This window comes from Callorhinus ursinus, unplaced genomic scaffold (genome assembly GCF_003265705.2).
Source record: "Callorhinus ursinus isolate GAN/ISIS: 27379988/994484 unplaced genomic scaffold, GSC_fseal_2.0 scaffold4, whole genome shotgun sequence".
NCBI classification, from domain to species: Eukaryota; Metazoa; Chordata; class Mammalia; order Carnivora; family Otariidae; genus Callorhinus; species Callorhinus ursinus.
Window position 1 is genome coordinate 86364440 of NW_027397066.1, and position 144179 is coordinate 86508618.

The 144179-nt window shown below is 37.6% G+C and overlaps 1 protein-coding gene across 5 annotated transcripts; it reads right to left on the reverse strand.

Moving 5' to 3' along the window:
• Positions 1 to 28931: 28931 nt before the first annotated feature.
• On the reverse strand, positions 28932 to 112297 carry PPA2 (inorganic pyrophosphatase 2). Of its 5 annotated transcripts, XR_012378002.1 has the most exons (13): positions 112087 to 112297; positions 97767 to 97831; positions 95888 to 95932; positions 90387 to 90440; positions 88592 to 88711; positions 80533 to 80619; positions 75213 to 75339; positions 57266 to 57393; positions 54817 to 54902; positions 47431 to 47500; positions 30345 to 30486; positions 30185 to 30224; positions 28932 to 29141 (listed from the first exon to the last, which is right to left on the reverse strand). XR_012378002.1 is itself a non-coding variant. In XM_025873576.2 (12 exons), the coding sequence occupies exons 1-12, from the start codon at positions 112259 to 112261 to the stop codon at positions 29113 to 29115; spliced, it is 1026 nt and encodes a 341-aa protein (XP_025729361.1). In that variant the 5' UTR covers positions 112262 to 112296; the 3' UTR covers positions 28932 to 29112. The 5 variants fall into 5 exon arrangements, 4 of the variants coding, with proteins under 4 accessions (XP_025729361.1, XP_073748174.1, XP_025729363.1 ...); XM_025873576.2 differs by lacking the exon at positions 30345 to 30486 and having other exon boundaries at positions 112087 to 112296; XM_073892073.1 differs by lacking the exons at positions 30345 to 30486; positions 90387 to 90440.
• Positions 112298 to 144179: the final 31882 nt, after the last annotated feature.

Below are 144179 nucleotides of genomic sequence, written 5' to 3' on the forward strand. Positions count from 1 at the left end.
TAGAATTGCTAAATCGTTAAATTATACACCTGAAACTAATACTGTATGTTCATTATACTTTGATTAAAAAATAAAACAAAAGATGAAAATCATATGATCATTTCAACAGATGCAGAAAAAGCACTTGACGAATTTCAACATCCATGATAAAAACTCTCAACAAACCAAGTATAGAAGGAACATACTCCAACACAATAAAGGCCGTATATGACAAGTTCACAGCTAATATCATACTCTAACACTGAAAAGTTCAAAGCTTTTCTCGTAAGATCATGAACAAGATGAGGATGTCCACTCACTACTTTTCTTCAACATAGTATTAGAAGTCCTAGCCAGAGCAATTAGGCAAAAAAAGAAAGAAAGGAAAAGAAGGAGAGGGGAGAGGGGGAGGGCGAGGAGGAGAAAGACTAAAAAGTAAAAGGTACCCAAATTGGGAAGGAGAAATAAAGCTGTTTCCAGAGGACATATTATATATAGAAAACCCTAAAGATGCCCCAAAACTCTTTTGGAACTAATAAAGAAATTCAGTAAAGTTGCAGGATTAAAAAAAAAAAATCAATATGGAAAAATCAGTTGTATTTCTATACACTAAAAATAAACTATCAGAAAGAGAAATTAAGAAAACAATGCTATTTATAATTACATAAGACGAATAAAATGCCTGGGAATAAATTTAACCAAGGAAATGAAAGACCTGTACACTGAAAACTATAACACATGGATGAAATAAATTAAAGAAGATACAAATGATCTCCTTTATATGTGGAATCCAAAAATACACCAAATGCATAGATACAAAGAAAAGATTGGTGGTTGCCAGAGGTGAGGGTTGGAGAGTGGGGAGTGGAAGAAATGGGTGAAGGTGGTCAAAAGGTACAAACTTGCAGTTATAAGATTAAAAAGGACCTGGGACATACACGCAGCATGGTAACTATAATTAACAATATGGTTTTGATTATTTGTAAATTGCCAAGAGAAAAGATCTTAAAAGTTCTCATCACAAGACAAAAATTGTACCTATGTGTGCTATGGATGTTAATTTATTATGGTAATCATATCATAATAGATGCTATATCAAATCATGTTGTCCACTTAAAACTAATGCACTGCAATATGTCCATTATATCTTAATTTAACAAGTTTAAAAAGTACTATTATCGGTATGTCTTTCAACTAATTACGGTTAGTGTATGCAAAAGCCATTGACTTTTATATATCTTACAGCCAGTCATTTAACTTATCTTCTATTGATACTAATAGTTTTTCAGTTGATTAGTTGAAAATTATAGTCATATATCTTTAGTCTTCTTATATAGCTGCATTTAGGGTAGCCAGACAAAATAAAGGACCAAAAACTATTTGTTCAGTTAAACAATAGATAAGTCCTAAGTATTTCCCATCCAATATTTTAGAAATATCAATACTAAAAAATTATTTTGCTTTTCTGAAAGTCACATTTAACTGGCTGCCCTATATTTTTATTTGCTCAATCTGGCAAATCTGGTTGCATTGCTAGTACAAGAGTCATGCCAAGTAACAGTGATTAAAGCATTGATGTACTGTGTCTGATTTTACTAGGAATACTCTACAGTGTTTCTCTAAGTACTTTAGTGATGCTGATTTTATAAATTCAACAGGGGTAGGGACCACTCACAAATCTGTAAACTCAATCCCAGCAGAGAACCTGACATACAGTTGTTGTTCAATAGATTCTGGCTCAGGGACTGATATGCTTTCTTATGTTAGCAAAGTTTGATAAAGACAAAATTATATAGCTTAAGCTTTATTATATTGTAAAACTATGTAGGAATGTTTAACTTGAATGGTAAGCAAGACATGAAGGCATAATCAGCTGTGGAAAAAAAAACATAAGAAATCAATAGCAATGAAGAGTTTAGGTTCTAGAATCGGACCTCCTACATTTATATAATCACCTCCATTTTTCTCCAACTGCCTGATTCTGGGCAACTTTCCTTTGAACTTCAGTTTGCACGTCTATAAAATGAGAACGATTGCGTCTACCTCAGAGTTAATATGAGGATAAATCAGGCAAATTCATAGTAAATAATTAGCACAATGCCTGGCAGAGGGCATTTTAGGAAATGCTATCTACTCATGTCAGTTATTATTATAGCTACTTGTTATTGAACACTCAGCAAGGGCTGAGCACTCTTAACATTTCATATGTTATTTCATTTTCAAGATTTTTATTTATTTATTTATTACTTGACAGAGAGAGAGACAGTGAAAGAAGGAACACAAGCAGGGGGAGTGGGAGAGGGAGAACCAGGCTTCCCGCGGAGCAGGGAGCCCGATGCGGGGCTCGATCCCAGGACCCTGGGACCATGACCTGAGCTGAAGTCAGACGCTTAACGACTGAGCCACCCAGGTGCCCGTTATTTCACTTTAAATAATAAAAATAGAACCTTCATCTTAGTGTTCACTCTCTGAAGAAAAACAAAGAAAATGCTGAAACTTTTTCAGAAGTCTGTCAGTTGGTAATAAGACTTACGAAAGAGAAGCCAGTTATTCTCCAGTTGTGTTCCTGGGACCAGCAGCATCAGTATTACCATGTGTGTGAATTTGCTATTGCCACTGTAACATATTATCACAGATTTAATGATGAAAATAACAGAAATTTATTATCTCACAGTTTCTGTAGGTCAGATGTCTGGGCATAGCATGGCTCAGCTGGTTCTCTGTTTAGAGTCTCACAAGGCCAAAAGCGAGGTGTCCTCAGGGTTGCACTTCTTTCCAGAAGTTCTGGGAATGAATCCACTTTCCAGCTCATTCAGATTGTCATCAGAATTCAGTTCCATGTAGGACTGAGGTCTCTTTTTCCTTAAGGTGCTTGAAGCTCTTCTCAGTTTCCAGAAGCCAACCACATCCTTGGCTTGCAGCCCCCTTCCTCCATCTTCAAAGCTAGCGAGGACAGAGTGAATGTTTCTCATGCTTGAACTCTCTCTGACCTCCCCTTTCACTTTTAAGGGCTCCCGTGATTACATCGGGTCCACCCAGATAAACCTAGATAATCTCCTATTTTACAGTCAGTTGATTAACAACCTGAATCCCATCTGCAAAGACCCTTCACAGCAGTTCCCAGACTGGTATTTGATTGTATAACCAGGGGGTGGGATTCCTGGTGGGACATCTTCAGAGTTTTGCCATCACACCTGGGAACTTTCAGGAATTCAAATTCTCTGGCCTTAACCCAACCTTACTGAATCAGGACTCTCAGAATGGGGTCCACCAATCCGGACTGAACAAGCCCTTCAGCTGCTTCTGATTCGTGCACACCAACATTTGAGAACAATTGAGATAAGTGGAAGGGTTAAAGCATCTGGTTTGATTTCAAAACTTAAAGCCAAGAAAATCTGTTCTCAATTTTAAAGTGAATCTCTGGAACTTACTTTAATAAATTATTTTATAATACATGGCTATATTAATTTTATCAACTATTACTGATTTCAGTTTTATTTAATAGTGATGGATCTCAATTGAAGTGTTAATGGATACAAATGAAATTTTTATTTCCCCAGACAAAGAGGTTTTCTGTGTGTGTATCTTCTTGAAAGAGTCTGGTTTATGGAGGAAAGTCCTTAAGCAGGAGGATGATATATAATTAAGAACACATGAGGAACTTCATACAGGAGCCTAGAAACCCCTTTAACTCTGGTTAGTTAGGGGGGTCTGAGCAGGACTTTCTAGGCACGACTCACTGTTTATTCATTATTTACCTGCTTGATTTGCATTTTTTTCGTATTAACTTCTTCTGAAATCTCAATTCTAACTATCAAATGAAATGAGATTGATGCAGAAAAAAATGGGGCCCAAGGGGCAACAGGAGGAAAACAAAAGTGGGACACCTGGGTGGCTCAGTCGGTTAAGCGTCCCACTCTTGATTTCAGCTCAGGTCATGATCTCAGGGTCGTGAGATCGAGCCCCACATCGGACTCTGTGCTGGGTGTGGAACTTGCTTGGGATTCTCTCTCTCCCTCTCCCTCTGCTCCACTCCTCCCTCTAAAACAAACCAAAACAAAACAAAATAAAAAAAAGAAGAAGAAGAAGAAGACAAAAGCTGTCTCTAGAAAATGAGTCTTCTGGGGCACGTGGGTGGCTAAGTTGGTTAAGTGTCTGCCTCCGGCTCAGGTTGTGATCACAGAGTCCTGGGATGGAGTCCTGCATGGGCTCCCTGCTCAGTGGGGAGTCTGCTTCTCCCTCTCTCTCTCTCTCTCTCTCCCTCTGCCTTTCCCCCCTGCTCGTTCTCTTCCTCTCTCAAATAAATAAAATCTTAAAAAAAGAAAGAAAGAAAATGAGTCTTCAAGTTGGGTTCCCAATTGGCCGGATTATGTGTACAGACAGTTTGCAAATGTAGACCAGAGGGTAATTATTTCCTGACTAAAATATCCTAAACAGACCCTTTTATCTTATATTTTATCTATACTAAAGGTATATTAAATGCTCTAAAAACATTTTTAAATGAAAGAAGAATGTGGCATGAAACATCTTTGCAAATGAAATGGCAAAAGAGAGTATAGCCGCTCTCACCTATAATAGAATACACGTCCCTAAACTCTAATGACTCATCTTCACTTAAATTTGCCTGTTGTCTATAAAATATGGGGGTGTGCAATCACAGTATGTCTTAAACCTGACATATAAATCATTATAGAACGTTTCCTTGAACTTCTTTCCATACACCTTGGGAAACCTACCAAAACCTCAGCGGATTTTGGACATACAATTGGTTTCCAGGATCCAGGTTCTGGATCAAGCTCAAGAGCCACCACATTAGCCTTCTAAGTCCACAATTGTAGTTGAGCTGGTCTATCAGAATTGTTGGAGACTGAAGGTTTAGGTACCCCCAACCTTCCTATATTAATCCCTAATGCCCATCGTCATGGTATTAGGAGGTGGAGTCTTTGGGAAGTGATTAGCTCATAAGGATAGAGCCCTTGTGAACGGGATTCGTACCCTGTAAAATAGACCCTAGATGTGAGGGCACTGAGAAGACAGTCATCTATGAACCAGGACTCTGGCCCTCGTCAGACCCTGACCTTGCCGGCACCTTGATCTTGGACTTGCCAGCCTCCAGGATTCTGAAATAAATCTCTGTTGTTTGGAGGCACCCAGTCTGCGGGGTTCTGTTACAGCAGCCTGAGTGGACCAAGACAATGATGTTTTGTTCTGTTGTTGAAGTTTCTTGAATACCTAAGACAATTCTCCACCACCAGCTCCCAAATCTCCAGAAAGTGTTCATGTGAAACCCCCTGCAGAATCAAACTCTGACTCAGGGCATACATAGTGAGGACTTTGGGAACGAGGGGTCAGATATATTGTGCAAATTGTTTAAACGCACGGTGGAGGAGTGAGCGCCCTTCCATTCGTTTTTAAAAAGATCCCCACTAAAGCAATCCCACAGCTAAACCTGTCACTTGAAGGGGGAGATTAGCTTAACATTATATAAAACGGTCTTTCCTGCTAACCTTTTTCCTCTCCCTTGTGTGTTTCTGAGGCAGAAACAGTTACAATTCTATTTCAAGCCTTAAAAAATTAAGAAGGCTCCACCTCCTGCTCCTGGCGGCGGACCGGTTTATCACGTCCCCCCGCAGGCATTTACGCGGGAGGATTGCCGTTAATGTGGCATGTCAGTAAATTGAGACTCTCCGAGTTAAGGGTTAATCAAAATAATTGAGGTGATAGCCGTTAACTCCCAGGAGAATGGAGTCCTCATCAGAAGCTGGCTGCACATGAGAGGGGAAGAAGAAAAAAAAAAAAAAAATTCAAGCCACGGCTCTTTGAGTAGAAACCTCTAGGTCCCAGCTGGCGCACGGGCTCAATTATCGGCTTTTAGCTTTAGTGGAAAGTCAAGCCTCCCCAAGCCCACTGGTGCTCCAGGCATTTTATTGGCTCATTAAATATAGGATTTTGCTTTGCAGCCCCAGCCAAATGTGATGTGCTCTCCAAACAGAACATCTGATGAGAACGGCCATAGGGGCCATGTGCGCTTCCTTTACCCCTTCTCGGGGCTTCTCTTTTTCCACCCACCTCCTACACACTGTATTCCCATCCCGGGATTCGTATACACACACAGAGCTGGAGGCTCTGCTGCAGATTCTGCAGCGTCAGAAGGATGCAAACCTCAATCAGTACGTTTTCAGTGCGTGTGTGAGATTGTCACTCAGACATATTTCCTACCCCAAATGGTTCACGAAGTAGAAGACGATGATGAGGAAGAGAGACCCAGTGGACTTACATATTACTCAATAAACGTCCCTTCAGCAAACGAAACTGTCTAAAAGTCAGAAATCATCCAGAAACATGAGAAAACACTGGAAAGCTGCCTAATGAGAGCTGGGAAAGTCGAAAAAGAGGTTTTGCCTTAATTACTCGTCCTAATAAAGAATAACTTGTTCTCTTGATTAATCTCCTCTATAACAAAAGTTCCACGCATTTTGGAATAGTGACATGTTCGCTGCATGCCTCGGGTTGAACTTTTAAACAGTTAAAATAAGCCAGTATAATGGAAGTGGGGGAGCACTGCAGAGAAATGTGCTGAAATTCCTGGACGCAATCCCAGCACACCCTGGAGGTCCCTCCTCCTCTGCACACTTCCAGATCCTTCCTTTTCTTTTTGAAGTAAGCAGCTTAGAAAAACTGAAAGAAATCTATCTAAGAACAATCTGCCACGCCGTTTGCCATGCACATAAATAATCCTACTAGATTATTTTTAAAAATAATAAATATTAAAACCATCCAACAGATATAGACGAAGTTGTGGTAACATTGAATGCATTCATATGGTACTGCTCACGTTCCAAAGTAATGAAACATTTAACTGGTGACACCCTGAGAGCAATCTGGTCATATGTATTAAGAACCAAAAACATGTTTATACCTTTTGGCTGAGGGATCCCACCTCGAAGAATGTATCTGAAAATGAATAAATACATAGAAGAAAAAGTCATATACTGAAATTCATGTAAAAACAAACAAACAAACAAACCATAAAACTACTGGGCTCTGGTTCTGTGCTAAATACCTACTCCACAAAGATGAATGGAAAATTGGCTTCAGTTACAAACTTCAACCCCCTCACTCTCCTAGTAGGAGAAGACAGGGACCTAAAAACTTGCAATCTGATGGAAAAAAATTACGTCACCTGAGGTGTGTTCTAGGTATAGTAGTTTACACAGAGGAGATCGGAGAAGAAATAAAGGAGCGTTTATTCCACACATATTGTAAGTGCCATGCTAGGTTCTGAGAATAAGTAGTAAGCAAAACAGATGATACGTGAGTTCAAGATGCCCAGTGGTTCCAGATGAAAAGAGTGGCAGATGCAATGGCCCCCAAGGAATAAGGTAGCCTAGTATATTTTGGGGAATGGAATGCGACACGTATTTCTGGAGCCTAGAGTCAAGGGTTAGGGGAAAAGGAGTAAAGAGTGAAGAGAGGCCAGGCTGTGGGGAACTCGCATGCCAAGAAAGGGGCTGAGACCATTCACCCGATCCTTGATGTAGCATCCCTGAAGGATTTGTAGGGAATGACAAAGTCAGAGCTGCATTTTTCAAGGTGGTTCTGTTGCTAGTGTGGACAATGAGTTGGGTCAGGGTAGAGGTGGGCAGTGAGACCAAATGGGCATCTCCTGTAATCGCCCAGATGAGAATCACAAAAACTTGAACTAGATTAGTGTTAGAGGGGACAGAGAGAAGACCAATTCAAAAGATCTGGTACAGCAGGCCTTTGATATTCACAAAGGATTGGTCCTTGTAAATGTCCCATCTGATGACCGTGGCAGTGTCTACAGAAGTGCCTGGCTTTCTCCCACATAACTTTCCATTTCCACTTAGAGCTTCCTATCCTGTGCCTGTCTAAATACCATAAATTAAATAATCTTTAATTTTTCATTAAATCTTGCTCTTCCGCTTGAGCAGTCTTGTACTTAAACAGGAAGGCCCACTGAATGTCCTTCATAATGATGAAGTTGGTTATGGTGCTGACCTGAGCCACTGCCAAATACCACAGGCCACTGATTCATCCACCCAAAGGATTTTCTTTAGACTGTCTTCTCTTTCTCTTCATTTTGGTCATTAGCAATAAGTAGTTAAGTATTAAGTTCTTTTTTTTTAAGATTTTATTTATTTATTCACGAGAGACAGAGAGAAAGAGAGGCAGGGGCAGAGGGAGAAGCAGGTTCCCTGCTCCACAGGGAGCCTGATGTGGGACTCGATCCCAGGACCCCAGGATCGTGACCTGAGCCGAAGGCAGACGCTTAACCAACCGAGCCACCCAGGCGCCCAAGTATTAAGTTCTATATAGAATCATATTTCATAAGAAGTAAAGTTTTGCTTTTGTCACCATAAATGCTAAGACAAATAAGGAAACACAAAGTTGAAGGCAGGAGGATTTTGGCGGATAGTTCAGAGCAGTGATTTGCTTCTGCATATCAGCCTGACAAGATCCCACATTAAATTTTGCCTCAGAATGTGATGCAATAATGCTTATAAAGCAGTTGGCATAGTACCTGGTATAGAGGAAGCACTCAGAAAGTGTTAGCAATACAATGTAATTCAAAGTCTACAACTAATTAATTTTTTTTAATTAATGAATATGAACCCTCCACCTCAGGCCAAAAAGATTTTAACTACAATTTCAAAATACATACAAATATGCAAAAAAAAAATGGGTTGCTCAGGTATCAAAAAGCTATGCTAAAAACTATACATACTTGTACACAAGGGTGCTCAAGATCATCAGTAAGTGAAAAAAGTGCAAGCTGACGATGCACATACAGCAGGATCTTCTCTGTGTAAAAAAATATATAAAAATTTTGTCTCAGGGAACTATCAAGTTTTACAACTCTTAAAGTATCTCCTTGTGGTGCCTGGGTGGTTCAGCCGGTTAAGCGTCTGCCTTCGGCTCAGGTCATGATCCCGGGGTCCTGGGATCGAGCCCGCGTCGGGCTCCCTACTCAGCGGGGACACTGCTTCTCCCTCTCCCTCCACCTGCCGCCTCCCCAACCCCACCGGGCTCATGCTCTCTCTCTCTCAGATAAATAATAAAATCTTAAAAGAAAAAAAAAGTATCTCCTATATTTTCAAAATAAAGTGATGAAAAACTTCACAATTGTTTTAGGGAAAATACTCATGTGTTATTTCCAGGATACCGTGGCTGATATCGCCTGACGACATTTTTGGAGTCTTTTGCTGGCAATGGAAGCTCTCAGGCTGAGCGTGACTGAGGATGATGGAAAGTGATGTCTCAGTCGCTGTTGAGCAGGTTTTACGTTCCCAGCGTGCGATTCCCAGTACGTGTATTCCCAGAGTGGGGTTTTTGTTTCTTATTTTTTAATCTTTTAAGAGTTCATATGTCTGTAAAATGTCATGTAATGCCACTGGGATTCATGCAAGCTGAAGCTTTTACCTCTGGTATAAAAATAGAGGTTACTGCGTACCATGAAAAAATGTGAATGGGTCAGCTCTCCGAGGACTCCCTTCACCAGAGGGAAAGTATTGGCACCGTGTTGCCGACCTGTGAGACCCAAGTCTGAAACTTCCCCCAGTAAGATGGAGATGATATGGGACAAGAATTCCTTGAAAGGCAAATGAACATAACTTTGGGTGGAAAGCCTAAGGTCCTGCTACTGTAAGCGGGGTCTTCTAACCAGCAGCATGAGCATCACTGTGGAGCTCAGGCTCGGGCCCTATCCCAGACTACCTCGGTCAGAATCTACATTTTTTCAAGATCTCCAGGGGACTTGTAAGCGCATTAGAGCTTGGGATAGTCAAGCTTGAATCAGTGCTTTGTTGGGGCACTGTCATTAACATGTTTTTTATGGAAAAAAAATACTCAGTACATTCATCTTTCTGTAAACTTTCTATTATTCACATTCCTACAATATGGCTATTCTATTTTAACTTACTTGAATATATATACCTCTGATGCTGCCGCTTTTCTTACAGAAAATTCATTTTTATTTATTGATTTTTATTTATTTACTTGTGAGAGAGAGCACAAGTTGGGGGGAGAAACAGAGGCAGAGGGAGAGGGAGAAGCAGGCTCCCTGCTAAGCAGGGAGCCTGATGTGGGGCTCAATCCCAGGACCCTGAGATCATGACCTGAGCCGAAGGCAGATGCTTAACTGACTGAGCCACCCAGGCGCCCCCTCATTTGTATTTTTTTAAATGACTCACTTTTAGGAAACGAACCATCCCTTAATTAAGAGAAGAAATTACTCTAGATGATTGACTTTAAAAAGAGCCCAGAATAGTGCAAACCACAAAGTCATAGGTTTACTGGGAGGCAGAACTGACCAGACTGAGTGAAACTAAACATGGAGGCAAATGGAAGAGGAATTGCTGAGAGTAACTCCCGGGTTTCTGGTTTAGGCATGTGGACAGACGCTGAAACCCATAAATTAAATAATTTTTAATTTTTCATTACATCTTGCTCTTCCGCTTGAGTAGTCATGCACTTAGGCATGTGGATGGACCTGAGCCATTCTGACCACATGAAAGGACGTGTATAATTTGGAAAGAAAAACCATGAGTTCAGTTTTTGGACATGCCGACATCTGTGGATTTTCCAACTGGAGATACCTAAAAGGCAGCTAGACACACAGGTCAGGCTAAGGAAAGAAGTTTAAGCTGACAAGATAGTGGGCCACTGATGCAAGGCCCAGAGCAGCCTCCTCCAGCAACAGGATTAAGGTCTGGCCCCTTCACTCCATTTGTTTTCAATCCTAGCCGTTTAAGAGCAACGGAACCTCTGACGTTCTCCACAATGTCCATGCAATCCTGAACATGTCAGTGAGATGTGATGCACCCACCACGAAACCATATTGTTACTACCTAGCAGGAGAGGGTCTTCTAAGTCCACTCGATCAAGGCCATTGGGGCAGTTTCAGGAAGTCTGCACCAGAGTGGAGTGGGTCCCAGCAGGGCATATATGGGTTCCTGATATTATCCCAAACCAGGCTGAAGACTGGACTTCTCCCCCAATTTCTCCAGCCTAAAACCAGAGGTAGCCATAACCACTTCGCTGACACGTGCAAGATGTATATTTCTTCTCAGACCTTGTATATCCTGATTTTCTAGGAGATGTCTTCTGACAACTGCATTGGTACCCTTGCTTCTAAAATAAATATTGGCCTTAGACTAAAGTAGAACTTAGCCCTGAAGGGTAAGGTCTGGAAAGCTGCAAGTGAGAAAAGAAGGAAATGTACTAGGTAATGTCTCCCACTATGAAATCATTAAAAAATCTTTCAGAGAATAGTTAATTTTTTTGCCCTCATTTATATTTTTTGGTTGTTAAAAGCTGACAGTCCAGCAAGTGAAGGCACTTCTTTCATTTGGTAAATCAAATCATCTCAACAAGAAATGATTTGGTATGTTTGGGTTTTTGAATTTTTCAAAAAGTTACTTCCTCTACAATATCAATTATAGAACACAGATTTATTGGGATAACCTCTGAAACAAATAATACATTATATGTTTAAAAAAAAGAAGATAGTAGGAAGGGGAAAATGAAGGGGGTTAAAATCAGAGAGGGAGAGGAACCATGAGAGACAATGGACTCTGAGAAACAAACTGAGGGTTCTAGAGGGGAGGGGGTGGGGGGATGGGTTAGCCCGGTGATGGGTATTAAGGAGGGCACGTTCTGCATGGAGCACTGGGTGTTACACAAAAACAATGAATCATGGAACACTACATCAAAAACTAATGATGTGATGTATGGTGATTAACGTAACATAATAAAATTTTTAAAAATAATAATTTTTCTTTTATGGACAGCACCCACCTAGAAAATCCAACTGCTGCAGGTGCGGGAGAAAAAGTACATTCATACCTATTTCATAATGTCTCTTTAATGAGAGGGGATATTTAAATTCTAAAAATAGACAACCGATTCAAGCAGGAATGAGACAGCACATCTTGGGTAGTTGTTCATGTTTCAGCTGAGCTTGGCTTTGGGTGGGGAGGGGGGAATGACTGCTTCTTTCTGCTTGAGAAATACTTTTTCACAGCCCAAGAAGAGGAGCTTGTGGAGGGTAAATACTACTTTAATGTTAAAACAAGGAGCTTTCATTTGGACCCCATGTCTTGCTTCTGGTACGCTATACTCAACAAAATCAATGAAGGAAGAGAAGGCTATGTCACAAAAAAAGTTAGTCAATAGCCACATGTCTTTTATATAAACTCAAAGACAATATCCAAATAATTTAGTCCTTCTGCTAGCTAGTTTTTCAAATAGCCCTCTACATATCATAAACTTCTATAGGAAGCTCAGACGAGACCGCAGAGGTGGAAGGCAGGATGAGAGTGTTGACCAGGTTGGCAGAACTTGATCACAGTAACATCAGGTGCTGGGGTAGCTCCTTTTCATAGTGGCCACTTTGGTCAAGAAAGAAATTTTCAGAGACATCACATGATAATGTTTCTGTGAGCTTCCTTCTCTGATGACAAGTGCAGGAAAATACGATTTCAAAGATTAAGTGGAGGAGATTTTATGGCCCTTTCCTATCCGCAGTATTATTTCACAGACTCCACATTTATTGAGCTACATGCCAGCACTGTCCTAGGTATTTCACATACATTATCTCATTTGATCCTTAGCAAGTCAAGTTTCAGTTATAGAGAAGCCTATCTCTTTGTTCCCACACCTTGTTAGACTCCAGGAAGGGGCTGACCTTCATATGACAAGATCCTAATCCACCAGGTCACAACTGACTAGACCAGAGGGGGATACCTGACATCAGGTAAGCTGTGCCAGTCACATTCATACTGGTGAGAATTTGCAGTTGTATATAGATAACCAGGTTGGTCTCTATTGAATGTTAGAACCAATAAATGTTCTACTGGAGAGGCCATGTTGGATCCATTATCAAGTCTTTGGGGATAATGAAGAATGATACAAAGACCACTTGGCCTTCATTTACTCAGAAGTCACACTGGTGCCAGACTGTATTTCAGTTACCAGATTCATTTGCTTATGAGGCCCACTACACTTCCTGCCCTTGGGGATTCATAAGACACCCCATATCCTTACAATTATTTCTCCTTTCTTCTTAAATTACGTTGAGTAGACTTCATTCAATACAACACAGTGGTCTCAAAGAGAGTATTCTTACCTCCACTGCACTGATGAGGAAAGAGACTCAGAGGGTTTAAGCACATTGCCTGAGATCATGCAGATAGTAACAAGTAGAATTCAAGCCCAAGTCTATATGACTCCTAAGTCTGGGCTTTTTACTACTAGATTAATTTAGATCTCAAAATTTCAGCATACATTGAGGACTGCTAAAGCCGTCTGAATCTACTAAACTAGAGCCTTTGTGATTTTCAGAATTTACTGCTGTGGCTTCTTGAAGTTTAATATGCAAAACAAATGTTCATTGGAAACAGGCATAGAGCGTCCATATTTTTATCTACATCATTACGTCGAGGGAAGTGAAACTTCCTGCTTTCTAGCTGAGTTGGCCTTCTTTCAAGGACTCCAATTCTAATTGCTTTTGCAGAACATGTATACCTTCAGTAAGTTAGACCCATCTCCTCCCATGCAAAAAATTTCATTTTCTTCTGGTCAATTTTCCATGCACAATTTATCATCACTAGACCATCCTTATTGTTTATCTTCATGGACTGTTTCCCTGAAGAAATTGACATATATATTTTTTTCTCTTTGTAACTAGCTGCGAACTCAGTTACTCATATAACTTCTGAACAGCCCAGCTTTAGAGTTTAGCTATTAGTCCTCCTTTATGGAGAAAGAAAGCTCACTTAAGTGATCCTATTACCCTTTCTGAGCTCTCTTGGCTCTCATCCTAGGATGTGAGGCCTCACCAATCTATCACCCCATATAACTGCTTGGCTCACAAGAATCTGGACTTGGGCCACTCTGATTCAGTGATTATGTGCATGGTTTAGGTTAAGATGTTTTTATTGTAGTTCAAGCAAAAAACCATCACTTGCTGTAAATCCATCAACTCTGGTTACTTTAAATTTGTTACACTCATAATACTATAACATCAATGAGAATTTTAAAAAATTATCCAGATTCCCACCACTTTAATAAATCACCTTCCCCAGTGAGTCTACATTCTTTTGCGTCCTGTTTGTGTAAATGTATACTTTTTACCCACTTTGAACCATAACAGATGCTACTTTGTATTTACCTTCCCTTCACCAAACCTGTCAGGAAGAACTTTTCTATAGTGCTAATTTTTGAAATTATCATTTGAGTGACCACATCCATCAATGTTAGATGTTAAACTCTGTGTGTTTCCTGTTACTTCTTTAAAGAGTTCTAAATCTGGTAACTACTTAGCCTTTTAGCTGACAAGCTCATCGTCATTCCTCTTACCGTGAGCATCGAGCATCGACCAGCATTGGCCATGTGCAAACAAAGGTCAAACTAGCAACAGGGGGAGGGAATCCCAGGATCTTATCAGTTAATCATTTGCCTGGTAGGGGGTAAAGATGGGTCTATCACTTCCTTGACAGTAATCTTGGCAGAAGGTTTTGAGAGTTTTCTTCATAATTTACTTAGGGTCCAAAAGCAACAGAAAAAGAAGCTGGGGATAATGGCAATGATGCCTTTTATCCTAAGGGCAATGCAGTTCAGCCGGGGACACACAGTTCTAATTGAAATTCATGTTTTCTATGAGCACTTAAAGTTCTGTGCCTCCATCTTCTGTCCAAACAGGTCCCAGATATGTTACAGAGAAATCTAGGATGTAGTTTTCTCCCTTCTGATCCCAGCTGAGACTCAGAAGGACTCTAGGCGTCTCTAGTACTATTAGTGGACATCTTTGCGCTCTTCTCATCTAGACCCTCAGTCAGCGCTTCTAGAAGGCCGGTATGCCTCTTTTGGCTAGTAGAAGACACAGTGATCTAGGCCTGGAGAAATGTAAATCTGGGCAAAAAAAAACCCAAAAACAAAAAAAACCCTACTATTTTTCCTAAAACACACACACACACAAACACATAATCAAACCTTATCAAACACAAATACATGGAACCACACAACAAAAAAAAGGGGGGGCATGGGGAGTAGGAAGTATCCTATGTTTCTTCATGTGTATATGAGGACTGTCACTCAGCTTTACTTCTGCCTGGGATTCACTCTTATTTTCCATTCAATCTCAGTGTTTAAAAAGCTAGACAATTTGCTACTTTGTTACTTTGTTGCTGTGAGCTACAATGTACTCAATTCACCTGTTCAGCCTATCTCTGATCAGCTCCATTCTTCTGGGTCCTACTTCGCTCTGACCAGGGTCACTCCCTTCCCCGAAGGTCTCCATTCTAGTCTTCCGGGAGCAGCCTGAAATACCCCTCTTCTCCTGCCTTTTGCAGTGGCCACCATGATGTTCCTCCCAGCTGTTTCTGAGCTGGTTCCTAAACTCAAGACTAAGTGACTCAGCCCTCATCAGTAAACTCGCCATTAAAAGATCAGACTATTTGAGCTATAAGCAATGTAGATTAAATGCAGTCAATCCCTTTACCCAACAATTCGAAATTAAATACAGACACTCTGAACATGTATGCTATGAAGACATAAAGGAGGAAACACTGTTTGCCAAGTTCCAAAAAGTTTTAAAAAAGAGATTTCATTACAGGTAATCTGCTGAAGATGGTAGGTATCTTTAAAGTTACCAGTGGTGATGCAAAAAAAAACAAAACAAAACAAAACAAAAAAAACCCTAATTTTAATTAAAAGCTTTAATTAAAATTAAAAACTAAGTTCAGGGGGCTTTCCTTCAACCTCATTCTCACTGGCCACTCCTGCCTTTGGGTGGCTAGCCACCTTGTCCCTCCAGTTTGCCCCCCCACCCCCGCCCATACTGGCGTAATTTTGCGCTCATTCTCATTCTCACTGCACTCCTGGTTCCCCTTCCTGGCACTTCCTATTCCTTCAGGGAGTTCATTCACTTCAAATACCTGCCGTTATCACCTACACGTGGCTTCTAGGTATTAGCTGGAGTTGCAAGTAATAACAACCTAACTTTCACCAGCACAACAATTTAAAAGATATTTGCCTAAGGGATCCTAGACGAGAGTGAGGTTGAACCTTAGAAACACCTCGCATCCGGGACTCAAAACATGTAGGCTTTCTTACTTATTCGGTTTTCTTTTTTGGTACGGCAGTTTCATTTTCTTTTGCGCAGTCTGAATTTATATCTGTTTTGATACAGAGAACAGGAAGCCTGGACTGTAATGTCTTGGTCTCAATTCCAAATCTTTAAGAAAAGATATTGATTGGCTCAGCTTGGGGGTAGGTCTTAAATAAATCCATTTTGACTGCGGGTACCATCATGGGAAAGGGTCAGGTGCTCACCTTGAACGGAGCAACTATGACTGAGCGGTCCTAAAAACACAGTATCTCTAATTGTCACCTCCAGACTGAACACATAAAGAATTGCTGGATATTGTCACATGCTGACACTTCAAATTTCACAAGCCTGAAACTGACCTCATCATTTCTCACCCAAATCATATGCCACCCTCACCCCCACCTTTGCTCTTCATCAGTGAACAGCCCTGGCCAAAGCCTTGAATCATCCTGTCTCATCTCTTTCTCTTTCCTCTCTGATGCAGACATCCGTTTACATAATACTAATAGCTAATATTTAGTGGGCATTTACCGTGTGCCGCTAAATGGCATATACATTATTGCACTTAATTCTCAAAACAAACCCAGAAGGTAGATACTATTGATCGAGCCATTTTACAGTTAAAAGAGAATGAAGCTCAAAAAAATAAACAACTTGCCCAAGATCCCACAGCTACAAAGTAACGGTGCTAACAAGCAAATTTAGTTTGATTTCAGAACCAAAGATTTTAACAATCATGCCATACTATCTTATTGCTTCTGACACATGCTTGTTCCTTAATATTTCTGATGTCTCTTATCCTACAAATTCCTCTCCAATCACCTTATGCATCTACCAGAATAGCCTTGGCACTGTCATTCCCCTACAGCCACTAAGAATTCTGAAACTGCCCTGGGAACCTGGAGTTAAGTGTGACACCTAGACCCTCAGCAGTCATGGTGTTATGTTCCTTGACACTTGTGTGTTAAAATCTCTAATAGTTGTTTAAAGTTCGTGTTTTTTTAAAAAAGCAGTTAAATGTATTAACTTGTTCTATCTTCCGTAAAACCATTCATTCCTCTCTATCTTCTGTTTTTCATTACTCACCAGGCACCTTACAAAAATCTCAAAGTGTAAAATTCTTTAGTTGCACATTATTGATTGCTGGCCTATGGTACAGACTTCACCTTTTCCTTGACCAGATGTCCCTCACTTTCAGACTCCTATTACTATTTCTAGGAAAATCTTTTCCCATAATGAGCCTTAATTTTCTAGAATAATTTTTTTTTTTGGAAATTCAACTCAGGTAAACCTCATGAATTCTCTGCCAGAGTCCATTTTCCCCGGGAACATGGAATATTGGCCTCCTGTCACACACAATGTTCTGCTGGTTGTTGTTGAATTTCTACTGGTTACAGTTAGCGGTTGTGGTAAGCAGACTTTAAGGGTGCCCAATGATCCTTGCCTCCTAGTATCTACTCCCTTGTTTAGTCCCCTCTCTCCAGTGTAGGCTGAACCCAGTGACTTGCTTCTAACCAGTAGGATATGGCATGGCGATGTGATGTCACTTCCATGATTAGGTTACAAAAGATGGTGATGGCCATCTTGCTGGGGCGCTCTTTCACTCCTGGCTGGCCCATGGAACAAGCCAGCTGCCATGTTGGAGAGGCCTCCATGGCGTGTTACTAAGGGTTGCCTCTAGCCAGTAGCCGGCAAGAAACTGAATCCTCCTAAAAAACATGTGAGCATAGAAGAAAATCCTTCCACAGTCAAGGCTTAAGATGACCCTGAGCTAGAGGACCCAGTTAAGCCCTGCTTGTGTTTCTGACCCAAAGAAACTATAACCCACAGAAACTGTGAGATGAGTTATAGCCTGTCAAATGCTACGAGAGTTTATTATGCAGAAACAGATTAATAAAATAACAAAATTCAAAAAATCAGTTTTTTAATAACCATTTAACTTTTATGTTTGTTAGACAATAGGGCTATTTATGTTCATTCTTTTAGAGTGTTTCCAGTTGACGGCTCTCAGTGTACTGTGCTAGAAACAGACAAGGAGGCAAATGCAAATCTGGGCCTGTGTTTCCCTTGTTATGCTCCACTATTTGGGAAATGGGAGCAAGCACACTCCCAACATAATCATGGGACACCTCAGTCTAAAGGTAATCTGATGATTGTTTTCTCATGGAAGTCTTTCAATATGACTTCTACGAATTGTCACTCGGCTAACATTCTTTCTATACCAGTGTGTTTTTTTTTTTTTTTAAGATTTTATTTATTTATTTTGGGGGGGAAGACATGAGTGGGGAGAGGAGTAGTAGAGGGAAAGGGAGAAGCAGACTTCCCATTGAGCGGGGAGCCCAACGTGGGGCTCGATCCCAGGACCCTGAGATCATGACCTGAGCTGAAAGCAGACCCTAAACCGACTGAGCCACCCAGGCACCCCTTTCTACACCAAATTTTTGAGGTAATATTCGTTTGCCTAAATCCTACACAATGGTGATTTAAATTTCAATATGGAAAAATAGAGCATATTAGTTCAAAGGTCTTGAATAAATGAGAATAGCAGGGAAAGTTCTCTAAGCTCTGAAATGACTCCAACATCAATCTCAGAGTTAGTGCAAATCAGGCTGCCAAATAATCAAATTATCAGTTGTAGCGAAGAAATTAAAATTACCAACCCCTTCTTATGATGTTGTCACAACATTAGTGTTAATGACCGTGTTCTCTGTGATAGTAAAGAGCAAAAAGGGTACCCCCCACCTGACATTAACATTAGTTCTTTATATGTGAAGTTACTGTACTCCTCACGAATTACAAGAAGATAATTGTTTTTGTGAACTATGTTCTTGGGAGCAGAATTTTTACACTGATTCTGTCATCAAAGGTTTATGTCCGGTGATGGGTATTAAAGAGGGCACGTACTGAATGGAGCACTGGGTGTTATATGCAAACAATGACTCATGGAAACTACATCAAAAACTAATGATGTAATGTATGGTGATTAACATAACGCAATAATAAAAAATGTAAAAAAAAGTAATGGCTATTCATAATAAAAATTTATTAGAAAAAGAATCCATATCTCTCCCTTTAGAAATAATCCCAATTAAATTTTTGTTGCATAAAAAAAAGTTTATGTCCCATTAAAGCAATAGCCAAATTTCCATTCGTGGAGAAAATAAACAAGGATTCGTTGTTTCTCCCTTTTTTTCCTCCAAGAGGCACACCTTACATCTTACATATGGGTACACACACCAAGATGGTCAAATAGATGTTCTAATAGTATATGTTATAATAATGTTAGCCCGTGGAGGAAAGGGGGATAAGAAGCCAAATGCCATTTGCATGTAAAAAGTATCTCCTTTCTCTAAGAAATTTGTACTAATCTAAATTGAAATTGCATTCTAAGCTGGACACTCTCATGTGCATGTTTGTATCAGCAAGGAATTGTTTGTCACACTTCTCCCAAGTATCCAACCCTGAGGCCAGCCCTTAACATTCCTCACATAATATGTTTCTTGTAATAAATTGCAAAGAGCTTTCATGGGATGGACAATTGGTTAGAAAGGATGAATCTGTGCCACAGAGTAGTCGGCCAACATCAATTCCAGCTCCCACGCCACCTGTTTCGTCTGAAATTCTGTTTTAAATCTTCCATTCGCTGCACATTGGAAAAAAGCAGTAAGGAGTGGCAAACCTGATTTGTTGCACTTTTTGTTTTACACCATGGGAAAACATCCACCCAAACAGATGTTAGTATAAGGGCAGCATTTTTGATAGCATGGCTGGTTTATGTCCCTGCCGTTTGGTTCAAGTACTGATACATCATGAAGAACTTAAGACTGGCCCACAGCTTCATTGCCCAGTGTAAATGTGAAGGGGGAAGAGCCACAGATTTGCTTTTAGCTCTTTCCTGTACCCAGTATGGGATACTGGGAGCCACAGACTAGACACATGCCACCAAAGATGAGCAAAAAGCTTATTGTCAGACTCACACACAAAGATTAAACATAATTTTGCCAGAAAAAGTGGCTGTAAATCACTCACAAGTACTATTTTCCAATTTTCAATAAAACTTGCGCTGTGCTAAAACTCAAATTAGGGTTTGAGAGCCTACCAGGAAGTTCTTATGACAAAAAAGAAATCTCCATATAAAGAATACTGTTTTGTATTTTTTTTCTTTTTTAAATATTTTATTTATTTATTTGACAGAGACACAGCAAGAGAGGGAACACAAGCAGGGGGAGTGGGAGAGGGAGAAGCAACTTCCTGCTGAGCAGAGAGCCTGATGCGGGGCTCGATCCCAGGACCCTGGGATCATGACCTGAGCCGAAGGCAGACGCCTAACGACTGAGCCACCCAGGTGCCCTGGATACTGTTTTGTATTAAAACTACAGACATTTCAAATAACTTTTGGTTGGGAAGAAATTTACAGCCAAGAATGGCAAAATGTTTGTATATCTTCATTTCCACAGTCATGACAACACATTAAAAAAAAAGATTTATTTATTTATTTTAGAGAGAGTGAGAGCGAGCACGAGCAGGGAGAGGGGCAGAAGGAGAGGGAGGGAGAGAGAATCCTCAAGCACATTCCCTACTGAGTGCAGAGCTTGACTCGGGCTCAGTCCCAGGACCCTGAGATCATGACCTGAGCCAAAATCAAGAGTTGGACGCTCAACCAACTGAGCCACCCAGGCGCCCCAACACAATTATTTTTAAACACATCCTCACAAAGAGGCAAATGATTACCTCTCTACTTTAAAGGTGGCAAAGTCCAACAAAACCAAAACCAAAACCCTAGGCTTGGATTCAGAAAATCTACTTTCTGGTCAGTCTCCCCTACTTGCTTGCTAGATAGCTTTGGGCAACCAACCTCTCTGGACTCTACTCGCCTCATCTTAGATGCAAGATTCTTTCCAGTTCAAAACATTCTATATTCTAAATCCTCTTTTAGATTCAGAAAAGCAACTAATAGCCTATAGCTATTGTGCTTTTGGCAGACTGCTGAATTACATAGAATTTATTTGTAAGTGGTTAAGTATATTCCTGAGGCAATACTACTACCAATGAAAATTACATTTGTAGTACTTGTTTTGAGGGGCAGAAGGATAGAGGCTTGGGGTGGGTATTGGTAAAAATCAAATTATGGTTTAAGAGCCTACCAAGAAGGGGGGAAAATCAGAGGGGGAGATGAACCATGAGAGACTATGGACTCTGAGAAACAAACTGAGGGTTCTAGAGGGGAGGGAGGTGGGGGGATGGGTTAGCCTGGTGATGGGTATTAAAGAGGGCACGTATTGAATGGAGCACTGAGTGTTATATGCCAACAATGAATCATGGAACACTACATCAAAAACTAATGATGTATTGTGTGGTGATTAACATAATATAATAAAACAATTTAAAAAAGAACTTACCAAGAACTTCTAAAGTCTTCATGAATAAATTAGCAATTTTAAATTGCTTTAAAAAAACTAAAGGAGAAATCAGAGGAGCATTTGATATTGTAGAAAGAAATGGGAAAACTAAACTTTCTGTGAGAAAATTATTCTCTGAAATACAGTTTAGAGTAAGTGGAATTTTGAGGGCAATAGATGCCCTTTAAAACTATTTTTTCACGAGAGTTCCTCAGCTAAACTATTTATATGAGATCCACATGGATTGCATTTTTCTAATTTCTCACTATATATTTTTCTCATTTGTTCTATCACTCTCTCAAGATTATTTAGCTCTTCTAGCACTGAACTACTCACAGTATTTCTAATTTGAAAACCAAAAAATGTGTTATTTCTACTTTCAAATTTGGGAGATCGTGTTTCAAACATGGAAGGTATTATCAATAATTACACTAAAACCCAGGTAGGAAGGCACTGTGGAACAAGAAGTTTAGCCTTTGGGCCCTGAGCCTATTTTTAAGTGTTTCATGTTTATTTTTGTCCCATACTCCACAAAAAGAGCAGCAGTAAACATGTGATGATCAGCCTTAGTATTTTCACAGTTAAGGTATTGTTTTTATGTAAGTTAAACTTTTCTTCCTGAGTATTAGAGAAATCTTATGTATAAATTCTCAAAATGCCTTAAATACTAATAAGAGATAAGATCCTTTTCAAAATTCTCAAAATGCCTTAAATACTAATAAGAGATAAGATCCTTATCTTTCTGGATACCACTTATTCACTTGGGAGGAGAAAAAAACAGGTAACACTAGTCATTGTTTCAGAAAGGACACAATATTCTAGGCTGCATTAAAAAGGTATGTGGAATGCATAAAAAAATGATCAGTTTTTTCTTTTTTTTTTTTACACTGGGCAGACATCTACTATATTCATTTGGGGGCTCTACAGGGGGAAATAAAAGATAATAAAATGATTTGGAAAGGATTTCAAGAAAATTCTCAACGAAGAGTACAATTTTAGGAACTAAGAATTATACAATTTGGAAAAAAAATTTAATACTTAACTTGATACCTGAGATTTATGAGGAGTTCTCAGAGTACAGTGATCAGGTCCATATATATTAAAAATACAACAAGCTAAATTAAAAGTACTATTATATTAGATATGTTACATTTCCTCTTTTGAAGATCCCTATTTATTTATTTGACAGAGAGAGACACAGCAAGAGAGGGAACACAAGCAGGGGCAGTGGGAGAGGGAGAAGGAGAAGCAGGCTTCCCACCAAGCAAGGAGCTCAATGCGGGGCTCAATCCCAGGACCCTGGGATCATGACCTGAGCTGAAGGCAGATGCCCAACGACTGAGCCACCCAGGCGCCCCAGGAATAGATTCTTATATTTCAAAGATATTATTACATAGGCTTTTAGAAAACAGCAGAGATAGCCCTCAAAATGCTTTCATTGCAGTAATAAACACTGACAGCAGATGCTAAAGGCCTGTGATTTCCGGGCATCCACTCAACCTCTAAATTTACTTAGTGTGGTAAGTGTAATGGAAAGACTATCTGTCTTCTTCACAGGATGTTGTATCAATATAGTACAACAAACGTGAATTGTTAATGTGTAAAACAAAAACGCCTAAATCGTCATTATCCAATCTCTGCTCTGAGTTTATAATCCAGTAATAGAGACCATATGAACAATTGTTTTTTTTTTAATTTATTTATTTGAGGGAAAGAATGAGAGAGAGAGAACACACGAGAGGGAAGAGGGTCAGAGGGAGAAGCAGACTCCCCGCTGAGCGGGGAGCCCGATGCGGGACTCGATCCCCGGACTCCAGGATCATGACCTGAGCCGGAGGCAGTCGCCCAACCAACTGAGCCACCCAGGCGCCCTGAACAATTCTAATAGAAGCCAGAATGACCCAAATCCTGGGAAGGAGGAATAAATCAGTCGTGCCATTCTCCTCTCACAGAGGAGAAAATGATTGATTTCAACAGGAGGGTTGGGGAAGGGTTCACAGAAACGGCAGCGTTTGAGTTGGGCTGCGAGGATGAGAGCTCCAGGAGCATCGGGATACAGCGCAAAGGAAGTCAACACGATGGAGTCAGCAGCCTCAGCTCTAGCCCATTTCTGCCTGCCCCGGCCCGGGAAGCTCGCAGGCGTCTCCTGCACGGAGGGGGCCCTGAGCATGTGCCTTTGCCCGCCTTGCTGGTGGTTTAGGCAGGAAGGAGAGGCGAAGTGTACGTGCTGATTTAACTGTGGACTCAGCTGTTTTTATCCACCTGTGCACAGAAAGGCTCCTGATGTAGGAGATTGGCCAGAATCCTAGTGTGTATGTTCTTCTTCCCAATGGAGAGAACCCTTGCAGAGGGATGGTAATCCCTGATCTTGCTGACTGCCAAGTTCTTCTAGTCGTAAGACTACAGATGCACTTCTGCCATCCAGTTTTAGCAGCTTTGATTGGAGAAGTCTCATTGTTTGCTACTCTTTCATGATTTTTTTAAAATTGTACTGGTTCTACCAGATTTTATCCATTTTAGTTTGGAGTGTGAGTCTTAAAAGTTTCTTACTTTTCATGTTTAACTTTTGACAGACACCAGGAAGCAGTAACATAACATAGTCCTATGTTAGTCCTGCTTGAGACAAGGAAAATTGGCGTATTTTGCCCCTGCTTCTCCAGTTAGCTCAGCATAAATATTTTCAGAATCCAGGTTTAGATGTTTTTATTTGAATGTGGGCTTATCTCTTTAAATTTGGATGCAGTTTTCAGGATTCAATTTTTGCACCTGAGACTAAGGATATCATAGACACTGATAAAAACATTCAGATCCAGTAGATAAATAGGTAAAGAAAACAAACAGAACATTTATAAGACACTATTACTAGTCAAGATGTAGGAAAAAATTTAAACCTATCATGAATAACAACAAAATACCCTGTCATAGGAAGGGTGGGAAAAAAGAAACTAGAAATCTCATATATTGCTGGTACCAATATAATATGGAACAGCCCTTATGGAAGATCTTTTTGGTCCTAAAGTGTTCTTATTCTATGAGTACATCTTATGGAACTTATACTAAGAAATTGACCTCAAAGAAAATGTTTTCCAGGGTACTGGATTACCGTAGAAACCTCCTCAGTGAACTTCCTGTTCTTATCCTTGCCCTACACCGCCCCCAACCCCTCACTTCCAGCACAGTCCATTTTCAACACAGCAAGCAGAGTGACCCACTCTTCCGCTTAGGACCCTTCGTAGCTCCTGATTTTATCAGGGTGAGAGGCCAAGGCCTTACATGGGCCTAAAAGGCCGTTTGCTCTCTCTCCGTGACCTGTGGGACCTCATCTCTGTGACTCTGGCTGTTCCTTCTACAAGCCGGCCATACTCCTGCTTCAGGGCCTTTGTTCTTGGTGCTCCCTCTGCCTCAATGCTCTTCTTTCCCCAGAGACCCACGTGAGCCCACTCCCGCTTCTCAGCAACCCTCTGCCTGGCTGTCGTCTTCCCAGGGAGGCCTGGCCTCACCAACTCCATTTAAAATTCCAATTCACACTCCTACCCCTGGACCCAGGCTGGATTGCCCGTGTTCACCTTACCCTGTTCTTGTTCTTCTATGTACAATATAAATTACCTACGATGTTCATGATCTGTTTTCCCCACGCAAATGCAAGGTCCGCAAGGGCGGGGACTTTTGTATGTCTTGCACTGACATAGCCAAAGAACTTGGAATAGTACCTGGCACGTATATAGGTAGTCGATAAATAATTGCTGAATTTTAAAATAGCAAAAAAGAGGAGGCATTTCTAGAAACAGAGGGTTGGCTAAATAAAATCATTGTAACCAGATGCATTCAGGACTGATGTAATTAAAGCCCTCTCATCTTTCAGCAGGCTTCAAACCTTTGCAACCAGGTACTCAGAAAGGGGAAGGAGTCCTTGATGTGTTGGGTATTCCTAATAGAGAAGGGACACACTGAAGCTTTCCTCTCGGGGTACACCAGGATAACCTTAAGTCATGGCATTCGGGGTATGACTGATAGATGCATTGTTGGTCCTGACACAGAGAGCTCAGAAAAGATTTTTTGACCGAAGCAAAGAGCAGCTTATGCCTTCCCTCCTGGCTGCAGTGGGCTCCTGGCTCCCTTTGAGTTGGGGGATAATGTGAGAAGTGGAGTTTGTTCTCACAGGTCATCCAAATAGGGTAACGTCAGGTCAACGGCAGAAGCCCTGACCTGCGGCCGGCCTCACACATTTTACAAAGCTCTTGTCTTGTCGCCGCGCGGTCTCTGCTCCTGTCAGAGCGCAGCCAACCGCCTCACTGCTGCGACTTCTCTGCGGCTGTCCCATCAGAAGCAGAGGCTTCTCTGTCACCGGGCCTTCGGAAGACAGGTGCCAGGTGTGGTGCTGGCGGGGTGGCCGATTCCTGTGGGCTCAGGCACTTTATCCAATCAGTTTGATTGATAACTTAGAAATCAAGTTATTCACATCGGGTGTAAATTATTTCTGATTTGAAACCAAAAACACATTTAATATTTAACACTAAACTTAGTATTAACTTTATTCCCTTTCGTTTTTTTCCTACCAGGAGGCAATGATAACCTTCTGTGCATGAGCTCACTACAAAGGCAGACATCTAGTTTTCTTCCTCTTCTTCTTAGGGGAACAGTCTCAAACAGAACATCGACTGAGAAATCCCCAGTATCACTGATCCCTCGATTATCTAAACCAATGGGTTTAAAATTTGAATATATAAGACTCATGGCGATGAGGGGAAAACATGTTTGGGGCCCCCTCCCCCCAAATTCTGAGTTAACAGATTTTTAGGGAAAGCTGGAAAGATTTTTAAGAAGCATTCTAAGTGATTCTGAAGCTGGTGTTTCAAAGACCCCCATAGGCGAACCCTGATACACACCTTGGACAGAATGTACAAGGAGAATCAAAAAAGACACTACCCAGAATTTATAGATGTAATCCACTCTATAATAAGAGGGTAATAAGTAATAAAGATAATTGAGCAGTCACAAGACATATCTTTATCTATGACAATGCAATGATCCCTCTTCTGGGAATAAATCATCAAATGCTGCTCTTAATGAGTATACAAACTGCTAAACATACATGTAGTCCTTGATGGAGAAATGGGTTTTATGAAATTCAATGCACACCTTCTGTACAATAATGGGGTGAAATTAAACGTCCCATGTATGAAATGATTCTGTCTGTATGTGAAAAATAAAACCTCAGAAAAATTTCAGATACTTATAATAATAGCAAGTTTGAGAAAAATGAATCATCGATAGTCTACCTCTGATTTTTCACATCCACAGTTACTGGCTCTAGTAAGTGTTACTTAAACCCATCCACGGGTCACTTTTGGTTTCCTAATTTGTCGGAGGCAATTTTAACAATGGTTTACTCCACTTTTTCCAGGAGTTTTCCTTTATAACTATATAGTATAAAATTTACTAATTGTTCCATGGGAAAGGGCTGGCAAAGATCCAATCAGCTAGTCTGGAAGACACCATGAAACAATCATGAAATAGCCATTCAGTTAAATGTAACCGTCACCATTATAATGATGGCCATGTAGCAATGTAGAAAGATGCCTTTAAGAGAAAAATTAAAATTCAAAATTATATATTTATTAAGATTATAACTATGCAAAATCATATATTGTGAAGACAATTTTGATTAACCATACTGAGGTCAGCAAGGCTCACTAAGAAACATCTAAGTACTACTAACTTCTAGGAGGGGAGGAGTCCAGCAGGTGAGGGTGGCCCCACCAGACATGGCCTCTCTCTTCCAACTCTCGGGAGATTAATACACAACATGCCATAAGCCCATTAATTTGTCTTTTGATAACTCAGCTTACTGTTTACAACTACTGTAATATTAGTTGTTCCTTATTTCCTCTATGCTTTATTATTTCCACAAAATAAAAAATCAGTGTATCAATAAACTTAAAAACAAGAGATTCTCTCCTCACATTCTTAATGTCCTCCAAAGAAGTTTACAGATTCCCAAAGACGTCTCAAGTGAACATGACTATGTCACTTGGGCTAATCACTTTAACCCTCTGTGCCTGTCTCCTCATCTGTAGAACAGGCATACTCTGAGCTTTGCCTACATCACAAGGCGGCTGTATGTGGGAAGCAGCATGCATAGCAGGGTGGCAAAACACAGCAATTAGAGCCATACTGTCAAGAGTGCTAATTCTGGCTCTGAAACTGACTGTGACCTAGGGCAAGTTACAGAACTTCTCGGAGCCTCAAAATGAAGTGGGCAATCCCTACCTTATAGGGCATTATGCATGCATGACATCTAAAACCAACGACACAATAGATGCTCAAGAAATGGTTAGCTATTTTAACAGTGCTTTGTAAATTTCAAAACAGATTATGCAAATAGAACATGCTCATAATGATAACAGAGAAAAGATCTGAACGGAACTGGCCAGAACAGCACAGTAAGGGGAGTGTGAGCAGACAAGATGTTCTTGGGAGAGGAGTGAGTAGCGTGGCATGGCTGGAGGGTGGGACTCCTGGGGAAATCAGAGGGTCTGATTCTTCTCCTCCAAAACATGGAAAGCCATTGAAGCCATTCTGAGAAAATGTAACAAGGCAAGACCTTCGCTTTAGGAAAATAACTGGCCATGTGGAGGATGGCATGAAAGGGAGAAAAAGCCAGAGACAGAACAACTCGCTCAGAAGACAGGAGGGCATGAACTGGAGCTAGAGCAAAGGGGCTGAGGTGGAGGCCTGGATCCGGGGACCACGGAGAGGAGCTGGGAGGCTCCAAGGATCCAAGTGAAATCAGGGGCCAGAGGGAGGTGGAAAGGAATGGAGAGGGCCAAGAAACATTTAGATGATCTTCATGAATGAAGACAGGAGGAGGTTGTTCAATATGATTTCAAGGGTTTGAGTGGGGGAGGCTAGGAGAATGTGAATTCCACTGCTGAAGAACGAGGGAAGGTAAGAGTTCAGTTTTGGACCAGAGGGGTTGCAGACATCCAAGAGACAGACCTCACAGGAGAGACCTGGGCTTCTTATGAAAACTTCAGCATCATTGCCGGAGAGGTGAGAATTGAGACTTAAGGGGACCGAATGAGAATCAGAGAGTTTAGGCCCTCTAAAGTAATAAATTCTAAGAAAGAGCCTTAATAAATATAAACACAATACACAGGCCTAATAAGAGGACAGAGTTTGGCTAAAGAAAGGTCCCACCAGCAACTTGAAAAAAGATAATGTGGTATGAAAATGAGAATAATTATCCACAGTAATCTAATTAGCTTACTAAATTTGTAATTTCTGTATTAACCCACAGAAATAAAAGCTAATAAAATTGATGGGTTCCTTCAGCCACAGAAATTAGAACTGGTCAAAACTCAATGCTTCTAAATTTCTGCTACGAAATCAAAATCTTCTCATATCAATAAATATCCGAATAATTTAAAAATATCAGTCTTTATTTACATATTGTATATCTCAAAAAAGGCTGGGGGAAAAACGTTTCAACAGGAAGTCAGTCAATTCTCATAGATCTGCCTGTTGCTAGCACTTGGGGGAGAGGGAGTCGCGGAATCCTTGGAGATTGGAATCTTGATGGCAGAACTTCAAATGTTTGAATCACTTGCCAAGGAAGTGCCACACTTGCTCTGTGTTTGAAATGGGGAAGAGGGTGTCGGGGAAGGGGTAAAGAGGGAGGGAGGGGAGGGAGAGAAGACAAATTTAATTTAGACCTTTACGAAGTATTTAGACAGAAAAACAATCACAAGCTTGGTATGACACATTTCCCTATTTCAGGTTACTCCCCTTTACACTCTTGTCCTAAGTTCTCTCATTTGGCTCAGGCCTTATATAAAACTGTGCTAAAAATTCCAGAGCCTTCCCATTTTATTCCCTTCATCTTTCTGGATCATTTTAGTCTCTACCGAGTAACAGAGAAGTCAGTGTCCTAGCTACAGCATGAAAGATCTAGGAAAACCTTGTACTGTAAAATTTGCCTGTCAAATATCCCAAAATGGGATAGTATTGTAAAGAAAGTCTGTTAGTTTCCCATATAAGGAATATAGCTTGCTTTCCCATGAAATGTCTACAGATCTGCTCTTTTCTAAACATCGTAGAACTTGACACAGTAAATAGTTCTCATTTTCCTCCAATTTTGCGAGTTGAATGCTCTTCTAATGTTTTATATTAAAACAAAGAATCAAAAATTTTGCAAAGTTTCAAAGATGAATGCTTCGTGCCTATGCTTATATTCTGAAATTCTTACTACACAACATTTTTACTTGTTTCTCAAAACAGCTTCAAATAATGGTTAACAAAAATACAGTATTTTCAATCCTATAAATTTTGATTTTAAGATATTTACTTAAAATGATTCATTAAAATGATGAGATAATAAAGAAAATCCCCCAAATTCAGGTATCTGGAGTCTCATTAAATTTATCAGAAGTACCTGAAACCTTTCAGTACTTCACCAAAAATGTCACTAACTCTAGCCTAAAAGTAATATATGTGCCCCTTCTCATTTTCTGAAATTAGGAAATAACTGATTTCATCTGAAAATTTTAAAGACTATTTTAAAAACTATTTTACTTGGCTTATGTAACTTTTAAATTAACCTATTGTACTTTTTCTGGTTTCCACCATTATAAACAAATTTATATATCTAGCTCCTCAAGAACCAAAACCGTACCTTCTTCTTTACTTCTTCCCTTATTTGATGATGATGACACCTGAAAGATAAAAACAGAGTCCCTGTCACGAATATCTAGATGTGGAAACTACATCCACAATGTTTTTTTTTTTTCTTCGTGAAACTATAGAACAAACGTTATGCACAATGGTTCTCTCACCTGAGAAAAGTTAAGTATTCCTCTTTGCCTCTAATTATCATTGCTTCTTCTTTTGGATAAACAAACCACAGATGTAGAGTCAAATAAAAAAAGCATGCTTGAAAATATTTTTCTCATTAACCCATGGGAACTACTGAGAATGCAGAGGAGAGAGAGAGGTTTTCTTTCAGTTGCTTCCCTGGCTGAGGACTAGAGGACACAAATCCAACATACACATTCAAAGACACGTCATGCACATGCACGTACGTACACACACACACACACACACACACACACATTATATAATTTATTTAGCTGTCTTTTAGAGCATTTTTCTGTTTAGTTCCATGACTGGGCCAAGATTTATAGAACAAATATAGTATAATCTGTGATAGACAAGTTTGAAAGAAAGACTTTTCTGAGATATCAGATTTTTTTTCCTAATTAAGAACAATACATTTTTTAGTTGTTGTTTCTTTTTTTTTTTTTTTTCAACATTTTATTGAGAGACCCCTCATCCATGGAGAGGAATGCACCAAGCCCAAGAATTAACATCTATGTAATCACCACCCAAGTTGAGAAATGGAACAGGCCAGGCCCTTCCCCAATCATAACTTTTTCTCCCCTCGGGATAACCCCTACCCTGATTTTATAAAACATTTGAGATTTCAAATTTAATAACCAACTTCTAATTCTCTGATTTTGCTCACCTTCAATAGGAAAGATCTGTTTCTAACCTTTGAGGTATGGGACAAAGGTACATAGGGAAGACCGCATACCATACATGTGAATACTTAAAAGTTGTAAGTCAAGCTAACAAAGTGATGAATGGAGTGTAAAGTATGCTCCATCCTCCTATCTTGAGAAATACACTTTTGTAACGACTTGGAAGCCCTCGTTCGGCATTCTAGACACCCCAGAGACTGCCTGAATACAGCAGAGTAAGGAAAAGAGGCACGTGGCCCTCATCCTGCCCCACTTCTCTCCCACCCGCAGGCTCCAGTCTGTATTGAGGGGCCTCACTTGCACAAGGGCAGAAATTCCAGCCCACACATATATGTACTCCCTGCCTCCGAACAGCCACCCAATGGCCCCTGCAGAAGGAACAGTGAGCACACTGTTCACAAAGGAAGAGCATGGATTTGGGGAGATGCCCATGAAGACCCTGGAAACAGGCCTGCAGCTATGTGGGCAAAGAATTCCAGGATTTTGAGTAGCTACAGGGTGGTATGGAATGCGGGGGCTTGGCTCCTGGTGAATGCACAACTTTGGTCCCTTGGTCTTGCCTTATGGGGCGGGACATAACTGATGAAGGCCAAAGCAAAGTAGGGCCCTCCTTGCTTAGGTCTAAGGGCAGTACTAAATAAGAACAAGTCAGTAGGAAGAAAAACTTAAATTTCAGCAATAGTAAATAGTCTCTGGATAGTTAATGCGTCAACTTGGAAGGTGTTTGTAGCTGAGATTAACATTTAAATAGGTAAACTCTCAGTAAAGCAGACTGCCCTCCTTAATGTGGGTGGGCCTCAACCAATCAGTTGAAGGTATGACTAGAACAAAAGACCAGCCTCCCCAAGCAAGAGGAAATTTTCCAGCAAACTGCCTTTGGACTTCATCTGCATCCCTGGCTCCCCTCTGTCTCCAGCTTGCTGGCCTACTCAGATTCTGGACTCACTAAGCCTCCACAATCACTTTTTACATATATCTATACAACCTATTGTTTCTTTGGAGAACCCTAATACATTCCTCTGAATCATAGTTTAAAGTTATTTTTCCTTCTACTCTTTAAGAAAAAAGCTAATCAAATGTACTTTATGTTCTGTCACAGAAAAATGATGTAACAAAAAAACCTCTGTATAAATTCTATATAAAACATCCTTGAGATTTCCAAGTACTTCAAAAAAAAAAAAAAATCAAGGAAAATTCTATTCAGCTTCCTAGCACAAGAAAATGCTTAATGATGGTTGGTTTGGAGGATGACAGAACTTATGTAAACCTGGGTGTGCAAGTGACTCCCAGTATAAAAATTATACTCATTTGAGAGTAGGCCTCTGGGATTTGATGGCTGTTTTACTACACAGACAATAAGATAGAGTAACTTCTTTATTCTTTGAAATTGGTATGCTCTTTCAATTGTGCAGGACATCTATTACAAAGTTTGTTGGAAAGTTAGCTGTTTAGCTTTCCTGTTCAAAATGAGCAGCTGTTTCTTGCTGGAGCTGCCAAACATTTCAGAGGAAGGAAATGTGTGGTATATAAGCATACATGAGAGATACTGCAAGTTTGGTTCTGCCACTGACATAATGCAAATATTGCAATAAAATGAGCCAAATGAATTTTTGATCTCCTAGTAAAGGTTATGTATACACTCTATTTAAAGTGTGCAATAGCATTATATCTAAAATAAAAATGTAAACACCTTAATTTAAAAATTACTGCTAAAAAATGCTAACCATCACCTGAGTTTTCAGTGAGTTATAATCTTTTTGCTGGTGGAGGGTCTTGCCTTGATGTTGACAGCTGCTGACTGATCAGGTTGGTGGTTCCATACGTTTGGGTGGCTTAGCAGTTTCTTAAACAAATAAGGCAACAGTGAAGTTTGCCACATCGACTGACTTCTCCTTTCATGAATAATTTCTCTGCAGCATGTGATGCTGTTTGATAGCATTTTACCTACAGTAGAATTTGTTTCGAAACTGGAGTTAATACTCTCAAACCCTGCTGCTACTTTATCAACTGAATTTATGTAATATTCTAAATCCTTTATTTCAACAATCTTTACAGCATCTTCACCAGGAACAAATTTCATCTCAAGAAAACACTTTCTTTGTTCATCCATAATAAACAACTCCTCATTCAACTTTTACCATGAGATTGCAGCAATTCAGTCCCATCTTCAAACTCCACTTCTCATTCTAGTTCTCTTCCTATTTCCACCATATCTGCAGCTACCTCCTCCACTGAAGTCTTGAACACCTCAAAGTCATCCATGAAGGTTGGAATCAACTTCTTCCAAACTCCTGTTCATGTTGATATTTTGACCTCTTCCTTTGAAATACAAATGGTCTTAATTAGGTCTAGAATGGTGAGGCCTTTCTAGAAGGTTTTCAATTTACTTTGCCCAGGTCCATAGAGGAATCACTTATCTGTGGCAGCTATAGCCTTATGAAAGGTATTTAAGTTGTAAGACTTGAAAGTCCAAATCACTCCTTTGATCCATGAGCTGCAGAATGCATGTTGTGTTAGCAGGCATGAAAACAACATGAATCTCACCGTATATCACCATCAACTGTCTTCAGTGACCAGATGCATTGTCAACGAGTTATAATATTGTGAAAGGATACTAGGTCTCAACAGTGGGCTTAAATAGTCAGTAAACCATGTTGTAAACAGATGTGCTGTCATGCAGGCTTTGTTGTTTCATTTACAGAGCACAGACAGAGTAGAGTTAGAATTCTTCAGGGTCCAAGGATTTATGGGAAGGCAATGAAGTCACCAGCTTATGAGCCCCTGACAAGTCGGCCTGTCCTTTGAAGCTTTGGAAGCCAAGCACTGAATTCTCCTCTCTCGCTACGAAAGTTATAGATGGCCTCTTCTTCCAATAGAAGGCTGTTCCATCTACACTGAAAATCAATTGCTTAGCGTCTCCTCTCTCATCATCTTAGCTAGACTTTCTGCTGACTTGCTGCAGCTTCTTTTCCAACAGCACTTGCTGCTTCACCTTGAACTTCTATGTTATGGAGACAGTTTCTTTCCTAAAACCTCATGAACCAACCTCTGCCAGCTTCCAACTTCTCTTCTGCAGCTTCCTCACCTCTCAGCCTTCACAGAATTGAGAAAAGTTAGGGCCTTGCTCTGGATTAGGCTTTGGCTTAAGGGAATGTTGTAGCTGGTTTAATCTTCTGTCCACACCACTCAAACATTCTCCATAGCAGCAATAAGGCTGTTTTGCTTTCGTATCACTTTGGGTGTTCACTGGAGTAGTCAAGAACTTTTCCTTTGCATTCACAATTTGGCTTATTGTATGAAGCAAGAAGACTAGTTTTGGGCCTGTCTTGGCTTTCAAAATGTGCCTTCTCCATTAAGGTTAGTCGTTTTTAGCTTTTGATTTAAAATGAAAGATGTGGGACTCTTCCCTTCACCTGAACACTCAGAGGCCATTGTAGGGTTATTAATTGGCCTAATTTCAATATTGTTGTGTCTCAGGTAATAGGAAAGACTCTCTTTGGGCCAGATGGGGAACAGCCAGACAGTAGAACAGTCCGAATACACACATTTGTCCATTACCTTCACTGCCTTTTATGAGTGTGGTTTGTAGCACCCCAAAACAACTACAATAGTAACATCAAAGCTCCCTGATCACAGATCACCATAACAAATATGGTAATAAAAAAGTTTGAAATATTGTGAGAATTACCAAAACATGACAGAGATACAAAGTGAGCAAATGCTTTTAGAAAAGTGGCACAGAGCCAATAGACTTGCTTAACAGTTATCACAAACCTCAATATGTATACAATGGCAGCATCTGTGAAGCACAATAAGGTGAATGGCAATAAAATGAGGCATGCCTGTACAAAACAGGATAATTGGGCAACTTCTCATTAACCTAAAAAAGTACTACAGGACAGAAACGAACAAACTACTCTAGCTGAAACACTTATCATTACGTTTTATTTTAAAAATAATTTCCAGGGGCGCCTGGGTGGCTCAGTCGGTTAAGTGTCCTCCTTCAGCTCACATCATGATTCCAGGGTCCTGGGATCGAACCCTGCATTGGGCTCCCTGCTCTGTGGGGTGTCTGCTTCTCCCTCTCCCACTGCCCCTCCTCACCTCCCGACTTGTGCTCTCTTTCTCTCTACCCCCCTGCACTCTCCCTCTCAAATAAACAAAATCTTAAAAAAAATAATTTTCAGAATGTTATTTCTTCATTCATTTTTTTTAAAGATTATTTTTAAGTAATCTCCACACAGAATGTGGGGCTCAAACTCACAACCCCAAAATCAAGAGTCATGTGCTCTACTGAGCCAGCCAGGCACCCCCTTATTTCTTCAACCTTAAAATATATTTCTTGGTTAGTAGAATATATTCAGTATGTACAAAGCCTTACAAAAAAAGAAAACAAACATCACCAATAAGTCAAATGCTCAGAGATAAGAACTCTTATAGTTTGGGGGTCATTTTTTTTTTTTTTACATTTTTCCATATTAACATATGCCAGAAGAGAGACCAACATTTAAATCTGAGAACAAGGGGTTCATGAGACACATCTGCTCTTTAATTCTGCACCTATAGTCAATGGCTTCCTGATTTTTTTTAAAGATTTTATTTATTTATTTGAGAGAGAGAGAATAGAGAGAGAGAGACAGCACGAGAGGGAAGAGGTTCAGAGGGAGAAGCAGACTCCCCGCTGAGCAGGGAGCCCGATGTGGAACTCGATCCCGGGACTCCAGGATCACGACCTGAGCCGAAGGCAGTCGCTTAACCAACTGAGCCACCCAGGCGCCCTCAATGGCTTCCTGATTCTTAAATGTAACAACAAACCACACCCGCTTACAAAAAAATGGAAGAACTAAGAGCAGCACAGAGGAGCACCTAAAAGTGACCCAATCCCAACTCTGTCAGAAGTCACCACCACAACGTTTTCATGGTAAGAAATGAAGAAAGCATTTTCAGTTACTTACAGGAAAAATGTGGGCACCCTGTAATCATCTAATACAAATTCTCCACAAAACAGTATTATTTTATATTCTTATTCTAAAAATGCCATCTCTCCTTTTCCCACTCCAAAAATACTTTCATAAACGAATCTGGAGTTTTCAGTACCAAAGTATTCCTCTTTCTTTTACCCACCAAAGAAAGCTTACTCTAGCCTCTGTCCCGATTCATGCTTAAACTGCATTTTAAGTTGATATGAACCATTAATACAACTGCTCTGTACTTAGTGCCTCTACTTCATATAACGCCACCAGGTCCCTATAAGCATCTTCCATTGCAGGTTACATTTGTTCAACTTAATTAACTAACGTGATACACTGACTGAAACAGTATAAAACTGTGCTTTCCTATATAAGAATTGATATTCTTTCACTTTATTATAAGGGTTCAAAATTAAAGGGAAAAAAAGTTCCTGGTTTTTCATTCAGGTATAGCAGGGTTGTAGTTGATTAATTTAATTAATTAAATTGATTTAATTAATTAAATTATCTTGAATATTCTCTTCCTGCATTATATTTCCACAGTTCATAAGGCAATTGCTGTGTATTAGTTTTACTTTTACATTTCTTTTCTGATTTTTGCTTTAGAAAGCCAGCAAAATATGACCAATTCTTAGTTATCCATAGACAAAATGTAGAGTATTTTAGGTTATGTAAGCTTAATCTACTTCCTCTTCCTTTTTTTTTTTTTTTAGATTTTATTTATTTATTCATGAGAGACAGAGGGAGAGAGAGAGGGAGAGAGAGAAGCAGAGGGAGAAGCAGACTCCCAAGGAGCAGGGAGCCCAATGCGGGACTCGATCCCAGGACCCTGTGATCATGACCTGAGCCGAAGGCAGACGCTTAACGACTGAGCCACCCAGGCACCCAACTTCCTCTTCCTTTCAATAATGTATATAATTGGCTAGAATCAAACAAAATGACCTTATTTTCATTTGTTTTGTTCACCTTTGAGTGGTGATGCAGAGTGAGCTTTTAAGAAGTCAAAAAGGAACATCTTTGTAATTATTAAAATTTTTCAAAGTGTCTTTTCTTGATAAATCAGGATCTGATTCTAGTGCACTGACCTTTAACATTCAGCTGAGGAGTCCTGACATCAAATACAAAATCACCATCCCAAATTTCACACAACACTGTGGATATCACTGCTTCACTAAAGAAATAAAGTCTACCAAATGTAGTCAGTACATTTTTAATTAAAGTAGAAATTTCCCCCTTACTCTTCTCCTTCAACGCACTACTCATGACCCTATGAACCATCATCACGGCCATCTCTTGAGCTTTGTGTGCTCCAGGTTTGCCTGAGACTGCTTTTAGGGGAAACCTGGCCAAGGGAAGGCAAAAACAAAGTCAGACTGCTGCTGCTGCTGAGACTTCTCTGGGAGGTACTCTCTTCTCCCAGTTCCAGAAGTTTCTAGTGCTTTCCACCACTCCTGTGAGCTAAAGGTTCACAGTATCATGAGACTGGGCCCTGCAACTGAGTAGGAGTGTGCTACTTATTCTCTTTGTCCTGAATCCTAAATTCTAGGAATTTTAATCCCTGAGGCTACCAGGCTGTGCAGGGCCTGAGACAGGTCTGGGAATTTCTTTAGCAATGAGTGTGGTTCTTTCTCAGTCCCACATGCACTGAGTTTGTGTGTGCAACCTCACAAAGGTCAATTCTTTTTTTTTTTCCCCAGCAAAATGACTACAGTCACCAAATACAAAAAAACCTTACAAATTACCTAATTCAAACTTTCCCCAACTTCGCATGATGCCTAGAGATTTTCCATTTCCTCAGAGAGCAGAATACAAGGAAAGTGCTTAAATAGAAGCATGTGGGAAAATTCTGGGGAAAAAATTCCCAGATAGGAAAAGTGGTTAAGTATTAGAATAAGTTATGTTGTAGAAACTAACTTCTCTTTCCTCTTCCCTTTCTGTTCATGTCTCTGAATATAGGACTGATTCTCATTGAATAATTTAAATTAGTCACAATGACTTTTCCAATATCCAACAATGGGATGGGCTATCCCATGAAGGAGTGACATCCTCATCACTGGAAGTATTCAAGAAGCTGGAATAGAAGGGATTTTTCTCTCTGTGGTCCATTTAATTCAACAACATTAATGCCAATAGTGATAATAAAACCCAACGTGTATTGAGTACTTTCTAGCTGCTTCACATTTTACCTGAATTATCTCATCCAATTCTCTATAACTCTTATAAGGAAGATAGTATTCTTAGCTCCATCTTATAAATAAACCAGGCATAAATAAGTTAAATAATTTGTCTTAAGTTATGAATGAAAGACCTGATATTTGGACCTAGATGGTCTGACTCTGGAACTTTTTTTTTTCCCATAATGAAACTCACTGGACTAACACCAACATAAAATAAATGGTGCACATTGTATTTATAGTATCGTTTAGTAAGCTGTGACATATATACACACTCAAAGTCATCATCGTAATCAAGATAATAGACATATTCCCCACTATCCCCAATTTCTTCCTGTCCCTGTAAAAGAAACTATGAAATCTTTCCTCCCTTGGCTCTCCCCCAAACTCTCCAACCAATGATGTTTTGTGTCACTATACACGAACATTTGCATTTCCTAAAATTTTATATAAATGGTATGATATAATATGTGTATGTCTGCCTTTATATACTCAATTTTCTAAATTTTTAAAAATTGTCAGCCATGTTATAAGCATGTACCAAATACTCATTTTTTTATTGCTGAGTACTCCCACTGCTGAACATACGGTCTGAATATACCACAATTTATCTATCCATTCATCTGTTGATGGACATTTGGGTTGTTTTCACTTTTTGTCTATTACAAAGAAAGCTGATATAAACATTTGTGTACAAGTCTTTGTATGGACATATACTTCCATTTCTCTTGTGTAAATATCTAAAAGTGGAATGGCTAGATCACATGGTAGGTCTATGCTTAACTTCTCAAGAAAATGCCAAATTATTTTTTCCATAGTGGTTGTATCATTTTTCATTCCCATCAGCAGGCTATGGAATGACCAGTTCCTCCACATACTTGCTCACAACTGGAATGGCCAATCTTTTATATTTTTAGCTATTCTAAGAACTGTGTATAAGTATGTCATTGTGGTTTTTAATTTATATTTCCTTAATGACTAGTCAAGTTGAGCATCATCTCACGTGTTTTCAGTATGTCGTCTTTGGCAAAGTGACCATTCAAATATTTTGCACATTTCCTTTGGGGGTGAGGGGATGTTTCATTTTCTTATTAATGAACTGTGAGAATTCTTTATATAATATAGGACAAGTCCCTTTTTCAGGTATATGATTTTCAAATATGTTCTTACTGTATGTGGCTTTTTATTCTCTTGAGTATTTTTTACAGAAGAGAAATTTTTAATTTTGATAAAATTCCATTTATCATTTTTAAAAATGGGTTATGCTTTCAGTGCCATATCTAAAAAACTTTGTCTAATGAACCCAAGATCAAAATAGGTTTACAGTTTTATGTTTTAAATTTTGGTCTAGGATACATTTTAGACAATTATCATATATACAGTGCAAGGTATGGATTGAAGTGAGGTTTCTTTGGTACCATATGGAATAACCAACTGCTCAAGTACTACTTGTTGAAAAGGTATCATTTTGAAAATCAGTTGTCCACATATATGTAGGTCTATTTCTGGATTTGGTTTCATTGATTTGTCTAGTTTTACACCATTACTAAAGTCTCTTGATTACTGTAGTTTTATAAAATGTCCTGAGATCAGGAAGTTACTATTCCAACTTTCTTCTTAATAAAGTTGTTTAATTTATTCTAGGTCTCTGGTACTTAGGAGTTTGTTAATTTCTATAAAAAAGTGTATTAGAATTTGATTGACATTGCACTGAAATCTATATAGATCAATTTGAGAAGAACATAATTTGAGTCTTCATGATGTATTTACCATGTTTATAAATATATCTATTAATGTAGTTCTCTGATTTCTGTTGGCAATGCTTTAGTTTAACAGGCTCTTCACATATTTTTTTCCAGATATATCCCTAGGTGTTTCATATTTTTGATGCCATGATAAATATATTTAGTTTCCAAATGTTTATTTCTAGCATATAAAAATGTAATTGTTTTTTTGTATATTGATCTTGTATCCTGCAACAAACTTGTTAAATTCACTTATTCTGGTCGCTTTCAGGTATATTTTATTGACTATTCTACACAGACATTCCTGTCATCTTCCTTTATAAGCTGGGGGCCCTTTCCTTCTTTTTACTGCACTGGCTAGAACCTACAATGCTGAATAAAAGTAGTGGAAGTCAGTCAGGCCAAGTATTGTGTTTATGGAAAGATTTTAAGGGCACATTTAATTTGTTTATGCCTATTTCTTCTTCAGTGAACTTTGGTAATTTACATATCTCAAGGAATCTGTCCATTTCATCCAAGTTGTCAAATTTACTGGTATAAAGTTTTTCATAGTATTTTCCTACTGTTCTCCTAATAACTGTAGAATCAGCAGGGATGTCACTTTTCTCATTCCTGATGCTGAAAATTTGTCTTCTTTCTTTTCTTTCCTGATCATTCTGGCTAAAGAGGTAGCAATTTTATTGATCATTTCATGAACTAGCTTTTGGTTTTACTAATTCTGTTGTTTTCCTAGGCGTTCAAATTTTTTAAATTATGAATACTTCAAACATGCAGAAAATGCAGACAATTATAACACATACCTACTCCCTACACTTTTAAAAGAGTTAACGTTGTTATTTCTCTTATTTCAGAAACTTTACAGCTGAAGTCTCTTTTTCTCCCTACTCATCAGAAATTAAAATCGTATTTATTTCCCTTCTCAGAAGTAACCTGTAACCACCATGCTAACACTGGTGTTTACTGTTCTTATTTATGTTTCTAAAATGTGAACACCATAGCAGTTTGTACCCATAAAAATATATGGTACTGCTTTGGGTGTTTTGCATACTATGCATTATGTCTTGCTGCAAAAGACCTTTCTGCCCAACACTGCACTTTCAGGTTTTATCTATGTAGAGTCACACAGTTCCAATTTCCATATTTTGCCTGTGGCACAGCATTCTACCACATAAATATACTACAGTTTATTTACCCAGCTCTTATCCATAGACTTTAGTCAGTTTCCAATTTTGCCATGTCTGATCACATAAACACACATAGTAATGTCTCTGTAGAATGTGTACTAAGAAGAGCAATTTCTGAGTAGTGGATTCTAAGTATCTTCAACTTTACTTACAATTACTTAATTGCTCTTTAAAGTAGTTGTGTCAATTTATACTCCCATCAAACATATCAACAAGTATAAGAGGTCTCCTTTCCCCACTTGCTTAAAAACACCTGGAAAATCAGATTTCTACACGTTTGCCAACACGGTAACTATGAAATTACACTGTGTCTTAGTTTTGTGTTTGTTTTTTAAGATTTTATTTATTTATTTGACAGAGAGAGAGAGACAGTGAGAGAGGGAACACAAGTAGGGGGAGTGGGAGAGGGAGAAGCAGGCTTCCCACTGAGCAGGGAGCCTGATGTGGGGCTCAATCCCAGGACCCTGGGATCATGACCTGAACCGAAGGCAGACGCTTAACGACTGAGCCACCCAGGTGCCCCTATTGTGTCTTAGTTTGATCTCACTGATTACTGGTAAGATACAGCAAATTTTCACGTTTACTGGCCATTTAAGTGTCCTCTTTTGTGAATTGTCCATTTATACTGTTTGCCCATTTTTTTTCCCTACTAGGTTATCTTTTTCTTGTTGATCTGAATAAGTTGTTAAATCTTGTCATTTATATGCAAATATCTTCTCCCAACCAATGGCTTATGTTTTACCTCATTTTATGGTATCTTGTAACTGTTCAGTTTTTTTTTTTTTAAACTTCATTTAAATTTATCAATTCTTTTTAGGTTATTCCCGGCCTTTACTACGCCATATAAATTTTAGGATCATCCTGTCAAGTTCAATCAAAAACCCTGTAGGATCCTGATTAAAAATCAAGTGACTTCATTAATTAATATGGGAGAAATGGCCATTTTCATGATTATGCATATTCATCTATTTTTTAAAAAACTCCTTATGCTGTACTTCCCTATTCATACTTTTCCATTTATTCTTGATTTAATATTGGTAATTTATATTTTAAACAAAATTTTCAATTCATCTATGTTTAGAAAGGTATTGCCAAAAGCATCTCACAGTATGCCCTTCTGTTTATTTAAATATCTCCTATGTCCATAATTATGTCTTTAATTCTTGACATTTTCATTTCTCTTTCATCCTTCCTATAATAGTTTTGTCTATTTTATTATTCTTAAAAAAAGTTAAACCCAGCTTTTGTTTTAATCGATCCTTGCCATTATCTGTTTTCTTTCATTAAACATCTGCTGTAGGGGCGCATGGGTGGTTCAGTCAGTTAAGCGTCTGATTTCCGCTCAGGTCATGATCTCAGGGTCATGAGACTGAACCCTGTCAGGCTCTGTGCTGGGTGTGGAACCTGCTTAAAATTCTCTCTCTCCCTCCCCCTCTGTCCCTTCCCCCACTAAAAAAAATAAAAATTGCTCTACTCTTTGTAACTTTCTTTCTTATGTTAAAAGAAGAAAAAGAACAGAGTAACTGTTGAGTTCAGAATCTGGCCTCTCAATTTTCATTTCTGCTATATCATTTTACTGCTCTCAAAAACTGTTTTTGCTGCATTGTTCAAGTTTTGACATATAGCAACCCAGCTGTCACTCAATTTTAAGGATTTTATGATTCCTTACAATTTGTTTTGTTGAGGTATAACTTATTCAGAAGTGTTTTTAGTTTCTAAACATATGGATTTGGGGTTATTTCTTTTAATATTTTCGTAAGGGATAAGTAAACTTTACTATACTATAGACAAGAGAATGTTGTCTCCATGACATCAACTCTTGGGCTTTTTTTTTTTTTTTGCAACTCTTTTTATGGACTAATACTCAATTTTTGGAAGTGTCCACATGTACTAGAAAAAAACGATGCATTCTCTAATTATATATGTCTGTAAGATTAAGCTTGTAAACTTTGTTTCAATCTACTCAACATATTTTCAAAAAATATTTACATACAGTAAAGGATCCTAAAAGTAGCATCTTAAATCCCAGTAGTCAAATAAATTGTCATCAAAAGCAACTAATATTATATCTGGAAGGTAAATCACATAATGTATGCACATACCTACACAAACACACATTTTTTTGTTCCCTATAAATGCTCTGAATCTTGCTCCTGGAAATAAAGCTCCAATTTCTAGTCACATCATCCTCAAGAATTGCAAAGTCCCATATTTTCTGGCTCTAAAGTTACATAAAAGTTAAAAAAAAAAAAAAAAAAGACACAATATCCCCAGACATGTAATTAGGTGGTCCTGTGGTTGAACTATTACAGACTGTTACTCTTGTTGCCAGAGACCCATGCTGTGGCCCGACTACCAGAGTAACAGAGCAGTGCTCTCTGCCTCTGTGGATCCCCAGTGTGTTGAGATCTGCACAAGTCTTGCTTTTGACACAGCCTTGCCTTTTCATGATTGTAAATAATTCAAACATCTACATCCAAAACAAAATCCCATAATTCTTTTGATCATTTCAATTCGCCTTATCTTCTTCAGATCCACTATCCTTCTTAAGACCTGTAGACCTATGCATGACAAATTACTTCTACAGCTATTTTGTTTTGTTTCTCAAATGCTTCCAAATAATACTCATCAGGTTGTTGGCTTTTATTTTTCTTGGTTATAATGACAATATTCTTCCTATGACCTGTACATATTGTCAGGTAACTACTTAATGATTTTTTTCTTAATATCTCAATGCCACTTACATTTAATTATGCTTTCAATACATACTCACAAGCATATGCTTCCTGTAACAGTTCTATTAATCACTGTTTAATCCGTATCTTTTCTTTTTGTATTTTAAAAGTATCCATTCGCAGGCACCTGGATGGCTCAGTTGGTTAAGCGACTGCCTTTGGCTCAGGTCATGATCCTGGAATCCTGGGATCGAGTCCCACATCGGGTTCCCTGCTTGGCAGGGAGTCTGCCTCTCCCTCTGACCCTCCCCTCTCTCATGTGCTCTCTCTCTCTCTCTCTCTCATTCTCTCCCTCAAATAAATAAATAAAATCTTTAAAAAAAATAAAAAAATATAAAAATATCCATTCGCCAAAAGTTAATTTATCCTAAAATCTCACCTAATCAACTCATCCTATATTCTATCAATATAGATCTTGCTGATTAAACTTGTTAGGATGCATTCACTCATTCTAATAAGCCCACTAATAAACTTTGGGGTTATAATTTGATTCCACATAATCCCAGGATTGATGTGGTCAGAATGTGAACAAGTTTGACGGATAACTTCAATGTCTTAAAAGTTATTTTGAGCGACGAAAGGGCAAACAAAAACTAATAGTACTTTGACATCAATGCAATGCTCAGTATATAGCAAAACACAGAGATCTGGGAATATGTACCTGAATAATTTTGATTCAAACATCTCAGTGTAGTTCTGAAGAGATGAAATGCCAAGTCAAAAAGAACTTCGTTATTGTAAGTTGGTAAAATTTTCACAAGAAAGTATTACCTAATCTGAGTTCCTGAATCACTATATGCTGCTAATAGAGCAATTCTTTGACTTACACATTTTAAATGGTGAAATCCCATATACGATATGCTCCATTAGAAGAAGTGAAGAAGGACTGATTTCTCTGCATCTGGATTTTCTGAATAATCAGTTTTGCATTTTCTTCATGATTATGAAGCACAACAAAGTTACCACACCAAGTAATTAAAGCTGGATGTTAATGTTTCTGAATTCTAATCTTACCTCAGATCTAACTATCTAAATCACATCCATGTCCTCCAATTATTCTTTTTTCCAAGAGGATTATTTTCCTACTAATATGATAGGAGACAAATAAAAAACAGGATGTAAGACAGAAACTTTAATCTTGTAGCTAATTTTAAAACAAGAATCTATTATACCTATTATTTATAAATCCCAAACTAAAATGGAATAGTCTTAATCTGAGATTAGCGAGAGAGAGAGACTACTTGGGCAAAGATAAAAAGTTTTTTGTTTTCCTTTATTTTTCTCCTTAAAGAAGTAATAATAAATATTGATGAGGGGGCGCCTGGGTGGCTCAGCTGTTAAGCGTCTGCCTTCGGCTCGGGTCGTGATCCTGGAGGCCTGGGATCGAGCCCCACATCGGGCTCCCTGCTCTGCGGGAAGCCTGCTTCTCCCTCTCCCACTCCCCCTGCTTGTGTTCCCTCTCTGACTTGTGTCGCTCTGTCAAATAAATAAATAAAATCTTAAAAAAAAAAAATATTGATGAGAACTAAGTTCAGAATATAACCTACATATATACAAAACTGAAAACCTGGGGAAAATAAACTGATATTGTACCCTGCATTACAAATAATGGCTTCCCTGATCTTCCCTACCTCCCTATAATCTGTTTTCACCACTGCAGCCAGAGTAATCTTGTCAAAATCTAAGTCAATTACTCCTCCACTTAAAACTAGCTCGTGGTTCCATATCTCATTCAGAATAAGAAACAAATTTCTTAGACAGTCTTCACAGACTATTTTACAGGGTCTTTCATAATAATTTGCCACCGCTTCCACCCCCCAGATCCAAACATTTCTGATCTCACCTCCTCCTGTCTCCCCCAGACTCTCTCTACTCCACCAGTCACTGTGTTTCCTTGGGTATTTCTTGAACATGTCAGGCATCCTCTTGTCTCATGGCCTTTGGGACTGTGGCCTGGGATGCTTTTCCTTCAGATGGTCACTTGGCTAATACTCTTACCTTCTACAAATCTTGACTCATGTCAGTCTTCTCCTAGTGAGGCTGCCCCTGACTCCCTTTTTAGTAACTACAACTCTAACCCCACTCCTGGCACTTCATCCCCTCTGCCCTGCCCATTTTTCATAATACCATTTATTGCATTCACACTACAGTTGATCCTTGAACAATAGGGGTTTGAACTGTGCAAGTCCACTTATAAGTGGATTTTTTTTCAATAAATACAGTACAATACCATAAATGTATTTATTTTCCTTATGATTTTCTTAGTAACATTTTTTCTCTACTTTATTGTAATAACACAATATATAATTCATATAACGTACAAAGCATGTGTTAACTGACTATGTTATCAGTGAGGCTTCTGGTCAACAGTAGGCTGTTAGTAGTTAAGTTTTTGGGGAGTCAAAAGTTATACATGGATTTTCGACTATGCAGGGGAGTCAGCACTCCTAACCCCCTACATTGTTCAGGGTCAGCTGTATATATTTTCCTTGTATTTATTATCCATTTTTCCAACTAGAATGTTAGCTACATAAGGGCAGGGGTTTTTCTTGTCTTTTCTTTAATACTGCATCCCCAGTACCTAGAATCTTACCACACACAGCAGGTACTAATTCAACAGCTGATGAATTAGTGGGGAAAAAAATTCAAAGCAGCCATAGTGAGTAAATATTTTTATTGTTCCTGAAGTAAAGATCTAAATTCACTAGTTTCAATCTCATAATTAGTTTAAGATTAAAAAGAAAAAGCTTAATTTATAAATGGGATTTCTAGCCTATGACCAATCCTGAACACACTTTATATAGCAACATTTTACCTGATTATCTGAATATGAACTTTCTTATTTAGTGGTCTCCAAATCAAGCATTAATTTCCTAATAAATTCAGTTGCCTCCAGGCAGCCTTATCACTAAGATACGTAAAAATCCAAGGATATCATCTTAGCTAGAAGGAAAGCTTGCAAAACAGCCCATAAATGGGGGAAAAAAGGAGAAATAGACTTCTTTCATTTTTCTTGAGCCAAAATGCACATGCACCAGCAGCCAATCATAATTTTGACACTGGATGGTGGGTCACTCATGGGAACAGGACAGTACAAGGAGAGTAAATGCATATAAACAATAAATTGGTGATATTAAGAAAAGCAGCTTCATATGAAATTAGTTAAGTGGTTAATATACCTTATTTTTTTAAATTGTTTTTGAGAGAGAGAGAGAGAGAACATGAGTGGGGGGAAGGGGCAGAGGGAGAGAGAGAATCCTCAGACTCCCTGCTGAGCACAAAGCCATGACCAGGAGATCATGACCTGAGCTGAAGGCAAGAGTTGGACACTTAAACCAACTGAGCCACCTAGGTGCCCCAATGTGGTTAATGTACTTCAGAAAACAGAATTTAAAAATTCAACTAAAAGATTTTCAATTCTCCAGATTAAAAAAAAAATAGATTCCAATGTTATTTTTTTAACTATGCTTCCCAAAAGACTTGATACATTTCATTGCTAGATTTTTCAGAATTTGTTAGATTTCCCTGTGACGTTTGTAAGATTAAAGGATGCTTTGAATATTTGCCCCTTACCAGTTCAACTATTGATCTTGCTTCCTCTTGAGTGCAATGGAAAGGGCTGTCACATACCTGCACGTTTGTGCTGGAGAGGAAAAGACAGTATTATTAATTGGGATTAAAAAAAAGCAATTACCAAAAAAGGAAACCAACTCCAAATACTCCACACTGAATGTAGAATTTCAGTAATTTATTTCCAGCCAGTGAAAAAGGACCTGAATGAATATAAACTGAGATATCTGTACATTCTTTAAGGCAAAGTTATAAATATCGTGCGCCACAGCACTGCACATTCTAGAATTTTTTTTAAATTTAAATAATAGTATACAAATTTAAATAATCTGGTATATATAAAAGACTGTACACCACAACTGCACTTCGCCTTTAGTGAGGAAAAGAAAAACCAAATTTGACCCACGAATGATGACTCTAAGGAAGAATTTTCATCTAAGTGAGGTGATGAACACTGTAACTGGCCAGGGAAAGATGCTATGGTAGCTCTTTCTCAGACAGGTGTGGAAGGCTAGGCAAACCAAGAGTGGTGAGAGGAAAGCACAGGAATATGCAAACTCGGTTTTCTTATAGGAGGGAAGGTCAGGAAGGCGTAGGCAGGAGCCCCTTCCATAGTCAAAGCCTTCCCACACAATGGGGAATGATAGGTTGTCTCCACAAGCATGTCGCCCATTGTGTGTTTCCTACTTCCTGGATGAAAGCAGAGGCATCATTTCTCCCAAACATACTAAGAATGATTTTTTTTTTTAAATTTCATCAAAGAAATCAGATTAAAATGGATACAGAAAGAGGCAGTAGAGGAGTTAAAGCCAAAGGAAAAAGTAATTAGCAGATCCCTAAAGAAGATGAAACACACACAGACACACACACATACTTGCCCTCCAAGTAGACTTAAGAGATATGTACTATCAAATGCATTTCCATAATGGCTTTTGTGAAATATTTTGGGATATATTGATAAAGAGATCTGTCTAGTTATTTATTTATCTTTGTAATTACATCTGTCTGTAATCAGACATTGGGTAATAGCAATTACAGTTAAGTGGCTGTTCTGCTTTCTATCCAGACTCACAATGTGGGATTTATTTTCATTCTTGGCATGAATAAAATTTGATGCAAGTTGGCCTTATCTTTAATACTATTTTGTATTCTCTCTTCCACAGCCCATATTTAAGTAGGCTAAAAACTGAAAAAGGTAAGGCCTTAAAGTCAGATGTTTCCCTAAAAAATGTCAAAATTAAATTTTAAAAGAACAAGGCAAAAAATTAGACACTGCAAAGTCCTAAGTGCTAGTCCTCTAAGGAAAGCATGGTGTATGCTAAATATGCCATATACAATGTTTTTAACATTATAACTAAACCAAAGTAAAACATACCTTAGAAATTCTGGGAAAATGATGGTAAGAGAACAGGGGAGTCTTCTCTAAATAGGGCTGCCAGATAAAATACAGAATACCCAATTAAATTTGTATTTCAAGTAAGATCAAACTATTTTCTAATATAAGTATGTCTCAAATATTGCATGAGACATTTATGTTAAAAAGGCATATTGCTCTGAAATTTAGATTTAATTGGGTATCTGGTATTTTATGTTAAATCTGATAACCTATTTCTAAAATAACCCTCTGCTCCTTACGACAAAGCAAACCATCAACAGATATGGTAGAAAAGAGTCAATATTAAAGCCAACAATGTAAATTTTTAAAATTCTGAGTAACTTTTTAAATATCTCCAGTAAAATATCTCAACAAGTAACCAATGGAACTGAGGAAAGCCAAGAGGCTCTGCCGTTTTCACCTTGGACAAATTATTAGTAATGGCGGTTTCAAGAATGAAATGTAAGGTATATACAAATAGACTTAAGAGATTCTTGCAAGACACACCAATATAAAGATGAGAGATCACAAAGCCTCTTGTTTACTTTTCCTCCAATTGGCTCTTCTATTAGCATTTTGTTAGCTAAAAAACAGTGCCAACTTCCTTATCGACATCCTTTTAGTTAAAGTATACAATCTGGGTTGTAATATATTTCCCTCAGGATTTAATGTACTTTAAATGTTCGAAGGCATGTTATCAGGAAACATTTTTATTTTCTCTAAATTGGCCCTTACGTAAAAATAGTTAATACTGATTCATATTTATTGATTCAAAAAATTATTCTTATACTAAATGGTAGGGACATGTCTAGATGCTGGGGATACAATACTGAACCATGGAGCCCCTGTGGAGGTTATAATATTTAGGGTTCTTTTTAGTCTTAAACCATGACTATGGCCTGCAAGAGGAGAAGCAGTGTAATCATTTAAAGGAAGGATGACTAAGGTGAAGGTGTCTATTATAAATGAGATTTAAAATAAGGACTAAGGAGAATGTGCTGCTTTCCTTTTTATAATAAGATACTAAATATTTTGTTCTAAAGTTACAAACATTATATAGCCTATACACAATCTTGCTGACCAAAATAAGCAGACATCAGATGATCAGCAATACCAAAAATGTTGTAGATGACCAAACTGCATTTAAAAATAATAAAAAGGTGTCTTAATAGATACATAATAGGTGCAAAATAACTGACTAAATGAAAAGATATAGAAATAAAAAATTACCTGCAAATAATAGACACATACAAGATGAAATTTATAAGGCAAACAATATGGAACATTTTAGTAAAGAGAAAATTATTTTCTTCAAGACAATCTCAAATCAAAGTCATGAGAATCCTCAAAGACACGTGTCCACAATATAGATTTGCCAAGGCTTTTCATTCTAAAGCAAAGTAGTCAAGAAAAAAGGAGAGAAAAAATTCAAGGAAATAAGAATGACAATGATTTTGGACCACAGCCTCCAGAGTTTACAGAAGAAAACTGACATTGAAGTAAACCTAGAGAAAGCTAAAAGAACTGGAACTCTCCATACACAGATCAAGTACACCTTCCTCTAGAGAAAGGTAAAAAGAAACAATTTTAAGACCTACACAATTTTGTAGAACACATTTGTATATATGTAATATATACAGTTATTCAGTAAGCACGTATCAACTACTATGTGTCAAGTCCTGTCACTAAGTGCTCAGATACAAACTCAATTTAAAGCATAAAAAAATAATAAAACACTGCAAGTTCTACACAGAGGAGTATATAGCAATCATCTGAGAGTATAGGTAATCCTGCCCAAAAGAAATAAAAACTCGTTGCAGAACTGCTTCTTGAAGAATAAGCAGGCATTCATGGAGGAAAGACAATGAGACAGGAGGGGACAGAACATGAGGCTGGAAAAGTAGGTCTGGACATACTGTTTAACATATAGAAGAGGTGGATTATATTCCAAGATCAAAGGGAGCCACAAGACATTTTTAAGCAAAAATGACAATCACATTTGTATTTGTCAAAGATAATTCTGACAGTACTATATAGAGTACATTAAACAAGAAAAGTTGCAATATAAAACAACTTACGAGTAAATGACAAGTAACTGAGTTAAAGTAAAACTGAATTAAAAATTAAATTAAGAAACTCAGATGCTCTAGAAGTGCATCCGGGAATCCATCAAAACTTGAAAAATTTGGAAAATAGATGGGTCTGAATAAATAACAGTTAGTGAAATAAAATAACCAGGCAAAATGAAGAGTACATTTCTGATTTCTTAAAAATAAGGTAGATAAATAAGCCATGGTGGAAGAAAGACCAAAAGGAGCTGGACAGTAAAACTCAAATGGCAAAAACTCTATTTCTCCTACAAAACAGTGGAAAGTTCCCTTAGGGGAGAATAGAAATAATCAAATTCTCTCTGTTAAAAGAATATGTAGCTTTCAGAGTAAATACTAAGCAATGGCAAAAAAGAATAAAAATAACATAAAAAAGACTACGCGAAGTATCAATTACAGAATTTAATACATGCAGAGATCCTGGAAGAAGAGTTGCACTAGATTTGAGAAACAACAAATACCTGTTGGTTTTAAAATATTAGTCAACAATTTACTCCAACAGGTATTTACTGGGTGGCTAACACATGTCAGGCATAAGGAATATAAAGATGAATAAGGTAGCTTTATTCATCTGCTTTGGAGAAGCTTATGTTCCAGAAGAGGAGACAAATTCATAAACCAAGCAGTTAGTAACTGGTAAATGCAATGACAGAAGTTCACAGGGAGCAAGAAACACAGTGTCCCTGGCTTGCCAGCTAGCATGAGGCTAGTCTGAGGGAACGCTTCCTAGAGAATGCGAAGTCAAAACTAAGTCTCAAAAAGAGGAGTAAGTTAGCGAGTTCAAGAAATGAGAAGACAGTCATGGCAGAGGAAACAGCATGAATGGCCTGGAGGTTAATCAGAGCGGGGTGTTTGTGGGGTGACAGGTGTTTCTAAGTTGTTGGAACTGAAGTAAGATGCAAGAAGTGATGGAAAATGAGGGCAGACAGGTAGCAAGGCCAAATCCTAGAAGACTTGTTTGCTCTTCTATTAGAAGTTGGGACTTTACAGTTCTTAAGCAGAGAGGCTTATCAGAAGCACCTACGAAGGAAGCTTTAAAACATACAGATGCTTAGACCCTACTCCGCAGAGATCCTAATTCACTAGGTTTAAAGAAGAAGACAATGCACCTGAATTTTCCAAGTTTTCCAACGTAATTACAACACACTATACATGATTTGAGAGAAATTCTGTGATTAAAAAAAAAAAAAAAAAGTGGACCTAAACTCAACTCAGTAGGGAAAACAGGCTAAAAAGGAAGGGGGGAGGTTGCTAATCAGTAACAGTGTACATTTTAAGGAATTAAGAGAAAGAAGCAATTTACTAAGACAAAGGAAATAAAATCTTTACTACTATGAATATATTTTTACAAATCAAGTAGTGATAAAAATAAGAAAATGGACAAAATGAGTTAAAATCTGAAGATTCGGACTTTAAAGTATCTAGATGCATAAAATTTATGCCCAGAAACTTATGCCCTGAAAATTTTTAAGCTAAAAAAATTATTTAGTTGTATTTCTTTGAAAAGATAGAGGTAGAATATAGCTGGTAAGAGAGTAAGTTTGGAATCTGGCTTAAATCCTGGCTCTACCACTCGGTGTGACCTTAGACAGATCACTTAATCTCTATGTGGTCTCAATTTCCTCATGTGTAAAATGGAGACAATGATATGTATCTTATACGATTCTTGTGAGTATTTAGATAACACATATTAAACACTTCAAAGATAGTACACAAAGTTCAATAAATTGCAATTCTTACTGTTAACATAATCCTTATCATTACCTAGGAGGCTACAGAAAAATGACTCCCGAGAGTACAAATAAAGTTACCCTCAGAGTAAAGGTAATTAGACTCAGTATGGAAGGAATGACATCAAGCTATAGAAAAACTAAGCAAAGCAATAGTCTCTAGCTGTGTAGCTGAGGAACCTGGAAAACATATAAACCCTTCAAGGACTGCAAAAGCTTTTCAGAAAGTTCCGTAAGGAAGAAGACGAAAGCAAACAGCAAGCAAATACTTCTTTATACACCGAGGGATCCCTTCTTTTTAGAGGAGCTCACTACATGAATATCTCACTTAGACGATCTTAGAATATCATAAAGGATACCTAGGTCTACTAATTACTAGGATAGTCAGGACTAGAAGGCATTCAGTTATACCCAGTTTTGTTAATAAACTGTATTATTTAAATTAGAAACCACCACCTAAATTTTAAGACTATGCTGAAAAAAAGAGTGGTCTGCAAAAGAGGTAAGAAGAAAGGAGAAGATCAACAAACTGACAGTATCACTTGAACTTACAAGAGAACAGAATCTGAACGTATAATGCCCAAGCAAGCATTTGTGTTGTAGGCAAGATGACCCTCTCAATGATATGGATAAAATATTTCTTTAGACTAATTACTTACTCTACCTGATTACGCTAATCATTTCTTTTTCTTTTTTTTTTTTAAGAGCGAGAGCATGCGAGCGGGGGCAGGGGGGGCAGAGGGAGAGGGAGAGAATCTCAAGCAGACTCCATGCTCAGCGCAGAGCCTCACATGGGGCTTGATCTCATAATCCTGAGATCATGACCTGAGCTGAAATCAAGAGTTGCTTAACCGACTGAGCCACCCAGGCACCCCTATTCTAGTGATTTCTTTAATGTGTCTCTTGATTCCCAGACTTCATGCTCCAAAAGGGCAGGGACTCTATTTATTGTAGTCACAGCAATATTCCTAGTACCAGCACAGTCCCCAGCAGAAGACCCTCAAATCAGTATTTGTTGGAGATTGAATAGCTTCCCAATTTCTCCTAATTCAGAGAAGGGGACAATGAAGTTGGGTAGTACTCTATAGAATGACTATCTGTTTTGCTTCCTACAGTCAGGCTTATCAGAGCCCACTGTTTTTGTTTCTAAAACTGTTTATGTGAGTTGCCCTTGTTACTATTTCATAATTTAAGCAGTAATCATGCTCATCAAAGAAGGGAGTGTGGAAAGAGAATAGATTATAGTACTAAGGCTAAAAAGCCTCAATAAAGGTGACTCACTATAATAACTTGGTGTCAAAGAAAACTGTAAAAAAGGTTTAGAAAAAAGAACCTAAAAATCTATATGAGTTTTTAACTGTAAGCGGTTTAAGGATTTGAGGATCTTTCTTGGTTTTCTATTCAATATTATGTTAGAATATATATAATTTATTTAGAACCTATATAGAAAAGGTCTTAGCACTATATCCAAAGAGGAGTAAATAAAGGTACATTTAAATGTTTTAAAATAGGAATTACAGGGGCGCCTGGGTGGCTCAGTCGGTTGAGCGTCTGCCTTCGGCTCGGGTCATGATCCCAGGGTACCGGGACTGAGCCCCGCATCGGGCCTCTGCTCAGCCGGAAGCCTGCTTCTCCCTCTCTCACCCCTCCTGCTTGTGTTCCCTCTTTCGCTGAGCCTCTGTCAAATAAATAAATAAAATCTTTAAAAAAAAAACTTAAAAAAAAAAAGGAATACAATGTTTGAGTTATGTATGTCACTACCATTTGATTCCCTTTCCTCAATCAGCTAGTGACCCAGATCATGTTGGAAAAAAGGCTTATTACTATTTCATCAAGAAATGATGTGCTAGTTACACATAAACAAAATAACCATTTGCATACTGAGAAATCACTAACTCTTTTTACCCCATCTTTGCACACATTACAATGTATTACAATTAAAATGCCTGTTTACTCAACAGTATCCCCCACTAAACTATAAATCCCTTGGGAAAAGGAACCATGTCAATTCCTAGTTTCACAGTGTCCAGCATTTGGTATTGCTTTCCATAAGCACTTTTTAAATGAAAAAAAAAAAAAAATTGCAACTCTTTAAAAAAAAATCAGATCTGACTAGCATAATATGGTTGTTTAGTACCATTAATAATAAAATAACATTATACAGAAAGACTCTTACCAATTTATAGCCCCTCCATCACACTTCTTCATAAGCAATGTTTTCCAACATTCATGAGTAGATTTAATAACTTCAAGAGCAAAAGCCTAGTTCCAAACCAAAAACAGACATAAAGATCACATCATTATACTTGCATGGAACTATTCTCACTATGACAGTTTATTTTTAAGAATATGAGCTCTGGAGTTAGGCAAACCTGAGTATAAATTCTGGCATCCTTATTTATCAGCTGTGTGACTTTTGAGCAAGTTACTTAATCTCACTAAGTCTTAACTTCTTCATCTTTAAGTAGAAGGTAATGGAGATAATGTAATTTGGGGTTGGCAAACTAAGGCCAATAGGCCAAATCTAGCTCACCACCAGTTTTTATAAATAAAGTTTTACTGAACACAGTCATGCCCATTCATTTGTGCATGGCCTGTGACTGCTTTAGCACTACAATGGCAGAGGTGAGTAGTTGTGACAGAGACCATACGGCCTACAAAGTCTAAAATATTTACTATTTGGTACTTTACAGAAAAAGTTGCCAACACTTGGTTGAAATTATCCAGCTGTTGAAAGGATAAGTTGTATGCAAAGTGCTTAGTCTAGTCCCTTGCCTATAAGTACGCTTATACCTATTAATTTCATCATCAAAACTGCAGTCTAACTGTATAATCATTCTAGAATATCCGCTGTCTAAGTAAACCTCCTACACATTCTCAAATTTTTTTTAGTATAAATTCATACTGTGTCCCAAAATGCAAAATCAACAATACACGCCTCTTGCTAGATACGTATCTAAAGGAACACTTGCTTTGATAATATTCCAAAGCAGCGAATTCTTTTGATGCCCACCCCCCCAAATGTTGTTAGTTTTCCTTAAGGAGAGTCCTTATATATTAACTAATTCATACTACCTCCTTTCTCCTTCAATGACAACTAAACACATAGGGTAAGAAATGAAGAAAATAAAGAATCCTGGGAACCAGGATGTAATGAGAAATTTACTTCCGAAAAAAAGAAAGTTCTCTCAGCTCTACTGTTGCCTGAGTATGGTTCAATGAAGTGGTGTTGGGGAGTCCCACTTAACAAATGGGACAAAAACCACAATAGCCATACTATGGAAAGAGCTAAGATGTCTGAACAGAAAAAAGAAGAAGAAATGGGACAAAAAAGCCAATTTATTGTCCGGATAATATAAGGAAAGATTTTTAACCAAATCATTCAAATAATTATGAATATTTAGAATCACTTTTCCACTTGCTTAAAGGGGTCAGGAGGAAAAATCTAGATAGCACAGGAGTCATCTTTTCAAACATGGTGAAGAGATAAAACTTAATTTTCCTGAGTTAGGCACTGTGTTTTAAACAGAAGTGGTAAAAAGCAATGCATAAGACAATTATGTTCTGAAACCAGGTTCTATCAATGATCTAGTCTTCGTTCAGAAAAAATTAGTGTTTATCAAAATCAAGCAAAAGGAAACAAAACAAAACAAAAAAACAACCACCCCCAAACCACCTCACTCTATAAATTCATGATTTAGCAATCTTACCTTCAGGAAATAAGGAGCCACAAAAGTTCAAACAAAATATAAAATACAATATTTTTACATGAAAAAGATAAAAAATAATTTATCTTAAAAATTTTCAATACTTTATTTTTAAGTAAAAGTATCTATTTGAAAATAATAGTTTTATATCTACATTTAATCTTAGACAAAGCCCTCAAGATCTTAAGGATTCTTTGAATGTTCCTTTTCAAAAATACTAGGTCAAGCAATAAATTCTTATATAGCAAGATATTATAATTTTTAAGTTTCCATTAACATGGCTTATTTTACTTATAAAACATACTTCTTAGTACCCGCTTAAGTGTTGGTGTATAATGTGTAATTTATATAGTGGTGATAACTTTAAAAAAATATTCCATGACTTAAACTTGATGTCTTTGGCCCATTTTCTCCATTTGTGTCATATTAGAGATACTTCATGGTAACTCTGTGGTATTCTAATAGAAAAATCCTATGGCAATAAGATATTCAAGTGTTTTCTTATTTGTTAAGCAGCTTAAGTCAGTCATGGTAGAATGAACTCTTAAGGGGAAGCCCCTCTGGATTTACATTAAGTAAAGTAAGTAACGTTTTCCTCTCCAGAATAGGAAATGGAAGCTTTTCTTCATACACAATTTGCAGTTAGACTGATCATGGAAATCCTTCATTTTCTGAGATGAGGGAGATGTCAATAGATAAAGAGATGAATATATATATGTATCAAAACTTAATTCACTTAGATCTCCTGAAAAAAAAATCCTTTTAAATATGTATGATAAAATAATGTCCTTAAAGTCAGTATAAAGCACTTCTGTTACCATGTTATATACAAATATTCACATAAGAAACCTACCAAGCTAAAAGAAGTATCATATAAGTATCACAAGTACGTTTTAAAATAAAGATTATCATCTTCACCTTGTTCTTGAATTCTCCATTAAAAGCAAACTGGTTTTCTGGTTTTCCTTCTGGCACCTTATAAAATCTAAACCAATTAAGCGTAGCTTCCAAGTAACCTGGTTTGTATTTCTTAACATCATCAATATCTGCAAGTGAAGAAACAAAATACTTTTTGTTAAAAACTGAAATTCATTCTTTCATTATGTTAATCACCATATATTACATCATTAGTTTTTGAGGTAGTGTTCCATGATTCATTGTTTGCATATAACACCCAGTGCTCCATTCAGTACATGCCCTCCTTAATACCCATCACCAGGCTAACCCATCCGCCCACCACCCTCCCCTCTAGAACCCTCAGTTTATTTCTCAGAGTCCATAGTCACTCATGGTTTGTCTCCCCTTCCGATTTCCGCCCCCCTTCATTGTGTGGTAGAGCACTGGACTGAGGGAGTCCACCTCTGCAGCTCACGTGCAGCATAACCACCATGTATCACATACCACCTCTGGACTTGAGATTTTTTTCATATGTAAAATATTACTCCTTCATTCTACAAACATCTCTTAAGCACCTTCAGATACTATGTTAGGCACAGGGGATAAGCAGATGAAGACAACAAAGCTCTTTTCCTCAAGGAGCTCAGAGGTCTAATTAAAGGAAAGAGACAACAACGCAGTAAGATTAAGTGAGATATGCTTAAGGACTGATGTCATTCTGTGAGCAGTGGAGGGCCTAGAGTAAGGTAAGTTACATCAGGATCTGTATTTTAGAAATATTAAGTTAAAGGACCACTAAAGATAAGATGGAGAGGACAGTCCCCAGAAGAGAATATACTAAAGTCAGATGAGAAGGGTTTTACACACTTACACACTGAACAGTTTCTCATTCTGTGTCAGACATTGTTCTAAGCAATGAAGTAGAACAGTAAACAGAAATAAGCCCCTTTCATGGTTTATATAGTAGGAAGAGACAGATAACAAATATAAATGTTAAGTGGTAAAAGTCTGATGAAGAAAAATAAAGCAGAGTACAAAAGAGAATGCAAACAGGGCAATTTTAAACAGAGTGATATCTGGATGGATCATTTCAAATTCTGTAATGATTTCCAGGATTTATTTTTAAGTTCGATTACCACAAAAACAGCTCAACCATCACATTTTGAGGACATTCATTCAAATATAACTGAAAATATTACTATATTAATAGCAGACCCTTCCCCAAGAGGTCTCCAAAGAATGTATCCTTTCCAATAAATATCAACTCAAAAAATGTATGAAGAATAACTAGTTAAAACTAGAAACCTTTACTCTCCACAAGACTCTGACTTACGGGAAATTTAGCATAGTCCTTTATGCACAATATAACAGACTTGACAGCACTTGAAGAATTAGAACTTACAACTAAAAATAGATGACACAATGCATTGGGATAATTCAAAGATCACTGGTTTCAGACTTGCTCATCCAATCTCATGGGAATCCCCACTTCATTGGGCATGATAAGGAGAGAGGTAAGCATTTTGCAGACATGAGTTAGACAGGAATTATGCTTTTGCTTGTTGTGCTTGCCTTTTGCCTGTTAGGGTTTAGTAATAGTTACACGTCTCCAGAAGCCAGATGTTTCACATAAGTGAAATGAGTGTGATAAGGCAGACAGCGTAAGAATGGCAGAAACCATGGCAAATGGAAGATTGAGTATGCTGCCTTAAGGCAATCAAATTAAAAATTTTTAAATACATCAATGGGCCACACGTCTATCTCAAGTAATTCTGGGGAAAACAGAAATATTACAACTAAGGGAAAAAAATCACTTGAAACTGAACACAGGGCACACCTACTCTATTAATCACCGTCAATACATACTTTTTAAGTAATGCAAGATGTTTAAGATAGTGAATTCTAAAGACTAAGATCTTTTTAGTATTATACATTATATCTTAGGTCATAGAGTTATGTCCAAAATAGAACACTCAATATATATTTCATCTAATACTCATTGTTTCCACTTCAAATTCTGATTTTCTTCTTACCGTATAAAGTGCTTCTTTCTAAAGTGGCTTTCTATTAATCATTTTTCCACATTCTGTATTTTTGCAAAATATCTCTTAAACTGAGTTCCTCCCACTCATTCTTTCTTAGAGGGGGAAAAAACAATCTTTTAAGTTCACTGAAGGTGAATGAGAAAAGCAATTTAATCAATGGTTCAAAATAAATAATTTTCTATTACTTAAATCTGATTAATGACTTTATCATTGTACCTTACCCAATCTACTGTTCTCTATCCCACTGCAATTTTTATTTTTTTGTGAATGTTTTTTCAACTCAGTCACTTCAAATAAGAACGGAAAAGCTAAGTTATCCAATATCTAACTCGGCTTAGGCAGCGTTCTTTCCAGACGTTATACAGAAGGCCTGTTAGGCAAAGATACCGATAACAGAAACCCTGACAATTTAATAATGCCCAATAAAACACTCCAAACATAAGATAAACATTTCCATTCTCAATTAATTATAACCTAGGGGGAAAAAGCTGTATTTTCACACAGAAAAACAAAGCAAGCAAAAAATTCAAAATACACAACTTAAACATTTTAAAGATCTCAACAGCAAATGCCTCAAGCCAAAAATCTCCAATACCAATAGCCAGTTCAATTAATTATCCTTCTGAAAATATGAAAAATTACACATACAATCTATAATCTGATTCAGAGTTTAAAAAAGACCTCATTTGCTCCTCATAAACTGAATAACTCATTTGTTCTTCATAAAACTGAGAAGTACATTCATATTAAACGTAAGAAAACTATAGCTAAGAAAATGCAAAAGAACTGCCAAACTTTATCCAATACATTCATGGCATAATTGGTATCATATAAATATGTCTTCTAATTCCATGAATTCTGCTTTTTCTTCTATACTGTAGAGTTACATTGTCATAGGTTTTATGTTAAAAGAGTGTAAGTGTAGATGTACTTTTTAGTTTTATTGTGGTAAAATATACACAACATAAAATTTATCATTTTTAAGAGTACAATTCAGTGGCATTAAGTACACCCACAATACTGTATATAACCATCACTTTCATCCACTTCCAGAATTTTTCATCAGATGTATTTTTTTTTTACAATATATGTTAAGAAAAGCAGCAATTCTCTAGGAGTTACTTATTCCCATTCTTGGAGTTAACTTCATATGGAAGTTTCTATTATAACAATTATACAATGTATTTTCAAGATGAACCCAACAATAAAATAATAATCTAGAAGAGTTCTTTTATATAATCAAGCTAAACTTACTTCAGTTTTGTTTTTAATTACAAATCAAACTCTTTTAACTGAGATCTACTTGATCAACTCCCTGGATGATTAGCAAAGACTTTCCACTTCTGTAAAATATTCTCTGACTAACGTCCATAGTGGTCTGTATGTTGAGTCTGGTAGACAACTCTGGAATGAAGTCCACACTTCACTTGTACCAGTTAAGTTTTAGCTTTATCATGAATCAGGTATGTTTATTCCCAAAACATTTTTGCCAACTGTATCAGTAGTTATAATCATGAGAATTAGTAAAATATTATATAAGGCAATGATTTTACCAGTACAAAAAAGACTGTGTTTCTGCAAAAGTAATTTGAATGTTTTGAAAGAATTCAATAAAATGTTACTAAAAATATTTGTTGTCAAATTAGGCCTGAGTAAAAAAATACTTAAAGACAAGAAAAAGACATAAAAATCTAGTTATGTATCTAGCTCTGCAAAGAGTATTTTAGATATGAAAGGTCAGTGGCAGCCTCTGATAAAATGTATTTTAGCAAATTCTTGGATGAAGTGTAGCAACAACTCATTCAAATATCTAGAAGAGGAGGAGTCCTGAGAGGAAGATAGGAAGTGCCAATATTCTGGTTGTGAGTGTGCTTAAAATGTTTGAGGAAGACTAAGAAAGCCCTGTGTTTAGAGCAGAGTGAAGAAAGAGTGTTAGGAGATGAAATGAGAGAAGCAGCCGCAGGCCAGTCACAAAGGACTCTAAGGGACATCCTTCTTGAGATGAGAAGCCCTTAGAGGGTTCTGGACTGAGGAGTATGGGTTTTAGGAAGATCGCTCTTTTTCTGCTGTGTAGGTAAAAGACTGTGTAGAGGAAGAAGTAAAAGAAGGAAATCAAGCAACAAGCTACAGGAAGAATCCATACAGATGAAATATGATGAGGGTCTAGATAAATGGTAGTTGCATGGAGGTGGTGACAAATGGTCAATTTTAGGTATTTTTAGAAAGCGGAACTGAGAGGAATTACCAATGAAAGAAAAAATTAAAAACAAAACCCAGTAAAGATCAGATTTACATAAAATTTAAGGTATCAAAGAACTAAAAAGGAAAAATTGGCAATGTTAAGTAACAATTTAAATTACAGTACAATTAAAAGCAGTCACCTAAATATTTATCACCCTAGTTTTTTTTTAAAAGCTTCATAAAAGGTATCATACTTCTTACAAGTAGGAACAGCCATTGTTTTACTTTGTTACATTGTTTTTGTTACATTTATTACATTTGTTACATATATACATTACGTTTACTTTTGTTACATTGTTTTACTTTATAACAAAGCAGTTTCCAAACATGAAAATTTAATTAACAAAGATTATATGGAGTTTCCTTAGGAGAATTTTTATATTAAAACTAAAGATATATAATTTATGAATAGTCATAGTTCTACATAAATCCATTGGAATATTTATAAATTTATTAAACGCTAGCTATAAGGCAGAACAGAAAATGATGTAGTAACAAATTCTAAAGCTCAATTTGGCTTTTCCAAGTTCAGCGCTTTCCAATTTAATTTAGTTTTTCTTAACTAATTTTGATTTAGGAATTTATAAAAGCAAAGAAATTAATCTAAAATATCTTAGTCAAAACCCATCATTCTCTTGGGGCGCCTGGGCGGCTCAGATGGTTTAGTGTCTGCCTTCAGCTCAGGTCATGATCTCAGGGTCCTGGGATGGAGCCCCACATCAGGCCCCTTGCTCAGGAGGGAACCTGCTTCTCCCTCTACATGTGCTCTCTCTCTGTGTCAAATAAATAAATTAAAAAAAAAATCATTCTCTCTGTAGACATTAGAGGACCGTAATACTTCGTATTTTTAAAAGCAATTTTTGTGACTTATCGTTTTCCTTCATCAGAGATACTGGTATACATTTCATGTAATCCAGTTTCTTTTCAGTATAAACCAATTCACTTGTTTCTGAAACCTAAAAGAATGTCACAAATTGTGATCTACTAAGGAAAAAGAAAAAAAGAAGTGGTTTGTGAAGTTTCTTCTGTTCTTTTTTACTAAAAATACACTCTCACACAAGGGGGAGTTTCTAGTCACATGTGCTTGCCTAGACTTCAATTTTACCCAGATTTCAGAAATAAACGATGTAAAAGAGGTAAAAACTTGAGCTGATAAGGTTCATTTTATACAGACAGCTCATCAAGAATGAGAAACAAAGTATGAGATCTTTTTAATCTAGAGACATTTTAAGGAATAATGAACTATAAAGATGATGTATTAAATTATGTACTAAAAACAAACAGAACATAAAGAAATTTTAAGCATGAGAAAATGAGGACAACACATTTGGTAAGCAAATACAATAAATCTACAGATCAACAATAAAAAATTTTAAATAATTCTCTTGCCTACCAAGAAAGAACCACACCCAGTCCTCTCAACTTTTTGTATAATTAAAAATTGGATGTTGAAAACAAAACAAAAATACACTGTTATTTACTTAGTGAAAACCTTTTTTTGGTCCAAAAGGAAATAAAAACTCTTAAGAATATTCAGAAAATAATGAAAATAAGAACACTCAAAGTTTTTAAGAAGAAATAAGGTAAACCAGGAAAAACATCCCATTTGGAATCAAACGGCACTAAGTTCAAACTCCAGTTCTGGCATTCATATAGTGCATCATCTTGGGAAAATACATTAGTCTGTGTGTTTCCTCAAACACAAAATGGAAAAATCATGGTTGTTGTGAGGATTAAATAAGATAGCATATTAAAAATCATTTTAAAAAAAATAAGGGATAGTTTTAAGAAATATTATCGTCCTTCCAATCCCCTAAAGCCTTTTCCATGGAAGGTAGACACAGTTATATTCACAGGGAAACCTAGAGCCTTAGATGCTCAAAAATTAATAAATATGAATTAATAATTTAGAAAATTAATGAACATATTTTCATTAATACTGACAGTTACTTTATGTTTAATGTGTATGACTCTACTGAGAAATCGAAGAAGCTGGGTATTGATATAAACCCTGTAAACAAGCACTAAAAATAACATAAAAGGCATCTGGACATACACACACATACACAAACGCGTACTTAATCATAACATTTTTCTATAAACGTACTTTTTCTTATGGTAAAGGTCAGGCCTCAAATGAATTTGTAATTAATCTCTTATTTAATGATGTACACATTTACCTTTACTTCTAGTATTACTGCAGTTTAGTTCTTACAAAGTTTTTTCATTTCTACCATGTTTAAGTTAAATCTAAACAACCATTTTTTAAAACATTTGGAACAGAGAGGAAATATATAAATAAAATTCCTTTATTTCTAGAGCGAGACTCACTCAGTTCAAGTACATTACCCAAATTATCAATTAAAAACAATGCCCAACTATCTGAAGCATTTCTCTTTACAAAAAACAGAAACATCTGACAAAGATGAGGGAGTGAATTCATGTTTCAACAAACTCCCTCAGGTTTAACTACACCAAGACAGAAAACATAAAAATAGAACACCAAAAATGCTCAAAAACAAGATAAGCACCTTGCAGACTCAATATGGAACAAAAATACCTGTCAGGTAAAAGCAAGATGACCATATGATTTATTGCACATACTAGAATATTTCTGGGACTCCTAATCAAGAGAAAAAAGAGCCAACAGAAATCAATCCTGAGATGACCCATGCAAATGAGGATTTTAAAGTACTTACTACAAATACAGTCAAGGACTTTCAAAAAAATACGGTTATGAAGCATTAAAAAAGTGGAAATTTCAGTTAAGGAGGAAAAACTTTACTATCAAAAAAAACCATATGAGGGAGTATATGAAATGAAAAATCAGATAAGGATTTAATAGAACTTGGATATGGCAAAAAAAATCACAGAAGTAGAAGACAAAAACAACAGTAATTATCCTGTCTGAAGAAGAGTAAGGAATAAAGACTGTAAAGACATAAAAAAAGCTTTAGTGACCCATGAGACAATAAAAAGTGGTCTAAAATATGTGTATCAGAAGTCTCAGAATGAAGGTGAGAGAATGGGGTAAAAAAATTATGGTAAATAATTTGGGTTTTACCCAAATGTGTTAAAAACATGAACTTGAAGATCTGCAAAGTTCAATATACCCTAAGCAGGATAAATATTAAGGAAAGGACACCTTAGCATATCACAGAAAAACTGCTGAAATCCAAAAACAGGAGAAAAATCTTCAAAACAGTCTGAGAAAACATTACACTATATACTGGGTAACAATACATTAACTGTTAATTTCTCATCAGAAACAGTGGAGACCAAAAGAAAATGGAACGTCTTTACAAAAATCGCTTTAACTCAAAATTCTATATCCAGTGAAACTACACTTCCAAAACAAAGGCAAGAAAAGACAGTATCAGATCAATGAAATAGAGAGAATTCATCACCAGCAGAACTGTACCACAAAAAAATGCTTAAGTCTTCAAGTTGAAGGTAAATGACACCAAATGGAAACTACAGATCTTCAGCTTCTTTTTGTTTTCTGTAACAAAATATATGGTTATGGACACGGCAAATATGTGGGTAAATGTAAAAAATTACACGTGTGTGTGTTTCTTCTAGTTTCTTTAAAAGATATTTTATTATTTAAGACAAAGAATAGAGAGAGGTTCTGTGAAGAACAGGATCTCTCGCAGAACTGCTGGTAGAAGTGCAAAATGATACAGCCACTTTGGTAAACAGTTTAACAATTTCTCACCATGTTAAGCATGTAATTATCATCTGACCCAGTAACCCTATTCCTAGGTATTTCCCTAAGAGAAAGGAAAACATACACTCACACAAAGACTTGTATTTAAATGTTCATAGCAACTTTATTTGTATTAGCCCAAAGCCAGAACCCAAATTTCCATCAAGGAGATGAATAAACTGTGGTATATTTGTAAACGGAACACTATTCAGTAATCAAATGGAACAAACTATACTGATTACACACAATAATACACATGAATCTCCAAAGCATTAAGCAAAGACTACATATGTACATGTAGAGAAATGTACACGACTCTAAAGAAAATTGCAGTTGTTAAAAAATGCCAGAATTTTTAAGTATAAATATTTTCTCCCTTCAAAATAAGTGAAAATTCACCTTTTTTGGAGTTCTTTTCAGACTTTGCTCAATACACACATCTTTTGATTTATCAATAACTATATGCATATTCACTTATTCATCAATTTTAAAAAATGATTGAGCACCTATAACATGCCAGGCACTGTACCAAGCTTTGTAATGGAAAAATTAGTATTAAATACCTACACACAAACCTAACAGAAAATGTAAAAGATCTTCACAGTAATCTACAAGTACTTCACTAAAAGAAATGTTAGAAAGCCTGAATAAATGGCAATATATATATATATTCATTGATGCATTTAATATTTTAATGATAGCAGAAATCCTTGACAATTTGATCCCAAATTTTGCAAAGAATAAAGCATAAGAAAAACCAAACAAGTCTGCAAGTTTGTTCCACAGAACAAAAGGAGAAAGATTTGTCTTGTATTATGAGGCTATAGTAGTTAAAATAAAATAATATGGCACTGGCTCAGGAATAGATCACTGACACTAAACAGAATCCAGAAACAGACTCTTTGTATAAATAAGAATGCAATATATGATAAAGGAGACATTTCAAAACACTGGGAAGAGAACAGATTTTTCTGTTAAATGGTGATGGGAAAATTGTACATATGGAAAAAATAAAATAAATTCCATAAAGATTAAAGATCCAATTGTAAAAAAAATTAAAATACAAAAGAACAAAATGGAAATAAAAAGAAAAACATCTTTCTATGGGGTAAGAAATCCTTAAATAAGAATCAAAATGTTAAAGTCATGTATAAAAATGATGGATAAAATGGAATACATCAAAATTGAAATATCTAGAAGCCAAAAGGCAACAGTATCTCTGCAGATGGGGAAAAAATATTTGCAACCTAAATTAATAAAGAATTAACTTCCAAAATATCCAAGCAATTTCCATATATCAACTCAATAGAAAAATGGTGAGTAATATGCATAGGCAATTCACAGAAAGGAAGATACAAATAGCCAATAAATATATGAAAAAGACACTCTATCTACTTAGCATTAAGTAGAATAATGCAAAATCAAATGACGATACCATTTTTCATCTATCAGCCTGGCAAAACAAATTTTTTAAATGCTCGGTAATAGGTCATTGAAGCTTCAAAATTTGTAAATTAGGTATTATTTATTTCCTTATATAAATTAGGAAATTGGGGTTACAAAATTTACTCAGGATCTCAAAGGATACAGAGTAACCTCAATATAATAGCTTTAAATACGGGGTGACACCTGTAGGTATGTGTGTGGTGGGGGAGGGATATCCTCAAATTTGATTAGGTGATTACATCTCCCACTTAAATGTATATCAAAACTATTATCAATTATTCTAGATTCAAGACTTGAATATCCAAACAGCAGAGGATAAGCTAATAGAATGATTCTCAACTTGGATAAATCTATCAGAATCACCCAAGGAGCTTTAGCAAACTATTTAGACAGATGCACATTTCTTACTTCCTTATCCACATCCCCAAACTGAGAACCACCTGTACTTCCATGAAGAACATCTGGAGAAAAAAATTAAAATGCCGTTTTTATCTGGATTATTTCCACCAAACCATAACATGAAGGGAAGGAAGCATATAATCAGCTGAGAATTTTTTTAAATTTTTAGATAAAAATCAGTTACATAAATGTAATACCATATCTCTTTGCTCATATTATTAAAAAAAAAAAACTAGGAAATGGTCACATGCTTGAAATTTTGTCCAGAGAGGATTAAAAAAAAAAAAAGGAAAAAAGAGCTCCCAATTCTATGGGACTTTACCAAAGGAAATGATGCAAACGCACAAAGCTCTCATTCCAATACTAGAGCTGCTGCACTCATAGAGCTAAATATGTGTACAACTGGCCTCTAAACAAAATCTGTGGGAAGCAAGAACATATGTTTCTAATGATAGCTTATAAACATTCACAAGAAACAGTTCCAATTCCATAACACGCACTGTATCTTCTGCATCACAAAGAGAGGCTCTAGCTCAGTGACTTAATAGTTTGAATAGTTTGTTTACTCAGATCCCTAAAAAGACTGTTTTTCACACAGCTCTACACATCTATGCTTAATAGCACACAGACGGAGGGGCAGTAACCCCGATTTTGTTGACCTTTCCTTCTCCATTACCCTTTTTTACCAATTCTACTCTTATCAACACCTGTACCAGTATATATTAATATCATGAAAAACAATGGCAGTGAACACACATCAAAATAGGTTATACCAAACAAAGTAATTCTACACAGAGGCCTATTTGTATTCTATGAGAAAAACTTCTTGGAAAAGAGCTGGTAGACTTTTTTTCCCAAAAATATAAATATTCATTGCCATTTCACAATAAACTTTATATGACCAGTAAAATAATAACCTTCCAGGTGCCTTGTACGTGGTAGAAATTCATATAGTTTTCTAATTTAATTTTAATTTGAAACATGTAACAAAGTGGCTAAATACTCCAGTTTTGGGTTGGAAAGACCATCAATGAAGCTACAGCTCCATCATGTAAAAGCTACCCTAGAGTACTTAAAGATGTGCCAGGTGCCTGGGTGGCTCAGTGGGTTAGGGTGTCTGCCTTTGGCTCAGGTCCTGATCTCAGGATCCTGGGACTGAAGCTCCCTGATCAGTGGGGAGTCTGTTTCTCCCTCCCCCTCTGCTCCCCACCCCTGCTTGTGCATGCACGCTCTCTCAAATAAATAAAATCTTAAAAAAAAAGAAAAGAAAAAGATGTGCCAATGTCCCCCAGAAATCTACCTCATAATCCTTTAATTTAAACTGTTTCCTTCAGCATTACCTTTGAAGATAATTTATTTAGGTGTTTCTACTTTAAAAGAAGGCTGAAAATAATGAATTAAAAATATTTCCTTGAACAACCAAAATTTAGAGATTGGTAAATGATCCCTAGGGTTTTTCCCATTACAGGATCATTCCTGCACCTCTGGAGATGAAGAAATTAAAGCTTCCAGAGATTACACGACGTTTCCAAGGTCAGTAACTTACACAGAGGGATTTTAGAATTTCGGCCTCCCCTACTCTTCACCACATCATAGGAATATGACTAAAACCTAAAAAGCACTGAAAGAGGTCAAGGTTTCAAAAAGAGGGAAAAGATTCCCAGTAATTTAATTCTATTCTTAATTATAGTACATTTCACTCAATTCATCCCTGTTCCTCAAACTACCTCCTCCCACACCCCATCCTTACACACCCATGCCTATCCCAATTAATGAAATCAAAGGAATGAAGATCAAAAAAAGCCATCTTTTTACTGGGACCTCTAATCTTAAGTATCTGCTGATGTGAAATTATTTAAGAGCAAATGGTCAGTACTCCCAGAAAGCAACACTGTCCAAGGCCATGGATACATTCGACTACTCCAGTACTCTTCATAGGGGTGGTGGAATGCAGTGAACAGCATGAGCTCTGGAGCCCAAATGGATTCCAGTGGCTCCCTGTATGACTTTAGACAAGTTACTAACCAACCCGCCCCCCCCCACAGCAGTGCCTTAGTTTCTTAATCTGGGGAAAAAAAGAAAAAAAAAGAGGGGGAGGACATTACCACAGTTTGCTTGAGCTTGTGTGAACATTAAACAGATACTCCAAAAGAAGCACTCAGCATAGTTACTAGACACACAGGAATTGCTGCAGAAATGTTAGAGTTTTGGGGATGACAATGGTGACACACAAGCCCTTTCTGTCCTAAACAGTACATGCACAGAAAAGCAAACTGAGCTCTAGTCCATCTGGTTATAAGGTTAACACAAATATCTTCCTTAAGATTTCTATGCTATTCTCTATTTCCCCCCCTAAATAACACTATTTAAACTGTGTTTTAGAAAGTACGGAAATCAAACACCATGTTAATTTGCTTATTTTTAAAATAATAATTATAGGGACACCAGATGTTCATTTAGCAAATGAAAATTTGAGCCAAACAGATTTGGTTTTCAAATGTTTATTACTGTCTTGAAAGACATAAAGGGAACTCTGTAGTTTTACTTTTTAAATTTCTCTAAATGTAAGTTGAAATTCTACGTATATCAAATACATATAAATTATGAGAATTCTAAGAAAAGTACAATGCCGGCCTTTGAAAAATTCCCAACCGCCTCATTTTAAATAAATCCCTTTTCACTCATGCGATTTATTCATCCCAGAATGTATCTACATCAATATACTTGTTCTGATTTCCATTTTTGTTTCCTAATTTTTCATTTTATAAAACAGTATCACTGCATAAGCAACATTTAAAAAGAGGACAAGAGACAATAGTTTTCATTTATTTAACACTCTGAAAATTGAAGTGGCTTCTGGGCCTAAATAACCTCCTATAATGTTATGTCACCTGACATAAGGTCCTTAGGCATCACTGGCAGGTCTGAAGAGGCTCAAACATCTGTCTGGAGAATATGTGAGGCTCTACATTATAGAAGGTGGTTAATTTAGCCAAAGGAGAAATTACACATGCCCTAGCATTTTAATCTTCTTAAAAAGCTCTGAACTTGGTTATTTCATAACCAAACGCTATTATCCCTAATGGCCAAGGCATTCTCTAGTAACAATTTCGGAGCCCTGGGAGTCTTATTAACTCTTTCAGGCCATTAAGGTACCATTAAGAGCATGAGAGCCTGGAACCTAATTACAGTGTATTAAATGGTCCTAGTGCTCCAGCCAAAGTGACCGATTTTCTATCAGGGAGTACAAAGAATTTGTTTTTAAATGTTATTTTAAGACTATTTTTAGATTTTCACAGCGGCTACTCCAGTTTCAGAAGGCAAAACTTCAAGATTTAAATAAGATTAAACTTAAAGGAATATAGCCAGCAACCACAGCTTCTAAGTGAAACATGTTCTCTGATGCAATGGCTAGTTTTAGTTTAGTCACGTCAAAGTTAAAAACTATAAATATTAAAACAGTCTATTGTATCAAAGTCTGCACATACATTCATTTGGATCAAAAAAGTTATTTTATAATAAAATAACCCTAAAACGTCCTTGCAGAATCATAATTAAATGAATTAATATAGCAAAAAATAATTTTAAAAATATATATGAAAATATGGAAGGACATGTTGTCTATAAATTAAAACAGACTTCTCTGCTTTCAAAAAATAAAAAATAGGTACTGATCATGTCAAAAAACAGCTTCTTTTTCTTAAGGTAGTGGAAATTAACAAGAGGGATTTATTTTTTAAATGCCTAACAATGAAAATGTGTAAAAAGTAATAAAAAATTCTCTATGAATTTCTGTATTACACACATCCTCAGAAAACTACAGAATTAAAAAAATTCCAGATAGCTACTCTTTCCTACATGGTTTTAACCTTTCCTTCTCTTGATCCATCTAATAAAAATGCCAAGAAGTATAGATAACAAATGTTTAAACTGTTATAAAATCACTTACTCCTCTATGATTAAAAATACCAATTCACACACACTAATTTATATTTTAAGTTACTGCATTATATATCAAAGTTAATTATTAAAGAGAAGGTGACCAAAAAAAGAAAAAAAAAAGACATTTCCAACATGTATGGACTCAGAATCAATCTCCCATGCATTTTCTGTAAAAAAAAAAATTGGGGAAATCCATACTGGCCAACAATGAAAATGGAAAACAAAAAAGAGGACATGAAAGAATCTAAGAAAAAACAGAACTCCTAACCCAGGGCAATGAAAAGAAACCCCATGATGGTCGCTGTGCAGCAAGCTGTTCTCTTGTATCCATACCTGGTCTTTTAATAAAAAGTATGATAAAGGAGGTAATATTCACATAAAGACTGTAACTGCTAGTTGTTGTTTTTCAATTTTCAGATTCAAGAGACCAAACATAAAAAACAGTTAAAGAACAGAATTTAAACATTATAAATTTAGACATACAGAGCTAACGTATAATTCAGAGAAGCTGGTCTGTGAAGGACAGAGAAATAACAGAAACTTCAATGCCCTGGTTCTATACTGGGCAACCACAAGTTACTGTTCAAAATTAATGAAGCAATAAATAGAGCTCAAAGTGTATTACTTAGAGTTATTAAGATAAAGATGAAATATGGTAACAAAATTTAAATGTTTAAGAAGTTAAATTCCTTTGGTTTTTCAAAGCAGCAACCTGAGTCAAAAGGGAAAAAAACAATAATTAAGAAGAGAGGTGTAAAATGCTTCGAGTAGAGAAGCAACCACTCAGAACTAAAAACAGAAGGAAGAAGAGATGAGAAGTCAGACGGGGTGAGAAGGGGGAAGGAGAATTTTACTTTTTATTTCATATACCTTTTTATTACACTTATGAGTATTTATTTCCAAGTATATGATTATTTTTATAATTAAAAATGCCATCCACAATCCTGTCGTCATGATTTTAAAAGGTACACATAATAAAATTTTTAAATGTTACCAAATGTGAGATTAAATATTGTTTTTATTTTTTTTAATTTTTTTAATTTTTTCTTAAAGATTTTATTTATTTGACAGAGATCATGACCTGAGCCGAAGGCAGACGCTTAACGACTGAGCCACCCAGGCACCCGAGATTAAATATTGTTAATTTTCAAAGATGTACAGTAGAGACAGAACAGCAATAAATTTTTAATATCTGTTGGCTAATATTTATTTAATCGTATGAATCCAAATATACATTTTTATCTTACTGTCATAAAATCATAGGTTGTTATAACAGGCAATTCATCTAACCTCAAAATCAAGAAATGATTCCTTTATTCTAAGGTCCCCTCCCCCTGCCAAGGTCTTAAGCTCCTCCTGAATTATATGTTAGGTACCTTTAGAAGATAGATTAATTATTATAAGAAAAACCTATTACAGAGTATAATTAAATTATACAAACTGATCTTCTAAAAAATTCCTACACAAATTTAGGAAGCTTTCAACCCCTGTAATTCCTGAACATCTCTCCGTTCTCATCCCCAATACCCCCCTTTAGTAGGTGCTAATGAAAACACAGACAATACCAGGCTAAGTAGTGAAGAAAAAAGTTAAGATTAAGAATGATTTCTGTCCATTAACATCTGTTTAAGCAGCAAGACAACAAGAACTCTTGTCTTTTGTTTGAAATAGTTGAGAGATCAGCTGGATGATGTTTGAGAGATACAGTAAATATAAATCAAAACTTGAGTTTAAATTAAAAATAAAGGCTCCTAGGTAGGGTCATCTAGTATTCCATGATTCAAAAAAAAAAATACTTATACTACAATTTTTTCAGCCTTTTACTTTGTACCTGTATCTATTTTTCCCTTGGGTCACTGTAAAATAAGAGAGAAAAGAAAACTCAATGAAGATATGTAGAATATATCACAATAATGTGAAGGTAAAAGGAATGAGAAGTAATAAAAGAAAACACCTCTAATTCTTAAAACTATAAAACCTACTTTACAAAATCTAGATATTTGAGAGTTATTACTTCAGGTACTTTCCAGAGTGAACAACATGCAAATATTCTTAAAGTAAATAATAATCCATTTTCCCTCTGTATACCTTACTCATTCAGGAAGTAAATACAAAAACAAAAGTCAGCATACCATTTCTGAGCAAAATATGCCAATAACACTCATCTAATCTTTTAATTTTAGGATTTTAAAAACGTATTATGAAGAAGCACTGTTGTATTTTTCATGATGAAGGTATGTGTTCCTTCTAGTGGAATGGAAAAAAGTCCCTTTTTTCTTTCAAAACAAGTTCTTGTTGTAATTATTCTAGTCTGATGTCACCTCAACCTAAATAAGCTTCAGAATTTCTGCGTGTCTTTTTGTACAAGCATACACCAAAAGAATTTAGAAGATGCCAAAGGGCAAAGTCATCTCCATTCAGGATACAAGCAGAATTAAAGTCCAAAGAGTTAAAATTTTTCATTCTAACCCTTAGGAAACTCAAGAAGGAGGTAAGGTACTTAGCCTTATGTAATCTGGTTTCAATCCTGCTAGTTACAAAAACCATATTACTATAATCAAGTATGAATTGCTCAGTACAGTACCGTAGGTGGACAATGGACTTTATAATCAGACAGAAATGAGTTCAAATCATGGGTCTACTATTTAATGGATGTGCAAACTTGGGCAAGTTATTTAAATCCTTGGAGCACCTTTTAGATTAATAATAATAATATGCACTAGAACAGCTACTAGTGCTTTGCATATGGTGAGAGTTTAAAATGTTAAATCACATCTCCAACAGGACTGGGCTAAAGAATAGTATATTCCACCTAATAAACAGTTTCTTTCAGGCTTGCAGCCTTTCCAGTTTAAAGGGGGAATCCCTTAGCAGAGTTTCATGACTTCAGTGTGTCACATCACAAATCGATTAGTTAGCGGATTTGTTTTGGCTGGCTGCGGCACCATTATATTATCAGTTCTCATCTGAGAGGCAGTTAACGCATTAAAAAAATTTTAACTGTGTATTTTACTCTCCTTACATACGTATATCTGAGAAATATGGTAATAAAGAAATCCAGGGTAAAATAATAAGCCAGACAAGAAATATACATGGGTATGGACTAGTGTCTCATATTTTAATTGTAGTTTTTATGCTTTAGTTTTGCCCCTGAGGTTACTTGTATTTCACCTTATCAGACCCTTTCTTTTCTCAATTACATGCAAGAATGGCATAAAATCTCTCTCTGGCTGTTGCATGTGCAAGAAAAGGTTTTAAATGCACATAAATTAAGAGAGGTTAACACATAAGTGTTAATGAGTTTCAGTCAATTCAGAAATGATATATCTTCCAGATAAGAACTGAGGTCTAGAGGGAACCAGGAACCTGAAAAAGAATGAAACTGAAAGAAAAAAGGTGAGATAAATAGGGGGGAAAACAGTCAAAGAATAATAATAGTAGTCATATTTTTAACACTCGCTATGTGACAGTCAGATGCTTTAAGTAAATCATCTCTTATTGTCAACAAGCTCACAAGTAGGTATAACTCTCTCCCTTTACAGGTGACCAAAGTGAAATTGAGAAAGGTTAAATGATCTACCCAAAGTCACTCAGGTAGGAAGTAGTACAGAACTCAAACTGAGGTCTGTCCAATTCCAAAGAAAGTCAACTCTTTATCATACGAAGCTATTTCTGGGACATCAAAATTTTGTCCAAGAACAGTTACCTTTCCCTCCGTTTTTGCAACACAGAACAAAAACTAGGTATAGAAACACCTTATGTCCTTGATGTACACTTCTCCCTTAGTCTTCTTCCTGTTACCCAAATGAACAAAAGAGAGATTTAAGGGAAAAAAAAAAAAGGGAAGGAAGGAAGGGGGAGGGAAGGGAGGGAAGGAATGGAAGGAATGGAGGGAATAGAGGGAAGGAGAAAGGAAACCCAAAGTATGTACTTTCTTAGTATAAAGTACCACCTATCTGTCTATATCCTTTTCTCTTTTTTGTTCTTCCCAGCAATATGACACAACTCAGACACAATCATAACGGACTGCCCTTTATATTCTGTGGATGGAGAGAGCATAACAAAATAAAACACATTAATTTAACTCCCAAATATACACATTGTATTTTAGATGAGCCCCTTTTAAATTCTAAGAATTTCAATGCCACACCGATTTACTTCTATTTCTGGAAAGTTACAGACTTACCCTGAAACTTTGAGGCTTCAGGATCATTCACATTGATAGCAATTATTTTCCAATCTGTTTCCCCCTGATCAATAAGAGCCAAAATTCCAAGGATCTTCACATGAATAACCTCTCCACAAGAAAGAACCTTTAAAGAGAAAAGAAATTCAGCATTTGCAAGGCCTTGGAGAAATTTACTCATACATCGTAAAAACCCATGTGAAAGATTAAAAGCACGATAGACTGAAATTCAATAAAGCTTTAATAATTAAAGATAATGTAAAAACAGTCATAAAGCCTTTTATGGTATTCCTTTTAGATTAAGTTCCTGGATCCCTTTTGGAAACTGAAGTTATTTATAGATCTTGCAATTTAATGTACTAGGCCTAAAAACTCATACTAAACAGAAAGTAAACCAATGTATATCACTGCACCGTATAAACCTCGCTTTTGCTGCTCAGGGATAAAAAAAGAGACCTGAGAATCCTTCTAAATTGCTTTTTTACAAACCACATTTATCAGTTACTAGTGAAAAAGTAAATTTTTAACATATTAGAATACAGCCTTAAGAAGATAATGAATGACAATGAAAGAATTAACATGTTAAAAATACAGATAAAACAGGTTTCACAAAATGCTTTAAAAAGATTTTAAAGGAAACCAAGAAATTGCATGATGTTGAAGCAGATGTTCCGTGTGTTGAAGAAAGTTTATTTCAGTGCTTCCCTCAAGTTGCCAATGACAAGTTTATAGGCATGCATTCTTTCTATATCCTTTTATTTTTAAAGGTTTGGTTTGCTCTACAAAATTTCACTGCAAGCTAAAATTTGAACACATGCTTCCGAACAAATTCCTTCATGACTCAAAATGCAGCCTTTACATTTGGAAAGCAAGGTATGCAAAGAAAGTCACTTTTATGTCTTGAAATTTGAGAAGAAAAAAAAAAAACCCAGATCTGAAACCATGAAGTCAAATAAATCCTTTCAGAACATTTGCAAAATGAATCTAAAATCTTAATATAAATCTATATGAATTTGTAATTAGTTACAACTAATTACACAAAAGATTAGTGTGACTTTATAAAGTAAACCGAAATCTCCCTTTTAGGGAAATATGCACAATTGTATTAGCCAGACTCACATGTTTAAGCTCTATTAAATACCCATCACTATATTAAACACCATGTATATAAAAAGAAAGAACCTGTTTTCAAAGGTTTCCAGTCTTACTGGGGAGACTTACACACCTCACGCCAGGAGATCCTTTATAAAACAAAAATGTTCAAATTTGAAGTTATCATATAATTACCAGTGTAAGGCTGGCCACACTGGTTAACTCAGTGATAAAGTAGATCACTGGTTCTCAACCAGATGCAATTTTGCCCTCTACAGACTATTTGTCAATGTCTGAAAACATTTTTGATTGTCAAAAATGAGGAGGTTTTACTAGCATCTAGTGGGAAGAGGCCAAGGATGCTGAACAGGACAGTCCCCTATAAGAGAATTATCCATCCAAAATGTCAACAGTTCCAATTGAGGACCCAGCAGAAGACTTTGGTAGCAGGGGTGTCTTATCAGAATTCCTAGGAATCATGTGTAGTTTTAAAAAGCACGTTGTAAATTTTATTATTATTCACAAAAATAATTTACTTTGAAACTTCATACAACATAAGAGCAGATTTGAGATATTTATGGTTACAAGGGCAAGCAGGAAGCATGTCTGGGGATTGTCAAGTTTCATCAGAATGATACTTGCTCTCTGATCTCATAAGCAACAGAAAGGGATTAGATAAACCACTGTCTTGCTATAATACCTTTAAAGACTGGAAAGGAAACTCTCAGGCAAACCAAAAACTCAGAATGAGATACTTAAGAACAAATGGTAAAATTCTTATGAACCTTCTACAATTCAATTTATTCTAAATCAGTTCAACAAATGTATGCAGAACACAGAGTGTGAGACATCAAGTGAGTAACAATATTCCCTCAAGGAATTTCAACAACCTTAAATTTCTATATATGTGGTTCTAACTCTATTACCAACTTCCAGGACTTTGCTCCCTTCCCTTTGTCCATTTACAACATAGTGTTCAAAGACGCTTTCTACTATTATGTTCCTTAGATGATTTAAGGACTCTTCGCACAGCCAGACACAAAAGAAAGGAGCACTGTACCAACAACAGCCAACCTGTTCTTTAGATGGTGATTAACACTGATTTCATATTTACTAAATGTTATTTCAGGTCTCATTAACTAAAGGAATAAACTGCACTGGCTGCAAGATAAAACTTATTTTCCCAGTTTCATTATAAACTATCAATCCACCCCCTCCAAGGAAATTAATGTGTCCATTAGAGTCTATCACTGAAAAATGAGTTGAGATTCTGAAACAATGTAGGTTTGCCTCAAAGGTTTTAGGCAGAATCAGCCTAGGGTTATTACCAACTTTTCTAGCTATTATGGAAAGTTTTCAAAAGATAGGATTTTTAAGTCATAAATATTATGAAGCTGAATTCTTTCTCCACCATTCCTAAAGGTGACATTAGGCAAATTACTTCATGCAATTATTTTAGAACTTGGTTTCTCAACAGTGAAATGGAGATTATATCACTTATTCCTTGAAGTACAGAGCAAAGGCTGTAACACATACATGAACTAGAACATAAGAGGTCTTCTATAGATATTACTATTCTTTTTCTCTCTGGGCTCTACCTATAGATATTACTATTCTTTTTCTCTCTGGGCTCTACATGTATTTATCAGCTCACACTTGTCAACTGCTAACTTCTCAGGGGCCTGGTATGAGCAGAACAGAACAGTGGTCTACAGCAAAAGTTCTGCGTTGATTCTGAATTTGAATGAGGTAAAACCAGCTGGACCCAATCCATACGAGGAAACCATGGAAAGTAAAACTGCTTAAAGCCTGTTATCCCGTGTTTCTACTGTAGTGTAACGAACTATGACAAACCTAAAGGCTTAAAACAGTGTAAATTTATTGTCTCACAGTTCCCACGGGTTAGAAGTCCAAGCACATCATGGCTAGATTCTCTGCTTACTAGCTTCTCTGTTTACAACCTAACAAGGCCAAAATCAAGGTGTTGCACAGGCTGGGATCTAATCTGAAGGTTCTAAAAATGAATCCACTTAAATTCAGTTCCTTGTAGTTGTAGGACTGAGGTCCCCACCAACTTGCTGGATGTCAACTAGGGACTGCTCTAGGCAGCTAGAAACCAACTGCATTCCTTCTCATATGCCCCCTTCTCCATCTTCAAGCCAGCAATGAAATATCAGTACTTCTCACACTCTGAACCTCTGAGTTCCTCTTCTTCCAGCAGCAAGAGAAAGTTCATTACTTTCAAGGGCTCATTTAATTACACTGGATCTGCACGGAAAATCCAGGATAATCCTTCTTTAAAGTAAACTGCTATATAAAATAATATAACCAAGGGAGTGACGTATTACCATATTCACAGATCCCAGGGATTAGGGCAAACATCTTTGAGAGGCCATTCTAGAAACCCTGCCTCCCATATCCAGTTCTCCCAAAAGAAATTAAAAAGGAAAAGCTACATTCAGGAAAACCTTTAACACTATACTAACTGTATAACAAAAAATAAAATGGAAAAAATGTCCAACAAAATCAAAATGTTTATATATTTACCCCAAGAAGAAGAAAACATGGAAAGATAAAAACTATATGACTGGGCGCCTGGGTGGCTCAGTCAGTTAAGCATCTGTCTTCGGCTCAGGTCATGATCCCAGGTTCCTGGGATCGAGCCCCGCATCAGGCTCCCTGCTCTGTAGGGAGCCTGCTTCTCCTTCTCTCTCTGCTGCTCCCCCTGCTTGTGTTTTGTCTCAGTCAAATAAATAATAAAATCTTAAAAAAAACAACAACTATATGATTTATTGGGATAGGATTGTGAGGGAAGGTTTATGCTTGATTTTATTTCCATAATATAACTACAATTTTCTTAAACAATAAAAAGTCCCAAATGTTGAAGAAATTTAGGTCAAAGATAAAAATAAAACTAGGCAAAAATAAAAAAACCTGTTCCCAAGGAAGAAAAATGAAGGGAGATCCAATTAGAGAAGAGCTGGACAAAGGCCCAACCCTCAAGCCAAACAATACTTAAGAATCAGAGAGAGGAGCTTGAAAAGAAACCAAGAAAGAAGCAGAATTAGAGCACAGCCGCGGTAGTATAATACGATCAAGGTCAAGGGAGGAGACTGTTTCAAGAAGGAAGAGTGAACAGTATAAAGTGCCACAATGAGTTCAAGTGGGACAAAGCCCAGGAAACAGGCCTGCTAGATCTGGCTAAAAGGAAGTTAGCAGGGACCTTTCTGAGAGCAGTTTCATGGAAATACTGGGGGCATGGAAACAATTTTGAAAGAGGTTTGACGATCACGTGGAAAGTAGGAGATGCAGATGAGTGTTGAAAACTCTTTTTATGAGTCTTCATGTGAAGGGGAAGAAGGCACAGCGGAGGCGGCCAATAAAGAAAGAGAAGTTGTGGATAAAGAACAGGGAAGGGGTGAGAAAACACTGTTACAGGTGGAAGCCCAGGTCTTACGTAAGAAAGACAGTTCTCACAGTAAGAGAAGAGAGGGAAAAAATAATGTTGCAAACACAGGTAGTTTGGTAGTCCAAAAAGAAAAGATGAGGGAGCTTTTACCCGCTGGTTCCTATGGGCTCGACAAAATTTAAAGACAAAATGTTCTGCTGTTAAGTTAGAACAAAGTGCAAGGAATTGAATGTCAACAGCGAACAACAAGTATTAGCAAGAAATGCAACAGGAAATAGAAAAATGGACCAAAAACACCAAGAATTCTATAAGTAGCAGCACCCTATGAAACTGCAAGTTTTGTCCTTCCCCAGTAGGTCTTGGCAAACCTGGAAGCAGACATAAAGACAAGAATCCGAGTTGGCTTTATTCAGTATTGAATTTCCTGTCTGGATAATGGGCAAGGAAGCTGAAGACAGGACTCAGCAAACTTTTTCTGTAAAAAGTCAGTCAGTAGTTACTTTAGACTTTGTGGATGGTATGGTCCCTGTTGCTACTCAACTTTGGGAGAGAAGCAGCCACAGACAATACATAAGTGAATGGGCATAACTGTGTTACTGATAGCAACAGGTGGTGCGCTACACTGCACTTGCCATGGGCTGCAGTTTGCCAACCCCTAGCCTAAGAGAAGGAAAGAAAGATACAAAAAGGGACTCCTACCAGAGGGAGCAATAGGCCAGACCTTGGGAGAGCTGAAGAGCTGGTGCCTTCTGAAGAGAACTGAGATTGTATGGCATGAACAAACTAGAACACATACTAGAATAACAGGTTCAAACAAACCTTTGAGCCTATTTCACAAATATCAACAGGATCATTATCTCCACAGCAGTCTGTGCTCTTATCTTTTTGATGGGGATCTTCCCAAGTCTAAAAAACAAAAAGGGAGGGGGAGGCAGAAATGTAGGTTAATGCTCACTATAATGTATCTCAGTCTTTCCACGTGATCACAGAAGTTTTATAGATAGTCATAATCCAAAGGGAAAATTCTCAGAAATTTCACAGGCTCCACACCAACATGCCAGTACAACCCTAAACATCTTAATAATTAAGACAGATTTATAGTATCTCCTCCCTCTGGTCTCTCATTTTTCTGTATAATCACATCTGAAAGTGGGCAGTATTTCCAAACATACTCTTCTTCCAAGTTGAGTCAGCATGTGAATCCATGCTCTCTTTTCAAGTCTCAGTTCAGAAGTTTCCACTGTCTGCGTCACTTCCACAGGCTGCCTAAACTGCTGCTTCCAACATTCACGGTAACAGCATCAGGTCTGGCTCTCTGTGTCTAAAACAATAACAACTTCTACTAGAAGAAACCTAGTTTTCCCTTCATAAGCTGAAGAACATGACAGAATCTATACCAAATAAAAGAAAAATCTATTTTTGTCTCATTTCATTCCATTTAAAAAACCCGCTACTTTGCCATCAAATCTCAAGACCTTCACAAAAGCATGAAAAGATGTCAACTCTTAAGTTTACTGAAAAGATTATACCCTGCTGGTTACAAAATATACACATGAGCATTTCTATAAATGAACAGCATACCAGGAATTTGTTATCAAATTTAAATATCCATATGGCACCATCCTTCCCAAAAAGCCTCATAATTACCTGATTCTAAATGGAACTGTAGAAGTTCCCTAAAATTATTTTCCTCAGATATACATTACAAGATGCACAGAGACTGCATCACCTCAAGACTGTTATGTAGAAATAATTTCAAATTATTCAAACCTGGTTCCTCTAATTTTATATTGATAATTTTAAAAGTATATTCTTGTTTACAGCTAAACCCTAGACAAACTCCAATAATTTCCTTCTGGTCCAAATTACAATATATTTAGGAATAAACTGAACCCCACCTTGAAAAAAAAAATCAGTAAATCTACATTTCACTACCTCAAATACTAATATTAATAATAAAATATAAGAAGAATAAACATAATTGTTAACTTTACATACTGGTTACAGGGGAGAGACACTTTCTAAGTGAAACACACAACCACACACACACACATACACATACCTATACCCCATGAGGAAGGTACCATTGTTGACCCCATTTTACAGACAAATAAACTGAAGTACACAGAATTTAAATTTGCCCAATGCTCACATTTTCTAAATGGTGGCAATGGGATGAGAACTCAAGGTATTCATCATTGTTATGATGCCCAAGTTTTGATAACGACAGCAACCGAATGGCAATTACTTTCAGATATAACCTTATTCTATCTCATGGTTCTCTTCTTTTAAATACCTTCTCTTACTCACAGAATCTCCTAAGTAGGCAGCCATTCACACAACAAATATTATTGAGTACCTACTCTGGGCCAGAAGTTAGGAACAGAGATGAACAGGAGACAGTCAACACTGTGGAGAATGTCAAGTTAGTAAATGGTACAGCATTTGTCATAAATGCTACAAAATTAATCTTGATGTGCTGGAGAAACCAAGATGGGACTGAGATAAGACTGAGATAAGAAAACCTAGAAGCAGAATCAGAAAATATCTGAGAGGTTCTTCCTTCCTGATACAAGAAGCCTCTCTTGAATTTCCCTTAACTTTACTCCCAACCTCAGAAGGGGACAAATGTGTTAGCTAAAGTCACTCTGACCTAAAGGGAGATGCCTAGACTGTAGTTCTACCTCCATCACAAACTACCTTGGCCAAAACACCCAGATCTCAGTTTCCTCACCCATTAAAAAAAATGGCCTATATAAGACAATTGCTAGATATGTCCCAGCCCTGAGTTCTAAGACTGTTAGTGGTCATTCATCATCCACGTGAATACTACCAATGAAAAGGAGGCTTACAAATTCATGAGATAACTTAGTCCATTTTGATCAGCAGTATTTTAAGAAACTCCTTCCTTGAACTGAGGCAAAAACAGTCTTCATATAAGCCATACTTCATTTGGTTTTGGTGGGTATTTCTCATTTATTAATTGGTTGGTCTATATTCCTCTCAGAACTCCACTTTCAATATTATCTACCAATTTATTCCTCCTGTCAAGGAAGTAAGTACATAAGCGCAAAATTCTTAAGCTATACAATCTTGATACTTTTACGGCAAGTTCTTCATGATTTCCCTTACAGCAGAAACACCCGAATGGTTCTAGTTCCAGTCCTGCCTTTAATACTTTATGCACAGGCCTCCACTGTGATTACAAGAGATTCATGCTAAATGACTTCTAACTTAACTTGAAAATATAGTATAATTTTAAGCAAGCACCAGGAGAGGAAATCTTGACAAATTTAGAACTTTGATTACGCCCCCTTGTGGAGCTTTAACTGGATAGCTGGCCAGAGGAACAACTAAAAAAGCTCCATATCCACAAGAGGAAAATTCCAAATCTTAATATTTGCTTCACAAAAGTAAGAAAAAGATTAGCATTCAAAATTTAGAAATAACTTCTACAAGTAAGTAAGAAAAAGTGCAACCCAATACAAAATGGGCCAAAGACAGGAACAGGTAATTCAAAGAGGAAACATGAATAACTTATAAATATATGAAAAGATACCTAGTCTGATCAGAAAAATAAAAATTAAAACTATAATGAGACACTATGTCAAAAACCTAAAAATCTGATTAATGCCAAATACAGCTGACCCTCGAACAACTTGGGGTTAGGAGTACTGAACCCCTACACAGTTGAAAATCTGAGTGTAACTTTTGACTCCCCCAAAAACTTAACTACTAACAACCTACTGTTGACAGGAAGCCTTATCAATTACATGAACAGCACATATTTTGTATGCTACATGCATTTTATATTGTATTCTTAAAGTAAGCTAGAGAAAAGAAAATGTTATCAAGAAAATCATAAGGAAGAGAAAATACATTTACTGTACTGTACCGTAAAAATCTGTATATAACTGGATTCAAACCCATGCAGTTCAAACTCATGATCAAGGGTCAACTGTACTGGTGAGGATGTAAGGCACCTGGAACACTATATACTGCTGGCAGGAGTGTATATTGTTACAATTTCTTTTGTAAGCAATGTGGGCATACCTAGTAGAGTTAAAAAAAGTGTGTAGTTCACAATTAAGCAATCTGACTCATAGGTATATACCTACTAGTACATACCTATATATGCTATGTATAAAGAAAAACTTTAGCATGGACCCAGGAAAAGCATAAAAAAGAGAGAAACTATCAATAGAAATATAAATAATGTTAATCTCACACAAAGAATGGCTATAAAGCTATGAAAATAAATCAATCAGAATACACAGATTACTGATCTAGCCTAAAACAAATCTTTCTCATCCTTGTGCAGGTGTTTGAGATCATTGCCTTACAATCTACAAATATTAATCAACACATTTGTAATCACCATGCTCTGGTCCTTAGGTGAAAAAAAAAAAAACTGAATTGTACAGAGCTGTATACACAGGTGCTTCTTGAGAACTACTTCCTGATTAATCAGGATTCCTATAACCAAGTCAAGGGAATGAGGATCCACCTAGCCACTACCTATACTTTTAACAGATTCATGTGGAGCAAAAGCCACTGCCAGTCGTCTCACTATTAGCAGCTAGCATCAGTGCCAGCAGTGTCACCGTCGAGAAAACATCACTGAGAACTCATTATGGGGCTAAACACTGCTCGGATTATCTCATTCAATACTGACAAGAATCTTGTGGGGTAGGTGGTATGAAGATATAGATGTACAAACAGGCCTCAAGAGATTTAGTCACTGGTCCCAGGTTATAAAGCTAATAAGTGGTACTAAATGCTATGTGCGGTCAATGAACCAAATTTATAATGAAGTTCAAAATAAAAACACAACAGTATTACATTAAGACTGAAGAAATCTTAGGGGGAAGGCAGAAGGTTGGCAAAATGGATGAAGGGGAGGAGGAGGGACAGGCTTCCAGTTATGGAATGAGTAAGTCACAGGGATAAAAGCACAGCATAGGGAATATAGTCAATGGTACTGTAATAGTGTTGTATGGTAAGAGATGGTAGCTACACTTGTGTGAGTGTAGCATAAACTACAGAGTTGTCCAATCCCTACGTTGTGCAGCTGAAAGTAATATAACATTGTGTGTCAACTATACTTCAATTAAAAAAAATGTTGCATTACAAAAAATAATAAAAGATTAAAGAAATCTTAAATTTTGTGATTCTAGTCCTTTAACATTATCCAGTCCGTTAACATTAATGGGTCTTCTAAATATTCACTCAGAAAATATAACAGAGTAATCCACTATACAAGGAAATATAACCAGGGGGGAACAAAGAAAATTTTTGCTTAGGCCAAACCCAAACTTTGCAGAAGGCATTACTGCTAGGAAGGGAAAAGTTATTAAGGTTTAACAGTCTAGACAGCTAAAGATCTGAAATAATGACAGCACACTGACAAATCACGAGCTGAGGAAGAAAGACTGCTACTTAAGCAATCCTCTGCTGCTTAATGTTCTTCCAAGCACGGTTGGCTTGGTAACTGTTCTGAACAAATGTCCCTCTGTTACAGGACAAATCATAAGAAAACAGCAAAATCTAATACCCACACACACATATGAAACAAATGTAATACACACATGCATTCATTCCCCAAATATTTGTTAATCACCAACACCGTGCCAGGTACTAAGGTAGGCAGTTAGCTGGAAGACGTCAATGAACAATAAAGACAGAATCCCTGTCCTCCTGGAGTCTGCATTCTAGCTGGAAGAAATTAACAATAAACATAATAAGTAACTAAATCACAGAACACGTTAGAAGTTGGTAGGTTCTATAAAAAAGGGAAAAAAATAAAAGTAGGGAAGCAGGAGGCAGGGTTAAAATTCTAAAGGATTTTCAGGGCAGGCATCATGAAGAAGGTGATTTATGACCAAACATTTAAGGAGGTAAGCCATGTGCATTTCTGGCAAAACCTGTTCCAAGCTGGAGGACATATAAAGATGAAGACCTGCAGCCTGAGTGTACCTGGAGAACAAGAGTAATCGTGAGAAGGCCAGTGTGGGAGTGAGGGAGCAAAAGAAGGATGAGAAGCTGGAGATGAGATAAAAAATATAAACGGGACCAGGAGCTGGCTATCATTTTAACAGACTTATTCTGCCTTGATAGTGACAATGAAGCGAAAAGATATTAGGTACAATTATCCTTTCCCATAAACAACTGGCCTAATTTCAATTTTTCATGAACATTAAATCAGTTCACTTATTGTTTGGTAAATAACTTCTATGCAATCTACTGTATTCTTTTGCTTTAGACTAACACACACACTTTAAAAAGATGGTAAAGATTTCCGGTTAAAAATGGCAGAGAGACTACAGGTCTATTTCCTCCTCCTCACGTCCATTCTAGCCACACTGGTCTTTCCGTTACTCAAACACTAGGCCTACTTCCATCTCGGGACCTTCCCACTTCCTGTTTCTTGTTGGATTCCCCCAGAAGTGCATGGAACTTGTCCCCTCACTTCCTGAAGGTCTTCACTCAAATAACCCCTTCTCACAGAGGGCTTCTCCTTACCAAAATTGCAACATTCCCAATATATCCTAGTCCCATTCCCTGCTTTACTGTTCTCCAACACACTTACCACCATTTGACACACTACACACTTTATTACTCTTTTTTTTGTCGGTCACTCTGTCCAGAATAAAAGACCCAGAAGGATTTTTGTCATTCTTATCACTACTTTACCTCCAGTACTTACAACATTGCCTGGCAAACATCAGGCACTGATATAGTATGTACTGAAGGAACAGCTCTGTGATGCCTCAGTATAGAAACAAGGGAAATTAGAAACACTAAAGAAGTCACTGTGGTGGAAGGGAAGCAAGGAAAGACAATTGCTGTAAAAGGAGGCTAGAACAGGAAGCAGAGACCAGATTAGTCAGGGTTAAGGAGCCATGCTAAGAATATTATATTCTGAGGCGCCTGGGTGGCTCAGTCAGTTAAGCATCTGCCTTCGGCTCAGATCATGATCCCAGGGTCCTGGGATCGAGCCCCCCATCAGACTCCCTGTTCAGCGGGGAGTCTGTTTCTCCCTCTTCCCCACCCCCTGCTTGTGCGCTCTCTCTCTCAAATAAATAAATGAAATCTTTTTAAAAAAGGAATATTATATTTTATCCTTTTGACAATAGGAAACCACTTAAGAGGTTCTCATATGAGCAAAACATTAGTAGATTTAAGTTTTAAAATGCTATTTTGGATGCTAGATGGTTATTAAATTTCGGTAGGCAATAGTTCAGGATGCATTAAGAGACTGCTAGAGTCTACAGTAAAACTACTGTACCTAACAGACTACTGTAATAGTAGGTAGGGGCACCTTGAAAATTCAAACACATCCAGAGGAGTACAAAAATTTGTCAAGACTTTAGATAGAAAAACTACAAAAGCTCAGAATTAGTAGATGAATTAGTAAACTTATCATGCTCCATGGTAACCAGTGGTTTAGTTGTTGATAACCCCCTCTAAATTCCTTCAGAGGGAAGACCATATAATAAAAGTACCAGTAGCTATAATAATGTGATCACTATCCTCTTGGCACTCTTCTAAGATCACTGTGCAATAATTTAACTTCAACATGACCATATGCACTAGGTACTTTATCATCTCTATTTAACAGAGGAAGAAAGTGAGGCACAGAAGGACAAAGTAACTGACCCAAGGTCACATTACTAGTAAGTTCAATCTGCTCCAAAACCCACATTCTCAGTCACTTACTATGCTGCCTTGATCTTACGTATGTATATCATTTTTCTTTGCATATCCAACACCTATACACTGCCTAGCACAAAAATCCTTAATAAATGTTTCATGAAATAAACAAATATATGAACTTTAGTTTATCCCCTGCCTACTCTACTTTATACGTCGTTGTTTTTGTCTTACTCCAATCCAACTGCTTCTTCGGCCTTCCCCTCATCCATACATCCTCTCCTATGAACAATCCCCTAAGCTTAAAAAAATTGCTTTTTACCCTTTTACTGCTAGGTCAAACAGAATGTCTACTTAGGCACCTGGGGAGTCAGAACACCTGCCTTCATTATTTCAAAAGACATTCTCATTCTTAGTACATCATTTTAGAAGTGTTTGTTTTAACCAAGAATGTATCTATGTGGGTGGTCTAAATGCATCAAAGGCAGGCTGACCCCTTAGAAAACAATTTTCTTTCTTCTTTTCCTGTAAATATTTATTCTACATGGGCAGCTTTTTTTTTTTTTTTTTGAGTGGGATAAAGCCAGACTCCTTTTTCTCAGTTATTTCCCCAAAAGCATTTTGGAATTTCATGCAAAATATTAAAATTAATAAAATAAAATATAAAACTTAAATATCCAGATAGATGGTCTAATAGGATGTCTTTTATAATCATTAAAGACAGATGCTTCTCCATGTCTCCTAAACCTAGACTTTTGATTCTGCGTACTCTGAGTTTTTTTACTCACTAAATAATCTGGAAGGAGATTCCATTTCCCCGGGGTGAGGAAACATGAGAAGAAAACAAAAAGGGATAAGATAGGATGCTATCATACATGAATATATATAAAAACATAACTTGTCACATTCAAAGGAATGACTGAAGATAAAGCAGGTAAAACATTTTTCACTGACTCTTAACTGCCAAGCCCAGAAAAAGAAATGTGTTCAAATGCCAAATATAAGTATTCTATATGCCTAACTCCAAGAACTTGAGTACAGACATATATAGAGTTTGAAAAAAAATTTATTGCTACAATAAAACTCCACATTAAAAAATTTTAAATTTACCAATCTCTCAAACTGACATGCCCTCAGAACCAATTTAAATTCAAACAGTTCACAGGATTTACAAGGCAATATTTTAGAAGACAGAGAAGTTTTACCATTATAACAAAAATGTTACCTGTGGGAGGGCACCATAATTCCAGATATAACCCTTGTGAGGAAAGATATTCGCCACAAAGCGTAGCTTGCCATCCTTCGTATCTTGTTTAATGGGATTCAACGGCTCCTTCGTGGCAATCTAAGTAGGTCATGGAAAAAAGGGGAGAGGAGGATGAGCAATGATTAATCCTATATTCAAATTGTATATTTTAAATCTGTCTGCTATTATCGGGCTAAATATTTATGTTCCAACTTAGTGATCAAAGATACTTTAAGATAATAAAAAAATTTAAAAAAAAAGATACTTTAAGATAAATTAAGCTCTTATTTCTACTTTATAAGTACTGTGTAAGAAAAAATGTCTGAAAACATTGGATTATATATTTAGGCACTCTATTATATATGCACTCATTTCTAGCACAAATAACAGAATGACTGAAATGGCAAAAGGATAAAGATTAACCTACTTGCTTTTTGATACTAATTTGGGTGTCTTACCATCAATCTTATGATAATAAGTTTAACTTAAAGATTTTCACCGAGTCATTTCATTTCAGTTACCTTTCTATCAAATATACTCAGACTACCTTGCAAAAAAAAAAAAATCATCCCATAAAGTATAACTGAAGCCATTTTTGAATGAATAAACACTGCTTAAATTAGGTAGAATCTCACAGATTCTTGATTCTATTACCTGAGATAGAAAGTAGCCAGAATGCTGAAATATTCTGAAGGAAGACCAAAAAAAGAATCTATTTCTTTTACTTTTCCCTATTAAAATATTAACCAAAAAATGCTACTAGGACCTGGTGAAATTACTGGCAATTCTCTAAACATAAATCCTGAAAAACATACATCTATATAACAATCCTTAATTAAAATACTTGAGGGGTGTCTGGGGTAGCTCAGTCAGTTAAGTGCCCAGCTCCTGATTTCAGCTCAGGTCATGATCTCAGTATCCTGAGACTGAGCCCCACGAGGAGTCTGCTTGAGATTCTCTCCTCTCCCTCTGCCCTTCATCCCGCCTGCATGTGCTCTCTTGAGTGCATGTACGTGGGTGCTTGCATGTTCTCTCTCTCAAATAAATACATTAATAGGATCTTTTAAAAAAATAAAATACTTGAAATAATACTTGCCATCACACCCAAAGCTACAGAATAAGACTTAAATAACTAAAGAAACTAAGTGCCATAAATTAAATTTCACTCAGAACTATAAGGAATCTTACCTAACTGAAGATGGAACAATAAAATTCTGAAGAGCAAAAGGGAAGTTCCTGATAGGCTCATGTCTCAAGGAAAAGATAAAAAAAAAAAGGTAACCAGGGGAACAGCAGATGCCCTCAGATAGCACTTACAAATCAAGAGTTGGCCAGGAAAATGCTTTCATTTCTGGTAGAGTAAAATCTAAAGGACAGGTTAGTGCTTAGAAACTAAACTTGCCATCAGTCCCAAATAAATACGTTTCAATTATATCTGTGAACAAAATACATCTCAGAATCTGTTTAAATAAACCTTGAAAATGTTTGTTCTTTTCAAAGACAGAGGAGTCAAAGAAAATTAAATAAATATGTGTATAACAAACCAGAGAGACAAAAATGGAAAACATTCTTTTTTAAAGTGTAAATTCAGCCTTGAATAATATTGTGCTATTTGAGAATTAGATTCAAAGTTCACAAAAATGTTTTCAATTGTTTTTACCATAAAGAAGTTTGTCAACCATCCCAACTTCAAAATACTGCCAAGCAACTTGAAACAAAATTTTTATATCATTAATTATAATTTCCACTTGATAGTAAAAGAATATATCCATACCTCCATTTTAGCATTTGTCCACCGAGGTACCTCTACAACCATATTAAACAAATTCTGCAGTTAAAAAAAAACAAAACAAAACACAAAAAACAGGTAATTTTGAAAGTTTTACCTATTCTTTATCAGTTATCTCTTGTGCAAGAATGCTGCAGTTTCTTTCCCCACAAAAACGTGTGGAGACTACATCATACATCTGCATATGCCTTAAATTTCTTCGGAAAAATTAGAGAAGTTGTCTACACCACAGCAGGATTTAAGCCATCATGTCACATGAACACTACTGCACTGATAGAAGTTGCTATATTTCACCTTCGCAGTGTAGCAACAGAACTAGAATGGAGTCAGGGAACTTGTTTCAATTTTTATTTTCCAACTAAAACAGAAGTGAGAGACAGGGTCCATCATGTAAGCTAAAGTCTCATTTTTCCAACCTGTAAAGTAAGTGCAATAATCTGTCCTACTCACTTCACAAGGCTGTAATAAAGATCAATTATATAATTTAAATGAAAATACACAAAAAATTATGAAGTAAAATATTTTGAAAATCACAAAGCAATATTTAAAGACAAGTTATTATGATCATAATGTAAAATTAAGGCTTTTGGCATAGGTAAGTATCAAGTTTAAAAAGAGTCAGACTGATGCCTTTCTACACTTAGCTTATCTAGGATTTCTGATTCCCTAAAGTTACAAAAGGACCACTGCTTTTTTTTTTTTTTTATCATTTTTGAACTTTGCACAGTATTTAAAGCAAAAGAGACTCTAGGTCAATGGTAAGTAAAAATAATTGTCTACAGTACTTAGGAATACAAGTCTATAATTTCCTATAGTTTAGGCCTTACAAAGAGGAAGTCTCAAGGTTAAAGTTGACTTGCATGCCACTTGGATATCAGTAACTAACAACTTACCATAGGAAAGCAATGGTTTAAAACAGGGCTACACCAAGTGTGGCCAAGAACCAGAGCTAATCTGTAAGTCCATTGCTACTGGTTCACTTAGAAACATTTATAGCAATTTGACAGAGTCATTTTTAGGTCTGTTGAACCTTGAATTACACTTCCCTAATAATTCATTTTTATTGTATTTTTAAAAGTATCAGTTCACAACAGATCAGAAATAAACCAAAAAACTAATCCTTTAGCACAGATCATCTGAGAAAGCAGTGATTAAATATACTTATTCTCAATTGTGCTATGCATCAAAATCAACAGGAGAGCTTTGATCAATTAAAAAAAAAGGTTTCCTAGAGCCCACCTCCCACATACTTGAATTCAATAGTTTTAGGATGGAGCCAGGGCACTGCTTATTTTTAAAAGCTCTGTAAGCAATTTTAATATGCAGCCAGAGTTGCAAACCTCTGGCTTACAGCACTGCTAAACAATATCTGGGGGCTTGGTGAAACATGTACGCTATTAATTCAAAGAATGCCATTTACACAATTAAATATAAATATAAATTGAGCCACAAAAGTAATGATGGTTGTTTTCTAGTTAAGACTAAAGTTTACCAATGACAGAAAGGCATATCCATAATCAGATAAAGAACAAAGCCAAGAATGAGTTCTCAACAACTGCTCCTTAGAAGTATGTCTCATACCTATCTTAGCAACTTATACACAGTCTTGCTGTTATGTTTCATTTTCTATACTCCTCTATGAGGTACCCCAGCACCTGCTTAAATATGTCTCAGGTAGCTGTTAAAAAGAAAAACCTAAGTAAATGGCAGATGTTCACATAATTTATTCATCCCTGAAAGCCTGGCTATAAGAGAACAAATGCATACAGATGAATCCTCAGAGGTGACAGAGAAGACCAGGCTAGTCACAACTGTTTTACACAATGACACCTACCAAAACCACTCACAGAGACTTGAAATAGGCCAAAAGAACAAAAGATAAGGTTTGAATTCTAAGCCTGCAAACCATCTCTCCTTCATCACTTGTTCCTGATCTATGAAGAGCCAATCTCCAGCCTGCTTTTCTTCTCTCCAGCTAAAATGCATATTGCCTGTAATTTTTTAAAGCCAATGTTAGTCTTGTTCTCCTAAGATTACTGTTAATTATAAACCAGTAATGGTCTGCTGAAATTTACTGGAAAATCACAAAGATACGAGGGGACATATTTCAAGTAAGAAAGCTCAGTACGAGCAAGAACCATTTACCTCCTCCTTCAGGGGTTTTCTTTCTCTCCACTTTTCCCTTGTATTTTTATTGCAAAACCAAAAAGAAAAACTCATTAAGATATGAAAAAAGTCAGTAAATTTTATATATTTTGGGAAAAAATGGGAGGAAATCACCCTTCTTTCCTCTAACTCTTAAAAGATCAAATAAACTTTGGACAGCAAAGGCAACAAAAGCAAAAATAAACAAGCTAAACCATCAAACTAAAAACCTTCTGCACAGCAAAGGGAACAATTAACAACATAAAAAGGTAACCTATAAATGGGAAAAAATATTTTTAAGTCATATATCTGATACGGATAAATACCCAAAGCACAAAGAACTCATGCAACTCAATAGAAAAAAAAAAAATCTGATTAAGAAATGGGCAGGGGGGGGCCCCTGGGTGGCTCAGTCAGTTAAGTGACTGACTTGGTTTCCGTTCAGGTCATGATCTCAAGGGTCCTGAGATTGAGCCTGGCGGCAGGCTCTGCACTCAGCAGGGAGTCTGCTTGCGACTCTCTCCCTCCGCCCCTCCCACCATTTATGTGAGCACATGCATGCACATCCTCTTTCTCTCTCTCAAATTTTTTTTTTTTAAAGATTTTATTTATTTGACAGAGAGAGAGACAACGAGAGCAGGAATACAAGCAGGGGGAGTGGGAGAGGGAGAAGCAGGCTCCCCGCTGAGCAGGGAGCCCGATGTGGGGCTCGATCCCAGGACCCTGGGATCATGACCTGAGCTGAAGGCGGACGCTTAACGACTGAGCCACCCAGGCGCCCCTACAATAAGTAATCTTAAAAAAAAAATGGGTAGAGGAACTGTATGGATGGTTTTCCAAGAGACATAGTCAAAAGGTACATGAAAGGTGCTCAATATCACAATTACCAGTAAAATGCAAATCAAACCACAATGAGGTTATCACCTCACACCTGCTGGAATGGTTGTCATCATCAAAAGACAAGAAATAACAAGTGTTGGTGAGAATGTGAAAAAAGGGGAATGCTTGTGCATAGTTGGTGGCAATGTAAATTGCTGCAGTCACTACAGAAAACAGAATTGAAGTTTTTCAAAAAAAGAAAAACAAAGCTATTATATAATCCAGCAACCCCACTTCTGGATATTTATCCAAAGAAAATGAGGAGCACCTGGGTGGCTCAGGAGGTTAGACATCTGCCTTTGGCTCAGGTCATGATCCCGGGGTGCTGAGACGGAGCCTCGCGTTCCTCTCCCTGCTCAGCGGGAAGCCTGCTTCTCCCTCTCCCTCTGCCTGCCGCTCCCCCTGCTTGTGCTCTCCTGCTCTCTCTCTGTCAAATAAATAAATAATATCTTTAAAAAAAAAAGACAATGAAAACTGGATGTTGAAGAGATATCTGCACTCTCATGGTCATTGCAGCATTATTCACAATAGCCAAGATAAAGAAACAATCTAAACGTCCGTAATTGGATGAAAAGATAAAGAAGATATGCTTAATATATACAATGGAATATTATTCAGCCATGAGAAAGACTGTTAGGGCATTATTCTCACTGAAATAAGCCAGAGAAAGACAAATACTGCATTGTACCACTTTTATCTGGAAGGAAGGAAGGGAGGGAGGGAGGAAGGAAGGAAAGAAAGGAAGGAAGAAAGAAAGAAAGAGAAAAGGGAAGGGATGGGGAAGGGAAAGGGGAGAGGAAAGAAAGAAAAAGAAAGAGCGAGAGAGAGAGAAGGAACAAACTCGCAGAAACAGAGAGTAGAAAAGTTGTTGCCAAGGGCTTGGGGTTGGAAAAAATGGGAGAGAATTATAAATAAATAAACACACAAACTATAGACTCAAATCAGGCAGTCTCTGACATATGATCCATGTTCTAAGAATTAAATTTTAAGTTGGCTGTATGGACTCAGAATACATTTTTTCCGCCGGAAAAAAAAACTATTTCTAGGATAATACACAAAGTCTCGAAGCCATCAGTATCTATTCACTCCCATCTAAGGCAGTGGTTCTCAAAACTTCAGTGTGTAGAGGATGCCCTGAAACACTTGTTAAATATGTGGACTAACCAGTCCCCATCAAGCAGATTCTGATTTAGTAGATACGGAATAAGCCCTGGAATCTGAAATTTTAACAAGTGTTCTATGTTATTCCAACATAGACTGTTTAAGGACCATTTTAACAGACACCAATTTAAGAAAATACAATATGGATGGCAGGCAAAGCTGGTAGGGATTAAACAGCAGTCGCAGCTATTTCTGGAAGTAGATTCAAAGGCTGGGGTCCTAAGTTTTAGTTGGAGTAGAGAAAAAATGGAAATAAGGTTAAAGGGAAAAGAAGGCTGAGGAAGGTGGCAGGAAAAACTGGTATCAGCAAGATAAAAAGGCATCAACAGCATGAGACGGGATGACAGGCATCAATCAAATGTTCAGGTCCTAAGTCAAGAACTATTAAAGGTTTGCCAGTCACATATTTAAAAGATATATTTAGAACACATTTATTTTAGTGTATAGTTGGTATAACTTTGTTTCTCCTCTATCCCCAAATGACTTGTTCCCGAATTCTAAAACAGCCTCTCAAACCACCTTTTCCCTTAAAATAAAAAAAATGATAAACTGACCAATTTTCATAAAGTACCTTTACTTTAGACTATCTACCATGATAAATAACTTGCTACTAAAATCTGGGTTCATTTCCTGATTCTCTCTGGTTCTTCACTTATAAAATGAAATGGTAAGGAGGTTCCTAGAGTAGTCAGATTCATAAACAAAGTAGAATAGTAGTTACCAGGGGCTGGGCAGAGCAGAGAATAGAGAGTTAGTGTTTACTGGGCAGAGTTTCAGTTTGGGAAGATAAAGAAGTTCTGGCAATGAATAGTGGTGATGGCTGCACAAGTGAAAGTATTATAATTACACTGAACTGTACACTTTAAAAACTGTGCAATAAATGGTAAATTTTATTTTAGGTATATTTACAAGAAAAAAAGTGAGGGATGCCTGGGTGGCTCAGTTGGTTAAGCATCTGCCTTTGGCTCAGGTCATGATCCCAGAATCCTGGGATCGAGTCCCACATCGGGCTCCTTGCTCAGCGGGGAGCCTGCTTCTCCCTCTGCCTGCTGCTTCCCCTGCTGTGCTTTCTCTCTCTAACAAATAAATAAATTTAAAAAAAAAGTTGAAAAAAAAGTGAAACAGTAAGATCATCCCTAGCTGCCTTAAACAGATACCAGAAGAAAAAAAAAAAAAAGAATGCACACAAAAACCTTGTAGGGGAGAAAACTCTGGAAGCATTTTACAAACGCAAACTATCATCAAGGTCTTTAATGGACAACAGAAGTGACTCACAAAAATAAAAACCTTTAGAGATATACCTCATATTCATCATTTCGTGCTCTCTTTGTAGGAATGCCATTTTCCTATAAAAGAAAAGATGGTATTTGTAATTTTAATATTTCAGCAAAGAATACAGCGGCATTGCAAAGCAGTGAAAGGAAGCCTACTACAGAAACGTTCCACTATAAAGGCTGCCCAGAAACCTGATTCAACAGAGAACCTACCAAATGCCCAGTTCCTTTTCTCTCAGCATTTGCATCCCCAGTGCATGAGCATTAAAGTGTTTCATAAAATAATCAGAAAAGCTAGATCTCTTTCAAGTATATTTTCCTAGTTTTTATAAAACAATCAAAGGCTCTGTTTGGTCTTTAAGGAAAGACTGTCAGTTTCCAATGATTACACTTAAAACAGTCATTTCATTATTGAAATGAAACTCTAGGGACCGTGACTAACAAGCCATGAAAGTACTCAGCTGCACCTCCTGCCTGTAAATTCCACCAAGGTGTGATTACTATGCCTCCATCAAGCACTTTCAAATTAAAACTGAGTATGTGATGGGTTGGGAAGAAAAATTATGCCATTCACAAATGCTCACACCTCTATGTAACTTTTACACACCAAAAAAGCCACTAATGGAGGAAAAAATACCACATCCCAAAGTACAAGGTGCAACCATCATGGCTGAGGATGGGGGAAACCTATCCACACAACCACTGTGTGTACCAATCTCCACATGCCCAGAATTCACTGGCTTATCCTGCTTATTTTGCCCTGCCCCACTCTCACCTTTGCCTAACCCCAATCTCACATTCCCCAAACCCTATTCTCCTTAGGCAGAATATCATGCCCACTGGGATGTTTCTAGTCCACTCTTTGCTCCAGCTCCACCCCTACCTACTCCATGATTCCCAAAAATATTATTATTTTGCTAAGTAAACAGATTTTGTCATGGTACACCCCCACATGAAGAAGCACCAACCAACCCCTCCTTCCTTCATTACCCTATTCTAGTTTTATAGCACTTAACATTATTGTTGACTTGTTTTCTGGTTGTCTGTCTCCTCCAGTTGAGTGTGAACTAGATCTCACATCTATCTAATTCACCATTGCAACCCTAGTGCCTGGAATGCTGTCTAGTTCATAATGCTGCAATGATTGTTTATTGAAAGAATAAATTAATTAATAAATGAATAAATGAATGCATGCACTTCTGGCCCAAAGCAAGGAGAGGTGTTAGGAGACATGAGATATTCGGGTTGGACTGTTCATTGGCCAAAACAAAACAAAACACATGGGGGGAACACACACGCACACACACACACAAATGGGAGTTCTTTTCTGCTCTTTGGCTTCCTTCTCTCTCCAGATTATATGCCCTTCTGTCCTGTAGCTGAATACTACTTAGAATTAATGAGCTGGAAGGATTACACAAGAGCAATTAAGAATGCAACCTTTGGAGTTAGAGCACCTAAATTCATATCCCACCTCCCACTACAGACAACAGATTTGTGGTCATGGGCAAAGCACTGGACCTCATTAACAAAGTAAGGGTAGTAACAGTAGCCCTAGCCACTCAGAAAATGCAAGTCAAGCTCTGGGCACAGTGTCTGGATAAGCACCATGAGCATTCAATAAATCTTCACTATTATTCTCCCTGTTTGCCATGATATTGAGAGTCCAGTCTTCTGAAGGGCTGGAAGCAGCACAAATCCCACATCAGTGTTCCATAATCTTCCTCCTGGAAGGATCCTATTCTCATACTAATTCTAATTCATGAAAGAGGCTTACAATCCTGTTATGACAACTCTGTTGTCCTTCTTGACTTCCAACCGCATTCTTTCCTTGAGATGCTTCCAAAAAGCATTTTGTGATATTAGAAGTATATATATTCACCCCCAAAGCAAGTTAAAACAATACCTCTGTTGAGTCCACCTTCAGAGGAATATCATGAAAGGGGGAAATGTAGTGACCAGCTACATTCTCTGCAGAGGAAAAAAACAAAAATAAAAATACAGAATTAAAGCATTAGACTATCCCGTTCTTCAGAACAATTATATCCTTATCCACTTTTAAACTTTTTAAAAAAGTGCTTAAAGATTTTTCAAATTAACCTTAACTCCAAATTTAAAGTTTAATTCAACTTTTAAAATTTGCCCCAATATGATGACCAAAGAGAATACATACCAAATAAACCATATTTTGGTTTGCCAAAATAATTTACAGTTGACCCTTGAACAGCGTAAGTCTGAACTTCATGAGTCCACTTATACATGGATTTTTTTTTTAGATACAATACAGTACTGTAAATGTATTTTCTCTCATGATTTTTTTTTTAAAGAGTTTATTTATTTATTTGACAGAGAGAGAGAGAAGGGACACAAGCAGGGGGAGTGGGAGAGGGAGAAGCAGGCTTCCTGCCGAGCAGGGAGCCCGATGCGGGGCTCAATCCCAGGACCCTGGGATCATGACTTGATCCCAAGGCAGACGCTTAACAACTGAGCCACCCAGGCGCCCCATCCCTTATGATTTTCTTAATAACATTTTCTTTTCTCTAGTTTACTTAATTCTAAGAATACAGTACATAATGCATATAACATACAAAAATGCATGTTAATTGACTGTTTATGCTATTGGTAAGACTCCTGGTCAACATAAGCTATTAGTAGTTAAGTTTTTAAGGAGTCAGAAGTTGTACACAGATCTTCGACTGTGTGGTGGGTAGGTGCCCCTAACCCTGCCTTGTTCAAGGGTCAACTGGACTTATCTCTGTAGCTTAAAACATCCAAAGCAGAAAAATGTCTGAAACTGACTATCACCCAAATATGAAAAATCTCACTTTTGAAGAGATTCATTAATAAGTGATTGGATTAAAACTGATGTCAATTTCCCTAGGAGAAACCTAGCAACAGAATTCCCAATTTCTGTCTATACAATTCACATGAACAAAGATTTAAATGTTCTACCCAATTAAAAGAAAAGAAACAAATCACTGGTTCCCACTCAGTGATAAGGATGCTTATATTAGGGTAAGCTTAAAACAAAAAGGAACTTTAATAATAGAAATTGTCTCATCTTCATTGCATACTGAAATGCATATTTTAAATATTTTAATTTTAGTTTTCAATAAAATCTTAAATAAAAAACAACTTAATATGCACTTTTATTGGAACGCATCTATTTCCAAAAGCTGGGTTTAATAGAGCCATAAAATTTTTTCAGTTTATAATTTCCTAAGTCAGGGTATGTTTTATTTCTGGCCTGCTACCTCTTTGGCATAATTTTCAGATTTAGACTTTAAAAATATTTTAACAAAATAAAACATGGACTGGCTGACAGCCCAATAGCAACGACGAGTACACTCAGCATCCAAATTTTGGTTTTCAAATACCATTCTCCAATAAAAAAGAACTAGAGCTTTTTAAAGAAGGGGCTGATTCTAAGGCTGGGACAAAGAATATACAAGATAAACCTGATGGATCCTGTAGTACCAACAATCAACCAAGTGCTGAAAGAAACAAAAGGCTGGCGATATGTGAAAAGGAAATGCAGCCAATCTGTAAGAGCTCCCAAAGGCCAAAGCTGGAACAAACTGAGCAACAGATAATAGACTATTTGATTACAAGCTAAAGGATAAAATAAATATATACAGAGACCACACTAATACAAATGATTGTATAAATAAATAAACGAGGGAGAAAAGACAAACCTTCCTTATAGAAAAATTCCAGGCAATATAGATAGATGTCCCCCTCCAAGAAGTAAAGCTTACTCTGCTACTCCTGAGCACAGACTGGACTTAGTGCTCACTTCCAAAGAATAGAACACAGAAAGGGAAAAACAGTAACATTACAGTAGAGAAGCTTGGCAAACAGTACCCTTAGCCAAGTGATCAAGGTTAACATCACCAGTGAAAAGTCATGTTGATACCATGCACCTCCTGATACGCTGTGATGAGAAAGGTACTTCACTTCTGTTGTATTTTTCCCCCAAACCCACAACCCCAGTCTCATCACAAGAAAGTCAGCAGACACATCCAAACTGAGGGACATTCTATACAATACCTAACCAATACTCTTCAAAAGTCTCAAGCTCATAAAACAAACAAGGAAATACTGAGAAATTGTGAGACTGGAGGACAGTAAGGAAATATAACGACTAAGTGCCATGTGGTACCTTGAACTGGATCCTGGAACAGAAAAATGACACTAGTGGACAAACTAGTGATTCCCAAATAAAATCAGGAGTTAAGAGTAGGTACCAACTATTAGTTGGTTTCTTAGTTTTAACAAATGCACATTGGTAATGAGAGATGTTAACATTAGGGGAAGCTTGGTAAGAGATATATCAGAATTGTGTACAATCTTTGCAACTTCACCAAATCTAAAATTATTTCAAAATACAGTTTATTTAAACAAACACAAGCCATGCTTCAGCCCACTAAAATTAGAAGCAGGTAACTTAACAATGGCCCTCACTTCACCAAAATAGAATTTCTTCTTCTCATGTTGTGTAGGTTTCCTTAGCACTTATTACTAAAGTTCTCCAAGGAAGGTTTTGTTGTTTGCTTTTGTTTATTCTGCTATACTCTCCACTGGGTCCCCAGCATCCAGGAAGTACCTAGAATTTAGTAGGCATTCAATAAATATATCTCTATTACTATTTCATTTTTCCCTCCAAGCAGTTCATGAAATTTTTCTTTTCCCACTTTGGGAACAAGGTAACTCCTGAAGGACCCATTCACAGGGTAGGATAAAGAGAAAGAGCACACAAGTGGCAAAGTATATACAATCTTGCTATGATCTACAAAGTTCTTTTTCATTAGTTTTTTAAAAAATGCACCTTAAAAAAAAAAACCTTTGGCATACCAGATCAAACTTCAAATTCTCTGCCTGAATTTAAAATCATCTAGGAGCAACGCAAGAACAAAATTATCAGTTTGCTGCATGATTATTTATTTTTCTATAAGTAATAGATACTTAAATGGGTAACATTTATTTTCTATTAAGATATGGCAGTGGGAATTGAAAATGATATAGCCACTTTGGAAAATAGTTTGGCATTTTCTTATAAAGTTAAACATTTGACCCAGAAATCCTACTGTTAATAAGTATTTGACCAAGAAAAATGAAAACTAATGTTTACCGGAAAACTTCTAAGTGAATGTTTATAGGTGGCTTTATTCAAAATCACCAAAAACTGGAAGCAAACTAAATGCACAAATAGTAAATGGATAAATGAACACTGCTACACCCATATAATGGTATTTTGCTCAATGATATATTAGTAACCAATAAAAAAGAATGAACTACTGATACACACAACAAAATGGATAAACCTAAAATGTATCATGCCAAGTGAAAAAAGCTAGACTTAAACATTTGGATGACATTCTGGAAAAGGCAAAACTACAGGCATTAGGAGCAGAGAAGTGACTGCCAGGAGTTGAGGGTAGAGGGTGAAGGTGACTTGAGAGACCACATGCAAACTGTTAAGGAGTGATGGATTGTTCTGTGTCTTGATCGTGATGGTGTTTAAACGAATCTATATTCTATCTAAACTCAGAACTGTTCACAAAAAAGGACTGAATTTTACCGTATATAAGTTTAAAAATATGAAGCAAAAAAAATAGGTTAAGAAAAATATGTATTAAAGTATAAATGTTTGCTCTTGTTCCAATGAACAGTCACCAATCTGTGATTCTTTTCTCAGCTTTAAGTCACAAAGACAACGTAGTTTTGAGAAAAATACAATCCTTTGGAAGATTATGTCAATTATTACATTTGGGACCTATCACTGTGATGGGAATTAACAATAATCTCAGCTCTAAGAATTCAGGCAGCTGAGTAAACCAGGGAACTTCATTATTACAATTATGGAAGTATAGGAAATTTGACAGAATAGTTGGGCTGCCTTTGTAATTAAGAATAAATGATACCTCTAATACATTGATTTGGTGTTAAATTTCTCTAAAGCTCCAATGTTCTTGTTAACTGGAGACAAGCCCCAACAAACTTAGTAAGATTTAGGATGAAAGCATGTTACTCAAGCCTGAGGAAAAAATGGGACCAGCCTAAGCTGTGATCTCTAAAAGCTAAAGATTTATGAAGTGTGCTGAGGTAGCTATCTCTTTAAATCGGGATCTAAACATGATATTCAAAGACTATGGTAATGCCAATACATGGGTTTAAGTTGTTATCTAATTGTCATCTTGGAAAGTAAAAAGAGTATTAGTGAGTGAATGGTCTGACTCAGATAACCAATACCTACTAGAAGCCATCTGGGTCACAAAATTGTATAGATAAAAATGTACTAATGAAGAAAAAAGAATAGAATTATATCTGCAACAGTAAAAATAAATATGGCTTTAGATGTCAGATAATGAGCTTTGATGGGCAATATACCAAAAACTCACACAGAGCAATGAATAGAGACCAAGAGCCTGCCTGACTTCTAGTTACTGAGCTTGATAAAGTCACTCAATTTCTCTGAAACTTAATTTTCTCATTTTTTTCTATTAGCAATATGTAATTTAGTTTGAAAAGGTAATGTAGTAGATGCCGGAATACAAAAGTGCTAAAAAGTGAGGTATGGCCACAGCCCAGATAGGGCATGTACTACATCATCCGCATCAGCATCATCCAGTAAGTATAAAGGCAAAGGAGTCCTCTTGGCATAATCAGAAAGCTAATCATTGGGTGGGAGGGATGGGGTGGCTGGGTGATGGACACCGGGCTCGCTATTAGCATCTATTATTTGTGTCAATTGTGCAAGACTGTTGAATCACAGACCTGTACCTCTGAAACAAATAATACATTATATGTAAAAAAAGAAAAAAAAAAGATAGCAGGAAGGGAAGAATGAAGGGGGGGAAATCAGAGGGGAGACGAACCATGAGAGACTATGGACTCTGAAAAACAAACTGAGGGTTCTAGAGGGGAGGGGGGTGGGGGATGGGTTGGCCTGGTGATGGGTATTAAAGAGGGCACGTTCTGCGTGGAGCACTGGGTGTTATGCACAAACAACGAATCATGGAACACTACATCAAAAACTAATGATGTAATGTATGGTGATTAACGTAACATAATAATAAAAAAAAAAGAAAGCAAGCTAATCATTGATCTAGTGAAGACAGGATGAGAACCCATTAAGTTTTCTAGGGTCAGTGCTATTAGTATGCTAGTATGCTCCATATAAAGAGTGTTAAGACTCTCCAAAGGTAGATGTATAGATAAGTGCTGTTTATCCTGATCCTCTACAAAATGAAACGGGTAATCTGTATTTTACATACGAGTCATAGAGAGATGTGGTATATGCGGCACGCACTGGAGCAACAGGTACCACTCTCTGAAGACGACAGAGCTGAAGCACACGGTATAGACAGCCCTTTCTCAGAGGCTCAGAATAAATCAGTAATAAATCCTGAGTCAGAACCTCATTATTCGAAGCTCAGACTGGTTGTGTCTTTAGATTTGAAACCAAGTTGCTGCCACCAATTTGCTTTTTAAAATACCTGTTTTGCTGTTTAAACAAAGCAATTTATGTACATGGTTAAAAACCTCTATCAATCTCCACCTCTCTCCAATCCAGATCCACTGTCAGAGCAAAATTTTTCACCTCTTTAACTTACCTGAGGTCTAGTGATTATCTACATCTCTCCAAATAACATATTTGTATGATTAGTTTTTACCTTATCAATTTTAGAGATTATCTACTGATTCCAATTCTAAGAGCTAAGTTTAGTTCATTTGACCCCCAACCTATTCCTCTCAAATTCTCTACTGACCAATCTTAACAATTTATAGCTTTAGTCCTTGTTCCACCAAACACATACAATATTTGTCTGTACTAACTGGCTTTTTACTTCAGTCCCCTCATCCTTCTCTCTCCTTTTTATCTTTTGCACTTTTTTCATTTCAAGGTGGATAAATGTTCTATAATCACACTGAATTTTCTATGCTCTTCCTATTAGTATAGTTCCAAAATTTTTCTAAGGATAGGAAAAACTTGAAGTGTTTGTTAAACAGTTCTCTGGACCTCCCATACCCAGGGAATCAGAATCTTAAGAGGAATCTGGATATCTAGATTTTGAGCAAGGACCCACGAACACTTCTTACACTGAAGTAAGTTTGAAAAGCATTGTCTATGTATTGATTTTTAGCCAAGTATAATGTTATAATTAAATTTCTTCTCCTGTTCAGCTTCTGTTTTGACTTGTACTTCTAATCATGTTTCTTCCATTGTCAGTCATAATCATATCTATAAATTATTCAAATGTCTCACAGATTCCACAAAGACTATGGAATTCTCTCTACACACAAACAGCTCCCTTTGGAAATCTCTATCCTCTTGCTGAAACATGGATGGGATGATTCTATGGCATCCTAAGACTTTGCTTCTTTGGTCTCCAGCTCAGATCTGTTTTCTGGATCCCATGCATTCATCTTTTTTGGTTTACTTTCTCGTTTTGCAGGAGCATATCCCTAATTTGTGTTCTGTAAGAAAGGATGCATATGAGGTAAATTTCCCAAGTCCTTAAATGTCTGAAATGTCCTTATTTGGTCTTCACCCTAGATTGATGGTTGCCTGGGTAAGTTCTAGGAGGAAAGTTATTTTCTCTCAGGATCTTGAAGGCTTTAAGTATTCTTTTGTGCTCATAAGTCAAATACCAGTTTGATTCTCATTCCTTTAAGGTGACCTGTTCTCCCTCCCTCCCCTGCCCTGTGCCCCAAGACTTTCAGGATCTTCTTTATAAAAGCCTCAGTTTTCTGAGATTTTGCAGTATGTCTGGGACTCAGAACACCAGGGTCCTTAAATTCTTAGATCTCTTCTACTATCTCTTTGATAATTACCTCTCCATTCCTTCTGGCACTCATGTTAATCAAATATTGGACTTCCTAGATTAAACCTCCATGTCTCCTCTACCTCATTTTTCTATCTCTTTGACATTTTTTTCTACTTTCTGTAGATTTCTTTACCTTATATTCTAACTTTTCTGTATTAGTTTTCCAGGACTGCCATAACAAATGATCACAAACCTGGTGGCTTAAAACAACAGATCACCATCTGTCTCACTACACCTTCTACTGAGTTCTTTGTCTTTACAATTGCAATATTTTAATATGCCTGTGATTATGTTTTCTTCATAGCTTCCTCTTCCTTTTAATGGATACAAGAGCTTCTAAAATCTCAGAGGACACTCACTGGACTTTTTAAAAGTCAAATTCTCTTCTACTTCTTTTTTTCTACTTAATTTATAAGATTTCCTTAAATTCATTCATTCAATATTTACTGAACACGTTAAGTCCTGGGTATACAAATTCCCTGTTCTTATGGAATTTATATTTTAGTGGGGGGGCAGGTATAGAGTATGTTCTTACTATATTGGGTACAATACGCACCATAAAGGAAAAGAAATGAGAGCAAGAAAGGAATGAATAAGGGAAGAGACAAAATTCAAATGGAAAGGTCAGGGAAGATCTCACTGATAGGTAACACTTCAGCACAGACCAAAATAAAATGAGGAAGCAGATGTCTAGGGAGGAACAGTGCAAGGAGGCCAGGATGGCTGGAACACACTGATCAAAAGGAAGAGTGGCAGGTGACAGATTCAGGGAGGAAGTCCAGTATTAGTCACACAGGACCTTGTATACTGTGGTGAATATTTGAAATTTATTTTGAGCGAAATGAAAAGCCACTGGAGTTTGGAGCAGAGCCTGGACATGATCTGACTTACATTTTAAAGGATCAAGGTGACTTCTGTGTGGAAAGCAGACTACAGGGGAATCAGGGTGGCAGGAGGGGGGAGAATCAGGAGGCTACTACAATTGGTCAGGTGGAAGATGGATAAAGTGGCAAGGGTGGAAGCGGAGAGAAGTAACTGTCTTCTGGATACATTTCAAAAGCACAGCTGAAGTGAGAAAGTACTGAATTAGAAGTGGGGTTAAGAGTAACAAAGGCACCAAGAATGATTGTTGAGCTATTGGTTACAGATGTGAGGAAAGAAAGAAACAACCCAGTGGGCAGAGGAATGCTAACCTTGAGATGTCTCTGAGACATTTAGGTGGGAAGAGAGAATATGTTTACTGGATGTGTCAATCTCAAGTTAAAGAAGGTGGAGATTCAGGCTGTGGGCACCTGGGTGGCTCAGTCAGTTAAGCGTCTGCCTTCGGCTCAGGTCATGATCCCAGGGTCCTGGGATCAAGCCCCGCATCGGGCTCCCTGCTCTGTGGGAAGCCTGCTTCTCCCTCTCCCACTCCCCCTGCCTGTGCTCCTTCTCTCCCTGTCTTTCTGTCAGATAAATAAAATCTTTATAAAAAAAAAAAGAGAGAGAGATTCAGGCTGTTGCAAATCTGGGAGGCACAGATGGTATCTAAAGCCATGGGGCTGAACCGGATCACCTAGAGCAACAGCTACAGTCAGCAAACTTTGGCCCATGGCCTGTTTTTATTTGTGTAAATAAAGTTTTCTTGGAACAAATCCATATTCATACTTTTACTCTCTCTGGTTACTTTTGTGCTACAAAGGCGGAGTTAAGTAGTTGTGGCAGAGAACCTACGGCCTGCAAAGCCTACTATTTACTATCGGGGCCCTTCACGGGAAACATTAGCCAACCCTAGCCCTGGAAAGAGAACAGAGATGTGAGCTAAGTACTGAGCCCTGGGGCATTTCAAAAGTTCAGAAATCCAAGGATCCAGCAAAGGAGACTGCTGGAGAAGCCATCAAAATCAAAGAGAGTGTTGTCCCAGAGACAAAAAGAAAAAAAAAAAAGTTTCAAGGAAGACAAAAGATCGACTGTGAAAAGTTCTGTTGATCATTCACGTAAGAACTTAAAACTGATCATTGTATTTGTCACATGCAAGTCGCCTTTTGACAAAAGAGTTTGGTAGAGTAGCAGCAATAGTAGTAGGAGTGAAAGCCTGACTGAAGGTGATCTTTGACAATCTGGTTGATATTTAAGAGTAAGAGACTAGAAAGACTGATGTGTACACAGGAAAGGCTTGTTGAAGGGTCAGCTTCCCGTGGAGACACAGGGGTAAGAAGTGGGCCATTACACTGGGGGCTTCCTAAGTGAGAATGCAGAGGGCTCTGCTGGGGCAGCAACACCAGCGGGGTGTTCTACGTCCCTCCACTTTCTTCAATTTCTGTAGAAGAAACCAACCAGCCCATTCCACAAGTCCCAAGCCTCTATGAAAACACCTGTGTGCTATTCCATAATAAAACTTACATCAACCCCCCTGTGTTAACCTCCACTTCCTGCTCTCACGTCCACATACCCACAACCACTCCGAGGTTCTGCACAGCAGTTTGGCTTCTTTTTATTCTATACACCCCTCAGCACATACACTTACACGCTGGGACTTCCTCCAAGCTGTTTCTTCAATAACCATACCTCCAACTTTTTATGTTCTATAAATATTTTGAAATCTCCAGCTCTGATGGGTCCTCCTTATTTGTTGTTTTAGGATTCTCCTTTTTTATTCACTTACTATTACTCTAACAGGATATTCACTAAGCGGCAGATCAGACAAAAAACTGTAGTCACCCTGCCATTTTGTCTCAGTATTTTGCTTTGTCAAAAATAATAAACTAATGAATTGTCTCAGGCCCATCAATATATACTGGACATGGCCAAACTGTGTCAAAACTTTCCCTTCAACTAGACTGAAATGAGATTTTATTCTATTAGTTTGTAAATTACCTATGTTTTTCTCTCATAACAGCAAGTTGTATTAGGACCAAAGTTTATTAATGGTATTAGCAAGTGAGAAAGTTGAATGGAGTACAAAACCTGTATTTGATAATATGTGTATACACCAAATAGCTACCTGTATGCTATCTGGTGTATACTATTACTAAACCATTTATAGAGATTCTTACTGGAAGCTTTAGCAATGACAAGCACCAAATAAATACAAATAATTTTTTAATATTCAATATTCAATATTCAAACAATAACCATGATGTTCTATATGACCTCTATATAATTCAAATTCTATGATATAAGCCAACTTAAAAAAAGGTTACAAGAACTCAAATATTTAAGACTCAAACACATATTGTGTGGATTATTCACAGGACATTTTCTTAAGTCCAAATGTATGGTAGAATCAATGACACATCCCATCACCTACTCCTCAAATGATATCCTATGAATGATAAAACAAATTCATTGTTAAAGAACTGTATGATTCATTTTTATTCTAAATAAAAGCAACATAAATTACCTACAGCACAGTGACTCTAAGTGAATCAGTCACCCATCCCATAGTAACAAAATGCAAACTATGAAAAGCATAGCTTCTACTCATCTTTGAGAAAACATAAAAAAACAAAAATAATGATTTTTTTTTTTTTTTGTGAGATTGTGTGCAAGCAGGGGAAAGGCAGAGGGACAGAGAGACAATCTTAAGCAAGGCTCCATCTCAAGACCCTGAGATCATGACCTGAGCCAGTATCAATGATTTCAAGAGTCAGAGGCTCAAACCACTGAGCCACCCAGGTGGCCCATGAATTTTCAAGTTATTAACAAAACAAAGAAATGCAGGCTATCCAAGGAATATTGACTTGCAGTGCTGTCTTTGGTCCCACATAAACAAGTCTAACCTCATTATGATTTCACAATCAAAAGACTGCAGAGCAATATCCATTAAAACTAAGACCTAGGGGGGGTGCCTGGGTGGCTCAGTTGGTTGAGCCTCTGACTCCTAATTTCGGCTCAGGTCATGATCTCAGGGTTGTGAGACTGAGCCCTGCCTGGGGCTGGCTCCTCACTCAGCAGAGAATCTGCTTCTCCCGTTATTTTCACCCTTCCCAGAATATGACAAGAATTTTGGTCTTATGTCTTGAAGTCAAAAAGAAACAAGAAATAACATATATTAAATATTTACCATGTGTCATGTGTGACACACTGATAATCTTACACACCTGATCTCATTTAACTGCCATAGCAATTCTGTAATATCATTAGTACTATCCCTATTTTGCAGATGGAGAAATTGAGCTGAGGGATGTCAACTGATGCCCCAGACAGTCAAGCTAGGCCTACAATCTCAGTGTTTTGACTGCTAGTCTAGAACTGTTTCTTTGACACACTTGCTTTTGGAAGTTTCAGAAATTACCTCACCCAGTGCTTCCCCAGCTGAATTCCATGAAACTCTAGAGTCACTAAGATGTTAACCAATGTTCTGAAAAAACAAGGGCTCTGGGGTTCAGAAGTTTAGGACAAGTTACTTTATATCAGAATTTCCCAGAACTTTAATATGCACACTGTGACTCTCCAAGAAGGTGATAACATGGGAAGTGTTCTGCTCATTTATTAAACCATGAAGTGCTTTGTTTAAAGAAAACCTAATAATATACTAAGGTATGTTTGTGTTCAACTCAGCACAGTTTGGAAATGACCATCTATTCCCATCTCCTCTTTCCATGGTGTAATAAAATTGAGATACAGGTAAGTTAAATGACTCAGTCAAGGCCACAGAGAAAGTTAATAAAGGGCCAGGGCTGGTACCAAGAACTGATGATTCCTGCCAGGATGTTCTTTCCCCCATATCATCCCGTCTCACTTCAGTACTGTTTCTACAAAGTCTGACACTAATTAAAAGAAAAAAAAAAATATTAAACCTATCATTTATTCTGATTCTTCTGAATGGCAGTACAGAGAAACCATTTACAGAAATGAAGCTCAAAAATGGTCCACCTCCCAGTGCAGTAGTATTTTAGAGGACTGGGATATATTTGGAAATGTGGGAAATGATTCCACTGTAATAATGCTGAATAACACTTTTCAGCCAAGTAGTGTTACACTCATGTTTTTCTTTGAAGTGACGTAAAACTACACGCTAGTACTGCATGTAGACACTGCCAACGCTCAAAATACCCAATTCGAGACCATTTTTATAAGAAGCAATTTGTTCACTGTTTTCCTCTTACTCCCTTACCCGAAAGGGGCTTCCTTTCACTTTGCCCTACCCTTGCCAGCAAGCAGTAAATAGTCCTGGGCCAAGGACGCCACCTGGCGTTTTAGATCAGGAACTGTTTAACCCGACATACCTTCCACTCAGTATCTCACCACCTGGCCCCCTCTCCCAAACCACACACTTCCAGTTCTTGCCCATTTACCTCAGTAAAACCTTTTCTTTTCTTTTTTATCATTTATCCTAACTCAGTGGAAAAAAAAGACATTTTTGGCATTCTAGTTATAGAAAAATCATTGAGTCTGAATACACTTGTAGCTAAAGAAAGAAACCACAGCGTAAGGCCAATATAGCCTTGGAAATACCTTATAGAGGCCCTGTCCCAGAAGAGAATGTTAAAATATCTACTATTTATCCAATGCCTTCAAGGAAGATCAGCACCAAGAAGAACCTTGAAGATCACTGCTGGGTCAACTGTATTATACCACAGCTAAAAAAAACGCCCTGTAAAAATGGAAGGAATCACCTGCCCAAATAACACACAGTGAGAGCACAGGGCAGAGTCAGGATGAAGGCCTAGGAGTCCATTTCAAAGCCTATGCTCTGTCAACTATCCCATATGCCCCAGGCTCCTTGAGACCGCGTTTTCTCAGTTAACATTCCAAGTAAAATATTTTTCAGTGTTTTTATATTTTTCCCTAATTACCTATACTGACATCATGACTCTCTTGAGAGCAGGGCTCGTAACTCAAATCTCCTCAGTGCCATGGCTAACTGTATCTAGCACACTTCATAAATATTTATTGACTTTCTTGGTCTATTACTACCGTGCTTACTGCAAATCTAGAATATTTTCACCATGTTATGCGTTTAGACAAGCTTTTATCTGCTCAAAAACCTAACTGCCATTTCATAACACTCTATAGAAAATTGTGCCCCAAATCATCACATCATACATAACCTTTTGGAACACAATCCACTCAAAATTTGGGACTTCCTGTTAAGGGTTCCTCTCCACCTGATGAATCTTGACTAAGCAAGGATGGGAAAGAATATGCAGCACAGAGGAAAAACAAAAAAAAGCAACCAATTTTGAAGAATATAGCTATTTTAATATCAGTTGCATAATCCAAAAACTAACTCAGTTTTCTCTCCCATAAAACACTCTTCGACCCTAAGTTCATGTAAGATACGTGTAAACATTTTATAAATTACAGATATCAATAATGATTACAGATATTATTTATAATAATTTATATTGCAGACTGTGTGACTAATCACTTTATAGACACTTCATCACGAAATTCTTACCGCCCTGTTTTACAGATAAGAAAAAACAAGGCGTAGCAGGTTAAGAAACTCCTCCGGGGTCACGGAGCTAAGAGCTAAAAAACCCAGGATTCGAGCTTAGATCTGAAAGCTTCCAAAGCTGGTGCTCTTTAGAGATGGGCGGAAAGGCAAGGCCTTTACAAAAAAGGTACTACTCCCCCTCAGGGCTCGGAAGTCAATGAGGCATGAAGGCAACTCAACCAACCTCCCTATTTTCACCTACACAGTGAAATATGTGGGTGCAAAGAAAAATGAGAATAACGGAGACTTGGGTCGTTTTCTGACTTAGCCGGCCAGCTCAGGGCCCGGCAATTCGCTTCGCCCTCTGGGGCTTGCTCAACGTGAGAAGACAGGGCTAGCCGGAGCCAACTAGGCTCTTAATCGAGCACCGCATTCAAAGTGCACACTTGTGAATATAAATTCATGCTTCTGGGAGATCCTTCGCCAGAGTCCCCCCAACCCTATCCCCACCCCCAAAAAAGACCCACTGGACTAGGCATCTCCAAAGTTCTGCCCGCCTTTCCAACTGTAGGCGGCCCTCACTAGGAGGAGCGTGGTTACGCCCACCGAGAGAGCCGGCCGGCAGCGGACTCTGCCCTTCCCTCGCACAACGAAATTACCAGAACCCTGAGTCGCGGCAGGGCCTGGCCTAAGGCTGCGGGGCCGCCGCGCGCTGACGGCGGGCGCCCCTGAGCGTCTACCGCCGCTGGGGGAGGGCGGTTGGCCTCGCCCAGGGGGACTCAGCGCGGCTCCGCCGGCCGCCCATCACCCTGCGTCTCTGCGCTCCGCGTTCGGGGGCTCAGTGCGCCGCCCCCTCGCTGGCAGCTCCCGTGCCTCGGCGCGGGCCCCCCGCATGCGGGGAGGTGGCCTGGCCTGTTCCGCCACCACCGCAAGCCTGAAGGAAGGAGGGAGGAGGCCGCGCGGACCGCACAGGCCCCACCCCGAGCCTCCCCCTGGTGCGCCGCCCGCCGGGGGCCCCTCGAGCTACTTACTGAAGAAGAGGCGGTAATCGGGGGAGTAGGGCTGGCCGCGCTCCTCCGTGCGGTAGAAGGCCATGGCGCGGTGCGGCCCCGGCCCTGCACTCTTTCCCCGGGGCAAGCGGGCGGCTGCGGGGGACCCCGCGCGCCAGGCCCAGCCGGTGCGCAGGAGCGGCAGCAGCGCACGCATGGCGTCGACGGCAGTCGGGCTCCGCGCAGGGCGGCGCTGGGGGACCCTGGCCCAGCTGCGCGCCGGTGCCCCCTACTGGCCGGAGCCATCACTCCCTTCCGGGGCTGGGAGTTAGATCCCCGCCCCAGCCCGTCTCGGGCCCGCCCTGGAGACCGATCAGAGAAAACAGAACGCCCAGCGAATTGACAGTGACGCGCGCTCTCCAAAGCGAGGCCGAGGTTCAAAGATGAGCAAGATAACATCCACCACCCCTGAGGAGCTCACGGCCACTTATTAATGCAAATATGCATTCACTACTTCACTCATACGGTTAATATTTACTATCATATTATTTTTATTATAATGATATAAAATTGAGCGGTTATTCTATGCCCAGGCACTGCTCTAGATACCGTCCAATGTAGAAGACAAGCATTACACACATACACAAACATCATAAGACATGAACAGAACTCCTTGTGAAGATTTTACCCTGACACTGATTTATAGAGCAACAACAGCAACAAATAGGTAACTTCTTCGAATGCTATTTCCTCCGTGAGGCCTTTCCTATTTTACACAACTAGAAGTGATTTATCCTTTCTTTTCTTACATTTTCACTTCTACAATGGCACTTGGTACCGTACCTATATGTTTGTGAACCTATCATGTTCTTTATTTCACCCCAACCAACCCAATGGATTGTTAATGAGCCAAACACCCAGGAATTAAGATTTAGTATCCTTGCAGGATGTAGCAGCATGCCCAGCATATAATAATGGCTCCTTTGTTGTGGAGTTAAATTGCTCCTGGAAGTCCCTTTTACCAGATTTTTCTATTGGCATAAGAAATTCTGTTTATCCACTTTCCAGAAAAGTATCTCCACTTCATATTCTTTCCCCATCTCAATTCAAATGAGCTTCCTCCACCTTCTGAGATCACCAATGACCTCCAGTCAATATGAAGTTTAATTCTCACAATAAATCAGAATGAGAGAATCCAGAAGAAAGCAGTAAAAAAGATTTTTTTCATTAGAAATTAAAACTTTTAAAGAAAATTAAATATCTGTTATTCAGTCTAAAAGTGAAAGCAAAAATAGTAGCAATTTTACAGAAAGAAGCAAAAAAAGTTGACTTATGCTCTCTGCAAAAACTAAGTGAAATGGTTTTAATTAAAAGAGGAGGCCTGTTTTAAATAATCTCTTAAAGTTCTGTAATAAAAATTGGCTTCTCAGTGAAATGTTAATATGCACAATGAATACATAAATTCATGAAAAATATAATTCTAACTTAAAATCTGACTCTTACAACTAAAAGACAAACGTCTTTGCAAAGATTATATATATATATTTTTTAAAGATTTTATTTATTTACTTGACAGAGAGAGAGAGAGACAAAGCAAGAGAAGGAACACAAGCAGGGGGAGTGGGAGAGGGAGAAGCAGGCTCCCTGCTGAGCCCGGAGCCCAATGCGGGGCTCGATCCGAGGACCCTGGGATCATGACCTGAGCCGAAGGCAGACGCTTAACGACTGAGCCACCCAGGTGCCCCCCTGCAAAGATTATATTAATTAATTTATATCAATTAAGTCATGATTATGGATCTGATTCTAGTCTAAACTAGTTTCTGCCTCTCTCTGTTCCATAGCTACAAATTACATCTTCCGGTTCTTAATGTTAACAAGATAGACAAGATTTTTTAAAATTGGTTGGAACAAACTTTTACTTACAAAAATCTGCCAGCAGAAATCTTACTAAGATGGCTCTATAGCCATCATATAACTTTATATAGAGAGAATAGTACTTATATTTAGATGGTGGTCAGGATTTTGATCAACATAAATGTCTGGAGGTAGGTGATACAGGGATCTTCCATGTGAGAGAACCAAGTTATTTCTGTCTTGTTGCTCTTATGTTTGATTTCCACTGCTAAGGTTACCCTCATAGTTCAGAATGCTTGCTACAGCTCCAACCATCACATCCTCATTTCACCTAGCAAGCAAGCAATCAAGAAAGAAAGAAAAAGAAAAGAAGGGTGTGCTCCTTCCCTTAAGAACACATCCCAGAAACTGTAACCCTACTTTTACTTGCATTGTGTTGGGCAGCACTTGGTCTACTGGCCACAACTAACTATAAACTAGCAGCTGATTTTTCTGGGTCAGCAGAGGCCCAAATAGAAACTAGATGCCATACTACTACAGAAAAAGAAAAAATGAATATTGGAGGACAAGGAGACATTTGTCTGCCACAAATGTCATTTTCTTTCCCTATATAGTCCAACTTCCTTGGAAAGGTCTGTGAGAATTCTACATATTTCTACTCCAACTGTGAACTAGGTTCACATTATTCCCAACTAGGCACCTGGGTTCTTTCAATTTTGCCAATTATTTCATGACAGTTAAAATTAAGAGCCTGGTCTATCCAATTTCCAGAAAGGATCGTAGGAGATATTGTCAGTAACCCCTTAGATTCTACTTAGATTGCAGATCCTAAAATGTTTTTGTCGACAGTGGAGGATTTGTAATGTGTAATCTTGATTAGGCTAAACTGTAAGGCAGACTCTCCCATAAAGGTGGGTGGGGGGATTTCTTTTGTGCATGTATCATAGTGGCTATATAATTTTATTTCCTCGTGTAGGAAAATAAAAGCTTAATTGTTCTATTCACTTTCGAAGTTCAGATGTTTCAATAAAATAAACCCTACTGAGACAATGTTGTGAGCTAATTTCTAATGATCTACAGATTCTTAGAATAAGACCAAACCCAGCAGAATATTCTAGAGCTTAAGCTAGAGTTGTCCGGGATAGGGCCAAAATCACTGGGCCTTTATAACCCCAGTGATCAGATATGGGTTTCCCTAGAAAAGGCATGACATGGACAAAGCAGAAAAGTCCATCCCTGAGAAGGCTGACAACTAAAGCAAAAGTCTTTCATTAAAAGTGGCACAAAACCAGCATCTCCCACAGCTATGAAACTGTGGTAGAGATAGGAGTTGGAGCTAGAGAAAAATTAGATAATTAGTGAATCCCAATTCTGTTTCTTCTTTTAGCATTGGTAAGTGTAACACTAAATCTAACTTGGATAGAGTTGTCATTTTCTGAAATGCTAGATTATTCTGTTAGGAAATAAAATTATTTTGGAATTGTGGAGTAGTCATTTATGTGTGATATTTTGTAAAAGCAGCATATGTCTCTAAAATTAATTGTTCTCCTTACCTATAACATGATAAATAAACAAAGTTAAAAATCTGCTAATTGCCATTGCTCACACTTACTAGCTAATGGCTAACTTTAGGGGCTGGGCCATGAAATATAGTAGGATTCAACAAAAGTAAGGAGAATTTTAAAATAATTTTGAACATTTACTTATTTATCTGTTTAGGGAGACACAAAATATTTCACTGGCTTTTTGAATACTTTAACTAAAGGACAACTTTGAAAATATTTTCCTGCTACCAAACATTTAAAACATTTGTCATATTATCAAATAAATGTTACAAAAGTATTTCTAAATGTTACCTAGAGTTCCTGTTCATCCTCTGTTTGTGAGCCACGTATTTTCCTTCTACATACACGTCAAAGTTCCAGATCATTTCTCACTTAAATATTGTCTATTACTCTACTGAAGAACAAAGTTATTATCATGACAATGCAACAAAACAACAGGATTTTTGTCTGTGAACTTTAGATCTTGAAATATATTAAATGCTGTTGTGTATTCATATACTTATTTTTGTAAAAGTCATGATACCTCAAGAGAGTAAGAGAAGCTGCAGATCAGAGAAAATATTTGCAAAAGATATATCTGACAAAGTACTGTCACCAAAATATACAAAAAACTCTTAAAAAGGAAAGATAAGAAATAAACAATCTAATTTTAAAAATGGGTAAAAGAAAGAAAGAACAAAGTAGTGAGAGATACTGCAAAGTGATTAAATAAGTTTGTGGGTGACAGAGCCTATTAGTTGTCCCCCCCAGCATCAGTACTCCCCTTCTTTTATAGCGGGAGAATTTTTGACTTTTCCAAATAAAAACTGTACTTTCCAGCTTTCCTTACAATAGGTGTGACCATGTAACTAAAGTCCACCAATGGGACATCTAGGAACATTCGTTAGGAAGATCTGGTGTATCTATGCAACAGAATTTTATTCAGTCATGGGAAAGAAGGAAATCCTGCCATTTGTAACAACATGGAGGGAACTTGAGGGCATTAGAGTGAGTGAAATAAGTCAGACAGAGAAAGACAAATACTGCATGATCTCACTTATATGCGGACTATTAAAAAAAAAAAAAGAAAGGAAGAAAGAAAAGCTGAATTCATAGAAACAGAGTAGAGTAGTAGTTGCCAGGGACTAGAGGGTAGAAGAAATAGGGAGATATTGGTCAAAAGGTACAAATTTCCAGTTGTAAGTTCTAGGGATGTACTGTACATCATGGTGACTATAGTCATGCTAAGAGAATAGATCTTAAATATTCTCACCCCACATACATGCAAAAAAGGTAATCATGTCAGGTGATGAAGCTATTAATTAACATTATTTTGGTAATGATTTTACAGTATTACATGCATCGAGTCATCACACTGTACACCTTAAACTTACACAACCTTAAATGTCAATTATATCTTAATAAAGCTGGGGTGGGGAAGAGAGAGAGGCAGTTAGCTCATCCTTTAACTCTTCCTCTTCATCATTTCTTACATTCTGTTATTTAGAACTTGGATACTACATTGTCCATGAAGATAAGGGCCATGCCCTTGATGAATGGAACTTTGAGCTGAAAGAAGCTTGCACCCCAAAGGACTTTGTGGAGCCAAGTGGCCAGACAGCTCCAGAATACATACCTTTGAACTTCTACATGAAAGAAAAATAAATATCTATCTTGTTTAGCCACTAGTATTCTTTTTGTTTGTTTGTTTCTGTTTTCTCTCCCAGCTGAATTTAATTCTAATCTTCATTTTCTTCTTTCATAGAAAATATGTTAGAAGAAATTCTCACTAATTGAAAGCCCCTCTTTACTACCTATATAATTTCATTCAAAATGTTGTGAAAATATTACATGAACTATTACTTATGAAATACTTAAATTAAGTTACTTCTATTAGTAAGAAAGAATATGTAGTAAGTTCAACTATAAAAACCAACTGAAATGATATTAAAAGAGAATTTTAGCTGAAATGTTAAGCAGACTGGAAGGAAATTTTTGCAAAACTCTTACCTAATAAAGAACCGGTATCCAAAATATACACAGAGAACTCTAAAAACTCAACAACAAAAAAATAAATGACCCAATTTAAAATATAGGGAAAAGCTCCAAGAGACACCTAACCATAGATGAGATACAGATGGGAAATTAGCAGATGAAAAGATACTCCACATCATTTGTCATTGGGAAGATGCAAATTAAGCAGCAATGAGATATCACTACACTCAAAATGGTTAATATCCAAAACACTGACAACACCAAATGCTTCCAAGATGTGGAGCAACAGGAACTCTCATTAATTGCTCACGGGAATGGAAAATGCTACAGCACCTTTGGAAGACAGTTTGGCAGTTTCTTAGAAAACTAAACATACTCTTACCTTACCGTACAACCCAATAGTCATGCTCCTTGGTATTTATCAAAATGAACTGAAAACTTATGTCCACACAAAACCTGCACATGGATGTTTATAGCAGCTTTATTCATAATTACCCAAACTGGGAAGCAACCAAGGTGTCCTTCAAGAGGTGAATGGGCAAATAAACTGTGGTCCAAAATAATAATAATAATAATAATAATAATAAATAAGGTCCATCCAGACAGTGCTAAAAAGGAAATGAGCTATCAAGCCATGAAAAGACATGCAAAAACTTTAAATGCATATTACTAAGTGAAAGAAGCCAATCTGAAAAGGCCACATATTATATGATTCCAAATGTATAAATTCTGGAAAAGAGAAAACTATGAAGACGGTAAAAAGATCAGTGGTTTCAGAGATTGGGAGTGGGGGGAGAAATGAACAGGTGGGGCACAGAGGATTTTTAGGGCAGTGAAACTGGTCTGTATGATTCTGTAATGATGGCTACATGTCATTATGAAGCCACCTCAGCCCCTCCAGCCAACCTAGTGGCCTTCCAGCCTTAGCAAGCTCCCTTAACCTGCGTGATTAATTAACCTTTCTTTGTACATCTGTAGATCATGCATTCTTTCATAGAAAGAATAGAGCACCTCTGCACATCACAAAACAGAAATCAGACCCCCCAGGCACAACCTCCAAGCACTCAGATAATGTCTGTAGCTTGTACCATTGAGTCTGTACAAATGTTAACTGCCCTAAACTCCTGTAAAACCCCTGGGCCCTCAGAAGCCTCAGAGTTGGCCACTGGATGGAGTCTGCCTTCTCCCCAGGTGGCCAGTGTCTTGAATAAAGCTCATATTCCTTTCCAATGAAAACTCGTATCTTAAGTATTGGCTTTCTGAGCAACAGGTAGCTAGCTGAACTTGGGTTTCTGTAACAATTATACATTTGTCAAGATGCATAGAATATCAACCCCAAGAGTGAATACCAATGTAAACTAAGGAATTTAGGTCACAATAATGCATCAATGTAGGTTTGATTTTAACAAATGTACCACTCTGATGAAGGTTATTGATAGTGGGGGATACTGTGCATGTGTGTGGGGTAGAGAGTAAAAGGGAAGCCTCTGTACCGTCTGCTCAGTTTTGCTGTGAACCTAAATCTGCTCTACAAAATAAAAATGACTCCAGGAGACTTGACATCTCAAAAACTTTGAAACAATATCTAACGTGGTAATTTAAGAAAATATATAATTTCTTTTGTTATTAACTGTATTTTTCTTTATCATCTAATGAAAATCATGTTTTATTTTAACTTCCTAACTAATAATGCCTATAAGAGTGTCATTAGTACCTTTAGTATTTATAACGTTTGCTCTTAACTTGAATTTTTGTTGCTTTAGCTTGGGCATAAAATGGTACATTTGTAGGCTCGTCCGCAAAATCATTAATCATTTTATGTTAGGTGGAAGTAGGTTCCCCTGTGGGCATTCCATGGACAATTTTGCTCTTCTAGAGATCCTGCATACCCTTCCTTATTGTTATTGGGCATTTTTGTATCATTTTATTTTTAAGCAAGTGTCCTATCTAATTTTTACCTTAAATAATTTTACCCACCTCTTTCACCACCCTCAACTCCATTATCTTAATTGAAAAGCTTAAATGCTCAGAGGTCCTTTTCTGAAGACTTACTGAATACCTACTTGGAAATACACATTTTTTCCTGAGATATACAGCTATTAAAGAGCAACAAATTCTAGCTCCCACTTTGAAGGCTTCTCAATATAGATAGGATGGGCTTCTGAATAGGCAATAGTTCACTGGTAATCATTTTCTCTTCATATTTCACAAATATCAGATATATCTGCCAGATCCACACCTGTATGTAATTCAGCAGGATGTTTTTATGAAAATTCTCAAGGAGATTGTTCAACTCAAATATTAGGACATAGCGCCGGTATCTTGAATCAAGAAAGTATGCTATATATTTGGTCCAAGTGAAAAAGAATTTCCCACTGGGCCTGACATCTCTCACCACCTGACCAAGAGCAAATGGCGGCGGGGCTCTGCAACCTCAGTCTTGGTGGTTCAGCCTTTAGGATGCCTAACAGCAAATTGTACATTTTTTTTTTTTTCTGAAGTGACATAGTTTCAATGTTCTTTACCTGACTTTCCACTATCAGAAGAGTCCCTGAGAACAAATCTGTTTGTTTTAAAGCAATTTTTAAGCAACTACTTGGAGAAAAGCACTGTGGGGTGTCAATATCACAGCGGCTTGGCTTGAGCATTAGAACAAGCCAGGGGCTGGGCTGCAGAGGGCAGATTCCAGGGCCCGTGTGTTCCTAAAGTCTGTTCCTAAAGCCCAGAAGCCTCAAAAATGAAATCCCAGGTGCCCAAACGCCTTGTTCTACCAGGAAACAACAAAAGGAAACAAATATCAAGATACCTCCTAGAAGAGTCTGCACCCCTCTGGAGGGAGGGACCAGGAAACTTGATCACAGGATTTTACCGTGTAATGATTTTTCTGTTTGGTGGAGCGTGCTAAGGCACAAGATTTACAGAGAACTGTGGAAAGATCTGAAGCCAGTCTGGCTGGAAAAGCTGAAGGACACATATTTGGGTGGGGAAAGAGAGGGACTTTGTAAAAAGAGCAGAGTTTGAAAATGGATTGTAATGAAGTTTTGCTGTAGGTGAAGACTTCCTTTGAAGCTTACAGGGACATCTATGTTACCCCTGAAGGCTCTTGGAGTTAGACTTGTGCTTTAGGAAGATGTAGTATACTCAGACTGGCCCCCATGCAATTCAGATACATGAGAGTTACATATATATTCAAACAGGAACACTTCCTTTGTATCACAGAAAACAGACATGCATTTAATTTTAGGGATAAAACATGAGTCTTCAGAGAAATGTCAAGATTCAGGGAGTAAACTTTGGGTCACATGTTCTCTGTGGGTCACTACTGCCCCCAAAGAGGCCTTTTTGAAATTGCCAGGGTGTTTTCTGATGTCACAGTGATCAAGGAGCATTACTGCCATTTAGTGATACACATGCTACAACACATAAGACAACCCTACCCAAGGAGATGTTGTCCCATGTTCTTCATTGCTCTGAAATGTCCCATCAGACTTTCATGTAAGTGTAAAATCTGTTTTCTAAAAAATTATGTCAGGGCGCCTGGGTGGCTCAGTTGGTTAAGCAACTGCCTTCGGCTCAGGTCATGATCCTGGAGTCCCGGGATCGAGTCCCGCATCGGGCTCCCTGCTCAGCAGGGAGTCTGCTTCTCCCTCTAACCCTCTTCCCTCTCGTGCTTTCTATCTCTCATTCTCTCTCTCTCTCAAATAAATAAATAAAATCTTAAAAAAATAAAAAAAATAAAAAATTATGTCAGCCCAAAAACTAATGACATTTCATATAGAACACAAAGAATTTTTTTTACATTGTTTTAAGATACACGCATGGTATTTAAGACTCTGATACTATACGCTGTATTAATCTACATTTATCGCTCTTAATTCATGGTGATTCTGTATGTGGATGCAAGCATATGACTATTTAATATGTCTTTAGTACTAGTGCCTGAGCATTTTCATATTGAAATACATATAATTTTATTACAAATTATTTTTCTTTTGTGTTTTCTTTATAATTATTACACTGATTTTTTGAAATTATGTGTAGTAGGTTTTATTATCTATCAATTTCATTTCAGGAGAGTAACACAAAAGACTTCTTATTAAAAGAAAAATTTAGTTTGCCCATTCATCCATAAGAAGAAGTGAAGTTCTGATACATTCTTGGATGGACATCAACAGCATTAATGCTAGGCAAAAGATGCTAGGCACAAAAAGTCGCATGTTGTATGATTTCCTTTGATACGATATATATATGGTATATATCCAGACTAGGCAAATCTGTAAAGACAGGGACAAAAATTAGCAGTTGTTAGAAGAATGGGGCAAGGGAGCAGCGGGGAATGATTCCTTAAAGGATATGGGGTGTTTTTCTGAGGCGATGAAACTATGGAGGTGGTGATTGCACAATATCGTGACTGCACTAGATGCCACTGACTTGTACACTCTAAAATGGTTAATTGCACGTTATGTGAATTTCACCTCAATTCTTAAAGAAAGGGAAAGTTAAGTCTAATAACTTTGAAAATGACTGCACTAGGAGTTCTTGACCCTTTCTGTTCTATGGACCCCATTTAGCAGCCTTATGAAGCCTATAAAACACTTCTCAAAGTAATGTTGGTAAATACTTTTTTTTTTTTAAAGATTTATTTATTTGAGAGAGTGAGAATGAGAGATAGAGAGCATGAGAGGGGAGAGGGTCAGAGGGAGAAGCAGACTCCCCGCCGAGCAGGGAGCCTGATGCGGGACTTGATCCCGGGACTCCAGGATCATGACCTGAGCCGAAGGCAGTCGCTTAACCAACTGAGCCACCCAGGCGCCCGGTAAATACTTAAAATACACTGTTAAAGAGCAAACCAACTATACTGAAATATATCTACAAAAATACTTTGGGGGAAAAAAATGTTGTGATCTAATAACACACTTGCTTCTTCCCTGAGGCATTAAGTGACTAGATCCAGCAGCAGATCTGATAACTACCATCATTTTGAAGTAGTGATGGATGTAAATGAGAGACACCTGTAACATTGGGAAAATGAAATAACAATTATATATCATTTCTCCTGGAGAATAAAAGCATAGATAGTACTCACACTGCTGTAGGGTTTGTTGCCTAGATTTATAAATACTAAATGTTAGTTAGAAGTAAGTGAAAATAAAGATGCAATCTTTTTTTAAAATCCAAGTTTACTGACCCCCTAAATCCTCCCTTAGAACTCCTGGTGGTAAACACCTAGTAAAGGGAAGGGGTATATATTCTTTCCCTGCTGTCCTTAGAAGTACTTTGTTGGATGGCTAAGAGCTGAACAGAAGAATAAAGGACAAAGAAAAAGGTATGTTGGTGTTCTGGATTTCTCTTTAAGACTGTCATGATTGGGGGCGCCTGGGTGGCTCAGGTGGTCAAATGGCTGCCTTCAACTCAGGTCAAGATCCCATCGTTCTGGGATCAAGCCCTGAGTCAGGCTCCCTGCTCAGCGGGGAGCCTGCTTCTCCCTCTCCTCCCTGCTCCTGCTCTCTCTTGCTACCTCTCTCTCTCTCTCAAATAAAATAAATAAAATCCTTAAAAAAAAAAAAAAGGCTGTCATGATTGGGGCACTTGGGTGGCTCAATTGGTTAAATATCTGCCTTCCGCCCCAGGTCCTGGGACAGAGCCCTGCCTGGGGCTCTCTGCTCAGCGGGGAGCCTGCTTCTCCCTGTGCCTGCCACTCCCCCTGCTTGTGCTCTCTGTCTCTCTGTGAAAAATAAATAAATAAAATCTTAAAAAAAAAAAAGACTGTCATGATTGAGGAACAGATAAGAGATCTATCTGTCCTTTACTTATTTTATAAAATGTTTTTCTTCCTGATTTTAAAAGATATTTTGATCCAAGTTTTGATGAAACAAATGACCCAGGAAGCAGACTCACCCAATAGAAAAATGATTGGTTGAAAGATGAGAAATTAGTTTTATTCCCCCTTGTCTGGGGGAAAAAAAAGTTGTTGTTAGCATGTAGAAATTCTTTTCTGAATGATTATAGGTATATATGTGACAATAAGTCCATGTTCTGAGGCCCATATATCTCTTAAAAGAAGGAAAGAGGACAACCAAGCTGTCTTTAACCAAGTCCCAATGATATGCAGAATACATTTGGTATTAAGCTTTCAGTCTTTCTGGCTAGTTACTAAATTGGATGTAATAAAATTCATCCATCATACAAGAATCACATGTGATTTAACTACACATTGTTAAATGGCATAAAAAATAGAAAGTTTTGCTTGATTAAGTATTATTACTGCTTCTAGGCTAAAATAATCATGAGAAATTTCAGCTGCAAATGACACATTATAAATCCCTTGTAATATTATAAATATAGTAATCATGGTAATACTCTAATCCAATTCAAGGGTGAGCTACTAAATTGGTAATAATAGGTCCTGAACAAAATCTAATGAGACAACCCATTTTCTCTGCCCACTTTCTAGATTTTCCCTTTAGGCCTTGAGCAGTGGGAATTAATTTTGTTTTTAAATGGTTTAACCATAGAACTCCTATTTTTTCCCTCATTTATAATATTCTAATTACACAGAATAATGGTTTTAAAACTGCATTCAAAAGAACCTTGGATTCCAAAGGCAATCCCTTGAAATAAATTTCAAGTAATCCATTGCAAGAAAGTATGGACAGGATTAATTTATAACCAAACCTCAGGCCCACACCACAGAAGAATTTCAGGACCCCCCAAAAAAATGAAGAACAGTTTCATAATTTCAACTGGTGATGTTTGTGTTAGAAACCCAGTAGCCAAGGAGTTTTCCTTGTTTGAAAATGATGTTTTTAGAGAGAGAACTCATTCTTGCCTTCACCGCTTTATTCATCCCTTCATTCACTGAACTAAAATTTACTAAAGATGTACTATATGTCAGGAACTATGATAGTAACTGAATAAAGAATGATGAAAAAACATTTTTAAACATATTTGCCCTCATGGAGTTTGTAGTCTGGTAAAGGATTCAGGCATTCAACAAATAATCAAATAAATCTATTGATAAGATTAAAATCTGAGATAAGTGCTGTAAAAGAAAATATAAGAAACCATGACAGAAAATAATAAGACATGATTTAGGCTGAAGATCAGGGGAGGCCTTGGTAAGGACATGACATCTTAGCTGATACCTAGGGAAGTAGGAGAGAGCCAAGGGGAAAATGACGTAGGGAAAAGAATGTGCAAAGGTCCTGAGGCAATATTTGCTTGAGAAAATTTTCTAAGAAAATATTTGCTGCAATATAAAATATATATTTTTCACAGATTGGATTCTCCAGGAAGCAGAATCTGAGACAGAATATTTTTTTGTTTTAGGAAATACCCCTAGGATCAATCCCTGTGGAAGGCAGGGGAAGGACTCAGGAGTTGGCTGAGGGAAAAGTCCAGTTGCAATGCAGACCCAAACAACAGCTTTAGCTGACCACACAGGGAGGTCTGGAGGTAAAATGGCCTATCAGAATTGCTTCTAATGGGCCAGAATGCCTGGACCCTTATAGCCTTTCCTCAATTACATCAGTCCTCTATTACATACGGATGTTAGCCGTTATGGTAGAGGGTGTGATCTTGGGCAAGGTGGCTCTGCAGCTGATGCCATCCCCGAAGAGACTAACAGTTGATGGCTTTCTGCTAACGGTGCTCCTGGCAGCTGGGGAACAAGTTCCTCCTTGAAGGGGAGCTGAGTGGCCCCTCTCCATGGATATCACAATATTCGGTTTTATGAGAAGCTTTACAAATCAATAAAAACAAAAATATCCCAATAAAAAACCGAGTGGGAGACAAAAGTGGGCAAGTCACAGAAAAATCACAAGTTATCAATAAACATGTAAAAATATACTCAACCACTGTTAGCAATAAGAAAAAGGCAAACTAGAATGAGAAGCCTTTAGCTTTGTTGTGCATTGCTTTGGCAAAAATTTAATGACTGATGGCAGTAGTCATAATTGGAGATAATAAATTTTATGTAATAAATAACTCTCCTCAGACCTGTCTGGCTCTCGGGTTAGAAGCGCCCCAAGGAGAGGTGTCCTAGAGCTTAGGATGTGTACTCTTGAAGGACCTGGAGCAAGGGAGAAGCGATTACAGGTCCTATTCATGCTATGGAAACCAGCTTTGGTTATCAGTGATTAATGGGTCCTGTGTTCACCAGCACTTCTCATAAGAGACCGGTTGGGGCTCAGAACTGCATATCAGGCTGCTGCTAACAAGATCCTTTTTATCTACCGGAGAAGCCAGCCTCTCGATGAGCAGTGACATGTGGGCTGTCTGAGCTGCCTAGGACTGAGGCTTGCCCCATCTGAAGAAGGGCAAAGGGGAATGGGCAACAGAAAAAAGATGGAGGCCTTGCCCACAAAGTCAAGGAGACCATAAGCCGCCCAAGTAGCTCTGGTAGCTATTCACTGCCTTTCAGGTTTGACAAGAATTGAGTGGGTATATAATGGTCTTTAGCGATCTTTTTAGGAGAGTATGCAATCAGCTAGAATGTTAATCCTGTGCATAATTCCAGTACATATACATATATATATATATATTAGGATATATACTTATACTTTATATAAGTATACTACTTATATAAAAGCTCTGACCTAATACTAGTGTGTATATTTATAAAATATATGTATCCTATTTATATAGCTTATGTGGAATATTATTTATTATATATAATTTCACTTTTTATCTTATTGTTTTACATTTTCTCTCCTTTGAAACACTTTTTTCCCCTAAGCTTTACTCCGAATGAAAATAATATCAAAATTACCTAACTAGTCTGCTAAGACTCTTTTTTGCTGGCTTTGATGTCACAGTGCTATCCACTTTATCACACGAGGTTTCCCTAGAGAAGAACAACCACTACCATATGCCTTTAAGAAAGAAAAGGCTGGTACTGATTAGCTCCATTTGCTGAAATCACTTTCCTTCTTTTTTTTTTAAGATTTTATTTCTTTATTTGAGAGAGAGAATGAGAGAGAGAGACAGAGCACATGAGAGGAGGGAGGGTCAGAGGGAGAAGCAGACTCCCCGCTGAGCAGGGAGCCCAATGCGGGACTCGATCCTGGAACTCCAGGATCATGACCTGAGCCGAAGGCAGTCGCTTAACCAACTGAGCCACCCAGGCACCCAGTTTCCTTCTTTTTAATTATCTTTGTTTCAAGGACTAAGAAATCATTTATGTTTTGAAAATAAAAGAAAACTTCAAGGAAAGTAAAACAAAATAACTTCCCTTTAGCTGTCTCCAAGATTACGAAAAGAAAAAAAAATGTGTACATAAAAAATAATATCTTGGTAATTGAACTGTAAAAGATAAATATAAAAGTGACAATTGAAAGTGCTTTTCTCATGACTTTTGGAATTCTACAGCTGGTCCTTAGCTATCAATATAATTATCTCACTTAATCCCTGTTGGCTTTTCTTTTAACTGACCACCAGTAAAATTCAAATTTCCCCATCCCAGAAATGAAGCTTGAGTCTTTCCTCAGACGCTGGGCAAGAGAGATGATAAAGCATTTAATCCCATTCTTAAACATTCAAATGAGTATTTATCCTGCATTTGCAGCTGTCATACGGTTATTTCAATTCCCCTGCCTTCTACCAAAACACTTCCAGTAATCTTTTCTTGGAAATGTCATCCAGACCAGGTTACCAGCCACTTTAAAAATATCAGTCTCATCATGTTATAATGATATCTCATTTTAGACCCCAAAATGTTATTATCCAGTGAAATCGTCCTTTTCCTACTCGAAATGACCTTCACATTTTTCCAAAAACCAAATTATTCAGACGACAAAGATTTGACATTACTGAGAATATTCCAAAAAGAATGCCATAGGCTCTGAAAAAAAAAGATAATACCCACAGAAGTTTGCCCTTTCAAATTTTCAAAACATCTTCAATCCTTTCATCTCATTGATTCTTCATGACTTTCCTTAGGTATTATTAGTCCCAGAGAAAGAAACTGAAGCCTGAAGAAGTCATTCTATGCCATTCATTCATTCATTTGATATTTATATTAAATATCAGATCAGATAATGTCTAAAGTTACGTAGCTAGTAAACAGCAAACCAGAGCTAGAAGACAGGTCCAATTTTCTGCTCAATCATACTGCCTGTGGCAGATTATATTTTCTAAACTAAAATCTCCATTCCATGTGCTCTAGAAGTTTGCCACACCTCTGTCAAGAAGTAAAATCCACTACTCCTCCCTTTGAGTCTAGGCAGGCTGTGACTCACTTGTAACTAATGGAATACAGTGGCAGAAGTGAAGTTACAGAAATTCCAAGGCTTGCTTCAACTTCATGACCTGGACTAGTTGCTCTTAAGCCTTGTTTTAAAAGTTAGCAGTCCATGTGCCCTAAGGTCAGCATGTCGTGAGGAAGCCCAAATTTACCCATGTCAAAAGATCACATGGTAAGTCTCTGAGAGCGAGATACCCAGGCAGCACCCATCCGCTTCAAAGTTCGGTCTGTTCCGCTCCAGCCATCAACTGACTGCAGCTGTTTGAGAAGATGCATGAGCCAGAACCATTAGGTGAGCCTTTTTTGAGCTTCTAATCCACCATGATAATTAACCAGAACACTGTCACTAAGAAAAATCATTTGTGATAACTGTCTGTGTGGTAGATGGCATTAATCGCTCCAAATTCTTCATCCCTTCTGTCTCCATGTCCTTCCCATGTGTCTTTGCAGCTCCTTGAGGCAGAGTATATTTGACGACCCCCTTGACTGTCAGTTCAGCTATGTGATTTCTTTTGGCCTAAAGTATATTAGTAAATATAACACAAGTAGAGGCATAAAATGAGCTTACATATTTGGGGTTGTTCTCTGCCATCAACATGAGAAGACTATGCCTTGGTTATGGCCAGTCCACTGGTCTGAGGAGGCCAATGACATATGATCTAGAGCTACCTCAACTGAGCCCAGCCTAGATCAGCTGACCCTCAGTCCTTCTGCAGATGCATGAAAAATAATAAATTGTTATTGTTTCATGTCATTGAATTTTGGGATGATTTGTTTTGCACGATGGTTAACCAATACACTGAACCTCTTTGAAAAATATATATCCTCTTCAGACAAGCAAAAAAAAAAATACTTATTACTATGCATAAGTCCTAATTTGTTCTTTGAAAAGTCATTCTTTATCTTATAGTCATAATTCACTAATCCTCTGTTTTAGAAGCCACCCAAGTATCTGTGCCCCCTCCCACTCTAGCGTATGGTCCAAAGGAAGCTGTGTGGTCTTGTCTCCATGGCTAGGGAAGGCTGAGGTTAGCTGGGGTGTGAGTCCAGTCTTTGTTATTCATAAGCTGCTGATCTGGGTAAGATTTGAACCTCTCTAAACTTGGTTTCCTCGTCTGTGTAAAGGGAATAATAGTACCTACCACAAAAGATTGCTGAAAGAACTGAATGAGATAATCCATGGTCTTAGTTCTATGCTTTTGTTATAAGTGATAGGAATACAACCTAAACTAATCTAAGAAAAAGTGGCAATTAGTTGACAAGATATTGCGTAGAATTGAAGGAAATATTGAGCAAAGGAACCACAAGGACATAGCTGGTCCTTAAAAACATTGAAAGTCCTACATTCCCAACCATGAAAGTAACAAGTAAACAAAAGGCCTTCGAGCTATCAGACTCTGATATCACACTCCTCGCCCACCCCCTCTTAGGAAAGCAGTAGATGTTATAAATAACAGACAGATTTTCCTGATCTGCCTCTGAGGAAATATTTGTCACTCTGGTTAGTTCTCCAAGAGGTGGGTGAAGAGCAGATAATGAAGTCTTCAGGTTGTCAGTGGCTCAGCCGGGATCCAACTCTCCTGCCTTATTCCTTTCACTGTGAGTTGGATGGGACCATTTGGGGATAGTCTAAAACTCAGGTTTTATAGGTATTACAGGTGTTTCTTTAGAACCCCGAAAGAGTTTTCTTCCCCTCTTCCCTGAGTATTAGAATTATCTCAGCCTGGAAAGGTAAGTTTCCTCCAGTCAGAAAAAATCTGGAGGTTCTTCAGGAAATAGATGTAGTAGACATTAATTGGTGTGATCACTTGGCTTATAGGGATCTCCCCAGTAGTCAGTCTCTGATACTCCTCTTCTTTAAGGACTGATTCTTCTGTGCCCCCTCCCACTCTAGCATATGGTCTGAAGGAAGCTGTGTGGTCTTGTCTCCGTGGCTAGGGAAGGCTAAACACGGGTTCACAACTCAAGCTAGGCCAGTCAGAGACCTTCCCTGGGATTGTCAAAACTGGAGCCGTACGTAATACATATATGAATCTAGAGCCATGTCCCCACCACTCTACAATATGAAGAAACCTGTCTGCAACAGTGAGAAGCAGAAAGAGCAGGAAGCACAGAGGGAGAGTTGATGGTTCCAGTTACTGGAATTCCTGGAGCTGCACTAATCCCTGTCTTTTGGAGAGGTGATTGCTTAATCTTTCACTGGCTCTGGGAGATTCACCAGTACCCTGCCAACAAATCCTCTTTATTGTTCACATTTCAGTTACATTTCTGTCACTTGCAACTGAGAGTCCTAACTCCCTAGAAAGCAAGTAGATGCCTCTGATTCAAACAATGTGAGAGTTTAGTGTGTTCAGAGCCCCAAACCTTTGACCTTGCCAAACCTCTGTCACCATCAGTAAAATCAGGGATCACCCTCCCACATGTAACCACCTTGCACTGGGTAAACTAACAGGAATCCTAAGGGCCCCTGTCTATAATCAGCTCCTTATTTCAGAAGAGGAGAATGATTTGTCTAATGAATTCTTTTTTTCCCTCATAAGGTTGAAATTACTCTTCATTTCAGCCCTTTCACCATTTCTTTTCTTAGTGACTTTAATTGTTTGGAAGAGTTCTCATGATGGTGTGCCCTCTTTCAAAAGTCACTGGCCACTACAGACGAATGTTTGTGTCACCCCAAAACTCATTTGTTGAAATCCTAATGCCTGATGTGATGGTATTTGGAGGTGAAGGCTTTGGGAGGTGCTTAGGTCATGAGGGTGAAGCCCTCATGAGTGGGATTAGTGCCTTTATAAAAGAAGCCCCAGAGAGCTTGCTAGCCCTTTCCTCCATGTGAGGACACAGTGAGAAGGTACCAGCTATGACCCAGGAAGAGGGCTTTCTCCAGAATGTGACCATGCTAACACCTCAATCTTGAACTCCCAGTGGCCAGAACTGTGAGAAATAAAAATCTGTTTGTAGATATATTATATCTGTTATGTTGTTTATAAACTACCCAGTCTGTGGTATTTTGTGTGTGTGTTTTTTTAAGATTTTATTTATTTATTTGACAGAGAGAGACAGCGAGAGAGGGAACACAGAGGGAGTGGGAGAGGGAGAAGCAGGCTTCCCGCTGAGCAGGGAGCCTGATGCAAGGCTCGATCCCAGGATCCTGGGGTCATGACCTGAGCCGAAGGCAGACGCTTAACAACTGAGCCACCCAGGCGCCCCTGTGTTATTTTGTTTTAGCAACCTGAATGGACCAAGACACCAGACATCACCAAAAACAAAACTAATGGATAAGCATTTTTCTCCTCAGAAAACTGAATAGTCTTTTGATTTTTGTTTCTCAGATAGGAGTGCCTGTGGGAAGAAAATAAATATTTATATTCTCTTTCCAGAGCCCCAATCCTGCCTGAGGAGCCTGCTGACCAAGTATAAAGGAAATTATTTATCACCAGTCCCTGCAGCTTGGCTTGCTGGGTTTTGACTTATTTTGTAGTAGGGGGCAAGGATGAGGGAGGTAGAGATAGGGATAAAATTATGTCTGTAACAAATTTAGTTCTCCAAATAGGGACTGGTGTCCTCCAACAAGCTTGCTATTTGATTTTCTATTCTGGAAGCCATGAATGTTATCTTGCTCACTGACTTCTATAGAATGAATCTTACTGATCAGGAGAATGCTGGAGGGGGCGGAGAGGGAGGTACCAATATTCATCAAAAGTAGGTCTCTTTATTCTGGCTACTTATGGCTAAGTCTCTGTGAGTGATTAATAGTGTTGCTCCAAAGGAGCATGATTTTTCCAAACTGTGCTCCATAAAACCTTGTCTTGTGTTTCACTCCAGGAGTCTCTTGTTGCACATTTGTAGTAATATTTTCTCCTTTCTGTCGATGCGTGATCAGAAACTTAACACGCAACTTTTAGCATCTCCCCATGTAACTGAAAACCTAACTCCTTTCACTGTCATTAAGGGCATTCTACCTACAGAGAAGGAGGCATTTAGGTACCAGATCCTTGGTGCTTCAAACAATGTCTGACACATAGTAGACTCAATAAAAATGTGGCAATGAATGAAATTAACGTTTTGAGACTGTGTATAATTCTTAATGCCAAAAGAGGCCCAAAGGAGAGAAAGTAGGCTATATACATCTTATTTTAGAGTTAGTGGGCTCAGTCTTTTGAGAGTCATAGACTCTCAAAAGTCAAGTCAAGTCTAAACTAACTGAACATCCAAGGCTGTCACCATCTTGCTCCATCCCACTTTTCTAAGCCTATTTCTCTGCAATTTGCAACAGTTGCATATGTTGCAACCAAATTACAGCAATCACCATTGCAAACAATAGCATTCCATTTCCTTTGCCTTTGCTCTTCCCGCTTAAAGGGCAGGGCACTCCTTTCTCTCTCATCTGTGAAAACTTCACCTATAAATTAAGGCATAGCTTAAAAACATGTACACAATGGAACCTTCCCTGACATATTTAGGCAAATAGTCTCTACCTCCTTCTTGTGAATATTAGCACCTGGTGTTTGCCCCTCACATGAACAATCAACTACCAATTCCCTCCTCCACTGCTCACAACATATTCTTTCTCAGCAAATGGCCTGCCAGTTGCCCAAGCCAATGCTTCAGAATCTTCTTTGGCTCCTTTTTACTTCCCATTTCCCATATCCAATCCTCCAGCAAATCCTAGTGCTTGTATCTTCAACATATATCCGTAATTCCAACCCCCCACCCTGTCACTCCCCATTGTTGTCCAGCTGCTATCCACTTCTGGCTGTGCTAACATAGTAGTCTCCTTTTTATCAGTCCTTATCGGTCACCACTCCCTTTTCAATGTGACAGCAGGAGTCATCCTTTTATTTTTTTAAAAAAATACTTCCTTTATCTGAGAGAAAGGGAGCACGAGCAGGGGGAGGGGCAGAGGGACGAGCAGACTCCCTGCTGAGCAAGGAACCCAACATGACACTTGATTCCAGGACTCCAGGATCGTGACCTGAGCCGAAGGCAGACGCTTAACCAACTGAGCCACCCAGGCGCCCCCCCAATCCCTTTTTTTTAAAGAGTCATCTTTTTAAAATAGAAATGAGATAAGATCACTCTTCTGTTCAACCTTCTCCGTTGGTTTTTCATCTCATCTAAAGTGAAAACCGAAGTCCTTCCAATGCCCTACGTGATACAATGCCCCCCCCACACACACACACAAGCTCTCCCTACTTCCTTGGTGCTTTCTTTTAACTCTTCCCCTCACCGACAGCATTCCCTCCTCTTTTTACCACAGCACTATCCATATCCGGCTGATTTTGTACGTACTTGCTAGTGTACATGTTGTTTGTCTCCTGTCACAATAGTGTTAGCTCCATGATGACGAGGACTTTACTCACTGCTACCTCGCCAGTACCAAGATCAATGCCTACTACACAGCAGCCACAGAGTACATGAAATAAGTAATCACGGAAGTTTTTCTTCTTTTAGTAAGGTTATGTAATCCCCATCTCTTTCTGATAGAAATATGATGCGAACTGCACAAGTAATCTAAAATTTTCTTATTGCCACATTTTAAATGCTAAAAATAAATAAAATTAATTTTAGTAATATAGTTAATTTAACTTAATATACCCAAATAATTTTCATTTCAATATGGAATCAACATAAAAATGATCAATGATATATTTTAATGCTTTTTTCATGCTAGGTCTTCAAAATTTGGGGTGTTTTTTACACTTACAGCGTATCTCAGTTTGGATGAGCCAGGTAGTAGGTGCTCAGTGGCCACATGTGGCAAGAGGCTACTATACTGGACAGTGTAGCTGGATAAATATAATGGTGAAAACTTGTGAGGAGGGAAGAAAAATGCTCCATAATCCAGTATTTCTGAAACCTGTAGCAAGCAGGAGAATGTAGAGCTTTCAACCTGAAAAAGCCATAAGGAAGAGGGTAGCTTGGAACAATGGCCAAGTTAAGGCAAGCAGGTTGTTTTGTAAAACCTCTGAAGTTGTATGTGGTTGTGGTTATTAGGAGATGGAAGTTCCAGGAATAGAATGGGAAGCGTGGTGGGGAAAGATAGGAATGGGGACATGAACTCACAATGAATTACAAAAGGGGAGGCCTGCCTCCTGGGTGGTGTGTAAGGTCAGAAAAATGAGAAATCTTGAAGGGCTACCTAGTCAAAGGTTCCCAGTGGAACTCTAGTGAAACATTTTTTTCTTTTCTGGTATCAGTAGAGGTTTAATGGATGGCCCAGGGAGCAAATCACAGACCTTTTTTCAAAATTACAAGTTAATTTTTGGTCTCCCAAAGCAGGTTCACAATTTGAGAGGAGTGTTGCACTAGAACTACAACTCAAGGGGAGAGAGCAGACTGGTCAAATTTATCTCTAATATTAAACTTTTAATATCCTATAGAAAGCTTCTTTACTTATTATTTAACCAAGAAGAGTGTCATAGCAAAAGAAATCCAAGGTAGTTTTTTGAGTGATTCTTTCAAAAGCCTTGGCAAAAAATATATATATATGTTTGCATAAAGAAATAATCCAATAATAATATTTGAAATAATCCAAATTTGAGAGGATAAGAAAATTTACTACTTTCCTACTCATTGTGCTGCCCATGGCTTTTCCAGAGATGCTATGGTTGGAGGGAAAAGAATCAAAAGGCAGAAACACTGTGATTGAGCTCCTATAGTTTTTGCCATTTGGCCTGCCAAAAAGCTAATGTTTTCTCTCATTGGGTGATTTTCTTTGTTTTTAAGAGACCTTCAGTTGGGGTCAGCTCACCTTCCTAGGAAGTTATCTCGGGAGAGTCCCTTTCAAGACAGCCCAAGCGACCCACACTTGGCCCCTGTGATTTGCATTCATCCCTGCCCTACCAAAGTGTCTCCTCTTTGTTCTTTCCTCCGACGTCCCAGCTCCCTTCAGCCCACCTCCCCTTTCAACATCTGTTGGAATTGAATAAAGTGTCAGTCCCCAGGGCTTTTGGCTATAGGTAAGGGCCAAGCAACCTTGTTCTGTCCCCAGGCAGGGGAAGGGGAAATGTCATAGCAAAGATCTGGAAATAAAAGAAGATAAGCTAAGTAAGAACTGAAGCTGTGTCATCAGAGCCTCTACTGGAAGGGAGTCAGGACCGCCATTTTCATTTGGCGGAGACTCAAAGGCAGTCAGGGGAGTTGGAAAGCTTGAGTATTAAGAAAGGAAAGCATTCAGGTGTGCTCTGGTTGCAGGTGTTGGCGTGGGGAAGTTGGAGGAGAGCTAACTAGATCAGAGCCTCTTAGATGATGGGTTTGAGAAGCATATTTGGCTTTTTCTGGCTGGTCTCGAGTTGGAAGCTGGGGCAAAAAATAGGGAAGCTGGCAGTCATTGACCAAGTCCTAACTGTTCTATCTGATTGCTACAGAGGTTGTGGTTTGGCTCTCGATCGCTGCAGAGGATGTGTGTCGGAATTCTTTTGACATACATGGTCTGGTCATTGTCCATTTGTATACTCAATCTGTCACATTTATCCCTCTAAGTAGTACTACTTAGCCATGTCCATTAATTTACAAACCTCCCCTTAAAATATCTTCAAGGTAGGTTAAGGCTGAATCACCTGATTAGTTTTTTTTTTAATTTTATTTTATTATGTTATGTTAGTCACCACACATTACATCATTAGTTTTTGATGTAGTGATCCACGATTCACTGTTTGCATATAACACCCAGTGCTCCACGCAGTACGTGCCCTCCTTCATACCCATCACCAGGCTAACCCCTCCTCCCACCCCCCTCCCCTCTAGAACCCTCAGTTAATTTTTAGATTGCCTCTTCTGAGTCAGCCCTTGGTTTGAAGAAAGAGTCTTCTCTTATATAAAGGTTTTCTTTATATAATTTTTGGGTAATAGAACATTTTGTTCTCAGTTTACAATCTAACCCCAAACCGAGAAAATACTTTAATATCCTGTTACATAGGTCTCAGGATAAAGGACTCATTTGAGAGGCTTGGCAGCAAAAAGAGGAAGAGAAATCGGATAGCGGCTAGAATGAACCATCAGGCAAGCAAGAGTCCCTTTTCTTTCTCTTCTCTTCTTTCCCTTCTCTTCTTTTTATCCTTCCCCCATCCCCCCAAAAAATAAGGCCTCATAATAAGTCCAAGTTCCTTAGCATGGCTAGATCCTTCAGTCCCCAAGACTTAGTCCAGCCTTGTCCTTCTCATCTCACTTTCTACGGCTCCCAAACGCTATCTTGTATTTCCACTACTAGCAGGTGCTGTGGAAATCAGCATGGTAAAGAAGACAGGAAGAGAGTATGATGTATCTAGATTAGGAGAGTGTCTCAAAAATCAAAAACAGAGGGTCTATTAAGAATATAAATTGGGGGGCACCTGGGTGGTACAGTAGGTTAAATGATGGACTCTTGGTTTTGTCTCAGGTCGTAATCTCAGGGTTCTGAAATCAAACCCCACGTGGGGCTCCGTGCTCAGCACAGAGTCTACTTGAGTTTCTCTCTCCCTCTCATTCTGCCCCTCCTCCCATGCTCTCTCTTTCTCTCTTTAAAATGAATAAATAAATCTTTAAAATATATATGTGTGTGTGTATATGTATGTGTGTGTATATATACACACATACATACATACATTGGCTTAATCCATTACGGCAGCAATTGCTGCAACAACTTCCATTTCTTTTGTTTCTGAATTCAAGAAAATAATAAAGCTGGTGACTCCTTGCTCAGCCTAACCTCATATGAGAGTGAAGTGTGGAAAAAATTATGAACTTCAGGAAATTGTTACAAACATAGAGTGTGAACAGCGTATTTCACTTGGAATTCCGGAGAAGGGTTTCTAGAGTTCTCAGTCTTAGTGTTCTGGGGCTCTGACTTTGAAATGAAGTGAAAGATCCTGACCTTTCAAATCATGAAAGTTGTTATAAAGTTGTGATTTATTCTTGGTGCTGGGGGACTTTACCACAAGACCTAAGTATTGATATGGTTGTAATCTAAGTAGCAATTTGAGTGATAAAGTATTATGTGTTCCCATGTTTGTTTTCTCCTAGTTCTGAACAATCACAGGCAAGCTTAGTGGAATTCCCATAGATATTAGTCCAACAGAGGGTTTCTCACAACTTACCATTATTTAGAAAGGAAACATTCTATTATTTGACAAATTTGTTCATCACTTCTGAAAGACTATCATAGGATGCAAATGACCCATTAACACAGTCACTCAGTAAATATTTATTAAACACCAAGTATGCACAGGCAGTATTCAAGGCAGTGGAATACCGGAGTATATAAAACAGAGTCCATGTCTTCGATGAACTTTTAATCTCTTGTAGGGATTTCAACAAGTGCGAAGAACTAAGAAGATAAGATGTAGAAATGCCATTCAGAGTAAGGGGGTTGCTTTAACTAAGGCAGTCACTTCTAGGTAGTTACATTTGAGTTAGACTTGAATGAGGAGGAGGAGGCAGACACATGGAGATCCGGGGGGAAAACAATCCACACATAAGGAAAAGCAAATGCCAAGGCCCTGAGAGAGAAAGGAGCTGGTGTGTCTAAGAGGCAGCAAGGCCAATGGAAGTGGAGAATTTGGAACAAAAGGGAACACAGGGGGCAGGAGAATGATGACAAATAAATCAGCAATGATCTCATCATGTAGGGCGGGTGGGCAGTAGAAGGATAGTGGATTTTTTCTGGTTGTAAAAAAAAAAGGCATTGGGTGATTTTAAACTGAAGTGTATACTACTGAAACAAATAATACATTATATGTTAATAAAAAATAAAAAAAGAAATTAAGATATTAAACTGAAGTGTGACATGATCTGAATCATACTTTAGAAAACTCACTTTCGCTTCTGTATGGAGGATGGACTATTAAGGAGGCGGGAGTTCTCAGAAGTACATGATGTCACTATTTGAAAGATTTGTTCTGCTAGAAAACCAATTTAGAGGTTATTGCCACAGTCTGGGCAAAAAATGATGGCTGAACAATATTAATGGCAGGATGTATTTTGGAGATAGAGCTTATAAAACCTACTGATGAATTCAATGAGGTTGTGTTTAAAGAGTAGAATCAGGATGACTCTTAAGTTTGGAGACTGAGCAACCGGATGGATATGTAGATACCATAATTGAGACTGAGAAAATTGTGGATAATTGAATTTGGAGGGCAGGCAGAGAAATCCAAAGCTCTCTTTTGTCTAGTCCAGTTTAGGATGTCTGTTAAATTTCAGAGGAATATATCAAGAAGGCAGTTGGACATACACAGTGAGAAATACCAGTTGAGTCATACAGCAATTTGGATTTCAATCCCATTCCTGCCACTCAGAAGCTGGGTTTCTTAGGTTGACTTAGTTAACTTTCTGAGCTTCTAGTCCTTCATCTTTAAACTGGCATAAGGGTACTGAAAAATGCAATATTTAATCCCAAATCTCCCAACTCTTAGTTCAAAACTCTTCACTCCACTGTTATCCCCTTATTCTCCGGCTGCCCACTTCTGCCATTATTTGAACACTCTTCAAGCATGTAACCAGTTTGCAAATGTGATCACATTGTTTTATTTTTGCAAGCAATCCCCAAGTCTCCACATGCTTATCAGTCTCTGTCACCCCTAGTTATCCAAGCACCTCAGAGAGGTGTGTAGCCCACACTCCAACTCACTCATGCTATTTATTCTTATCAGCTCATGCTGTCATCAGTTGAAGATTTGTTCGGTCACTGGCATATACCACGAGAACAACCTGCTCGGGTTAGTTTGATGGCCAGGCCCCAGGGGGTCGATGCTGAGCACCAAGGTCATCACTTTTTAGTTTATATCCAGGCTGAAATATTTTTCCTCAAAGCTCAACCAACTGCTAGGTCAGAATTGTCAGATCTAGAGAAGTTTGCAATGTCAACCACTCAGTGTACCTGGGTCCCCTGTGGTCCCACCACTCACGGAGACATCCCCCATCACTCCTGGACTTGATCCTCTTAACTCTTGCACCATGTACAGTATTCTCTTTCTGGGACCTTCACAAAAGTTCCAAACTCCAGTTTCCTTAAGTGTATTCACGCTAACATATATAAGTAAGGGACGACAACCACATTAAGCATTTTGTCACAGAATGAAAATATGCACAAAAGTGACATATAATCTCCACCCTGAATTACAGGGAGGCCAGCTTTATTTTTAAACACACCCAGGACAAAGAATCTTATTTAGACTCTGCCTTAACTGACACCTAATTTCAATGTATTGAAATGTATTTCTATTTTCTTTGTGTGTGTGTGTGTGTGTGTGTTTTAAATATTCATTTGTTTGTCTTCTCATCTAGAGTTCAAGTTCCCAAGAAGGCATGTTCACACATAATTTATCTCTGGATTCTCAGCCCCAGACACTAAATCAAAGATTGATGAAAGAGGAAAAAAGGATCAAGTTTTTGTGTTTGTTTGTTTGTTTCTGGGGGTGGGGCAGGGAGCGGTACCCAGCTAGTTTTGGTTTTCTGTGATATCTGTCATTAAATAAAACTCTTTTTTCTATTTGATACAAGAAATATGGGTCATTGGTAGTGATCAGAGAGAATCACAGAGGATGATTTGTGCTGAATTTTATACATTTTTGAGAATCATCAGATTATTGCAACCACAAAGCAAAATATGGTGTACTGAACATGGATGTTACAAAGAACCGCGAATGTCACATTCTCTAGCCATTACCCTTTCCCAAGTAATCACCATTCTTCAATATTCCATTTTTATTGCTTTATCCCTTCACGTAAATCTTTCTACTATTCTTTACTAACACTCCACATATTGTCTGCTAATATAACACCTAGCTAATAACTTGAAATGAACTTTTAAACAATTTTGAGTTACTCTACTAGGTGTCACTGGAATGTCAGGTAAATACATCAATAATAGTTATTTAACAGTATTGATATCTGTCTTGAAAAATTATGTAGTACATATTTTTAGATATATAACTCTTGTGTATTTTTCTGGTAACAAAAAGTTATATGCCCACTGTAAAATACCTAAGCAATATAGAATATACAAAATTGAAGGTTACTTTTCCATAGTTCCACTCCCAAGAGATAATCACATGTTTTCTTTGATGTACACTCTTTTGGATTTTTAAAAAATATATGTCAAGATTAATATCATGTATTTTACAAAAATGTGATCAGTTTATATATATTTTGGCAATTAAAAAATCACTTATCTGTTATCTTTCAATATGTACAGATGTAACATTTTATTTTAGCGATAGTGTGATATTCAAAAGATGACTGCTACATGCTTTTTAACTAGTTTTAAATTGATAGACAATTAGGTGGTTTCCAATTTTTTATATGAAACAGAGTTGCAATGAATACTTACGTACATATATCTTCCTACAACTGTGCAACTATTTCTTCAGGAAAAATTCTTAAACTATCAGAACCAAAAGTTATCAATATTTAATTCTGAAATTGACTTTACTTTAAATAGGTATTTCCAGCTGCTTTCAGTGAGGTGTGTTAACTCATACTCCCACCTCCTAAAATGGTCTGTTTCCATCATTGGCATCATCACTCATTTTAATCTTTTCCAAGAAAAATATCTCATTGTTTGAATTTGCATTTCTTTCTTTTGTAGTCAGATGGAACTTCTTTTCATATGTTTCTGGTTATTTATACTTTTTTTCCTATGGATTATATTTTATGACTTTTGCCCTTTCTTATTCTATTTAGTTATTTGATATTGATTTTTAGTATTTCTTGTAATTTATGGCAAATAGCCTGTCAATCATATATATATAGTAAATATTAATCCCCAGTTCATTGTTTCTGTATCTACCTTATTTAGAGTATTTTTTATGTATAGTTGACCATTGAGCAACATGGATTTAACTATGTGAGTCTACTTTTATGTGGATTCTTTTCAATAAATACAGTACAGTACTGTAAATGTATTTTTCTTATGGCTTTTTTTTAAGATTTTATTTATTTTTTTGAGAGAGAGAGAGAGAGCAAGAATGAGCAGTGGGGAGGGGCAGAGGGAGAGGAAGAAGCAGACTCCCCGCTGAGCAGGGAGCCCAATGCCGGACTCGATCCCAGGACCCTGAGATCATGACCTGAGCTGAAGGCAGATGCTTAAACAACTGAGCCACCCAGGTGCCCCCTCTTATGACTTTCTTAATATTTTCTTTTCTCTAGCTTACTCTATTGTAAGAATATAGTACATAATACATATGGCATACAAAATATGTGTTAGTCAACTGTTTACGTTATCAGTAAGGCTTCTGGTCAATAGTAGGCTCTTAATGGGTAAGTTTTTAGGTAGTCAAAAGTTCTATGCGGATTTTCAACTAGTCAGTGATCGTAATCCACACGTTGCTCAAGGGTCAACTGTACAGATATTTTATTTTCTATGTAGTTAAATTTACCTTTCTTATAGTTTCTGATTTTTATGTCAAGCCTAGATACCATTTCATACCAAGTTATGAAATGACTTAACCATATATCCCCCCCAGTACTTTATTCTCCCATCTTTCATTTAACTATGATTTCATATTTATGATAAAAATATTCTTGCTTACATATTTGATTTCTATCAAATAACTGTAAATTTCCAAGTAATAAAACAGTATATATTTTGTGATTATAACTTTCAAAATGAGAAATATTTAAAAAGCTACATCTGAGAACTCAAGACAATACTTCCAGAAAAAAAGCTGCAAATTTAGAAAACAAGTGAATAAATTAGTATGTATTTGCTAATATTTATATAGAGTACTTTGTTCCTTATAAACATTGAGCTTTTTGATATCCTGTTGAATGTTTTCTGAGTTGATCATCTGTGGAGATGCAGATCTTAATTAAAGGCTTTCACTTTGCCCAGGAGTACAAATGCCCTCAGAAAAAGAGATTTGCTAGAGCCTTCTAAAGAAAGAGGTTTCCTCATTTCTTTCAAAAAGGCTTCTGTGTCTCCCTGTTCATGAACAAGGGAAACACTAAACTTTGAGTACTTGGTAACCACTGGACACCACAAGGGGGAGCCAACAGTAGAATGAAATTAAACTGACCCCCAGGGATTGCAGAATTGAGGAAGGAAAATTTGCTGTAGGATAATGTTTTTTAGCGGCTGAATCGAATCTATCCCGATCTCCCTTTAAATTTACAAGTTATTTGAACTAATACATCCCTGCAATTGTTTAAGCAAGTTTCTGTTACTTATACCCAAAGGTATCCTAACCAACACAGTGGTCCTCTTTTTTTTATTTTATTTTTTTAAAGATTTTTATTTATTTGACAGAGAGAGACACAGCGAGAGAGGGAACACAAGCAGGGGGAGCGGGAGAGGGAGAAGCAGGCTTCCCCGCTGAGCGGGGAGTCCGATGCGGGACTCGATCCCAGAACCCTGGGGTCATGACCTGAGCTGAAGGCACACGCCCAACAACTGAGCCACCCAGGCGCCCCCGCAGTGGTCCTCTTAAGTACTGCATAAGTACTATGGGCTTCTCTATACTGACACTTTTCTTGTGGTGTTGTGATTATTAATTTACTTGTCTGTATCCTTTTAAAAATTCAAACAGGAATTTTATCTATCCTTTATGCCAGTCTATACCTATGCAGTTCAGTGCCAGGGAAGTCTAAACATCTCAGATATTTGTTGAATGTGTGAGAAGAAATGATGCTATCAAGAGACCTTACATGATTCAATTTCTTAACTTCCACTTATTATGCAGTTTTCCTTCATCCATTTATTCTATTTTTATAATAAAAATTCACAAAAGCATTCTGATCCATGTATACGCCACCTGCAATAAGCAAATTATTTATATTGCGTATCCTCCATAATCGCCAATTTCCTCTTTTTATTGAGAAACAAATAGTATCGTTGTCTACCAAATGGGCAAACCAAGTTTTTTAAAATAGTATTGTTTTGTATAGTTTTAAAAATGTATGCAGAAAGAATTAGACTGTATTTCACATTTAGCAACTTACTTTTGACACTCAACATATGTGTTCTTGACATTTACCAGTATTCATTCTTATGGATCTACCTCATTCATCCTAACTGCTTTATAGGTTTTCATCGTGGGAAGATACCATATCTTATTTATGCAGTCACCTGTTACTGGATATTTGCATTGGTTCCAGTTTTCACTATTAAACAATACTTCAATAGATACCTGTTAATGTCTCCTGTGAGAAGTCTTCTATGATAACAAGCCTAAACAAGAAATTGTTGGTAACGGGGTATGCACACTTTCAAATGTACTGGATATTGCCAAACTCCCTTCTACAAATTTTCAAATTTTTATGTATTATAAAATTGCCTTCCAAAGTAGATGTTCCAATTTATACCTTGTGTCAATTTATACCTTCACCAAAAATCTAAAAGAGTAATTAGTCCATACCGTTGCTAACATTGGAATTATTAGAATGTTTATATTTTTGATGATCTGATGAATGCAAAATGTTACTTCATTATCATTTCAACACTTGTGCAGATTACTCCTGACATGACTATCTTTTTATATATTTTATAATCAATATGTTCTTCTGGGTGCCTGGGTGGCTCAGATGGTTAAGCATCTGCCTTCAGCTGAATCATGATCCCAGGGTGCTGGGATCGAGCCCCACATCAGGCTCCTGGCTCAGTGGGGAGCCTGCTTCTCCCTCTCCCTCTGCTTCTCTCCCTGCTCATGCTCTCTCTCTATCTCTGTGTCTCAAATGAATAAATAAAATCTTAAAAAAAAATAATCAGTATGTTTTCTACTATTTCAGTGACTTACCTTATCATATCCATTACCTGTTGTCTACTCTGGTTTGGGGGAGGGAGGGTAGATTTTTAAATCATTTTTCTATTTACATGTAATAACTTATTATATATGTTTGATATCAATCCTTCATTTTTTATGTTGTGAATGTCTTTTCCTTGTCTGACAATTATCTTTTAGATATGTTTATGGTAATTTTTACTATTTAGAAGTTCTTCATTGTACAGTAATCATTTTTTCTTGTCTTAGTTACTTTTCACCCCTACTTCAATGTAATAAATACATTCTCCTTTTTCACAAACCTAATAATTTCAAAGTTTTATTTTTCACATTTAAATCTTTAATCCACCTGAAATTTATTTTTCCTTAAGGTGTAATTTAGGGAAATTGATTTTTTTCATATAATCAATCAATCACATCCTTTTCTCTTTGGCCTGTAATGCTTCCTCTATGATACATCAAATTCCTTGTATGCTTCCTATTTCTGGACTCCTTATTCTATTCCACTAATATATTTGTTTGTCTCTGAGCCAATGTCACATTGTCTTATAAGTTTTATGATATCCTATTGATATCTGGTAAGACAAGTCCTTAAAAATTGTCTTGCATATTCTTTTTTTCTTAAAAGAATATTTTATTTCTTTATTTGAGAGAGAGAGAGACAGCATGAACGAGGGGGAGGAGGCAGAGGGAGAGGGAGAAGCAGACTCTTTGCTGAGCAGGGAGCCTGACATAAGGCTCGATCCCAGGACCCTAAGATCATGACCTGAGCTGAGGACAGACAGACGTTTAATTGACTGAGCC

Bases quoted from the DNA above. Each gene is read 5' to 3' on its own strand.
- PPA2 (XM_025873576.2), bottom strand. From the start codon at position 112,261: ATGCGTGCGCTGCTGCCGCTCCTGCGCACCGGCTGGGCCTGGCGCGCG. The intron at 90,441-95,887 runs GTATATCTCTAA...TTTTAACTGCAG, and splicing joins CACGAAATGATGAATATGAG to AATTTGTTTAATATGGTTGT. The intron at 80,620-88,591 runs GTAACATTTTTG...TTTGTTTTTTAG, and splicing joins ATTATGGTGCCCTCCCACAG to ACTTGGGAAGATCCCCATCA.